Source organism: Bos indicus, chromosome 1, assembly GCF_029378745.1.
Source record: "Bos indicus isolate NIAB-ARS_2022 breed Sahiwal x Tharparkar chromosome 1, NIAB-ARS_B.indTharparkar_mat_pri_1.0, whole genome shotgun sequence".
NCBI classification, from domain to species: Eukaryota; Metazoa; Chordata; class Mammalia; order Artiodactyla; family Bovidae; genus Bos; species Bos indicus.
Genome location: NC_091760.1, coordinates 107,738,846 through 107,883,024, shown reverse-complemented (window position 1 = coordinate 107,883,024; position 144,179 = coordinate 107,738,846). Strand labels below are relative to the sequence as shown.

At 43.2% G+C, this 144,179-nt stretch overlaps 2 protein-coding genes, 1 long non-coding RNA gene and 1 pseudogene across 3 annotated transcripts; 2 read left to right on the top strand and 2 right to left on the bottom strand.

The window, feature by feature from the left end:
- Positions 1–52,977: 52,977 nt before the first annotated feature.
- LOC139184027 (uncharacterized) lies at positions 52,978–67,537 on the bottom strand. Its single transcript, XR_011567447.1, has 3 exons — positions 67,004–67,537; positions 66,184–66,879; positions 52,978–53,131 (listed from the first exon to the last, which is right to left on the bottom strand). It is a non-coding gene; the product is annotated as an uncharacterized lncRNA (long non-coding RNA).
- On the top strand, positions 57,061–57,628 carry LOC109563017 (small ribosomal subunit protein bS18m pseudogene; annotated as a pseudogene).
- On the top strand, positions 66,952–74,204 carry IL12A (interleukin 12A). The gene is made up of 7 exons (XM_019967914.2): positions 66,952–67,085; positions 67,708–67,859; positions 70,986–71,099; positions 71,447–71,488; positions 71,565–71,606; positions 71,707–71,850; positions 73,577–74,204. Exons 1-7 carry the CDS (start codon positions 67,070–67,072, stop codon positions 73,730–73,732), a joined length of 666 nt encoding a protein of 221 aa, XP_019823473.1. The 5' UTR covers positions 66,952–67,069; the 3' UTR covers positions 73,733–74,204.
- Positions 74,205–80,373: 6,169 nt separating this feature from the next.
- LOC109563010 (uncharacterized) lies at positions 80,374–121,518 on the bottom strand. Its single transcript, XM_070786120.1, has 19 exons — positions 121,485–121,518; positions 121,090–121,408; positions 109,327–109,358; positions 107,421–107,465; positions 101,114–101,155; positions 100,739–100,768; positions 100,039–100,062; positions 97,121–97,165; positions 96,020–96,067; positions 95,813–95,859; positions 95,667–95,716; positions 94,924–95,141; positions 94,560–94,810; positions 91,122–91,256; positions 88,232–88,370; positions 86,789–86,842; positions 86,447–86,527; positions 83,681–83,950; positions 80,374–81,868 (listed from the first exon to the last, which is right to left on the bottom strand). The coding sequence occupies exons 1-19, from the start codon at positions 121,516–121,518 to the stop codon at positions 81,849–81,851; spliced, it is 1,884 nt and encodes a 627-aa protein (XP_070642221.1). The 3' UTR covers positions 80,374–81,848.
- Between the last annotated feature and the right edge of the window lie 22,661 nt (positions 121,519–144,179).

Sequence of the window (144,179 nt, the reverse complement as noted above, 5' to 3'; positions counted from 1 at the left end):
CTTTGATATTTTTCCAGCCCTTAGTCAGGCTGGCATGGTTGGTTTCCCAGCATCTCTGGTTGCAAAGAAAAACCCCAAGGCAATGGAGACCAAGAAAACAGTACCTCTGGCCTCCCTCCCAGCTAAGTCCTCTCCCCCCTTTTCTCTCAAATCCTTTGGCCTCCTTTGCCCTTGACCTGACTTTGAAAGGACAAATCATCAGTATTTAGTGAGGGCTGATATTTCAGAGGAAGAATGTCAACAGATGTGTTGAGACAGATCTGCTGATTGGATCCAGGCAGCTTGTGAAATGTGGCATCAAAGACCCCTGCAGAGGGCTGCCAGGCAAAGCACTCCAGCTGGCCCTGGGAAGAGCAGACCTGTGGCATCCAGATAGAGGCCTCAAACCTGCCAGCCTTGATTCGTGCTTGCAAAGACACTCTCTTCCCCCACATCAGTACATTTTCGCAGCTCCTTCCTGCTGCCAGAGAGGAACAGACTTTGGTTTCCTCAGTGCTGATGTTTCCAGGTCCCAGCTGCATCAGCATCAGCACCTCTCATTCTCCTGCAGTTCAGGGAAACTGGTCTGAAAAGACTCCAAACTCCAGCTGCTTTCAGGATCTCACAATTGCTTTCAGGCCATCGTTGTTCCCATACTTACAGAGCCTTTACCATGTGCCAGGCATTGTGCCAATGTCAGAGATCAAGGAGTGAATAAAGCAAATATGACCCCTGCTTTTAAGGAACTCACAGTCCAGAGGGGACACAAGCAATCACAAGGACTAACAAGTACAGGGCTACAGAACGTAGCGTCAACTGGGTGATCAGGGAAGGCTTCCTGAAAGAAGAAATATCTAATCTAAGATCTGAAGAATTAGCAAAGGTTAATTAAGCAGATTTTTTAACATCTGAGCCACCAAGGAAGCTCAAGATGTCCTTTTCATTATAGGGGACTAGAATGCAAAAGTAGGAAATCAAGAAACACCTGGAGTAACAGACAAATTTGGCCTTGGAGTACAGAATGAAGTAGGTCAAAGGCCAACAGAGTTTTGCCAAGAGAACACACTGGTCATGGCAAACACCCTCTTCCAACAACAGAAGAAAAGACTCTACACAGGAACATCACCAGATGGTCAATACCGAAATCAAATTGATTATATTCTTTGCAGCCAAAGGTGGAAAAGCTCTACCAGTTCGGTTCAGTTGCTCAGTCATTTCCAACTCTTTGTGACCCCATGAACCGCAGCACGCCAGGCCTCTCTGTCCATCACCAACTCCCAGAGTCCACCCAAACCCATGTCCATTGTGTCGGTGATGCCATCAACCATCTCATCCTCTGTCGTCCCCTTCTCCTCCTGCCCTCAATCTTTCCCAGCATCAGGATCTTTTCAAATGAGTCAGCTCTTTGCATCAGGTGGCCAAAGTATTGGAGTTTCAGCTTCAACATCAGTCCCTCCAATGAACACCCAGGACTGATCTCCTTTAGAATGGACTGTTTGGATCTCCTTGCAGTCCAAGGGACTCTCAAGAGTCTTCTCCAACACCACAGTTCAAAAACATCAATTCTTCAGCGTTCAGCTTTCTTTATAGTCCAACTCTCACATCCATACATGATCACTGGAAAACCCATAGCCTTGACTAAACGGATCTTTGCTGGCAAAGTAATGTCTCTGCTTTTTAATATGCTATGTAGGTTGGCCATAACTTTCCTTCCAAGGAGCAAGCATCTTTTAATGTCATGGCTACAATCACCATCCCCAGTGATTTTGGAGCCCAAAAAATAAAATCAGCCACTGTTTCCACTGTTTCCCCATTTATTTGCCATGAAGTGATGGGACCGGATGCCATGACCTTCGTTTTCTGAATGTTAAGCTTTAAGCCAACTTTTTCACTCTCTTCTTTCACTTTCATCAAGAGGCTCTTTAGTTCTTCTTTGCTTTCTGCTATAAGGGTGGTGTCATCTGCATATCTGAGGTTATTGATATTTCTCCCAGCAATCTTGATTCCAGCTTGTGCTTCCTCCAGCCCAGCGTTTCTCATGATGTACTCTGCATATAAGTTAAGTAAGCAGGGTGACAATATATAGCCTTGACGTACTCCATTCCCAATTCGGAACCAGTCTCTTGTTCCATGTCCAGTTCGAACTGTTGCTTCCTGACCTGCATACAAGTTTCTTAAGAGGCAGTCAGGTGGTCTGGAATTCCCATCTCTTTCAGAATTTTCCAAAAAAAAAAAGAAAAAAAAATAATTTTCCACAGTTTATTGTTATCCACACAGTCAAAGGCTTTGGTATAGTCAATAAAGGAGAAATAGATGTTTTTTTCTGGAACTTTCTTGCTTTTTTGATGATCCAGTGGAGAAGCTCTATACAGCCAGCAGAAACAAGACTGGGAGCTGACTGGCTCAGATCATGAACTCCTTATTGCCAAATTCAGACTTAAATTGAAGAAAGTAGGGAAAACCACTAGACCATTCAGGTATGACCTAAATAAAATCCCTTATGATTATACAGTGGAAGTGAAAAATAGATTCAAGGGATTAGATCTGATAGAGTGCCTGAAGAACTGTGGACAGAGGTTCATGACATTGTACAGGAGGAAGGGATCAAGACCATCCCCAAGAAAAAGAAATGCAAAAAAGCAAAATGGCTGTTGAGGAGGCCTTACAAATAGCTGTGAAAAGAAAAGAAATGAAAAGCAGAAAAGAAAAGATATACCCATTTGAATACGAAGTTCCAAAGAATAGCAAGGAGATAAAGAAAGCCTTCCTCAATAATCAGTGCAAAGAAATAGAGGAGAACAATAGAATGGGAAAGACTATAGATCTCTTCAAGAAAATTTGAGATACCAAGGGAATATTTTATGCATGACGGGCTCATAAAGGACAAAAATGGTATGGACCTAATAGAAGCAAAAGATATTAAGAAAAGGTGGCAAGAATACACAGAACTATACAAGAAAGATCTTCACGACCCAGACAATCATGATGGTATGATTAGTCACCTAGAGCCAGACATCCTGGAATGCAAAGTCAAGTGGGCCTTAGGAAGCATCACTATGAACAAAGCAAAAGGAGGTGATGAAATTCCAGTTGAGCTATTTCAAAGCCTAAAAGATGATGCTGTGAAAGTGCTGCACTCAATATGCCAGCAAATTTGGAAAACTCAGCAGTGGCCACAGGGCTGGAAAAGGTCAGTGTTCATTCCAATCCCAAAGAAAGGCAATGCCAAAGAATGCTCAAACTACTGCACAATTGCACTCATCTCACACGCTAGTAAAGTAATGCTCAAAATTCTCCAAGCCAGGCTTCAACAGTTCATGAACTGTGAACTTCCAAATGTTCAAGCTGGTTTTAGAAAAGGCACAGGAACCAGAGACCAAATTTCCAACATCCATTGGCTCATTGAAAAAGCAAGAGAGTTCCAGAAAAACATCTACTTTTGCTTTATTGGCTACTCCATAGCCTTTGACTGTGTGGATCACAACAAACTGTGGAAAATTCTGAAAGAGATGGGAATACCAGACCACCTGATCTGCCTCCTGAGAAATGTGTATGCAGGTCAAGAAGCTACAGTTAGAACTGGACATGGAACAACAGACTGGTTCCAAATAGGGAAAGGAGTACATCAAGGTTGTATATTGTCACCCTGCTTACTTAACTTATATGCAGAGTACATCATGAGAAATGCTGGGCTGGAGGAAGCACAAACTGGAACCAAGATTGCCGGAAGAAATATCAATAACCTCAGATATGCAGATGACACCACCGTTATGGCAGAGAGTGAAGAAGAGCTAGATCCTCTTGATGAAAGTGAAAGAGGAGAGTGAAAAAGTTGGCTTAAATCTCAACATTCAGAAGACGAAGATCATGGCATCTGGTCCCATCACTTCATGACAAATAGATGGGGAAACAATGGAAACAGTGGCTGACTTTATTTTTCTGGGCTCCAAAATCACTGGGGATGGTGACTGCAGCCATGAAATTAAAAGATGCTTGCTCCTTGGAAGGAAAGTTATGACCAACCTAGACAGCGTATTAAAAAGCAGAAACATTACTTTGCCAACAAAGGTCTGTCTAGTCAAAGCTATGGTTTTTCCAGTAGTCATGTATGGATGTGAGAGTTGGCCTATAAGGAAAGCTGAACGCCAAAGAATAGATGCTTTTAAACTGTGGTGTTGGAGAAGACTCTTGAGAGTCCCTTGGACTGCAAGGAGATCCAACCAGTCAATCCTAAAGGAAATCAGTCCTGAATAGTCATTGGAAGGACTGATGCTGAAGATGAAACTCCAATACTTTAGCCACCTGATACGAAGAACCGACTCACTGGAAAAGTCCCTGATGCTGGGAAAGATTGAAGGCTGGAGGAGAAGGGGACGACAGAGGATGAAATGGTTGGATGGCATCACCAACTCAATGAACATGAGTTTGAGTAAGTTCCAGGAGTTGGTGATGGACAGGGAGGCCTGGTGTGCTGCAGTCCATGGGGTTGCAGAGTCAGACATGACTGAACGATTGAACTGAACTGAACTGAACTAAGCAGAAGCAAGAGGAAGGAGAAATGGGTGAAAATGTATTTGAGGGGCTTCTCTAGTGATTTAATGGTTAAGAATCTGCCTGCTAATGCAGGGGAAACAGGTTCGTTCCCTGCTCCTGGAAGATCTCACATGCCGCAGAGCAACAAAGCCTGTACCCCATACAACTACTGATCCTTTGCTCTAGAGTTCAGGAGCCATAACTACTGAACCCTCGTGCCATAGAGCCTGTGCTCCTCAACAAGAGAAGTCACTACAATGAGAAGCCTTCGCACCACAAAGAAGAGTAGCCCCCACTCACCACAACTCGAAAAAGCCCACACGCAGCAATGAAGACTCACCACAGCCAGAAAATAAATAAATCTCTTTTTTAAAGTATTCGAGGTCGAGAAAAGAATATATGCATAGGCCTTCACGAGAGGAAGCCCTTGGCTTTCGAGAAATCAATGTTGTGAAGAATATGTGTAGAGGATGGTCATGGAATGTGAAGAAAGGCTGGAGAGATTACAGAGAGCTGTAGACCAAGGTCAAAGTTGGATTTATGAAGACAATCGAGGCCTTGATTAGATTTTATGTAAGCAAGAGTATGTCTGGCTAACCCTTCGTCATTCCTCTGGCTATGATTCAAGTGACCTGGCCCTTCAGCTCATATGTCACTTCCTCTGAAAGGCTTTCCTCCCCCAGCTTCCACAGGGAGGAGGGTCAAAGCTCTGGCTTGAGTAAAGGTTGGACATTTTAACTAAGACTGAGAAGTCCTGGGATCTGACTGGGTTGAATTCTAAAGAGGGATTCAGAGATCTCAGTCAAACAGAGCTCTTGGAAAATGAGACTCCTAACTCATGTTCAAAGGGTAGAAGCTCTTCACTGAAGCCAGTTCCATAAAGGTCAGGGACTCCCTCTCGAAAGTGAACACCAGAGGGAACCAGAGCAGGGCCTTTGAGGAAGAGGTTTGAGGCGTTTGTGGGCGTTTCTCATAAAAGGGTAAACAGGAACATTCATTTTCTCTTGGCTTCAAGCAGGTATGAACAGCAAGACCAAAATACTGAGCCTTTTCACCAGAAACAGCATTACTCTCACAACAAACCACCCTGACAGAGTCTCGTTACTCAATATTGAGGGTTTAAAAAACCCACAGGGCTTAGCAGTAATGGGGAGAGAAGTGAGAGAGGCAGAGACCTGTGAGCTCATGGGGTGGGGGTGGGGCCCCCTGTAAGAGCAGGACCTTCACTTATCTGAGAAACCAAAATAAAGAAGAGGTGCCAACATGGAGTGGGTTGGTTGGAAGAAAGACAGTTACCTCGGAAAGAGGAAAATGAAAAACCCCACAAATGTGAGTGGAGTCAGGGTGAGTGGAATTTCCTCTTGCTATGCAAGAAGGAGGGTTTCATGAGGCAGGTCTCCAAGACAGAAAGAGATAATTCTTTTTTTTTTTTTTCAATTTTGTTTCTGACTGCACCGTGTCTTCACTGCTGCGCACGGGTTTTCTCTAGTTGCGGCGAGTGGGGGACCACTCTTCGTTGCAGTGCAGGAGGCTCTCATCCTTGTGGCCTGTCCTGCTGTGGAGCACAGGCTCCAGGCACTAAGGCTTTAAGAGCTCCAGCACTTGGGCTCAGTAGTTGCAGCTTGCAGGCTCGAGAACTCAAACTCAACAGCTGTGGCGCAATGACCCAGCCACTCCGCAGCACATGGAATCTTCCCAGACCAGGGACCGAACCCTAGCCTCCTGCACTGGCAGTAGATAAATTGGGACTCCTATCTACTGCAGCACCAAGGAAATCTTTTAGGGGATGAGGTGGGGCTGTGCTGAGTCTTTGCTGTGGCTCATGGACTTTCTAGTTGCCCCATAGCATGTGGGAATCTTAGTTCTTGACCAGGGATGGAACCCATGTCTCCTGCATTGCAAGGTGAATTCTCAATCACTGAACCCACAGGGTCGTCCCATAAAGTAATGATACAGGAGCATAGTGTTCTGGGTCTGCCTGGGCTCCATCCTCAGAAGACCCTCAGAAAGAAATGAGGTCTTAGTGTTCAAAAGTTCCCATCAGTCTTTTCCCTTGAAAGGCCATTGTGAAAAGACTGATGAAAATTTGACATGTAAATATAACCATGTGTTGATTGAACATCCTTTTTCAAGCAAGAAACTAGCAGTTATTTTTAGAGACGTATGTGAAATAAATATTGCCCCCTGGAAGCACATTTTCTCACCTCTAACACCACATCTCAAGTGGGGTTTGGAGTCCACCCAGGCCCTGGACTTTGACAGGAGAGTGCCTCTTGATGCAGATGGACTTGCATGGACCAGTTCTGGGGAAGTCCGGATTCTAAATAAGTTTGGAAACCAAGAGACTCTTTGGTGATCAATGAAAATGATAAATGGGCTGGAAAAGTGATCATTGTGTGGGAAGGCTACAGAAATTGAGGTCGTTTTTTTGTCTGAATAAATAGACTGAAGAAGAAAAGCCTGGGGAAGCTGGTGGGGCTTTGCGGAGCAGGGCACTTGATAACAGTCATCAGATATACTAAAAGTTATGTGGAAGATGTGAGTAAGGTCTTTTCAGATCCACAGGGGAAAAATGAGAAAATACACGTAACTAGCCACTCAGTCCTGTAACCCTTCCCCAACTGTTATCCTCTGCTCCCAAAGCTATGCAGAGAATCTGGGAGAGTGTGTTTCAAGGCCACACATACTTTTCACTGATCCTATGACTTTATCTTTTTAGCTATTATTTTTCAAAGGAGCTCCCAAACAACTATTGATCCCTGTTGAACAGAATATGAGATCATTAGTAAAGCACAAGATTTCATATGAGCAGCCACATTCTCTCAGCTATCACTTCTGTCCTTAAAAGTCCCCTCCTTCCCCTTGGCCAAGGTCATAGGTGCCTTATAAAAATGATGATAAACAGGCCTCAACAATTTCAAGAACTGTTGGCTTTTCTCACATTTGGATTCAAGCCCTCCCACTTGAGTCTGGTTTCCTAAGATATCATTCTGTTGCCTCAAACCTGGAGTCTCCACAGGGCCTCTGGATGGATGACTCAGTTGTCCTGAAATTTTGGTTTTGTTTTTTGTTTCAGCCCAAGTTCATTTACCATCTCATCTTCGGTTTCATAGTTGACAGTCTATGGGCAAATCCCACCCAATGTTATTTGTCAGCTTCACAGTTCATCTCCCTGAAGAAGTTTGTATTCTCAAGAGGGAGGAAGCCTCCAAATCCTGTTGGCTGGAGGCTCACATAAGCTCAGGAAGACGCAGCCAACATCTCATAAATGGCATTTTTAGCAACAAGCCCTGTTAGTGGATTACACTAACATCAGGATTACATAGTCAAATGTAAGCAGGGGGACTGCTGGGGCTAAGTTGATCACCCTGTCTCAGTACCTAGAAAGTACTTGTTGTTGGTATTTAGTTGCTCAGTCATGTTCTACTCTTAGGGACCACACGGGCTATGGCCTGCCAGGCTCCTCTGTCCATGGGACTCTTCAGGCATGAATTGTCATTTCTTTCTCCAGGGGAATCTTCCCAACCCAGTCTTCTGCACTGGAAGGCGAATTCTTTTACCACTGGCCACCAGGGGAGCCCAGAAAGTACCTGACGCACAAGAAATATACAATAAGTATTGTTGATTGAATATGTGAATTAAATACTATCTACAGGTCTTCTCAAAACTGTTAAAGTGCTGATGTGCATTACAAATCTCCAAGAGGGTGACAATTGGCTCAGAACTGCCACAAGGGATCCCTCTCTTACTTGTCACTAAACACCAATCAACATCTCGGGGGACACTATTACACAGAGGAGCTCGGTCTGGGAAATGATAACCTATTTTCTTTTTCCCCTCCAATGTGATTTATCTACTGTTTTTACCAGTCATATCTTTGAAGCCAAAGCTACTTAAAAAATAAATGACTATTTTTCATAATGCATGTTTTCCTCCAAACCACAAAAAAGAGTTTCCTAGCTATGGAATCAGTTTTTTATGAAGTCTCCCAAAGGAGCACCACAGGAAAGTATGATGGCCCTTGAGAGGACCCATATGCATTAAAGATCTTGAGTGATTGGCTGAATGCCAAGAAATAGTCTCTTTGGTGATTTGCTCTTGCTAGTTTCTGGCCGAAATTACCTGATTCAACTAAAATTGAGTACCTAAAGTTTTAACGTTAGTATGATTTTCATGCAATAGCTTTAAATCGAAGGTTATTTTTCCTACAAGTTGGAGTGCCAGATAGCATTCAACATAGCTGTGCCTCAATTTTTCCTGCTTCATGAGACATTTCTTTCCTCCTGCCTTGTGCAGATGCTAAGACAATGCCCGAGTCACTCATAAACTCAACAACAACAAAAATCTAATTAAAAAATAGGCAGCAGATATGAATAGATATTTTTTCTTCCCAGAAGACATACAGATGGCCAACAGGCACATTAAAAGATGTTCAATGTCACTAATTATCAGGGAAACACCAACCAATACCACAGTAAGATATCACTTCACACCTGTTAGGATGGCTATTACTGAAAAAGCAAGAAATAACATATGTTATAGAGGGTGTGGAGAAAAGAGAACCCTCATCTGTGGTTGGCAGGACTGAAAATTGGTGCAGCCACTATAGAAAACAGTATGGCGATTTCTCAAAAAATTAAAAATAGAACTATCATATGGCCTAGCTACTCCACTTCTGGGTATTTATCCAAAGAACACAAAAACATTCATTTGAAAAAGATATATACATCCCTATGTTCATTGCAGCATTATTTTCAATAGCCGAGCTATGGAAACAACCTGTGTCCATCAGTGGATGAAGGAATAAAGAAGATGTGGTACATACACAGTAGAATACTACTTAGCAGAAACTAGGTATGAAATCCTGCCTTTAACAACAACATGGATGGACCCTGAAGTTACTAAGTGAAATAAGTCAGACAGAAAAAGACAAATACCATATGATGTCAATCATATGTGAAACCTAAAATAAAACAAATGAACAAACAAGACAAAAACAAACTCAGAGATCAGATTAATGGTTACTGGAAGGGAAGGGGATTGGGAGTGGGTGAAATGGCTGAAGGAGGTCAGCTGTTTGGTGATGGATAGTAAAAAGACTTGTGGTCTATTGTGTTGATCACTTTTTAGTGTATACAGATGTCAAAGCATAATTCTGTCTGCCTGAAAATTTATATATATATATATATATATATATATAAATGCCTAGCCAATAAATGTAAAGAAGCTACAACTTTTCATGCATCTATGCTTTATATGTATTTGCAGTTAATTATAACAACAGTTTATCTACCATGAAATTACTGATCAGGAGCAGACGGAAAATATGAAGTTGGAAAGGTGTTAGAGTAGCCAAAAGAAACATCTATTTCATGGCTTTGCCCTGAAGTTTACATACCTTCCTCACCGTAGTGATTCTCATATTTTCACTCAGAGCCAATTTTGTTTTTGTAATCACTTGGAAAACTTCTAAATTTTTAAAAATTAAAAAAATTAAACATTTTAATACCATTTTTACAGGTTACTTTCCATTTACAATTATTATAAAATATTGGCAATATTCCACATATTGTATAATCCATTCTTGAGACTACCCAACAGTTGGTACCTCCCGCTCCTCCACCCCTTATTGCCCTTCCCCACTGGTAACCACTAGTTTGTTCTCTCTATCTGTGAGTCTGCTTCATTTTTTTGTTGTTGTTGTTATATTCACTACTTTGCTGTATTGTTTAGATTCCACATATAAGTGATACCATACAGCATTTGTCTTTGACTTATTCCACTCCAAGTTCATCCATGTTGCTACAAATAGTAAAATGGCATTCTTTCTTATGAGAACCAACTTATTTTTATCTCACACATAATTTTAACAAGTTTAAGAACTTGTTTAAAAATTTAGGAACAAATATAAAATTCTAAAATTTTTTTTTAATGACTGATATTCTTTAGCATAATGGACAAATGGCCTTACCACAGTGATCTGTTTAACCCCTCATCCCTTTTTTTCTGATAGCCGTGGGTTCTATCTCTTTATACCTGTAAGTCTGGCTTATATCTCATATCTGGAAGCAAACCTTCTTGGAAGGCACAGGCAGGGTAAGGAGCTCTGGACCAGTCCCTATGTGGTTCAGCCTCACACTGCTCTGATGGGTGTACCCCCGTGTCCATCACTGAGTTTTGCCGTGATCTGGAGATATAGCCCTGCCTTATACCAATCCGGTTCCTGATAAAGTCAGTTTGGGGTCAGTCTACTTTAGGACACTAATTTGAAGGCTGATACTGTTTTCCTTTAAGAATGGTGACTCCATTTTTCAAAAACAAAAATTAGGACATAAAATCTGATAATAAATCATTATATGATTTGTGTCTCACATTTAGTGTCACACAACACATCTCTATTGAGGCAAAATTCAAAGAAATTTAGCGTTTTATATTAATATAAAATCAGCTATACAATTACTAAACATTAGCAATTGGGATTTTTCCTTTGAAATCTGGATTACCTGACCATGTTTGTTTCAGATACCTGTAGGTAGACATTTGCTTCTTGAATTAACTTTCTTTTTGCACTGGGGATATTTCTGCATATAAAAACAGGCTCAAGCATTTAGTTTCAGTGGCACTAGGGAAAAATGAAGCCTGTTTTCTTTATGAAAAAAAAAAGGAGCCCTATTTCTATGTGTATTGGCATATGCATCTCCCTGTGGCTTCCTGGCCACGTCACACAGGCTTGTTCAATGCAGAGGCCTTTTATAGTGTGGAGATCTGGGCTGCATCTGTAAAAAGCACAGAACAAGGGCTTCTGTCAGTTTCAGATGAGATGATATGAATACTAGTGCTCTGATGGGGGCTATATGATTACATTATTACATAATACAAGGCATATTATTAGCGGGGGGGAGAAGGTTCCAACTAAGCACACGGTAAACATGGTCATGAGATCAGGGGAAAGACTCTTAGAAAGCCCCTGAAGGCCTTGCCTACCTAGCTGGTCCTTAGAGCTGCAGAGAGGTCCCCACCCTGACCTGGCAGCATGAGAGAGAGACTCTACCTGTCCTTTTCTGCTTTTTGTGCTCCTGGAACTCTGCTCCCTCCTGATCACACTCTGAGGAGAGAAAGGAAAGTAAAATAGAAGGCAATAGAAAACAACAATGTGCGCGCATTCTTATGAGCCTGGCCGTTAATGCCAGTCCTTTCCTAGGAAAACTAGCAGTGCTCCATCCCTGTGCATCTGGCTGACCTCTCGACTCTGAAACAATCCACCTTGGGAAGGATGGGGCAGAATAATGTGATTCTATATTGCTCCATATATTGCTCCTAAAAATGTATTTGTACATAAGGTTAAGGTTAAGTCACTTCAGTCGTGTTCGACTCTGTGCGACCCCATAGACGGCAGCCCATCAGGCTCCCCCATCCCTGGGATTCTCCAGGCAAGAACACTGGAGTGGGTTGCATTTCCTTCTCCAATTTGTACATAAGATATATACATATTATATATACATGCGTCGTGTGCATGCTCAGTTGTCAGTCATGTCTGACTCTCTGCAACCCCATGGACTGCAGCCCTCCAGGCTCCTCTGTCCATGGAGTTTTCCAGGCAAGAATACTGGAGTGGGTTGCCATTTCCTATTCCAGAGAATCTTTCTGACCTAGGAATCAAACGAGTCTCCTGCATTGGCAGGCGGATTCTTTACCACGGCACCACCTGGGAAGCCTCATTACATATACATACATATTTATACATATCCATACATATACAAAACATAGCCATACATATACATATAAAATATATACATAATATGTGTATAAAATATAGATACAAACCTATAAAACCTGGAGTTTGTATTGGTATCCAGCCAATCATTTCACTAGAATTATGGACACCTGTCCTTTCATAGCTCCTTTGATGTCTTTCTATTGATGGGCCAACCAAAATATCTAACTTACTAGTTCTCTACCAGGATGGTGTACGTGGGAACCATTTGCAACAACCTCTGCAGCAGTACACATCTTAGGTCAGGACTGGCTTTCTTAGTGTTTCCTTGTATATGAAACTTACTACAAATGATGCACTCTCTCTCTCTGGATTGTATGTATATTACCCTATGCCAGTGCATTGTGCTATGCCTGGGTACATGTTCTTTAATCACGCCTTCATTCATTGAACAAGTATGCATTGATCTCCTTCAAAGAGTCAGATCTGCCTAAAATGCTTTTTATTGTCCTCTTAGCAAAAACCCTTTGCTTTCTCCTCTCCTCCAAAGGCAGCCCACACACCACTTCCTTGTTGTTCAGTTGCTAAGTTGTATCTGGCTCTTTGTGACCCCTTGGACTGACTTTCCTGTCCTTAACTGTCTCCCAGAGTTTACTTAAGTTCATGTCCATTGAGTCTGTGATGGGGCTGTCTTATTTGTGATCACAGTGTATTTCACCTACTCACTGCATGCCTCCCTCACCAGGTTATGAGTAGACCTTCAAGGAAGGTCAGTCTTGGTCATTTATTTACTGCTGATTTGAAAACCGGCACATAGTAGACGGTCAATAAATGTTTGTTCATTTAAATTCTATATGACAGATCCTGGGTCAGACCTGGGGACAGAAGTGCCTCAATATGCTCACAGCCATCCCCTCCCAGTTAACCTTACATAAGCCTGGGAAGTATCCATGCCCTGTCTTCTTTTTCTTGTTCTCACTAGTCCTGCATTAAATATGAAGCAAAAATTAGCAAGTCCTTCATTGCCCAAAGGAAAGGGCACCTCTAGCTCAGGCCCTTAACTCTTCACTGCCCCTCTAGACCCGAGTTGAATTTTTTGTAATTGTCATTATCCACTTAAGCTCAATTTCAATCAAAATCATTAAAAACAATTTTCTTTGACCCACCAAGTGACTAAATTTTAAGTTTGATTTGAAGGTGTCATCAGATAGCTCATTTGTTTCCATCTCACAGTGCAAGAACTTCATTCCATCTAGCATAAACAGAAGGGCTGGGCCTGACTAGCATTTAACTCCTCAACTGATTTATGTAACAGATCCTTTATTTGAAGTGATGGATAAAATAAATAAATTTATTTTTAAAAAAATTTTAAAAAATGAAGTAATGGAACACCCAAGGAGGCATCATTGTTGGTCTGTGTTTAGACCATAGATTGATGTTAATCTAGCCCTGGTCCTTCCATTACTTGTTAGCAATCTGGTGAAAGGCTGAACATGAAACAGCTGGATAAAAGCACCTTGGGTAGCAAGTACAATCTGGCTCCTGTCTAACTGTTCAATCTTTTTTCTTACATGTGCACACCCCTGTGCTCCATTCTACCCCCACTGGGACACTCAGTTTCTCCCCAAAGCACTCTCTTCCACTGTATGGGCTTCCCCCCATCCTATTCACTCATCTGGAGTTTATCCCTAGGAGGACTCAGCTTCAGTCCAGCCTCCTCCATGGCGCCTGTCTGGAAAACGTCCAGAGTGCATTACACATTGTAACAAAAAGTAATAGGCATGGAGCATCATTCTTCAGTGGCCCATGAGTTCTTGTCAGTTTTGAAAGTTAATCTACAAATGTATTTTAACTCTCAATTAGTTAGCAAGCTCTTGCTGGTCTGTGTGTTTTGGTACGGGATAGTGTGAACAGAAGGTGCAAAATAAATGTTTTATAGTAAATGCTCTCCAGGTTTCAGTTGTCCATGGAATCCCCCTCAGTCCCCATTCTCCCCTTTCCCAAATCACAGATCATGGTTGTCACTCTTTAATCCAAACTCAGTCACATTTAGGAGTCTTGTCTGTGTCTCTCCCTTAAGGGGGAGTCTTCTGCATAGAGGACATCCCCACAAAAATAGTTATGGGAAGTCTGGGGACTTCCCAGGTGGCACTAATGGTAAAGAACCCACCTGCCAATGCAAGAGATGTTTAAGAGACCCATGTTCAATCCCTAGGTTGGGAAGAGCCCCTGGAGAAGGGCAGTGCAACCCACTCCTGTATTCTTGCCTAGAAAATCCCATGGACAGAGGAGCCTGGCGGGCTATGGTCAATAAAGGGTCGCAAAGAGTCGGACTGACTGAGCAACTGCATATTCATGCATAGGGACAGCCTCACTTATGCATCCTCCTGAAAAGCAGTGGAGAGTTTCACTTCCTCGTTGTAGTCAAGTGCTCTCCTATTTTCCAACAAGTGAGGCAGGTTGTCTGGGGTGGGGGGGGAATCAAGCAGGATCTAAACAAAGAAATCTCAATATGCCTAGTATATATCTCAGCAAAACCCTCTCCTAGAGCTATGGGCAGGGACTGCTGACCTGAGCAAGGTGGATAATGCGATGAGTTTGGAGTCGGCGTGCTGGAGAGCAGCACTACCGAACCTCAGCTGCCACTGTGCATCTGCCCTAAGCCAGGAATTCTGTGAAGATCATGACAGCCTGCTACCCTTTAATTCTCACAACACTTTTATGAAAGCAGGACTTATTGACCCCATTTATTTTTAAAGATTTTTTTTTGATGCGGACCATTTTTTAAGTCTTTATTGAATTTGTTATAATATTGCCTCTGTTTTATGTTTTGGTTTTTTGGCTGAAGGTATATGTAACCTTAGCTCCCTAACCTGAACCCCCTGCCCTGGAAGGTAAAGTCGTAACCCCTTGACCATCAGGGAGCTCCCCTATTACCTCCATTTAATGGATGAACCAACTGGGGCACCCTCTGTTTAGTGACATGCCTGACTTCTGGCAGGAACCCCAGCCACTGAACCACGCTGAATAGGGTTTTTCTAACAACTACTCGGATTCAAGAAATAAAAGTATTAAATGTGAGCTGAGTATTCTTTATGAGCATGAACTAATTCTGATGTTGACGTCTCTAAAATGACTCCAATTAACAATTTGAAGTCATTTCCAAGTGTTTGGATTTATTGGGTTCAGAAAGCTCTGAGGATTATAGAATAAAGTTGTTCTATGGTGCAGCAAGACCTGCTGTAGCCAATCTTGAAAGCTTCATGAGTCACAGGAAGAAAAATAAACTCACTCAGTTGTGCAGAGCAAAATGTTGTTCTGGCGAGCCTTCCTGTCCCAGCCAGGGCTCCCACCTTGACCTCTAAGTGCCTTTCTTGCAGACATGATGGGCAGAGCCCAAGATACGCCTTTACCAACTGAGCTATCAGGGAAGCCCTCAGGGTTCTAGAGGTGGGCATTAAAAACTCATTAGTTATCTGTTAAATTATTTTAGTGGGTAGTTACCAGCAGGAGAGGGAGATGGGGAGAGAAGGAGGGAAAGAGAGAAAGAAGAAAGGGAGGAAGGAAGGGAAAGGAGAAGAGGAAGGGAAGAGAAGGGAAAAAGAAAAAGAGAGAAAATAGAGTGCATTTCACATAGTTTAAGTATTGTTTTGTGAACCAATTTTCAGGTAGAAATCATTTTTTAAATATATAGGGTTACTGGAACATGATGTAGAAATCCTACTCTAAAAACACTTGAGAAACACTGGCTTTGATCTTCGAAATAAAAAGTTTCTTCAAAATGTAGACTATTGAGTTTCCACAATGAGTGGACTAAACAGAAACCCTTCCAAAGTTTTCCTTACTGCCTACCTAGCTGGGCTCACTGGAGACATTTGAGAGCCTTCCAGGTTTGTTCAATGTGTCCTCAAGATCCCCTCCCTCTCCGTGGTTCTCAGGAGCTGAGAAAACACACGAGCGACTATTTCCTGAACACTTTATCCTACCCACTGAAAAAGCTTTCCAACGGTCTTAAGTTTCTGATCATGTTTCCAGTTGGGTGCTGAGTTTGGGAAGCAGACTCCAGTGAGCCCAGGCTGAATGAGTGACCCCACTCTGCTCCCACCTCATCTCTTCATTTGTCTCTCACCAAAGTGGGATGCCTCTGTCATATTTACTGTCATTGCCTCCCCACAACTCAGTGCCCTGTATGCAATAGGCACTCGGTAAGTGTTTGCTGAATAAAAAATAAATAAATAAATAAAAGAGAATGGATCTGCTATCAGTAAAGATCAGCTAGGTGAAGTACATGTAGCTTTGTTAAGGCCTTTCATTAACCAAGAGGTTAATGAAATTTGCTTTCATAGTAGATGACTGGATGAGAACCCAATTAAAATTCATCTTCCTCTGATTAACGGGGTTAAGTGAAGGTCTCCAGGTCACAGTAAAAGATCTAGGAGATACCTGTTCACTTCTCATATATGGTGGCCCCAGTGAGTGTTGCCAAGAGGTCAGTTATTTGCCTGTGAAAGCAAATAAATAACACCTGAGAGAGGAAGAAGGGTTCCGTGTTTGGGCTACAAAAAGAAAAACAGAGAAGGAATGGGTAGAGGCAGACTCAGCCACTCCAGGATTTCCCTGATGGCCCAGGAGCTCACCTAGAGGCCTGAGAAGATGGTGGAGGGCCAGACCGGAAACCAGTGAAGACGGGCGAGGAAAGAAATTTCCGGGTGCCACGTACACACTGCCTTTCAGCAGTCCCCCAGTTTTGCCCAAGGGAGTTTAGTGTCATACAGCACCCTTCCTGTACTAATTCAGGAGCTATGGGGGACTTACTGTCTCCCACCTCAGTCCACACAGGCTTCCCACGTGGCTCAGATGGTGAAGAATCCACCTGCCAGTGCAGAAGACTCAAGAAATGTGGGTTCAATCCCGAATTGGGAAGATCCCCTGGAGTAGGAAATGGCAACCCACTCCAGTATACTTGCCGGGAGAATCCCATGGACAGAGGAGCCTGGCAGGCTACAGGGTTCACAAAGTGTCGGATACAACCAAGCAACTGAGCAACTGAGCACACACACCTCAATCCACACAGGGTGAAATCCCAACATTCATAGCATCCCAGAGACTGCCTCAGGGTGGAGAAGACCATGGCTGAAACAGGTCCTAATCAGACGCCAGCAGGAACAGTGTGGAGCCTACTCCTGCAGCAGAAACACACTGAATAGCAGCCCAGAGAACTAGGGAGTGGCTCAGGGAACAGAACAAAGGAGATATCTGGGTGTTCTGGCCTAGACGGCTGTGTAGCTGCTCAAAGCTAAAGTTAGCTTTCCTTCCTGTCAGCATTTATCAGCTTTCATTTGAACCTTCTCAGCTGATGTGGAAGAAAATGTGGCTCCCCAGCATTGTGGAAAATCCTTCACCATCACTCAGCCTTTTTCCAGAGAATTCAGATATCTGCCAGCCCAGCTCTGGAGAGCTCTTTCATGTCCAGGAAATGTGCTAGTGAGTCAGGTTCTGGAAGCCTAATTTCACTATTAAAGAAGGTTCCTATGCTATGAGGAACTACAGCTCTGAACTGTCTCTCTCAGCCTATTCTAAATTTAGGATACGAGGTTCCATGGTGCAAAGCACACTTCTCTATGAAGCCACAGAAATCCCTTCTGAAATGACAGCCGGGCAATGCTCTTTTGTTTCTATTCCGTCACCAGGTCAATTCACAGACAACGTGTAACCAAAACATGGAGGAAAATCTCAAGCTTTGTACAACTGTTGCAGAGACTTAAACAGAGCAATGCTGTCATTGACTCATGGTTTCCAGTAAGAAGGAAAAAAAAAAAAAAAAAACACAGGCTCCTTATTTCTTGAGAAAAATCTATCCATTGAAAGGTCATCCACTTGTTTTGTTAAAGACCTTGGATGCTCACAGGGCCTTTAAGCTTGTGGGGAGGTAAAGACAGTGAGTCCTCATGTTAAAGGAAAGAGAAACATTACAGAGAGGTCTCGTGTTTTTAAGCTTTTAGTCTTCACATTGCATGTTAGAATGGAAAAGTACCAAAACCATCTATAACAATAATAGCTGCTGTCTATTCTGTTTATTCACCATGTGCCAAGCACATGTGTCTTATTTAACCCTCGAAACAACCTTACGAGCAGAGCTGACATTCAGCCTTCAGTAGGTTTTTAAGCTACTGAAATACTTCTTTACTGCTGCTGCTGCTAAGTCACTTCAGACATGTCTGACTCTGTGCGACTCCATAGACAGCAGCCCACCAGGCTCCCCTGTCCCTGGGATTCTCCAGGCAAGAACACTGGAGTGGGTTGCCATTTCCTTCTCCAATGCATGAAAGTGAAAAGTGAAAACAAAGTCGCTCAGTCATGTCTGACTCTTAGCGACCCCATGGACTGCGGCCTACGAGGTTCCTCCGTGCATGGGATTTTCCAGGCAAGAGTACTGGAGTGGGGTGCCATCGCCTTCTCCGAAATCTTCTTTACTGGTTAGTAAAATATGCACTGCCCAGGGACCACTGAGTGACAGCCCTCCTCCCCATGTTCACAACCTTCTCTCCAGCCTTTCTCTTCTCTGGGGACATCCAGGACTGTCCTCTAGACTAAAGGTTTCATGCTGGTGACTGTTGTGATTGGTAAGTGTCCAGGCTATACTCCTGATTACATATTTTCAGTGTCTCTGCTACCGTATGAGGTTAGATATGGTTATTCTCATTTGCAGATGAAGAACAAGAAGCTTGAGACAGTATGGCAGACTTTCTTTTCCAAAATTAGCTCCAATAATAGTTCCAAGCACACATGCTCTTCCAGAACCTCGTCACTTCCCCATCAGAGTTGGCATCCATCTCCCCTCCCCTAGAACCTGGGGGTGGGGGTGAAGGGCTGTGTGACTGTCTCAATGAGCAGAATGTTACAGAAGAAATGCTGTGTGACTTCTGGGGCTAGATCAGCAAAGCAGGCTTCCCTTGTGGCTCAGCTGGTAAAGAATCTGCCTGTACTGTGAGAAACCTGGGTTTGATCCCTGGATTGGGAAGATTGCCTGGAGAAGAGAAAGGCTACCCACACCAGCATTCTGGCCTGGAGAATTACATGGCATGTGGTCGCAGAGAGTCAGACATGACTGAGCGACTTTCACTTTTTCAGCAAAGTGATCCAGTTTCCACTTGGCTTCCTCAGGACACTTGCTGTCGGAGTATAACCACCATAGAGAAGAAGCCCAAGCCATATGAAGAGGCTGTGTGCAGTTCTTTGGCTGATAGTCTCAGCTGAGGTCCCAGCTGCCAGCCAGCCTCAACAGCTAGAAGTGGGAGTGAAGGAGCTTTCAGATGATGTCAGCCCCCAGCTGCAGAGCTACCCCCTCAGCCTGTTAGTTTCCAGCTAAGGCCCCAGACACCAGAGAGCAGAGACCAACTGTCCTGATATGCCCTATCTAAATTTCTGACCTAAAATGTACCAGTATGCAAAATGGGAGGAATTTGTCACTTGATACTACATAAGGTCCGTCTAGTCAAGGCTATGGTTTTTCCAGTGGTCATGTATGGATGTGAGAGTTGGACTATGAAGAAAGCTGAGCACTAAAGAATTGATGCCTTTGAACTGTGGTGTTGGAGAAGACTCTTGAGAGTCCCTTGGACTGCAAGGAGATCCAACCAGTCCATTCTGAAGATCAGCCCTGGGATTTCTTTGGAAGGAATAATGCTAAAGCTGAAACTCCAGTACTTTGGCCACCTCATGCGAAGACCTGACTCATTGGAAAAGACCCTGATGCTGGGAGGGATTGGGGGCAGGAGGAGAAGGGGATGACAGAGGATGAAATGGCTGGATGGCATCACTGACTCGATGGACGTGAGTCTGAGTGAACTCTGGGAGTTGGTGATGGACAGGGAGGCCTGGCATGCTGTGATTCATGGGGTCGCAAAGAGTCAGACACGACTGAGCGACTGAACTGAACTGAACTACATGATCATGTGCTGTGCTAAATTGCTTCAGTCGTGTCTGACTCTTTGCAACCCTATGGACTATAGCCCACCAGACTCCTCTGTCCATGGGATTCTCCAGGCAAGAATTCTGGAGTGGGTTGCCATTTTGGCCCAAGGTCACACAGCTAGTAAATGGTGAAGCCAGGATTTCAACCCAAATCACTTGACTTGGGAAGCTGGCATTCTTAACCACCAGGTAACACTGTTCCTATGGTCACAGCATCATGAGGCAACATGGTAAGGTCAAGATGCCAGCTGGACAAACTTTCAGTGGATGTGTGGAGTTAAAGGGTAGGCCTGGCTATTTTTATTCTATGACTCTGCTGTATGTGGTTCCCATTTCTAAAACCACCTCCCAATCTAAGATGACATCTCCAGTTCTAGCCATCATATCTGCATTCCAGTCACTAGAAGAGGAAAAGGGGAGGAGCAAGAGCTCCACCTTTCGAGAAAACTTCCTGGGAAGTGCAGACCCTATTTCTGTTTAACGTAACACCACCCAGAACTTCAGTACACAGTGTACAGAGCTGCAAGTGATGTTGGATGACCTTGTGTCCAGCTAAAAACTAGAAGCATGGGACTTCCTTGAGGGTCCAGTGGCTAAGACTCCATGCTTCCAATGCAGGGGACACTGGTCTGATCCCTAGTCAGGGAAATAGATCCTATATGGTGCAACTAAGTGTTCACATGCCATAGCTTAAAGATCCCATGTGCTGTAACAAAGATCAAAGACCCTGTGGGCCACAGCTAAGACCTGGCATGCCAAATAAATAAATACATATTTGAAGTTTAATTATTCAATAAAAACTAGAGGCATGTTTCTGTAAATTCTGGAGAGTAAAGGGAAAACTCTGACACTTTAACAACTGGCGATCTCTGCCATAGTGAAGAAAGGGGCTTGTATAGAAAATGAATCGTTTCCAATTTGGAGCCATCAGTTCAGTTCAGTTCAGTCGCTCACTTGTGTCTGACTCTTTGCGACCCCATGAATCGCAGCACGCCAGGCCTCCCTGTCCATCACCAACTCCCAGAGTTCACTCAGACTCACGTCCATCGAGTCAGCAATGCCATCCAGCCATTTCATCCTCTGTTATCCCCTTCTCCTCCTGCCCCCAATCCCTCCCAGCATCAGAGTCTTTTCCACTGAGTCAACTCTTCGCATGAGGTGGCCAAAGTACTGGAGTTTCAGCTTTAGCATCATTCCTTCCAAAGAAATCCCAGGGCTGATCTCCTTCAGAATGGACTGGTTGGATCTCCTTGCTGTCCAAGGGACTTTCAAGAGTCTTCTCCAACACCACAGTTCAAAAGCATCAATTCTTTAGTGCTCAGCTTTCTTCACAGTCCAACTCTCACATCCATACATGATCACTGGAAAAACCATAGCCTTGACTAGACGACCTTTGTTGGCAAAGTAATGTCTTTTGCATATGCTTTTGCATATGCTATCTAGGTTGGTTGTAACTTTTCTTCCAAGGAGTAAGCGTCTTTTAATTTCATGGCTGCAGTCATCCTCTGCAGTGATTTTGGAGCCCAAAAAAATAAAGTCTGACACTGTTTCCACTGTTTCCCCATCTATTTCCCATGAAGTGAAGGGACCAGATGCCATGATCTTCATTTTCTGAATGTTGAGCTTTAAACCAACTTTTTCACTCTCCACTTTCACTTTCATCAAGAGGCTCTTTAGTTCCTCTTCACTTTCTGCCATAAGGGTGGTGTCATCTGCATATCTGAGGTTATTGATATTTCTCCCAGCAATCTTGATTCCAGCTACTCATCCCTATCTTCCTCTACTTTAGCCAATCTTTTGGTTAAAAAATATATCTCTCATCCATTATTAAATACTTTCTAGAGAATTTAAACTGACTTTACTGTACGAGTGTTAAGTACCTTGAGATAACGGGAATCCCCTGTGACTGGGTTGAAGGGGAGACTTGCCCTAAAAATAATCTGGGCTCAGTCTGCTTGGGTCCATCATGTCCCAGAAGAGTGGAAATGTTACGTGGACCAAGACCCTAAAAAATAGAGTCACATTCAGTCATCTCACAGAGAAAGCCACACATGATTGGCTGGTAGTTTTTTTGGTGGGGGGATGGGGGAGCTGTGTCGAGTCTCAGTTGAGGCATGTAGGCTTAGCTGCCCTGCAGCATGTGGAACCTTACTTCCCCAACCAGGGGTCAAACCTGCCTCCCCTGCTTTGGAAGGCGGATTCTTAACCATTGGACCACTGGGAAAGTCCTGATTGGCTGGTAGTTTTGGCCTGGTTGAAAAATAAAGGTTACAGTGAATTTTGCAGGAGCCCATTTCCAGTTTTCAAGAGGTATTTCCTTCCCTCTTAACCGTCCATCTAGACAATATTTTGGATGATACCTGTTTGAATGGCTACACTGCTTAAACTGATTTCACTGATTACTCCATAAAATCTAAACGTCTACAATCTTTTACAATTCCAACATCGTTCCCAACATGGGAAGCTTTTAGGAGATAAAGGTGGAAATCACAGGGTCCCTTGGAACAAGCACATCATTTGGCATCATTACAAGCCTTTAGTTCAGTTCAGTCGCTCAGCTGTGTCCGACTGTTTGCAACCCCATGAATCGCAGCACGCCAGGCCTCCCTGTCCACCACCAACTCCCAGAGTTTACCCAAACTCATGTCCATCGAGTCGGTGATGCCATCCAGCCATCTCATCCTCTGTCATCCCTTTCTCCTCCTGCCCCTAATCCCTCCCAGCATCAGGGTCTTTTCAAATGAGTCAGCTCTTCGCATCAGGTGGCCAAAGTACTGGAGTTTCAGCTTTAGCATCATTCCTTCCAAAGAAATCCCAGGGCTGATCTCCTTCAGGATGGACTGGTTGGATCTCCTTGCAGTCCAAGGGACTCTCAAGAGTCTTCTCCAACACCACACTTCAAAAGCATCAATTCTTCAGTGCTCAGCTTTCTTCATAGTCCAACTCTCACATCCATACATGACCACTGGAAAAAAAATAGCCTTGACCAGACAGACCTTTGTTGGCAAAGTAATGTCTCTGCTTTTTAATATGCTATCTAGGTTGGACATAACTTTCGTTCCAAGGAGTAAGCGTCTTTTAATTTCATGGCTGCAGTCACCATCTGCAGTGATTTTGGAGCCCCAAAAAATAAAGTCTGACACTGTTTCCACTGTTTCCCCATCTATTTCCCATGAAGTGAAGGGACCAGATGCCATGATCTTCATTTTCTGAATGTTGAGCTTTAAGCCAACTTTTTCACTCTCCTCTTTCACTTTCATCAAGAGGCTCTTTAGTTCCTCTTCACTTTCTGCCATAAGGGTGGTGTCATCTGCATATCTGAGGTTATTGATATTTCTCCCAGCAATCTTGATTCCAGCTTGTGCTTCTTCCAGCCCAGCGTTTCTCATGATGTACTCTGCATAGAAGTTAAATAAGCAAGGTGACAATATACAGCCTTGACGTACTCCTTTTCCTATTTGGAACCAGTCTGTTGTTTAAGGTCTACATTTTTCAGTGCTTAATGACTCAAACAATTCTTTTAAAAATGGACCTGACCTGCAATAACCAATGGAAATGAGTTTAAAGGAAAGAAAATTATACCATCCCCAACACACAAATTTGTTTTTATATCATTTCAATGAAAATTTGCTACCACATTACTAAACAAAACAGAAAATAAAGCATGGCTTAGCAATAGGAAGAAACGGCTGTAAATAAAATGTTCTGTTGGTACAAAAATGCATCTGTTTTCTGAATTGGAGTCTGATCCTAATTAGAGATGTCTTCCACTTGTTTCTACAAGAAATGGGACTGCTGTCTTCATAGAATGTTTCACCCAGGCCTCCGGCGGAATTTGGGAAAGGGTAAGTAACAAAAAGTTCTAACCCCATGAATTTCCTGAAACCTAAAACCCTGATCCTGAAAGAAAACTGCATAAGAACTCTGGGACCATCACTTTATGATGAGAAAGGGGCAGATATTTGGGTTCTGCCCACAAGAGAAGAGGGTAAATTTTGCTTTACCACATGTAAAGCCAGCCCGAATATAAAAACAGAGTAAGTTGGGACTTCCCTGGTGGTCCAGTGGTTGAAAATCCACCTTCCAGTGCAGTGGCTATGGGTTTGACTCCTGGTTGGGGAACTAAGACCCCACATGCCATAGGGCAATTAAGCCCTGGCACGGAAACCTCTGAGCCCACGCTCTAGAGCCCATGCTCTAAACAAGCCCACGTACTGCAACAAAAAGCCTACACACTGAAACAAAGACTAGAGTGGCCCAAATTAAAAATAATAATAATAAAAAATAAAAGCAGCATAAATCTGCATAACATTTTATGATGTACAAATACATTTTCACACACATCATGCTCAGCCTCTACAAGGCTTGCAGTTTGTAAGGAAGGCATATTGTCCACTTAATTCTGATAATGAAAAGGAAGGTTCAGAGTACTTGTGATTTCCTAGGAGTCACCAGCTGGTGAATGGAAAAGCCAGAACTCAAACCAGGGCTTCGATGCCAAATAGATTATTCTTTCCACTATACCACATTTCTCTCTATCTCTCCACTTTTCCAAGAGTTCAGGCTATGTAAATATATATAGCATAAAAAAAATAGAGAAGTTTTAAAATATGTCCACAGATTCTCCAAAACTCCTTCTTAAAAGAAGTAGAGTCTACTAATTCCTCTTTCTTTCAGCCTGAAATGGACTTAGTAACTGATGTTTAATAAAAAAAAGAATATGGTAGAAATGACTGTATAGTAACCAGGTCATAAAAAGCATTGTGGCCTTCTCCCTGTTTGACCTCATCACCCTTGGGGAAGTCAGTGACCATGTTGTAAGGGCACTCAAGCAGCCCTGTGGAGAGAACTAAGGCCCCTGTCCAACAGGCAGCAAAGAAATGAGGCTCCTGGCAACAGCTTTGTGAGTAAGCCACCTTGGAAAAGGATCTAGACCCAGTCAGGTGTTCAGATGACTGCAACTTCAGCTAACATATTGACTACATGTTCACAAGAGACCGTAAGCCAGAACCTACCAGCTAAGTGGCTCCCAAATTTCTGACACATAGAAACTGTGAGATAACAAATATTCATTGTTTCAAGCCACTATATTTGGGGGGTAATTTGCAACATAGAAACAGATAACTAAGATACTAGGGAATACTTTATTCTGTTCCTTGACCCCCAAGTGTGTGTTCCTTCCATGATGGAAACACATTTTTCTATGTTTCTCCACTTTTCCAGGTGTCAAGACTGTGCAACTACACAAACCCAAGAAACTCCTTAGTTAGTTCCTTGGCTCCCAGAAGCCCTACCTTTTGGGCACATTCACCCAGATTCTTGTTATCCTTTAGCTATTGAGTCAGAATGTTATTGTTTAATAATTTAATAATAATCACCCCTTCAGATACTACGTTTGTATTTTAACAGGGAACTTCAACATCTTAACCGAAAGGGCAGTCTCAACTGAAGGTAGAGTGGGAGGGGAATTTCTGGCCATTGAAGATCCCTTGTGTTCCCCGGTCTTTTTCTTTATGTAGATGCCCCACCAGCTGTGCTCACTATGTGACTACCCAGGATGACCAAGGACCCAAACCTTGAATTTGAAAAGGGTCTGAGAAAGGAAGTAATAGAAAGATGAAAAGTAGAAGGTTGACTCTGAAAAGGCTTCACACTGAATCATTCCAACTCTATAACATTCTGGAAAAGGCAAAACTCTGGGGACGATAAAAAGATTGGTGGTTGCCAACAGTTAAGGGCATGGGAGGGATGAACAGGCAGAGCACAGAGGATATTTAGGGCAATACTGTTAGTGATGGACACATATCATTACATAGTCATCTAAACCCATACTGTACAACACTGAGAGTGAACCCTAATGTAAGCTATGGCTTCTGGGGGATCACAGTGTGTTACTCTAGGTTCGCTGATTTTAACAGATGTACCTCTCTGGGGCAGGATGCTCATAGTGGAGGAAAGAAGGGCATGCACAGGGAAAGAGGATAGACCGGGAAGCTCTGTACTTTCTACTCAGTTTTGCACTGAATCTAAGACTGCTCTTTAAAAAAGTCTATGAAGGGACTTCCCTGGTAGTCCCATGGTTGAGAATCTGCCTTCCAATGCAGGGGACATGGGTTCGATCCCTGCCCAGGGGAGTAAGTTTCCATAGGCCTCGGAGGAACTAAGTCCACATTGCACAGCCAGTGAGCCTGCCTAGCGCAACTAGAGTCCGAGCACTGCAACGGCGATCCCATGTGATGCAACTAAGAACTGAGGCAGCCAAATAAATGAATATGTATTTTTTAAGTCTGTGAAGACCTAAAAAATAAAGTCTAAAAGAACAAGTAGGAGGTTAGTCTAGATTTAGATTGTATAGAAGAAAGGCAGACAGTAACGGAGGAGGCCAATTTTAAGGAAGTCCTCCATCCAATATCAGAATACTTGATGCCCATGCAATGGACTTGAGGTTGTCCTCCAAAGTCTCAGCAGCTGGAGAGCACTCCCAATGATAGAAATGGAACGTCCATGGGCTTCCTCTGCCTCCATAGGAAGCCCTGCCCGTGGCTGGGTGTCTGCTTTCCCAAGAGGACCTGGTGTTTCTGCCCCACCATGTGCTTTCCCTCTGGAGCCTGGCAGCCTGTGGAACCACCCATCTGACCCCAGGCAGGGATTCCAGAGGCCAGCTCTTTATGTGCTGGGGTGAGGCAGGGCTGGTTTGTGGTATGGGCCCAGGGCACTCAGACAGAACTCAGAATTGACTGTCAGACATTCAGTGGAAATGAAAGGTCAAGGTAAGGGTCCCACAAGGAGGGCAGACAGCCAGGAGGTGGAACCAGTCAGACAGAGAGTCCCTGATATGGGAAACCCAAAAGCCCAGCCTTGTTGTACAAACATTACTCTCAAATGGGAAAAGGACCGCTAAGGTTCAGCCCTGAAACTGTGCCCATCTTTATCTGTTCCCATCTGTGAATCGGGGAAGCTTATAGTCTTGCCTCACAGGGGTGCTATGAGGATTAGGTAAATTCATACACGAATGATCACCTGCGGCTTCCCAGGTGGCAGTAGTGGTAAAGAATCCTCGTGCCAATGCAGGAGACACAAGAGAAGAGAGTTCAATCCCTGAGTTGGGAAGATTCCCCTGGAGTAAGAAAACGGCAACCCACTCCAGTACTCTTGCCTGGAGAATCCCAAGGACAGAGGGGCCTGGTGGGCTACCGTCCAAGGGGTCTCAAAGAGGTGGACACAACGAAGGGACTGAGCACACATGCACACATGTACATGCACAATCATTTAGAACTATGCCTCGCGCAAACTAAGTGCTTCCTAAGAAGATTAGTTGTTGCGGTTGTCATGACAGAAGCAGCAATAGCTCCTAGCCAGAAAATTGCCACAGGAACCCAGACACCGCTCGGTGACAAGTACGCATCTTGACAGCATGCTGCAAACTCTTTTTGAAATGCCTACTGTGGCACTGACTGTCCTGTGCTTTAGGGGATAATCCATCTCAGCCAAGCCCCCAGGATCCTGCCTCACTCCACGTGGGAAGCCATGGGGTGGGGGTGGCCATACAGGGGCCCACTGTTCTATCATCCTATGCACCACGGGGACCGTCCTGTGGCCGGGCAGCAGCCACTACCAGCCTCAGCCCTCAGCATGGAGTCGGCAAGGAAATATGCTTTTCGCCTTTCAGGGGGAGATTTGACCTGAGAAAATCAAGTTGCCATTATCTCAGGCACAGCCCATCCTGAAGCCCAGATTAATTCCCTCAGTTTAGTGAAGGTGTCGTTCCCAGGGTTATCTTTAGAATTCGCACTCCAAATGCTGTAGCCAAGGAAAAATTTTACTGATGAGTGAGGAGATGAAACAGCTTCAGTCAGTCGTCACAGTCACAGAAGGAGGGGCCTGGGCTTGTCAGTAGGACAGAGGCATCTCTCAAGAATCTTCACTCTCTCCCTACTGAGGCAGTTCTCCTTGTTATCGTCTGTGTTGTGTGTCACCACAGGCAAACGATTCTGAAGTCTTGGGGTCCTCTTCCCTTTGTTTGTGGAGACCCCTTCCCCACTACCCTGTGCCAGCATCTGTGCGCTATTCTTCGGCTCAGCTGGCTTCTAGACTTGAAAGCATCTAACACTGTTAGCCATTCATTCAGAAATGTTTCTAAGGCCCCATTGTATGCCAGGCACTGGACTAGACCCTGGGGGTGAAAAGATGGCTAAGATAAGGTGTCTGCTATCTAGGGTCCCTGTCTACTTGGTGGGATGACAATCGTGAAAAAAGTAGTGTGGTCAATTCTATACTATAGGATTGTTATACTATTACAGGACTCCAAGCAGTGTACATGAAGGACCACCTCCATAACGATCCCTTGATGGACGTCTTTGGGTCCATCCCTGTCAGGGAGAGTTATGTTTTAATAAAAGTACAGTACAGAAAGGCAGAAAGGCTTTTACGATGAAAGGATTAATCTGTAGGAGAGAAGAAACACCTTGCCAGTGAGAAAGAACTGGGGGAAGGAGTTGTCCTTGTGCTTTTTTAATTGTTGGAATGCACCTTCCTCAGACGGCAGTGCCAGGACCTAAGATTATAACTCAGATGCCCACCCTCCTGCCAAATGTCTTTAAAAAAGAATCACTTAAGAGTAGCAGTTTTCCTACAGAGAGAGGAAATGTTGTCTGCTGTGAAGAAAAGTGAGATTTTCACCATTTTATTGTTGTTCAGTTGCTCAGTCGTGTCCAACTCCTTGCAACCCCATGGACGGCGACACGTATCTTTATACTAAGGACTTTATACTATGGTTTATTCCAAGATTCAAACCGCTTTCCAGGGGAAGAAGATGTCTGGAGCCTGTTGTTAATGCCTCATCATTTATCTGGCAAGGGATGCTCATGGGTCCCTGGCCATGGAGGGAGAATGTCATGGTCCAGGGTGCCCAACAGATGCCCAGCAGCATCAGCTAAAATTAGGCTTTATCTCAGCTGCAAAGATCTCCCTCTTTCGGGAAAAGCTATTCTGGGAGATAAAGGAATCTAGTTGTTGCCTTTTTACAACCCATTTCTAGCTAAGAATGACTTCACCCACTGAGTGTTCTCAACCACAAGTAAAAGGGGAAGCACTCTACTATTCAATCCCCACTTTGAACTCTGCCCTGCCTGCTGCCATAGACCATGACCAAAATTAGGGGCACACTGTCCTGGGACTCCACCACTGCTAAGAGTTGACAGTCATTTAAAAATAAACAAAGCTGGAGGAAAAGCCGCTGGAGTTGGGTTCTGCAGGTCAACAGTCTATTCATAGGACAAGCACAGTGTGAAAGGGTCTAAGACAGAAGCTCAGGAGAAAGAAAGGGACAAAGACCCTCATGCCGTCTTCAAAGAGTTAACAACCTACCTGCAACTCCCACCCCCCAACAGAGCAGAGATTATCTAATAGTTAATTATCATCTCTAAGGGATGATGAGTGGAATACTCAGTACTATAAAAGGAGGAGGGAGTTGAGGAGGACAGCAATTCTGTGGGTCAGTAAATTTACGGAAAACACAGGACTTATGTTGGGTCCCTGGAGCCCTCATGAAGGCAAAGGAACACAGTCTCAGAACCAGTCTTTGTAACTTGAATGGTGTTTGCAAGTATCTGAGTCAGAGATTTGAATTATACATGTGAGAGGTGTGTGCTTAGTCATATCCAACTCTTTGTGACTCTATGAACTGTAGCCTACCAGGCTCCTCTGTCCATGGGGTTCTCCAAGCAAGAATACTGGAGTGGGTTACCATGCCCTCCTCCAGGGGATCTTCTCGACCCAGGGATCGAACTGGCATCTCTTGCGTCTCCTGCATTGCAGGTGGATTCTTTACCCACTGAGCCACCTGGGAAGCCCCACACTAACTTATGGAAGCCTGAGCTGGCTCCTGTAGTTGTTTTTATTAAACTATGAATTGATTTTAACTAGGAAAGATTAGTTTTTACAAAACGATTGAACTCAATTCAAATCAAAAGAGACCAACGTATTTTTCCAAAATGATGATGCAAACAAAAGCAAAGGCACTTATTCATTCATTTGCTAGTGCCAGCCACTAGCAGTTCTACAAAGCAGGTTCCTGCCTTTGGAGCTTATCGTTTGGTAGGGGAAAGCCAGACAGTAAAATAGATTGGATAAACAAGGAAATTTCAGGACATAATAAGATGAAAATGAAACCAAGTTATGTGCTCAAATTACTAATTCAGATTGAGTGGTCAGGGAAGGGTTCTCCAGAGAAATGACTTTTAATAAGAAATGGAAATGACAGGAAGGAGCTGGAAAGGCAATGATATGGCATTGGGGTCATTCCAGGCAAAAGGAACAAGGCCAAAGGTAGAAGCAAGCTTAATATGTTCAAAAAACTGAAAAGAAACAGGGGTTGGAAAGTGATGGGCAAGGGGAGGGTAGTATAAAATTAGTTAGGAAAGGCAGGCGGGGCCATATCATAGAGGCATCACAGACCAGGGTGAGCAGCTTAGACTTTTTGCTAAGTGTGACAGGAAGCCATTGGTGGTTTCAGCTCCTGTGTGGAAATGGGCAGGAGTGAGCAGGGAGGCAGGGAGACCACATAAGGGACAGGAAGCCTGGTGAGGATGGCCATGGCTTATACTAGGCATGCTTACCAGCTGACCCAAATCTTGATTTTTCCATTACCATCATCAGAAAGCATCAACAAGCTATACTTAGGTTGAAACACAAAACCAAATTCTCCCAAACAAGATCCAATCAAACCATGTAGGGATGCCCTTTTCCAACAGGCCATGCTATAGTTTAGTTAGTGTGCATGCTAAGTCAATCAGCTGTGGCTGACTCTTTGTGACCCTACAAACCATGGCCCACCAGGTTCCTCTGTCCATGGGATTCTTCAGGCAAGAATACAGGAGTGTGTTGCCATTTCCTCCTCCAGGGGATCTTCACAACCCAGAGATCAAACCTGCATCTCTTGTGTCTCCTGCATTGGCAAGCGAGTTCTTTACCACTAGCGCCCCCTGGGAAGCCCAGAGTTTAGTTAGAGTCTCGGACAAAAGAACAGACAAGACACCCTTGGTGAGGTATCCTTGAATCTTTAAGAGCCTAAGCATTTGGTGAGAAGATGGGTTTGAACTAACTGTATCACCATCTTTCTAAAGTTAGCAATGGACTGTCCCTCAGTTTGATCTTCAAAGGCTTCACAGAGATTAAGGTTGGAGAATAGGAGATGAGGTCTGAATATGAATCTCCTCTAGTACCTTCTGAACTTTCCAGCATATACATTCACCAGTCTCAAACTGGTTCTTCTTGGCTGGGCAAGAGGAAAAGGAATTAAATTCCATCACTCACTGTGACCACAGAGTTTTATATAATGTTCTACAAGGTACAAGGAAACTTTAAAAAGTGTATAATTATCATTTGCCAGATGCCAACTGTGTTTATACAACTTGATTTTCTTGGTTACTGGTCTCCATTTTGTAAATTAGTTCAAACCAATAAATCAAACTCCATTTCGTGCCAGGAGAGAGCTGCAACTTAGGCTAGCAAGCCCTGTGTGGAGATCTTTGTACAAGAATAAGATAGTAAAGGTTGCAATCTTAATACCCATTTTATATGCATGACTTGAGTTGAGCCCTTATGCATAATTCATGCGGTCATTTACAGGCTTTTACACGACTCCCCCTTTAAAAGTTAACTAACAAAGGGCAATATCAGCCATGGCAACAAGGATATTATGTAAATCTATCTCGGTACCAACATAAGAGGGGGTGGGTTGATTAATTAAAAAGACAGAGGAGGACAGGAGGCAAGGTGCACATGCCTCTTGATGTTACTCATCATTTATTAATGTATTTAATTGAAAAGAATTTTGAAGGGTAAATATGTGTTTGTATATTGCCACTGGGTGGGAGAGCACTGCTTAACCCTGTGAGCAACCATTTGAATCAGTGGAAAACACCCGATTTCATTCATTTCATTTCCTCTCCTTTCAAGGAACAGCATCATGAGAAGGTGAACTAAGTCTTGGGTTTGATATCAGCTTTAGCCCATTATACTAACCGAGGTACTTAACTCCTTTGAGGCTCAGTTTCTTGCATATAGAATATACACTAAAATACCCATTTATTTACCTGGTACAGAGTGGGAGGGGACTATCCAAGGGTATGGATAGGAGGAGGCAGGAAATATTGGGGGTCATCTGGAAGGCAAGCAACCAGATGTCAGAAGCAAAGACCAAGGTGATTCTCCTAAAATCACTGGGACGATACAGAGCCAAGTCAACTGTACAGGTTGTTCAACTGCTGTTCATTGAATTGCTGGAGGGAACCAAAGTAGAACCCTCTATCTTACCAAATGGAATTTTGAAATTTTCATTTCCAAAAGCTGATCTGAAAGCAGTGATGGGGGACTTCCCTGGTGGTCCAGTGGTAAGAATCTGCCTTCCAGTGCAGGGGACACAAGTTCAATCCCTGGTCAGGGAACTAAGATTGTGTGTGCTGCAGGGCAGCTAAGCCTGCATACCACAATGAAGACCCAGCACAGCCAAAAATAAATAAATGTTTGAAAAATTAAAGCACTGGTAATGTCTGACCCATGAGTATTTAAAATATTTACACTTTACCTGAAGAACATGTTTCCATCAAGTGCATCTATAAAGTGAGACTGAGGCAAGAAGAAAGTTAGGCTTGCACTCTCTCTCTCGGTTTTCAGTACCAAGACAAGGTCAGGGCTCCTATCCAGAAGAACCTTCCAGACAAAGTGAGTGACTCAATCAAAGTTTTTTCTGGATTTCATAAATCTGGGGTAGCTTACAACTGATGGGTGACTACTTCCAGGCAAACCAAATTCTTATAGACAAGACAGAAGCTACATTTCCTGTGAACTGCTAGCTTTTGACCTTATTTCCAACACGTGGGAACTGAAGACACTTCCTCCCACATCCCAAGAACTTACTCTTCAGTATTTTCTATTTTAAAATTGCATTCTTATCCCACATGACAGAGAATTTGGGGATTGTTCTGATTCAGCTGCAGAGAAGAAAGTTCTGTTTCTGTTCCAAGACAACCTTTGTTGTTTTTTATTATAAAATAATTTATGCTTATTGTATACATTTTAGAAACCAAAGAAACATCTGCACGTACAATTAAAAATTCACTGTCAATAGTTGATGTGTTTTCTTAGGGATTTTCTTTCTGTATATGTGGCATTAGTGGCAATGAATTGGTGTGCCAATTCAGGAGACTCAAGAGACATGGGTTTGATCCTTGGGTCAGGAAGATCCCTTGGAGAAGGGCATGGCAACCCACTCCAGTATTCTTGCCTGGGAAATCCTATGGACAGAGGAGCTTAGTGGGCTACAGTCCACAGGGTCGCAAAGAGTCAGAAATGACTGAGCACACATATATGTTAATATAGCTATAATTACGTTAAAAAGCATGACCTATTTTCCCTTAGGGAAATTCATAATTAGGGTTGTCTTCTCTCTGAATTTCAGCATTTCATACATCACAGGGGCCACAATGATGTGAAATAAAACAAAGTTATAACTATAAACTTCTAGAACTACTTGAAATGATAAAATGAATACAGTCTTTTTAAATGGGTGATGTTCATTATTCCTATCATAGACAGTATCCCAAATTACAATGACTACACAGAGACTTCCAAGCCATTGAGCATCACTGCTAATTTTTGCAAGACATGAGCAGTCTTGGAACCAAAGAGTTCCCTTCCTAACCTTGCAGGAAGAGGAGCCTCCAGGATCACAGAGAATCATGGATTCGCAGAACTTTGCTGTATTACTGGTAAAGGTGGTGCCTGTAGCCCCAGTCTCTAAGTGTGACCAGTTATTAGACTGATATCACTGAGGGTCTTTGCCTTTCCTCTCTGGAAGCTAGAGACTAGTTAATACCATAATTCCTTATACCCCTAAACCATAGTCCATAAGGCAAGCCTCTCTTAGTTTCTGGTATCTCACATATTCTTAATTCTATATTCCTTAGAATATCTTTCACCATCTCCCTCCATTATCATTTTTTTTTTTCCAAGAAAACTTCTGATCATTCCCCCTGGAATCCTCACTCCATGTAAAAAAACCTTGCAACCTCTCCTATTTCTGGTAATGTCACAGGTTATTTGGACCAACTTCCTGCAGGAAACAACTAAAAAGGAGCTGAATTCATCTACATTCCCTCAACACCTCCATTTCCATTTCTGAAGGATGTAGAAACAGCTCACTTCACTTCAGATGTCAGTGTTTATTAACACTGGGACAGGGAGGATAAACATCTGAACTGTCAGAGATTAAATAATTGAGACAGACAGGAAAGCTTTTTATGTTGATGTTCTTACATATCATTTATTGACAATCCAATCCTGTTTAACTCTTTCCCATCCCATTTGGGGGTTTGTCAAGAGCCTGCTGGGATATTTTTTGCAAGCCATTTTGGACCAATTCTTTAGCAAGCAAATGAAATCTCTGTAAAGGGTGGCAGGCCAGTGGTGGTCATACGGGGAGAGTCAGACCCTTTCTCGGTTTGGTGCCAAGCTGGCCCATGTTCCCCTTTGTGCATGGTTCAGACAGCTCCCAGGCACTGGGTCTGAGTGGGGTCTGACCGCTGCCTCCCCCTTACTGAGTTCCTCTTGCTCACTCATTCTGATAACATTACTCAAACTGAGTCAGAAGTTGTGCTATGATTTATATGCCCTTTCCTGTACTGTTTTGTATATCCTCTAAAGTGAATAATTATCTATTTTTATTTGATTATTTTCCAACATGTTTTCTAACAATTTAACCACACATTTTCCACCAGTCTTCTAAATTCTTCTCAAGATGTTTGGAGACATCAGGTTTTTGCTTGGAAATTTCTGACTTGTTCTGACCTCGTTAAACCAAAATTGAGGGGGGGAAAACCTAGCCTACATTTAAGTAAAGATTCTTCAGCCATTATAAAAGTCAAACAAGAAGAAACAAAGGAAGAAAAGAGTAACTGGAAAATCTTAACATACTGATAATTCTGTAAGGAAAATGAGCTTAAGAGTTGTGAATAGCTAAAATTCCAAGCTCAGGAATTCCCCACTCCTGGGACAGCTTTGTGATTTCTCTCTCTCTTTCCCACATGAACTGTGCCCAGACCTTCTCACTCTCTCCATCTAAGACCTAGGTCCCTGTTTCATCCCTCTTTCCTCACTGCCTGTTCCAGACCCTGGTGGTCCGGACATCTTCCTGACTCACCCCTCACCCCCACTAAGTCTCACTGCCGGATCACACACCCTTCCCCCGTCCTAGCCCACACTCCCAATGCCCTACACTCTGCCCAGTCACTTCTGTTGTTCTTAATTATGCACATGTCTTGTGATTATTGGGGATTCCTTGGTGGCTTAGATGGTAAAGAATCTGCTTGCAATGCAGGAGACCAGGGTTCTATCACTGTGTCAGAAAGATCCCCTAGAGAATGGACTGGCAACCCACTCCAATATTCTTGCCTGGAGGACTGTAGGACTGAGAAGCTTGGCGGGCTACAGCCCAGGGGGTCGCAAGGAGTCGGACCGACTGAGCACAGCAGTGCTATTGTGATTATTATTTATGCTGTGCCCTCTCCCCACCCACTCTCATATAAAGAGACCTTAAAGTTATGTTCACTGATGTATCCAAGAATCAATAGGACAGTGCCTGGCACACAGTATGTGTCAAAAAGTGCAACTTTTTGTTGAGTGAATAAATGTGATTTCTCAACCCAGCACCCCAGATACTTTTACCATCCTAGTTTTCTCCCACCTTCATTGTGTCCATTTTCAAACTTGAATCTACCCAACACTCATTTTCTCAGCCTCTGATGCTGAGGCTTCTGCTATTTTCAAGCTGCTGAGAGTCGCTGGAGAAAAATCACAGAGGCCTGCCAAGGGGATCCTCCACAAAATCATATTGCTGAACTCATATGTGACTTTAATCATGACTAACGATCTCTGTGGGCTTCCCAGGTGGCTCAGGGGTAAAGAATCCACCTGCCAAGCAGGAGACATGGGTTCAATCCCTGGGTCAAGAAAATCCTCTGGAGAAGGGAACAGCAAACCACTCCAGTATTCTTGCCTGAAGAATCCCATGGACAGAGGAGCCTGGCTACAGTTCATGGGGGTCATAAAAGAGTTCGATACGATTTAGCAACTAAACAACAACAATCTTTGTATTTATCTCAAGTTGCCTCCCTAGCAAATTCCACACTGTGATGTTCCAAAACATCTTTCCCTTTTGTATCTGTGTAGAGTCAGACTTGTTGCCCAACCCCAGCCAATGTTTAGATTTGAGCAATTGTTTTCATTTTTGTAATAGGTTCTTTCCAGCTCTATTTTGTCCCTACTCTTCTGTCCTCTTTCCCTCACCTACTTCTAACTTAGGCAATCTTGCTGAATTTTAAATCTACTCACAAGCAGACTTAAATGATTTTGTTTTAATAGGGTTTTAAGTTTGTTGTTGATGTGTTCTAGTTTCTTAGGTAATTTTAAAGCACTTTGTACTTTGTAGATTAATTTTGATGGTCATATAATATTCTATGATAATGTATTTACTTTCACTAATGTTGGACATAACATATGTTTTTCCATTTATCATAAAAGCCTAGGCACATAAATCTTTATTTGACATTTCTGCAAATTCTTAACGGTAGATTCCTAGATTTATTGGAGCAAAAGGCCTAAGCATTTTAAGACTCATGATAAATGTAGCCAAATTTCTTTTCAGAAAAATAGTACTGATTTATGTTCCTATTAGTTGCAGTGATCACTTCATTATACCCTCACCAGTACTAATATTTTTGTTTTATCATTTTTTTCAACTGGATACACAAAGAATAGTGTTTCACTTTAATTGCATCTCTTTGATCATTTGTGAATATGATATTTTTCACATATTCATTAGCTATATGTACTTTTCCTTTTGTGGATTGCCTATTGAATATCTCTCCCCATTCATCCATTGAGATATTCATGTTCTTGGTCATTTTGTCTATGTTATTGAGAAATCTATTGCAGTAATTGTGTGTAATGTTTGCTAGAAATAATTTTCTGGCTTGAAAATTGCCTTTTCATTCATTTTTTTCTTCTTAATATGTACACACCATTTTTAAATCTTGTTAGAGCTTTGTATCTTTGCCTTTGGGATCTTTGCATTTGTTTGTAACCATGGAGAGTCTTCTCTGATCCAGACATTTTATATTATTTTCCAGTTTTTGTTTCTAATAGTTTGTCATTTATAAAAGCTAATCTTCATATATTTGCATGTGCTATGATATGAATTTTTCCCCCAATCAGTCAACCATTTGGTCCAGTTTTGGAGTTTTAGATGGACCAACAAATAATATCTTTTCCCCATCATGAATTGGAAACCTATTAAGAGATAAAGACACAACGCACAATGCAGCCAGATGTTGTCTTCTTTCTTTCTGGGTAAAGCTGATTAGAACATGTAATTTTAGATAAACAGCCAGAATAACCTGTTTATACACCTCACCCCTGGACTAAACTGTTGGAGTCACATGAACTCAGGCCCTTCTAAGTCAATTCAGCTGTGTCCGACTCTTTGAGACCCTATGGACTGTAGCCTACCAGCCTCCTCTGTCCATGCGATTCTCCAGGTAAGAATATTGGAATGGGTTGTCATGCCTTTCTCCAGGAGCTCTTCCAGACCCAGGGATAGAACCTGCTTATGTCTTATGTCTCCTGCTTTGGCAGGCAAGTTCTTTACCACTAGCACCACCCGGGAAGCAGGTTGTGCTAGACCCCAGTGAATTCCCATCAGACAGGAGCAAGAACTTCCTCAATAAGAGGCCACAGAGCAAAGGGCAGAACAGCAGTCTGCAGCCCAGCAGATCCAAGAGAGGAGGAGCCTGAGCCACTTAACACTCTATTTCTCTTCCAAACTCATCGTGAAGTATTTCCCTCCTCTCATTCTAGGAAGGAGAAAGTGAGGACTCAGGAGAGAAGTGGGGCATGGGACTCGAGGTGAAGACTCTGTGCACAGAAACACACATTTAGGAAGAGTTTCTCTCCCTTCCTTTCTCCACCCCTCCTGTCCACACCAATAAATATCTAGCGCTCTTCATCAGAGAATCTTCCACTTGAGTCCTTTCTGTGACACCATCTTTATCATCATCATATCATCACGTGAACTCAGGCCCTGCTGTGCTAAGTCGCTTCAGTCACATTGGACTCTTAGAGACCCTATGGACGTAGCCCTCCAGGCTCCTCTGTCCATGGGATTCTCCAGGCAAGAGTACTGGAGTGGGTTGCCATGCCCTCCTCCAGGGCATCTTCCCTACCCAGTGATCGAACCTTGGTCTGTTTCTGGCCTATCTATTCTGTTTCACTAAACTATACTAGTAATGGAAACAAATTGAAAGCGTTATTGTTCTTCTGTTGTCTTTCACTTTCTGGGAAAACTAATCCCTCTCTGCCATCCACCTGTTTTGTTTTGCTTTCTCAAAATATAGTAGTTCCTATTGCCTGTTGTCCTCCAGCTGCATTTTAGAATGATTTTGTCATATTCCAAAAATAACCCTATTGGGATTTTTATTGGAGTTATATTATAACTATAAATTAATTTGGCAGGAAATTGACATTTTTTATAATATTCAGTTCTCCCATCCAAGAACACAGTATGGTTCTATTTATTGAAGCCTTCTTTTATATCTTGTAGTAAAATCTTGTCATTTATTCATATAAATCTTTCATAGTTCTTGTTAAGTTATTCCTAGCTATTTCATCTCTTTTGTTGCTATTGGGAATGCAATATTTTTCTCCATTATGTTTCATCACTAGTTATTGTTAGTAAATAGAAAATCCAGTGATTTTCAGATATTTATCTTAATATATATGTGCATGTGTGCGTGTATGCAGGTGTCCTCAGTCGTTCAGTCATGTCTGACTCTTTGCGACCCCGTGGACTATAGCCTGCCAGGCAACTCTGTCCATGGAATTCTCCAGGCAAGAATACTGGAGTGGGTTGCCATTTCCTACTCCAGGGGCTCTCCACAACCTAGGGATTGAACCTGTGTCTCTTGCATCTCCTGCATTGCCAGGTGGGTTCTTTACCACTAAGCTAGCTGAGAAGCCCCTATATGTGTGTAGCTTTCATATATTAAGTCATTCTTTTCACTCTTTTATTAATGTCAATATTTTCTTCCTTGGGCTTTCTAGACTGGAGCTTTCCATGGTGTGCTTCGTGCCATCCACTGTTGCACTGAGAGTGGGACTCGGTTGCTCTGTAAAACACTGACTGCGGCAGTCAGGGAAGGTCTGATGCGGCCACTTGTAGCTAGTCACCTACAATCAAGAGGTTCCTTGGAGACTCAAGAGAGAGTCCCAAGCAGAACAATTCTGACTATGAGATCACTATTAGCAATGAGCACAACCAGCCACATCCCACACTCCTTGCTTTGTCCCAATCTGTTAAACCAATCCAAGGGGTGCCCTCTAGCCAGGCAAGAGCACATCTCTGCCTTGTAGCCCTGGGATCATGGAGCTGCTGGAGGGGTTTCGGTACCAAGTGCCCACAGGCCCAGATCACAACCCAAAGAGGCTCAGGGCAGGCACTTCACCAGTCATCAGCTTGAAGTCTTGGTCCTGACACACAGGAGATGCAGCCACATTTTTGTGCCAATGGATTCTTTTAATGACATTCAAACTACTTGCAAGGTAACTGCTCAGATAACACCAGTCTTTTCTTCACATTAAAGAGCTTCATCACTTCTTTGAAGCACATAATACGAAAAAGCTACATTGATTTGAAAAATCTATTTGCATCATCACAGCAAATTTCAGTATCACATTTGCCTATGAAAGAATAAAAAGCTGTTAGATTCTCTTGGCAACTATTATACATTTTAAAAATTAAAAACTAAATATTTAAAATTAACAAATTATATGAACAAAGTTTCTCATTCATATTGACTAATAAGAGATGATCATTAAAAAGTCAACACAAATGGATATTGATAACTCTTTCAGGCATATAATCTTTTTAAAAAATATTATTTATTTATGTTGTGCTGGGTCTTCATAACTATATAATATAAAAACACACTAAAATTTTTCACCAAACTATAGAAAATTGCCTCCAGCCTTCCTATGGTTTATTCCAATATATCTTACAGATATTATCATTTTCTTCAAGGACCATACTGTGAAAAAGGACTGAGAATCTCTGTTTTAGTTGTTCAGTCACTCAGTCATGTCCAACTCCTTGCGACCCCATGAACTGCAGCACGCCAGGCCTCCCTGTCCATCACCAACTCCCGGAGTCCACCCAAACCCATGTCTGTTGTGTTGGTGATGCCATCCAACCATCTCAGCCTCTGTCATCCCTTTCTCCTCCTGCCCTAATCTTTCCCAGCATCAAGGTCTTTTCAAATGAGTCAGCTCTTTGCATCAGGTATCCAAAGTATTGGAGTTTCAGCTTCAACATCAGTCCTACCAATGAACACCCAGGACTGATCTCCTTTAAGATGGACTGGTTGGATCTCCTCGCAGTCCAAGGGACTCTCAAGAGTCTTCTCCAACACCACAGTTCAAAAGCATCAATTCTTCAGCGCTCAGCTTTCTTCACAGTCCAACTCTCACATCCATACATGACCACTGGAAAAACCATAGCCTTGACCAGACCGACCTTTGTTGGCAAAGTAATGTCTCTGCTTTTGAATATGCTATCTAGGTTGGTCATAACTTTCCTTCCAAGGAGTAAGCGTCTTTTAATTTCATGGCTGCAATCACCATCTGCAGTGATTTTGGAGCCCCAAAATATAAAGTCTGACACTGTTTCCACTGTTTCCCCATCTACCTGCCATGAGGTGATAGAACCAGATGCCATGATCTTAGTTTTCTGAATGTTGAGCTTTAAGCCAACTTTTTCCACTCTCCTCTTTCACTTTCATCAAGAGACTCTTTAGTTCTTCTTCACTTTCTACCTTAAGGGTGGTGTCATCTGCATATCTGAGGTTATTGGTATTTCTCCCGGCAATCTTGATTCCAGCTTGTGCTTCCACCAGCCCAGAGTTTCTCATGATGTACTCTGCATAGAAGTTAAATAAGCAGGGTGACAGTATACAGCCTTGACATACTCCTTTTCCTATTTGGAACCAGTCTGTTGTTCCATGTACAGTTCACAACAAGAGAAGCCACCAAAATGAGAAGCCTACTCACCGCAAGAGAGTAGCCTCGGCTCTCTGAAACTAGAGAAGGCTTGTGAAGCCATAAATAAATAAATAATTTTTTAAAGTTATAATTCCAAAATCTGTTGGCTTCTGTCACTTACCTTGTCTCCTATGAGTTGACATTTCCCTGTTTCTTTGTATGATGGCAATTTTGGATTGTAGATTTGATATTTTGATTGTTAGGTAATGAGGCTCAGGATCTTGTTTAAATCCTACGGAGCATTTTTATATTTCTGTCTTAGCAGGCAATTGATCTGGTTGGGTTCAGGTCACAGGTTCTGACCAGTCCTCTGTGGGTTGCAGTCGTAATGACAGTTGAATTCTCTGAGTTTGCAGGGCTACTGTATGTGCCATCCAGGGACCAGTGTGAGACCAGCATGGTGGCCTGTCACATAGCTCAGTTCTCAGTTGTCTTCAGCAACCTATTTAGGGCCAGGTCTATACATGTACAGATCAAGGGTGAGGGGGTTCATAAACAACCTGATGGGGTTGATTTTCTCAGCTCTTTTTTCTTTAAGATCATCTTGTTCTTTTCAGTTCCCTGGGGCTTCCCTTTTCCATCTCAGTGTCTAGCTACCCGACTCTGCTGTGCACTTGGTACATGAAGTGTGCGTTCCCAAACCAGCAATATGCACTCAATAGGGCAGGGCCAATTAAGTCCCATGTCCACCCCTAAACCATTGACAGTCTGCAGGGGCAATGCCTTGAGCTGACTGGCTTACACCAATCAGGACACTCTTAAAGGGCTGAGAATGGTTGACATTTGACAAAATCAGGCTCTGTGAAGAGCAGTGACATGGCTGTTGGGGTAGACAGCCAGGAGTGTTTAGCCAACACTTCTTGTCTCCTTTTCTTCCCTGAAGCACTAAATGTCAGCAACCTCCTCCCAATCGCTCAGGTTTAAAACCTCAGAGTTTTCTTCTCCTCTGTGCTTCTCCTCCCCATCTTCACTCCTGCAAACATACAAACAGATGCTCAGCCCCCTCACTAAGGCCTCTCTCCTTCATCCTTACATTTTAAAGCCCAACTTTCATACTTCCCTGGTGGTCCAAGGGGTTAAGAATCCTCCTGCCAATGCAGGGGACGTGGGTTTGATCCCTGGTCTAGGAAGATCCCACATGCCGAGGGGCAACTAAGTCCATGAGCCACAACTACTGAAGCCCACGTGCTCTAGAGCCTGTGCTCTGCAACAAAAGAAGCCACCTTAAGGAGAAGCCCACGCACCACAACAGAGTAGTCCCTGCTCACCACAACTAGAGAAAGCCCGTGAAGCAATGAAAACCCAGTGCAGCCCAAAATAAAAAATAAACTTAAAGAATAAAGCCCTCCTTTCTGGCTTTCTTGCCTCAGATTTCCCCTCTCTGTGGTCAGCATCTAAAAGCAGAGTACAACTGATTATCAAATTCCCCTGGCCTGCAGAAGAAAGTCCTTAGTGCTGTGACCCAGGCCTCCCTGCATCTATTCTAACCTTCCATGTCTCGGGTCACATGACAGCCCTCTGTCCCCAGCACTCCAGCAGCTACCTTTGACTAAAGGTCAGTCCTTAAACATACCCTGCATTTTGTGCCTTTTGTTCCAGCTGTGTCCTCCTAAAAGACCCTACTATCAAATCACAGTATTCAAGGCTCAGCTAGCATGCCATGTTCTCCCTGAAACTGAGCCCACAGCAAGTTAACATTCATCCGCCTTCCCCTTTAGGCCTCATGGACATCTCTACTGTAGCTTTTGATCACGATGCCTTGAGTTGCACTGTTGTCTCCTTCACTAGAGCTACTTAAGATGTGAGACCCTCTCTTGTTCTCCTTTGTAGCCCCCAGAGTGCCTGGTCCAGTATCTCAGACACAGTAGATACTGACAACGTGGTTGTTTCATTCAGTTCAGTTCAGTCGCTCAGTTGTGTCCGACTCTGTGACCCCATGAATCGCAGCACGCCAGGCCTTCCTGTCCATCACCAACTCCCGGAGTTCACTCAGACTCACGTCCATCGAGTCAGTGATGCCATCCAGCCATCTCATCCTCTATCGTCCCCTTCTCCTCCTGCCCTCAATCCCTCCCAGCATCAGAGTCTTTTCCAATGAGTCAACTCTTCACATGAGGTGGCCAAAGTACTGGAGTTTCAGCTTTAGCATCATTCTTTCCAAAGAAATCCCAGGGCTGATCTCCTTTAGAATGAACTGGTTGGATCTCCTTGCAGTCCAAGGGACTCTCAACAGTCTTCTCCAACACCACAGTTCAAAAGCATCAATTCTTCAGCGCTCAGCTTTCTTCACAGTCCAACTCTCACATCCATACATGACTACTGGAAAAACCATAGCCTTGACTAGACAGACCTTTGTTGTTGGCAAAGTAATGTCTCTGCTTTTTAATATGCGCGTTCAATTAAATGGACTTGACTATTTAGCCTCTAGGCTTTCCAGGTGGTGCTAGTGGTAAAGAACCCATCTGCCAGTGCAGGAGATGGGCTTGATCCCTGGGTCAGGAAGCTCCTCTGGAGGAGGACATGGCAACCTACTCCAGTATTCTTGCCTGGAGAATCCCATGGACAGAGGAGCCTGGCAGGCTATAGTCCATAAGGTCACTAAGAGTCGGATATGACTAAAGCGACTTAGCATGCTCACATGTAACATTCTTGGGATCAAAAGAATAATTGAAAGGTGAAATAATTGAAGGTGAAAAATAAGTTTCACATTCTAATAGGCTTATATGGGTGTCTTACTCAAAAGACATTTAAGAGGAGAAATCATTCCCTCCCCAGCAGAGCCTGGGTGCTTACCCCTATGCTACCATAGCCCCCTGTGCCCCTCATTTTTATCATTCATCACTTTTCCATTACTCAATTAGTATCTGTTCCCCCACCTCATGCTTTCATATCATTCTTGGAAAGTAGGGACTCATCTTTCTTATTCTCCACTGTATGTCTGACACCTACTACAGTTTCAGGTTTGAAGAAAGCACCCACAAATATTTATTCTTTGAAAGGAATTCCATAATTAAGAGCTACTAAAAAGAGATAAAAAGAAGTTTAAGTCTGTTATATAGCATTGCAAATTGCAGTGATGAGAAATAAATTTGGACAACCAGAATCAACTGAACAACAGCAAATAAGAAAACACCGTAAAATATAGTCTGCCTTTACCAAAACAACCTTTGACTTTTCCTTCTCTTTCTCCCTTTCTTAACGTCCCCAATTTTCATTTTCCTTTCTTTTCCCTTCTTGTTTATACATGGGAATGGGACTGCCAGTTTTCCCCTTATTTCCATTCTCATCTTCTTACACGTGAATAGAGTTTTTAGTTCATCATAAAGCCACATAAGTAAAGTTGATATTTCTTAGCCACCCTTGTAGCTTGGTATAGCCATGTGGCTAAGTTTTGGCCAGTGGGAGATAAGTAGAATGATGAGAATGATATACGCAAATTTGGGGTTTTACCCTTCACAGAAAGAAGTGTGCTCTCTCCTTCCATCTATCCCCTTCCCACCAGCTGAAATGCAGATGTGCTGACTAAAGCCAGAACAGTCCTGTTGGCCCACAGAGTAGAAGCCGCATGTCATGATGTAGCAAGAAGATTGAAGAAGACTGGTCCCTAATCCCACATAGCCACCAAACCCACCCTGGCTGCTTCAACCCACATTGTTAGGAAACTGATCCAGAGAACTGTCTATTTTATTGACCTTTGTCTCTTAAAGAACACCAATATTTACATCTTTCTAGAGCCTGTTATACAGAGTGAAGTCAGAAAGAGAAGAACAAATACAGTTTATTAATGCATATATATATATGGAATCTAGAAAAAACGGTATTGATAAACCTATTTTCAGGGAAGAATTGGAGACTCAGGTCTAGAAAATGAACTTGTGGACATAGTAGGAAAGGGAGGGAGTGAGTGGGACGAATGGAGAAAGTAGCATCAATATATATATATACATATGCACACTCTGCAGTGCTATGCTCAGTTGTGTCTGACTCTTTCGTCACCCCATGGACTGCAGCCCACAGGCTCCTCTGTCCATGGAATTCTCCAGGCAAGAATGCTGAAGTCGGTTGCCATGCCCTCCTCCAGGGGATCTTCCCAGCCCAGGGGTTGAACCCAGGTCTCCTGTATTGCAGGCAGATTCTTTACCATCTGGGCACCAAGGAAGCCCTAAAATACACTATCATGTGTAATGATACATGGTTAACTGATGAGAAGTTTTTATACAGCACAGGGAGCCCAGTCTGTGATGCCCTAGAGGGGTATGATGGGGAGAAGGGAGGAAGGCTCAAGATAGAGGGGATATATGTATAATTATGGCTGATTCACTTTGTTGTATGGCAGAAACCAACACAATATTGTAAAAATTAAAAAACAAAAAAATTTTTTTAAAGATAATGCATAGTCCTCTTTCCATTTTTCCTAATAGAAAAAGAAAAAAGATACCTTTGAAAAATCTTACATTTGCTCTGTGTCTTGAAAAATTACAGATAGAGGCTACTTTGTGATATTTCTATTAAAATAATGTTGACTTTTCAGTGTCTAAATGAGAAAGGAAATGTCGTAATTGGATGTCTATTGAGAATCATCTTGGTTAAAGAAAGGGGTTAGGCAACTATACCCATTGAGACCTTTGAGACAAAAGGAAAAAAATCTAGCAATAACATTACTGATCAATATTTAATGTTACCTTGAGTAGACAGCAAAAGGGATTCTATTGAAAATGCCTTTTAAATTATGTTTGTCTCTGAGAGTTCTGAATCTTTCATTCACTTCTCAATAAAATGAATGAACAACTTAATTTGTGACCTGGCAAAGCAAGGGGAATTATTGACCAAGAATCCCCCTAAAACACCTAGGGTAAGTACTGAGATGTGTGAATTTCATTAATTTAGCTGCTGAGATCTTTGATTTCTTACTCATATTTTTGCAACTTTTCCAACTTATTGATGATAACTTCACTTTTTTTTTTTTTTTTTTAACCACACTGTGAGGCATGTGGGATCTTAGTTTCCCAAACAGGGATTGAACCCTTGCGGCTATAATGGAAGGTCAGAGTCTTAACCACTGGGCTGCCAGAGAAATCTAATAACTTTATATTTTAAATTAAAAAAAAAAAAACAGTAAACTCAACATTCTTAGATTTAACCTCATGGTTTCTAATATCATGAAAAACTTAGGAAGTACATGGTATAATATTACATAATTGCTCCAGTTCACAGAGGAAATTATATCCTAGAATGATCCATTTGACAGTTCATAAAGGTCTGGGAACATTCAGGATCTCACTTCTAGTATTATGACAGTCCTCTCTTCAGCAGGAAGCTTGCCTGGTTCAGTAGACTTTGTTCATCAAGAAATCTGATGGAGGATTTCCCTGGTGGTCCAGTGGCTAAGAATCCACCTGCCAACACAGGGGACACAGGGTGGATCCCTGATCCAGGAAGATCCCACATGTCTCAGAGCAGCTAAGCCTATGCACCACGACTACTGAATGAGTCCTAGAACACACGCTCTGCAGTGAGAGAAATCAGCACAATGAGAAGCTGACACACGCGATGGAGAGTAGTTCCCACTCGCTGCAACCAGAGAAAACCCTCGCCCAGCAACGAAGATGCAGCGCAGCCATAAATAAATAAATATCTATTAAAACATAGTAATAACAAAAAGCCAAATGCATATTAAAAAAAAGAAATCTGATGAAGGTTTCCTTCTATACAGTCTAGGGTCTGTAGTGCCTGAAGGACCAAGAGAAGAGACTATTTCTTTTCAAAAACCTTTCTGTTAGTCCTTATTGATAATAGAGAGAATCAAGTGTAAGTTACTGATCCCTCTTCCTTACAAACCATTCCCTTGTTGAAGGCACATCTGCATTACCGGTAGATGTGCAGTTTATAAGGAAGCTTATCACTCCAGAGACGGAAGACGAGTAAGGCCCTCCATAGTGGCATCCTGGACTAGAAGTTCCTGTGTGTTCACTGTTCTCTTCAAGAACCTATCACAGAAAAAAAGAAGAAGAACCTAGCCCAGGGTCATGTATACAGCAAGTGCTTAACAAAAATCTGCTGAATGAATAAACAAATAGATTCAATGCATAATGTGAGGAAGCTTAAGACACACTTCCTGCCTTCAAAGAGCTTACCAGTCATACATACCCATTACGTAAACCAGAAGAAACTCATTTCCTAAGAGGCAAAGGATTAATACAGATTTTTAGGTACCATAGTTTTTCTGGAAGGTCATTCTGTAGGGTTTTGATTGAAAAAGACAAAGGTGAGATGGGCCAAAAGAGAAGGAATTCCAGAGAAAAAGAAAGGCGGGCATTAGGACACAGCCCAAGACACCAGGCAGATGAAATGGCAAAATAATGGAGTGGCTGAGGACAAGGTCAGGGAAAGAAGCTGGGGCTGTGTGTGCGGACGGCTCCGGATGACCAGCCGAGAGTGTGGGGTCCATTGTGGGTCATGGGGAGCCACTGTAGTTTGCTCCATTGGAGAAGACAGACAGGAGGGGGCAGGAATAGGGGGCAGCTGCTATCAGGGCCGTGTAACCAGGAAAGAGTGTTTATTAGGGCAGTGGCAGGGCAATGCAGAAAAGGCACTAAAACATCTAGAAGCTCAGCGAACCACTCCTGCAGGAACCGGGATGAACCTGCAGCACTTCCTCAGGCATCGCGAGTCAGTCACCTGGGTGCTACTGTGACACAGGGCAAACTAAAATCGACTCTGAAGTAGAAAAAACTTTATAAAACAGCTCTGTTAACTTTGTTTAAATTTGTTTCAGAAATATACAAAGTCATTTATTTTAAAAAATACACAAAGTATACAGGATAAGTAAAAATTACCCCAAATCCCACTCTCAGCCACCAAGATTACTGTTATTATTTTGGTGAATACTTGCCCTCACATTATTCTATACACAGATACATACAACATATGATAGAATCTTATTAGATGCAATTATTCCATACAAGCTCTTCCAGAGTCAATTTTCCTCACCCTCTAATACGTTGTAAACATTTTTCCATTTTGATAAATATTGATCTACATATAATGATGTCAATCAGTTTGCCTCTATCACAGTGTTCCACTGATGGATATTTGGATTCTTATTCTGTGTGTTGCTCTAAACAATCCTGTGACTAACCTCATTGTGTATATTATTTTTCAACTGTATGATTATCTCCTTAATACAAATCAAAGAAGTTGGATTAGCTAGGTCAAAGGTATATATCATTTTATGTTTTGACACATATTCCCAAACCACCCTCCAGAAAAGTATGTTTTATTCATTTACACAATAACTATTTTTTGAGCACTTACTATGTACCAAACACTGTTTTATGTGCTGGAAATACAAGAGTGAATAAAATGGACAAAGTCTCTGCCCTTATGGAATGTACATTCTAATGTAGGACAATAAACAAACAACTAAACATATATTGTCAAATAGTGGTAAGTGTTACAAAAGCACAATAAAACTGAGTAGCGGGGTGGAGAGCCCCAGGGGTCAGGGGAGGAAATAGAGTGTTTTACATAAGATGGTGGGGAAGGGACTATGAGGAAGAGACATGATATCAGACATGTGCATGCCTGTGGGGACAACAGTACAGAGAGGGAACAGGAAAGCCAAAACATCTGACGTGGGAACACGGCTGGCATGCATCATGGCCAAAAAACCAGTGTCTCTGGAGAGACTGGAATAAGAGGGAGCGTTGTGGGAAATCCAGATGGAGAGGTGGCCAGGTCAGACCGGAGAATTAGGGATGAGCACTTGTAGAGGTGTTCCAACTCGTTATGATCTTGGCTAAAGGAATGAGACTCTAGCCTGAGACTATTAAAAGGAGAAGAAAGATGGAACTGGGTCTGTTTTAGCTGTGTTTTACCACTGCTTCGTCTTCTATTCACTAAACACTGCTTAATAGATGTCTGCATTCCTTCTTCCCCTCTCCCAACTCCACTTTCCCACTTATGACTAGGGTCTGGCAAGAATGGAACACATGTAGGACTATGTATATGGAAAGCGATTTAAGCGTCCATTATGCAGGTCTTATTATGAAGTCTTAGGATATCTCCCAACTTCAATGAGATCTGAAAACTCCTTTTGCTGGCATCTTAACTAAGCTGAGAGATTCCCTGCTCCCATGATCGGAGACCTCTATCATCTTAATAAAAACTCAGGCAGCCACATGGGTTCATCACAGCTGACTTAAATCCATATGAACTTTCCCAAGTCCTCCTAACACAGAATTTTTAACATGGAAGGTGATCTATAAATATATACTGGATAAACAAAAGAATATTCACAAATTTTCTCTGAAGGCACCTTTACTTTGTAGGAAGAAGCTCTATCCTATTATTTTGCTTAGTGTCAGTTTCAGGGGACACATTCTGACCACGTTCTTCAATTCTGATGCACTTTGATTACAGTTCCCTGGGCCCTGCCTTTGAGTGTCTCCTTACAATCTTCTGGGAAGGTTCAGGGGATTTAAATGTGTCCAAAGAGAGCTTGGGACTTCCCTGGTGGTTCAGTGGTTAATAAGACTCCACATTTCCAATGTAGGGGGATTGGGTTTGATCCTTGGTCCAGGAACTAGATCCCACATACCACTACTAAGACCCAGAGCAGCCCAATAAATACTTTAGGGATTCCAGGTGGTTCAATGCTAAAGAATCTTCTTGCCAGTGCAGGAGACAGCAGACAGGAGACATGGGTTTGATGGGGAAGATTCCCTGGAGGAGGAAATGGCAACCCACTCCAGTATTTTTGCCAGGAGAATCCCATGGACAGAGGAGCCTGATGGGCCCAGCCTGTGGGGTCACAAAGAGTTAGACACGGCTGAGTGAGCACAAGGAGAGCACCCACAGACAGTGTTTAGGGCAAGGTTTGAGTAAACACAGGGCTTTACTCTCTCCCAAGGTAATTATCTGCTTGGGATAAGGATTTCTTCTCCAGTGATAGTATAGAAATTGCACAGCAAAAAATAAGACTAAGAGCAAAAGAAATTTTTTTAATTCAAAGAAGAAAGGTGATTTGCTGATAATGGAAATTGCAATGTTGGCTAATTTACTGTTCTTTAAACAAATTAATAATAGTATTTTCTTCTGGTTATGAAAGTACTTTGTACTCATTCTAGAAAAATATTTTAAATATCAAAAAGCATAAAGGAGAAAATAAAAACTACTCATAATTCATTATTCACAGAAGACATTTTGCTGGATTTCCTTCCTTTCTAAACATCACTATGATCATACTATATATGTATAGTTTTACATCTCTCTTTTTCATCTGACAACAAATTCTGAACTTTTTCCCCCAAATACATTTTTTAATATTATTACTAAAAGATACACAATGTTCCAACTATGCCTTTGTCATAATTTATATTATGTGTCTATTACAATTAATAGGGGCTAGAGAACAGTAGTTTTCAATCTATATTATAAACTCTTATAAATAATGTTTCAGTGAATATCCTTATACATAATCATTATTTAAATCTCTAAACAATGTCCTAAACTAGACCCTCAGAAGTATAATTACTTGGTCAAAAAATGAGTCTTTTGACAAGTATTTCAAAACTGCTTTCCAAAAAGTTTATATTAACTTAGACTCTCCCACTACTCTCAACCATCCCGCTCATGCCACAGCATTTTAAGAGAGTAGCAAAGAGATGCTGGGTTCAAATCCCAGCTCTACTATCTTAGGGAAGTTATTTAACCTCACTAAAGCTCAGTGTCCTCATTTGTAAATCAGGGATAGTAATGGTTATCTAGCTCAAAGAGTTGCTGTGAGGGTTAAATTAAATAACATAGAATTGCTTAGTACAGGCCCTAGAACGTATCAGGTAGTCAATATTAGCAGCTCTCATGTAGTTAATGTTACCAGTAACCAGTAACATCACCCTTCCCCAAATTACTGCTAGCCAGAGCAATATTTGGGTGCAAAATCCCCTAAACACAGTCATAAAAAGTACCAAGCTTCCCTGTTGAAATAGCTGAAGTCACTCAATTATTGTATCCATACACAAAGCCTCAGTATTCTAAAAATACTCACCTATTTGGTTTCCACCTGGAAGCAAAAAGGGTCTACTGAAAGGTGTTATCTACCCTCTATACATTATTTTAACAATGGTATGTTTTTCTTTATTATTCCAAGGGAAATATTTATTTAAGGGTCAATGGCTCAAATTTGGATTTTTTTTCCAGCAAGAGAAGGAATCAACATAAACAGCCTTGTAATTCATCATTATAAACAGACTTCATAACCTTCAATCTATTATGTTTTGGTCACAGCCTCTCAGAAGAGATCAATGTCTTTTTTAAAAAAAAGTCCCTGAACAACTTAACAAAGAAAAAGTTTTTCTAATTATTTAATAATCTGAAAGGTCCGCTGGAACTTTGCTTAGAATTCTGTGAGTTTTTTATTTGACTATTCTCAGACTCTTCAGTTGAGATGATCCCAAGGTATTAATAAATGAAATCAATTGTGGAAACTTGTTTATTAGATAGATGTCCTAAAATTGCTGCAGGAAATTAGTTTAGCTCTATTTAATCCAAAATAGATCAATTTCAAGTGCTTTATGGGAATATATTTGATTAATCTTTCTATAGAGCTAAATATTTACTGGGTGTGGAAACATTGGTTCTCAGCTGATGGAGAGAAACTGCTCAATAGTGCTCTGTGTCCATTGTCTAAAAGGCTATTACTATCAGTAGAATAAATATACAGTTTTAAGTTCCTTGGGCTTCCCTCATAGCTCAGTTGGTAAATCAGCTGCTTGCAATGCAGGAGACCTGGGTTTGATTCCTGGGTCAGGAAGATCCGCTGGAGAAGGAAATGGCCACCCACTCCAGCATTCTTGCCTGGAGAATCCCATGGACAGAGGAGCCTGGCAGGCTACAGTCCATGGGATCGCAAGAGATGGACACGACTTAGCGACTAAACCAGTACCACCACCAAGTTCTTTGAAGTTCCTTGACACTGGGTAAATTTACACCATTGGTTAGGAGAGAAACACTGGGGCATTTCATGCTGTGAAAACAACAGAGGAAATGAAATTGTAGGATATCAGAAAAGGTCCTGACTGCTGCTTTCACCTGGAGTTTCTTCTCTGGAAATCTACTCTGGTCTGATACCAAAGGTAGCATCTCGGGACAGAAAACTGATTCAACTCTTCCCTTTCTGAAGTACAAATACGGCCAGTGTTTTCCTGCCCTATTTTCCTTCTCCCTACTCTGAGATCAGTGTTATCAGACCCTGTAAATTTGCCTTGCAGTGGGTCCCAAATAAACAGAAGTATATGATAACAAGCAGTTGGGTTTAGACGTCTTTCTGTCCAACTGGTTTGGCCAAAAAAGATGGGTAATGCTTCTTGTGAGATAGACAAAGAAAAATTCTTGGAATTGTCCAGAATCTGAGTAAGAGAAAGGTACTCCTTCCTCCTTGCTGCAGTGGCTATCACTTAGTTTGACAAGCAAAGCGCAGGGTAGATTTTGCTCTAAACTATCTCTTTGGCCTACACAATCATACGGTGTAACCCTAAAATTCATTTTCTCAAGTGCCATGTGTGTTGCTGAATTCTTAACAGTAACATAAGAAAAGCAACAGGACAAATGATAAAACATAACTTCAGATCTCAGCTCCAACCTGGAAATCAAAAGGTTTTATTGTGATTCTGCATGTGCCCATCTCTGGGCAAGGCATGCAGGGGATACAAATGGAAAAGAAGGATGCAATGAGTTCCTGAAGGATGCTATGGTGTAAAGGTCTCTCTGTATATTTCTCATTACCTGTTACAGAAGAGAAAGAAAGATTATCATATTACCTTCTCAATAATAAGACCTTGTTTAAAGTTCTAAGCTTCTGCTAAGAATATCAGAGCCCACATAGATTCAAATCCCAGTACCGTTCCTTGCTAAATATAATTTTCAGTGACTCACTAAGATGTCCTGTTCCTCAATTTCCTCATCTATAAAAATGGGGATGATAATACCTATGTCATATGCTGTGCTGTGCTAAGTGAAAACTGAAAGTGAAAGTTGCTCAGTCATGTCCAACTTTTTGCCACCCTATACACTGTAGTCTGCCAGGCTCCTCTGTCCATGGAATTCTCCAGGCCAGGATACTGGAGTGGGTAGCCATCCCCTTCTCCAGGGGATCTTCCCAACTCAGGGATCAAACCCAATTCTTTACCCACTAAGCCACCAGGGAATCTCAAGAATACTGAAGTGGTAGCCTATGCCTTCTTCAGGGGATCTTCCTGACCCAGGAATCAAACTGACGCCTCCTGAATTGCAGGTGGATTCTTTACCAGCTAAGGTACCAGGGGAGCCTGTGCTAAGTAGCTTCAGTCATGTCCAATTCTTTGCAACCCCACAGACTGTAGCCTGCCAGGCTCCTCTGTCCATGGAATTCTCCAGGCAAGAATACTGGAGTGAGCTGTCATTTCCTTCTCCAGAGGATCTTCCCAACCCAAGGATCTCTTATATCTTAACCCGCATCTCTTATATCTCCTGCATTGACAGGCAGGTTCTTTAACGTTAGCGCCACCTGGGAAGTCCCAAAGGTCATTCCTATTATTCTGTGTTCATCACAGCTCTTCTAGTGCCAAGGATAGTATATTATTTTTAAAAAGAAGAAGTCCATCCATTGTCATAATCACTCTGAATTTAAGCTTTAACTTTGGAATGCCTAGCAGACCATGTATTTAAAAGGGCTATTTGGTTTCTATTTCTAGCCATGGCAGGCTGGCTTGTAGTTAAAAAAAAAAAAAATCTTCCCATGAAAATAGCTAGAAGAACTAAAAAAAAATTTTTTTTAATGTTAATGTCTGAAAACATTGAAGAGCCACTGAGGTAGCCAGGGCTTCAAGAGGCAAATCAATATCCCTAAAAGAAGGCAAACTCATTAAGACAAACCTGACATTCTACAATCCCTACTGAGTATCTGTTGACTCACATGCATAATGGATAGAGGATAGAGAACCTGAGCAGAAAGTGGCTTTTGAAAAGCAGAAAAGGTGAGCAGGAGTTTTGGCAGACTCATTGGAGAGACAAATATTGAAGCTCAGGGCCACTGAAACAACCAGGACTTGAGACACTAAGATTTTGGAGGGGAAAAAAGTGCAGAGAACTGATTTAAATAGAATTATCTAGTTTTTACCTCTACATATTTGCGAATTAGTAAGCAGAGCAGACCAAGAGTTAGAGAGGCAGAACAAAAGGCTATTAAGAGACTGAGAAACTAAACAGAGCTAATGACAGTACCATGCTGCTGCTGCTGCTGCTAAGTCACTTCAGTCGTGTCCGATTCTGTGCGACCCCATAGATGGCAGCCCACGAGGCTCCCCAATCCCTGGGATTCCCCAGGCAAGAACACTGGAGTGGGTCACCATTTCCTTCTCCAATGAAGGAAAGTGAAAATTGAAAGTGAAGTCGCTCAGTCATGTCCAACTCTCCTCGACCCCATGGACTGCAGCCTACCAGGCTCCTCCATCCATGGGATTTTCCAGGCAAGAGTACTGGAGTGGGGTGCCATTGCCTTCTCCGAATGACAGTACGATAGTGCTGGATAAATAAACATTAGCACTCAGAGCCTAGCAAAGCAGAGTGGGTTTTGTAAACATTTCCTGCTTTCAGTGGAACTGATTGAACTACATTCTAGAAATAAGGGTAACCAACCTAGATAGCATATTCAAAAGCAGAGACATTACTTTGCCAACAAAGGTTCGTCTAGTCAAGGCTATGGTTTTTCGTATGGTCATGTATGGATGTGAGAGTTGGACTGTGAAGAAGGCTGAGTGCCAAAGAATTGATGCTTTTGAACTGTGGTGTTGGAGAAGACTCTTGAGAATCCCTTGGACTGCAAGGAGATCCAACCAGTCCATTCTGAAGGAGATCAGCCCTGGGATTTCTTTGGAAGGAATGAGGCTAAAGCTGAAACTCCAGTGCTTTGGCCACCTCATGCAAAGAGTTGACTCATTGGAAAAGACTCTGATGCTGGGAGGGATTGGGGGCAGGAGGAGAAGGGGACGACAGAGGATGAGATGGCTGGATGGCATCACTGACTCAATGGATGTGAGTCTCGGTAAACTCTGGGAGTTGGTGATGGACAGGGAGGCCTGGCGTGCTGTGATTCATGGGTTCACAAAGAGTCGGACACGACTGAGCGACTGATCTGATCTGATCTCTGAGATGCAGATCAGCCCTGTAAAGGCTTAAAAATCCAGGCTCAAGTCAGCTTATTCCCTTATTAGTTTAAGGTATTCTGCTTTTAATCTGACCATTTGCCAGAGTTAACATCATTGAGAGTCTTTATAACTTTTCATATGCAATGTCTGGCATTCAATCAAAAATTACCAGACATACAAAGGGACGGGGCAAGAGAAAAAATACACAATAGAAACAGATACAGAGATGATCCAGACACTAGAATTATCTGTCACAGAATGCAAAATAACTGTGATCAACATGTTCAAGAAAATAGATGACAAGATGGAGAATTTCATCAGAGATTTGAAATCTATGTATTAAAAATAAAAAGCCAAATATAAATTCCCAAACTGCAAAATATAATAAATGAATTTAATAGCAGTTTAGACAGATGAAATTAAAGTTCAGTAAATGAATTTAACAACAGTTTAGATAGATGAAAAATGCATTAGCAATTCAGAAGATTGGTTAATAGAAAATATCCAGATGGAAGCATCCAAATCAAAAAAAGAAGAAAAAGGTGAAAAATACAGAAAATAGCATAAAGATATGTAAGACATTGTGAAAAGGTTGAACATATGTGTAATTAAAATTCCAGAAGGGTTCTAGAGTGAAACTGAATTGGAGCAATAGGGGCAATATTTGAGAATTTTTCAAAATCAATTTGAAGGGATCAAGTTATAGATTTAAAGGGATCAAGTTATAGATTCAAGAAGTACTACAAACCTTGAGCAAGATAAATCCAAAGGAAAACACATCTAGGAATAGCATAACCAAATTTCCAAGAAAACAAAACAAAAAAAGAAAATCCTCCCTAAAATCAGTCAGACTATCTTCCATATTACCCTCAGGAGAACAATGAGAAACAGAAGTAATGGAAGTCAAAGGACTCTGGGATAACATCTTCTAAATGCTAAAAGAAAATAACGGCCAAGCAAAAGTATATTTCAAATATTAAGGTGAAATAAAAACATTTAAGACAAAAAGTAAGAGGATTTGTTGCCAGCAGACCTGTGCTTTAAAACAAAGAAATCTAATAGGAGCCCTTTAGGCAGAAAGAACAATTATCTCTGGTATAAGATCATAAAAATGTGGAGGAATAAAAAACACTGGAAAATAAACATGAATAATGACTATATAAAACTATAAAAATGACTATTTGGAGACTTTAAAAAAGCTAGTACTAGCTAGCCTGCTTTTCAGGTCTTGTATGTTGAGAAATTTTCACTGTTTTTTAAGAATCAAAAAAGGATTGTCTTAACTAAGACAACAAAAAAAGGAATAATCTGTTTCCTTCCACATGAGGGGCCATACAGCATCAAAACACTAACCTCAGCCCTTCTACTCACTGAAGAATAGGGCTTGTGATGGCCCTCCAGGGATTATTTAAAACCTCATCAATCACTGTTTAGAAACCAGCCCCACAAAAGGAAACTATCAACATGCTAACATACTAAGGGCAAGGCTGCTGGGTTACAGGGCCTCACCCATTGGCCAGCTGTGTGTACATGATCCCAACAAATTGTCCCAACAATCCCAGCAGGTAGGTGTTTTTCTTCCTGTTTTATAGGAGTTCAGAAAAGTTAATGAAATAACCGAAAACTGTACAGTTAGAAAACGATGGAGGGAAGGGGAGGAGCAAGGACCATGGCCTCTGTGGTAGCTCTTGCAGTAGGCTAGGAAGGAGAAAGGTGACGCATTTCATGACAGCTGCTGTCTGCCTCACAAATTCCGGGACTCGTGCAGTGCTGTGAAGAAGTTGTTCACAATATAAACAGATAACAAGCAAGGAGGATCTGCCTGCTCCAATGGAAAATCCTCATAAAGAGCCTCTGAAAAATTATATCTTGTGTGGAAACCGTGTAGATTGTAAGAATATACAGCTTTTATCCCAGTTTATGTCTCCATTTACTGGATGCATTTATGGGAGGCACATAACAGGTCTTTGTGGGAAGAAACAAAGAAATCACAAAAAGAATTAAGAGAGCTCAAATATAGGGAGTTATGCCAGTTACATATAAGGATCCTGCATATCTCAAAGACCCTAAAGTTTGTAACATCGAATATAGGGAGTAAATTATATAAAGTTGTCATCAATAAACTTACTTTGCAATTAAAAAAGAAAACAGAAAGTGATGGATGTTTAGATTTTAAACCAGTTCTGCAAAGCCCATGCTCTTTCCACTGTACCAGGCCAGAGGCTAGAAAGGCTCCAGCCAGTGAAAGAAAGTGAGTCACATAATAGTTAAAAGAGAAGATCGAAAGATGTGTAGCACATGTGCAGAATACTCTTCAAAACAGACTGAAATGATAAAGGGATGGATGGATGAATGAATGGACGGAATACATGCGCATGTGTGCTCCGTCACGTTCGACTCTTTGTGACACCATGGACCTCTGGCCCACCAGGCTCCTCTGTCCATGGAATTTTCCAGGCAAGAATACTGGAGTAGGTTGCCATTTCCTTCTCCAGGGGATCTTCCCAATCTAGAGATGGAACCCGAGTCTCTAGTATCTCCTGCAATGGCAGGTGGATTCTTTATCACTGTGCCACCTGAGAAACACCAGAGATTATACAACAGTGTAAATCAACTATGTTTCAATAAAAAAACTTTTAAGAGCTATCAGAATGGGCCCAGCAGCTCTCTGGGAAGTTCACTTCACCTGCCAGTAGGTGATCTTTTAAAAGACAAATAAAGCAAAACAAAAATAAATAAAGCTGCAATATATTTGAATGTTAAATAATTCAAACAATAAAGAAAACAAACAAAAAATCAGATTTTCTCTGTACTTTAAAGATTCAATCTCCTTCTCTAGTGGAAATGGTCATTGATTTTTTATGCTCTTATGAATGTAGATCTATGTTGATACTATACTGACATCTATGTGTACATACATATGTGTGTGTATAAATATATATGTATATACTTTTTCCTTGCACAAACAGAAGCATACTACACAGTGGACACTGAGCCTTAATTTTTTGGGGGGCATGGCTCACAGCACGTGGGATGTTATTTCCCTGACCAGGGATGGAACCACTGCACCTTGCATTTGAAGTGTGGAGTCTTAACCACTTGTCCTCCAGGGAAGTCCCTGAACCTTGATTTTTCACATAACTATTTTTTTCAAGATTTTTTTCAAATGTGAACCATTCTCAAAGTCTTTGTTGAATTTGTTACAACATTGCTTCTGTTTTATGTCTTTTGGATTTTTTGGTCACGAGGCCTGGGGGATCTTAACTGCCTAACCAGGGGTCAAACCCACACTCCCTGCATTGGAAGGTGAAGTCTTAACCACTGGACTGCTAGGGAATTTCCTCACATGAATTTTCATATAATGAAGGTTGTTCCTATCACACATACAAATCTAACTCAAGCTACACTGAAGAGTCCATTGAAAAGATGAACTGTCTTTTAATGAAATAAGCCCTATTAATGGACATTTAGAGTATTCTAGGTCTTTGATATTAAAAATAATACTTTCAATGGAAATAAGTCCTCATGTATATGTGAAAGTGTTAGTTGCTCAGTTGTGTCCAACTCTTTTCGACCCCATGGACTGTAACCCGCCAGGCTCCTCTGTCCATGGGATTCTCCAGGCAAAAATACTGGAGTGGGTTGACATTTCCTTCTCTAATATGTGCAAATAGTGTATAGGATAAATTCTTGGACATAGAAATGCTGAGAAAAAGTATATATGTATTTTTTTTAATTTTAATAGCTATGGCCAACTAACGCTTCCAATAGATTGCACTAGATTACACTCCCTCCAACATAATATGGCAACCAATTTCAACATACCTATAAATCATCAAACTTTTTAGTTTTGTGAAGTGTGAGGCTAAAAACCATATCTAATCATTTTAATTTGCATTTATCTAATTTTAAGTGCAGCTATTTGTCATATGTTTCTAAGTAATTTATATCTTTCTTCAAAATGTCTATTCATATTCTTTGCCCATTTTTTATTGGATTGTTGACTTTTTTCTTTTTAATATTCATATTCATATACTAAGGAGATGAGCCCTTGATCTGTCACATACTGTTGCAAATGTTTTTTTTTCTAGGTTATTATTTGTCTTTAAATGTTATCTATGGTATCCTTTTGTTGTAGAAATGTTTGTTCTTTATATAATCAAATTTATCATATTTTTCTTTTTAATGTCTAAGCATCAGGTGATCTCATTAGGCATGAGGCTGTGATGGCCAGGAGCCATATCATTTTTGCTTGTTTGTTTGTTAAACTGTCTCAAGATGCAGAAAAATTTGCAACAATATTCATAAAAACCTTTATTCTGGAGCACCAATGAGCAATAATAACATCTTTCCTGGAAATTTTTTCTTGAAGACCACTGTCAGTATTTTTGAGGTTATTTAAGACAGTATGATAACATATAAATGTTGCCTATAGAAACAATACTATGAACGTTTAGGACTCCCCTTTCCCCTCATTGGGAAGTTGCCACTTAACATTTAAACGACTGCCAAGAGGCAGCTGTGGAAGAAACTAGTGACCCTGTGTCTTAATCCAAAAATCTTAACTACTCCTGTCACTGTGTAGTGGTATTTCATAGTGATGACTCTCTTCAACTTTACAAATACTTACCTGGTGATTGATTATATAATATGATCCGCATGACTAAACTAGGCAACCAGGCATTACCATCTCCATTTTGCAGATATGAAAATTAGGAAAGGCAGTGGCCTGTCTTAGTTTATACAGCTACCAAGTAGCAGAAGGCAGCTAGAATTAAGGTCTTCTGATCGTAGATGCAAAGTCAGTCTTTCTGGCTCAGCTCACTACTTTTCTCCCTGCTGCTAAAACACTTCACTGCCAAAACAAAATTGCTCCATAGAACCAGCCTCATTAACATGTCATGCCTGAGGCTTGTCTATTCAGTTCAGTTCAGTTCAGTCGCTCAGTCGTGTCAGACTCTTTGTGACCCATGGACTGCAGAACACCAGGCTTCCCTGTCCATCACCAACTCCCAGAGGTTGCTCAAACTCATATCCATCGAGTCAGTGATGCCAAACCATCTCATCCTCTGTCATCCCCCTTCTCCTCCTGCCTTCAATCTTTCCCAGCATCATCGTCTTTTCCAATGAGTCAGTTCTTCACATCAGGTGGCCAAAGTATTGGAGCTTCAGCTTCAGCATCAGTCCCTCCAATGAATATTTAGGACTGATTTCCTCTAGGATTGACTGGTTGGATCTCCTTGCAGTCCAAGGGACTCTCAAGAGTCTTCTCCAACACCTCAGTTCAAAAGCATCAATTCTTTGGCACATAACAGGAATATAAGACTCTGCTTCTTACCCTGACAGGTCACCTTTCAGGAGCAGAGCTGTACTGAACCCCACTCTGTCAGGTGGGGCGTGAGAACACCAGCTGATTTATGGTCAAATTCAATGATCCCTATAGAATAGAACTGCAGGAAAACTAACAGCAGAGTCCTCACTATGTTATGTTTACAATACCTACTTACAGATTCACATTGACACACAGATCACAAACCTCTTTGGAACCTCACTTCTTCCAAGAATGGAATGCTACTCTAAATCATGGCACCAAAGATACAGTGCTAAGTCTTCAGTTCAGAGTCTATGACTGTGAAATTGTCTTCTAAGGAGAATAACAACAAAGGCAGGTAGTCTGAGCAACTACTGATTTTTTGGTACAGCTGCAGGTATCCCGCACTACTGATAAATTTGGACAGTGTAACTTATTTCAGTTTGGGGGTGGGAGAAGCCATCCTGTGTACTATAGGATGTTGAGTAGCACGTGGCATCATTTCCCCACCCACTAGATGCCAGTAGCAATCCCTGTCCCCATTATAACAACCAAAAACTGTTCCAGACATTGCCAAACGTCCTCTGGGGAACAAGACCACGTCCAGCTGAGAAACAGTGATACAAGACCTTAAAACATTCTGCCAAATATCTGAAAAGACCTCTGATTACCAGTGATGGATCTATTAGATGAGATCTCAGATTGGTCCACTGCTCAAACTCAATGGGAAAAGAATGACTAATAGAAAAACTATCTGAGTATACCAAACTACAATTAAAGTTTGCAAACAACCCACTCCAGTATTCTTGCCTGGAAAATTCCATGGACCGAGAAGCCTGGCAGGCTACAATCTATGGGGTTGCAAAGGTCGACAGAGAGACTAACACACACACACATACTTATATTTATATATATTTTTTATCCCCATTCCTCATCCCATCACTCCTCAGTGGGATCTATCCTAATGTGTTTAACACATTTCATTTGTTTGCAAGTGTCCTTGTATAACATGTACCATTTTGAATATATTCTTCTCATTACAGTAAACACAAGTCTGCAATTGCTTATCCACAATTCTGAAACCTCACAGCTCTGGACCCCAAAAGTTTTTCCTTAAACTCACTTAGTAAAATCTGATGCATGGGACATGAGGTTATTTGTAGCCTTTATCCACTTAATGTAACCCATTCCTACATTTGGCTGCAGAAATATTGTGTTCAATCATGAGATGCTGCCTTTTCTTTTTCTAAAATCCAATTTTTTTGTATTCCTAAACAAACCTGACTGCAAGAGGTTTAACTGTCTGTGTCTAGTATTATACACAGATCTTATTCTGGTTTTATCTTTACGTTTTTACCTAGTATCATGTTTTAAAGATATACTCATATTGATGTGTATACATCTAGTCCACTGCTTCTAAATGTTGCAGAATACTCCAGGAAGTGGATCCCTCACATTCTATTTATTCATTTCCCCACTGGTGGGCAGCTAGATGGTCTCCAACTCCCACCACTACAACCAATGACTTAACATGTATGAACATCTTCATACATGCCCTTTTATGGACCTTGGGATCTATATTTCTTTAGGATGTATACCCAAGCTAGAACACTGGATAATCAGGTATGCAAACACTGGATAATCAGGTATGCATATACTTAATCCAACTGAAGCCAGACGCCAAAATGCCCTCCAGTATAGCTGCATCAGTCTACTTGCATTATATAAAAGAACCTAGGATCCTACATTTTCACCAACACTTGTCAGTGTCCAATGTACTCATTTTTTTTTTGGTGGTCTAAAAGGTCAAAGTGATATATTCTTCTTCTTTACTGTTGTAGTTTTCAGATTATACTATATTTGAGCATCTCATGATGCTGGTTAGCCTTTGAGGTTTCCTTTCTGTATATTGCTGCCTGTTCATAAGTTTTGCCCATCGTCACTGGGGTTTCTTTTTCTTACTGACTTTTAGTCTTCTGTACCTCTGTACCTTCTATACTTTCCTGTTGGTTTTAGACATTGCACAATATTTTCTCCCAGTCTGTCAGCTATCTCTTAACTTTGTCCATAGTTAACAGGAAATCATACTACAGAAATTTTTAATTTTATGTAATCAAATATTTGAGTATTTCACTTACGACTTGGGGCTTTCCTATTTTTTTAAGAAGTCCTTCCCACTCTTGAATGATGAAGATAGTGTCCTACATTTTCTTCTACTACTGTAATAATTTTACTTTTCACATTTAGTCTTTAACCTACTTCTAAGTGGCTCCACTTCTGTATGATAAAATTTTCTACTAAACAATCCATGCTTCCCTGATTGATCTAAGTGCCATCATACCTTTATACTAAATATACATACATACGAGTCTGTCTATAATTTTCTATTTTGTTTGAAAGGTGCATTTGACTGTCTTATTGCCAAATGTTATTTTTATTACTATTGCTCTGAACTATATCTTTATATCTGGTAGGACTATTTGCCTATCTCTATTATTTCTTTACAGGTTTAACTTAGATATTCATGGGCTTTTATTCTTATATATTTTGAAAGTTAGTGAAAGTTAAGTCGCTCAGTCGTGTCCGACTCTTTGCAACCCCATGGACTGTAGCCCACCAGGCTCCTCCGTCCGTGGGATTCTCCAGGCAAGAATACTGGAGTGGGTTGTCATTTCCTTCTCCAGGGGATCTTCCTGACCCAGGGATCGAACCCAGGTCTCCCACATTAGAGGCAGACACTTTAACCTCTGAGCCACCAGGGAAGCCCCAAAGCTAGAGTACTGTGATTAGGCTTATTATTAAGTTCCTCAGAAAAATTATTTGTAATTTGTTTTGGGATTGCATTGAATATGTGAATTAACTAAAAGAGACTTGAGCTATTTATTTATATCTTAAGATCTTCCACCCAAGGTTATGTGTTTCCATTTAAATTAAATCACTCTATGTTCTTGACTGAATTTTCCCCAATGGTGATTTTATGCTTACATTAACTCATGTAATAATCACAACCACCCTACAGTACCTTTATTATCATCATTTTTCAGATAAGGAAACTGAGCTCAGACAGATAAGTAATTTGCACAAGAACACATGTAACTAGCAGAACCTGGATTCAAACAGTTTAAAGTCCATATTCTTAACCACTGTACTGCTTCCCCATCAACAGGCAGTTACTTTATAGTTTGGCTGCTATTGTGAATGGTATCTTCTTTTTATTACTGTCTATTTATTATCTGGTACATTATTTTTATTATATTTTCTAAAAGGTTGTTACAGATGTAGAGAAATTTGGTTGATTTTTGAAAGTTAGTATTTGTATCCAATGAAATTTATAGATAGAGTTCATACAGATTAATTCTCTTATTAGTTTAGTATTTGATCTATTCTTTCTGTTGCTTTTTTATATATCAACTGTAAATAATGAGAGTTTTGTCTTTTACTTTCCAATTTTATTTTATTTTATTTATTATTTTTTTTTCACTTTCCAATTTTAAATCTCTCATTTCTTTTTCTTTCCTTATCTCATTGGCCAAGACATCCAATATAGTGCTAGACACCATGTAATTGCGATCATGGCCAAAGAATGTCTCTTATAGAACATTAATGTTATCTCAGAAGAAGTCTGTCCTTTTATCTTGGCTACAGAATGTGCAGCACATCAGAGAACTGTTTCACTAAAGTACAGGTTAGAAATCATGTCTGGTGGCCAAGAATCCATTCTGAGCATAGGCCTGATGTTCATTTATACTGCAGAAATTCTTTTTCATAGGAGACAGCCCTTCCAAGGGAGAAATGGCTCAGCTAAACTTGACTTCATTTTGACTTTGCTGCTGCTGCTGCTGCTGCTAAGTCGCTTCAGTCGTGTCCGACTCTGTGCGACCCCATAGACAGCAGCCCACCAGGCTCCACCGTCCCTGGGATTCCCCAGGCAAGAACACTGGAGTGGGTGACTTTAAGTACACATAACTCCATCCTAAATCCCTATGGCAACAGTACAGCTCAGTACCCCTTATTTGCTTCACACAACCTGCAGATGCAACTGTTTCTGACAATCCATTGCTCTCTATCCCCAAGGGGTAATTCAAAGACCACAGCATTGGAAGGAGCCTTAGAGATCAACTGTTGGTCTCATTTTACATCTAAAAGTCCCTATGGTGAGTATCTCATAGCAGATGATCTACTAAGGGGACTGATACCAACAGAAGAGAGAGCTGGAATCAGAGAAGGGGTTAACACAGCTTTCTCCTAATTGGTTTCATCACCACATCTTTAGTAAAGGTTGGCCCTGCCTTGCATTCACGATAACATCTCAAGGCTTACTATGACCTCATCCATCCAGACTTCAACAGGGTTCCAGAGGAAGCGCCACTCTTCTCTCCTGTACTCCAGAAGGCTTATCCCTCTACAAGATGAGTGCATCTGCCTAAAGGTGGACACTGGACACTGAAGTCCTGGGGCCATAGTGCAGTCAGATCCATTGGAGGCTCTGAGTGGATGATCAAACACACCCTTCCCTTTCATACATACCCAGGGTGACTAACGCTCATGGTAGAAATGAGTGAACTGAAAAGTCCCACAGGAACCTCAAACCCAACACATCCAAAATGGAACTTCTCAGTGTCTCCTCCAAACTCACTCCCCTCTTACAGTAACCCCTGCACAGGAACCAGAACAACCTCTCTTCAGCCATCCTCAGCACCTTCCTATCCTGCTCACCTGAGGAGTTACCAAGTCTTAGTCCCTCCCCACCCTGAGGATTCCATTGCCCACCCTTGAGGCTCCAATCTGAATAGGGCTTGGTCATGCCCTCCACTCCTGACCCCTGGGACCCATCCCCCGTGTGTATGTATGTGTTAGTCACTCAGTTATGTCTGACTCTTTGTGACCCTATGGACTGTAGCCCACCAGGCTCCTCTGTCCATGGAATTCTCCAGGCAAGAATACTGGAGTGGGTTGCCATGCCCTCCTCCTCCAAGGGATCTTCCCAACCCAGGGATTGAACCCAGGTTTCCTCCACTGCAGGCATATTTTTTACCTTTGAGCCACCAGGGAAGCCCCCATCGTCCACACTACTGCTGATTTTCCCATCATGCAAATGCAACCGCATCTCCTGCCTAAAACCCTAGACTGCGTCCCACTATTCTCAGAAGAATGCACACTTCCCAGCAGGGACCCTACTACCCCCACAGCACAGCACCCTCACCCTTTCCAACCTCACACCCCGTACAGGACTGCTAGATCACCCCCTTCCTTTACCTTCCCCAACCGTGTATCTGAGCCCTGTTCCCTCGACCTAGAACTTGCATCCCATTTTCACCCGCAGCGGTCTAATGTCTACTCACCTGTCAACAATCAAGTCGCAGCTCCCTCCTTCTGGGCGCTTTTGCTGCCTCCTCAATTGCATGCTCCTTGATGACGTTTCTCCGACCTCTCCTCCCAGGACTCTGTACATCCATCCCACTAAACTCTAACGATTCTCTCCTGGACACTGTAAGAAACTGGATTTTCTAAGAGTAGTTATTGCATAGCCAGTCTGGTTTCATCCCTTTTTGTATTTTAGATGGTACCCAGGAATAAAACACATTGAGTCAGATTTGGTGTGGGAGTGAGCCGAAAGTGACCAGTTCACTGCTGGATGCCCCTCGGTGTCACCCTGGCACACCGTGGACTATATGAAAAAAATGAATGATAATTGAATGATTTGCCTACTCTCCTCCAGAACTAGGCGAGAGGTCCGATCTCATCCTAGATTTGGGTGGACAGGGGGTGGCCTTACTCGGTGTTCCGTCGGGAGGGGGCGCTGCGGGGCGGCGGGGCCAGGGCTGGGTAGCTGGGGGCGGGGGGCGTCCGAGGGGGGCGAGCCAGGGGTCGGGCTTGCCCGGGGACCCTGCGCCGCGACGCTGCGCCGAATTTCACTTTCGTTTTGGCCCAGGCCGGAGGCGGCGGGGCCGTCCCGGAACGACTGCGGCCGGGCGCACGGGGAGTTAATCCGAAAGCGCTCCAGTCCCGCGGGCTAGACTCCACGTGTCATCGAGAAGCTGATGTAGAGAGAGACAGAGAGAGAAAGCAAGCAAGAGATCAGAGTCCCGGGAAAGTCCTGCCGCGCCTCGGGCAATTATAAAAATGTGACCCCTGGTTTGGCCTCCCAACCACCACCCTCACCTGCCGCGTGCACCGGTCTGCGTCCAACTGCCGGCTCGGTTCCGCGTCCCCGCCGCTCCGCTCAGCATGTGCCCGCTTCGCAGTGAGTAACCAGCCTAGCGCTCTGGTTGGGGGACCGCAGCCGGGAGGCAGAAACTTGGGATGGGCTACGTGGAGACTGGAAGACCGCAATCTCGTGCAGAGGAGGAAGGACGCAGGGAGACACTGCGGGCTTATCCTGCGCCCTATAAGACATCCTCTCTTTTAACCGTGGAACAGCCCCAGGCGCTAAGTATTATGCCCGCTTTACAGATGAGAAACTGAGGCCCCGCAGGATAATTTCTTGCCCAGGCTCCCTTGGCGACACCATTAAGAGGACAGATCCCAGCCAGTCGGCTTCAAAGCAAGGCTGTGTCTACCCACTGTTTCCAAAACACTGGGTGGCTTCCCCACCTGACCTCACTTTCCCTCCTCCTGAAATGGAGACTTTTTCTGGGTGAACTCTGCCTTGCACCCTGGTCTGAACTCACAAGGTGATAGTGTCTGTGAGTTGGTTTCCAACCCTAGAACAGAGCACTGACCTTCAAGAGCTTAATTCATCATCTCTCAGTTGCTGAAAGAAGATCAGTGGGAGGTTGGTGCCCAGAAGGAGATGGGTGGACATGGCCAGAAGAGATGGAAGGTGGAGGCCAGCCTGCTCATTCTTCCCCTGGATTCCCTTGCAGGCCTCCTCCTCATATCCACCCTGGTTCTCCTCCACCACCTGCCCCACCTCAGTTTGGGCAGGAGCCTCCCCACCACCACAGCAAGCCCAGGAAGGAGCTGCCTCGACTACTCCCAAAACCTGCTGAGGGCTGTCAGCAACACGCTACAGAAGGTGAGCTTTTCATTGTCCTTGTTCCCACTGCAGTCTCTCTAGTTAAGGGACATCTCTGAACTCCTGGTCACCTGAAGGAACTGCAGGGAAATTGTGGAAGTTAATCAGGAGCTGTCAAGAGAGAAAGAGGGAACTTTACAAATGGCCCAACTATTAGCTAAAGAGTCTCAATGAAATTGTGTCTCCAGAGAAGGCAGGAGAGGTCATAAATTACAATGGCATTCGTTTTGGCTGTGCCTACACAGAGGAAAGTGGATATTTACAGTGTTCCCTGTAGCCTGCCAACAGAGATGGAATTGTGTCAAGCCCACACTCTTCCTCTGACAACGTATCAATCCAGGAAACTGTTATTAGGGGCGGCCTCTGTGCTCCGGGGGCTACAAAGATGAATCGGCCCTGCCCCACACAGTCCTCGCCAGCTTCCAGTCTGATGGCTGTTTGTTGTTAGAGTAACACATTTCAGGGGGCTTATGACAGTGCATGTCCAGGCTTCCTTTTCTAGGGGGCGAGTTATCTAATTTTATTTAAAGCTTCAGTCATTTTTTTTAGCTTTCATATTTTAATGCAAAAAGTGTTTCTTCTTCTTCCTTTAAAAACTTTCCAACATCTATTGCTTTGGCTGCAACAGCCTCAACTGATATTTTAAAAGATGTCCTTTGACCTTCCTGCTCTCTAGAAAATCTTTCTTGAATATTTCTAGCTTGTTGCTTTATGAATATCTTAAAGTAAGCTCAGTGCCACAAGTTCTCCTTAACGAACTCTCCCCACCTCCAACCTTTTATAATGAGCTGACTGCTGTTCCTTACAGTTCAATCCATCTTAATTAAAAAGGCAGCTCACCAAGTGAAAACTACAGAGATAAGTCCTTTGATTCCTAAAGAAAAGTATGATATGGGTAAAATTTAGGAGCTCTGATTTAAATAGATACTTCATGTGAAAAATTTGACTCTTCTACTCCCTGAGGCAGCACCAAAGGTCAGAAGATCACAGAACTCAATTTGATTTTTTAGTATGATTCATGTGTCAAATTTGCCAGAACAAATCAGCTGGCTACTTGTAGAGAAAACAGAGGTAGCAAATGCATGTGATTCAGAGGCCGTATCCAGCCCACAGATCTGTAAAGTTTGGTCAGTGTCTTTTATATTTTATTTTAATTTTTGAGTTTGGCGTCATTGAAAAAGTAGACCTTTCATATAAGAATCCAGATTTCTAGCTTCTCCTGAAAATATTTGAAGAACTATAACAGTTGGACCCACATTTCATATATATATATATATATATATATTGCTCTATTTATTCATTTCTTCATTTAAAAAGTACTTGTTGAGTGCCTACTGTATGCCAGGCACTATTTCATAGATTCATCTTTTTTAACAATGCCATAATAATAGATAGTTACTGTTTCATTTTGGAATGCTGCTGCTGCTGCTGCTGAGTCGCTTTAGTTGTGTCTGACTCTGTATGACCCCATAGACGGCAGCCCCCTGGCTGCCCCGTCCCTGGGATTCTCCAGGCAAGAACACTGGAGTGGGTTGCCATTTCCTTCTCCAACGCATAAAAGTGAAAAGTGAAAGTGAAGTAGCTCGGTCGTGTCCGACTCTTAGCGACCCCATGGACTGCAGCCCAAAGGAACGCAATTATCACAGAAATAAAACTATTGTCTTATTTGGAGTTTTTTTTCTTTTTATTGTTGCAGTGTAGTTGCAAATCTAACTTTTTACAACCTGCTCAGGCCTCCAGGAGCAGTGTATTCATTTTGTATTGCTGCTGTAACAAATTACCACAAACTTAATGGCTTTAAGCAACACAAACTTATTATCATATAGCCCTGGAGGTCAGAAATCTGAAACGGGTCTCACTAGTCTAAAATTAAGGTGTCAGCAGAACTGTATCTCTTTCTGGAGACTCTAGAGAAGAATTCATTTTCTTGCCTTTGCCAGCATCTAGAAGCAGCCCCCATTCCTTGGTGGCCCCCTTCCATCCTCAAAGCCAACAAATGAGTCTTTCTCGTGCTTCATCTCTCTGACCTTGACTCTCCACCCTCTCTCTTCCATTTACAAGGACCCAGAGATTACACTAGACCCACCCAGACACTCCAGGATAATCTATTTCAATGTCAGCTGATTAGCAACCTTAATTTCATCTGCAACCTTAATTCCCCTTTGCCACATAACGTGACACAGTCTCAGGTTCTAGGGATTGGGAGGTGGATATCTCTGGCGGGGGCATTTTTCTTCCTACAGCAGACAGGGTCGAAAGCTTTGCTACTTGTTGCCCACACGTGTCCTGTACTCTCAAGCTTTGTTTCATGGCCCATGCTGTTCCCTCTGCCTGACGATCCCCCTCCTCTGAGGATGTCCCATCTCTGGGGAACCTTTTCATCTCTTTCCACGCCCTTCTCAGAGCCTTCTGACCCTTCAACTCAGCCCTTCTCACCTGCTGGCATGTCCCCTGGTCATTTGGGCACTGGCCTGTCTCCACAGCTGAACTGGGAATCCTGGCGGGAATAATACAGTCCCCTTCTTTGTCACATTCCTTAGTACCTAGCATAGCATATATCAGGCTTGTTGAATGGAAAAATGATCTCGATCTTCAATCAACAAATCATTGACTTCTTAAGCTAAATTTCATAAGTATGTTCAGCATGCTTGTAAGATGATGTGTGTGTGTATATACCACACATTAAATCTCCACTTGTTTTCATGGTTGCATGTTTGTTATATCCGTCAAGTGGTGACCTTAACAATCCCCCTCTAGAAGCTATATTTGAAAAAGATATTCATAAAACACAGATGCTTTGCCAAAAGGAAAAAAAACTGTTTTCACCAGAAGCAAGTGTCCCAGCATGGTGTAGAGGCTGATTAGCACAGCCTGTTGAAATGATTTGTAGTATTTACATAACGGAGAAACATATCATCAGGAGAAACATGTCATAAGCAAAAGGAGAGGAGGGAGTGGGAGAGAGTGTCAATGACCTGTTTCTTTGGTCTTATGAAGACCTTGAATTTTCTACAGGTCAGAGATGGCGGTCAAAGGCAGCCAACTCTTGCTTTGGTGCCAGCATTATGGGGAGCCTGGTGCCTTATTAATATCATAAGCTGAGTTTTTTTTTTATATATTTTACAGGCCAGACAAACCCTAGAATTTTACTCCTGCACTTCTGAGGAGATCGATCATGAAGATATCACCAAAGATAAAACCAGCACAGTGGAGGCCTGTTTACCACTGGAATTAGCCACGGTATAGAGGATTTTCCTCCCAAAGCTTATAACATGGTTAAGGACTGTGCATCAGACCTCATCTTCTTCCAAAAATGTGCATGCTTCTGGGCTCTATCCTCATGGGATGTCAACACGCCCCATTGTAGAAGTTCAATTTGAAACAAAAATGTGTAAAAATATGTGTTTTTTTACAACAGTGTGAAATATACATCACACTACTGAACTATACACTTTAAAATAGTTAAGATGATAAATTTTATGTGTTTTTTACCACAGTGAAAAAATTTGATATGTTTGAGGAGTCAAAAAATTTATATTAAAAATTAGTATCTTTTTGATGTGTGATTTTTTTTTTTTTTGCTCTAGAATGAGAGTTGCCTGGCTTCCAGAGAGACCTCTTTTATAACTGTAAGTCAGAAAATTGAAGGTTTCAGCTCATATTATGAATTCATATCATTGATATCTCATTATTTTTTTCTTCTAGAATGGGCATTGTCTGGCTTCTGGAAAGACCTCTTTTATGACAGTAAGACACAAGAATCTTTCTTCAAATGCAGCATTGGGGTAGGGGGGGATGTTTTTAGCCCATCTCAATGGTTCCTTCCCCACTTCGTTGTATCACCCAGACCCTGTGCCTTAGAAGTATCTATGAGGACTTGAAGATGTACCACGTGGAGTTCCAGGCCATGAATGCAAAGCTTCTGATGGATCCTAAGAGGCAAATCTTTCTAGACCAGAACATGCTGGCAGCTATTGCTGAGCTGATGCAGGTAAGGCCTCCCATCCTTCATGCTGAGACAGCCAGCCAGGGTCCCTGATGAAGGGCTCTACTGTCAGCCCTTCCTGGATTCGGGGAGGCCTGAAATGCCCCCTTCAAAGCCAGCTACATAGTAGGGGAGACAGTCTCTAGGGTGCCCTCTAGTGAGAGGGCAACATGAGCCGATCACATGAAGGAAAGCAGCCTCCTGCTTGTTGATCATGCGGTGTGCCCCAGGCTCTGGGCAAAGATGTTCATACGTGTGCTGTCCCCACGGCAACCACATGGGGTCTGTGGAAAGGAGGAATCCCATGCTTAGAGGGTTGTTCGCTTGTCCGAGGTCACACAGCTTGGAAATGGCAGAGGTAGGATTTAAACCTCCAAAAGGGGATTCCACTACACTCATCTTCTCACACATCTCAAAAACCTCTGTGATGTTCATGACAGGGGCCAGCATGCATATCTGCAAATACTGTTAGTAAAGACACACTAGTCTAGTGCCTGGATAGGACCCATCCGGAACCAAAATGTGGATGGAAGAGAGAAATGACCTATCACCTGGGGACGTCCACAGTGTTACTCAGAGACAAGAACTTGCTTTGTAATTTCCTGAATAACCAGAACACAGGATGCTAATATGAAACATAGAAATAACCACTTAAGAAAGAGCAGGGTGCTGCTGTGGTGACCAGGGCATGGGATAAATACAGTGTCAAGAATGATTATCTGAAAAGAAATTTATTTTTATTTCATTCATTTTTTTTGGGGGGTGCTAAATTACTTGTTTGAAAAGCAGTGAACATCATGCAAGTATCAAAGAATGTTACCATCTAGACAGTTGTAGATGATATTTTATTTTCAGGACCAAGAATGGAGTCAGTTCCACCAGAAATCAGACAACTAGGCCCAAACATTCTGTACCTCTGTGCCTCAGTTTCTTCCCCTCTGAAATGGGGTGATGACCCACTCTACATTTCTTTTAGGCTCTTTGTGAGGAAGTACAAGCAAAAATGCTGATCCTTGTGCAAATATATGGGCTTCCCAGGTGGCGCAGCAGTAAAGAACCTGACTGCCAATGCAGGAGACCCAAGTTCTATCCCTGAGTCAGGAAGATCCCCTGGTAGAGGCAATAGCTACCCACTCCAGTATTCTTGCCTGGATAATCCCATGGACAGAGGCGCCTGATGGGCTAGAGTCCATGGGGTCACAAAGAGTCGGACACAACTGAGCAACTGCACGCACATGGTCTTGCGTTGTGTTGTCAAATTAAAGGGCTCAAACTGGGAGACCCAGTGCCAGGTTTATATACTCTCACACGACTATCTGTAGTCAGCAGGTCTGATACTGACAGTTTCCGATCAGTAGCAATCCATCACCTCCCTGTTCTGAAAAGGACATAGCTTCTTAATGTAACGAACAAAAATTAATTGGATATCACAGCAGATGTCTCTTAACAGAATTGTTCCTTTCTAAAATGCAACTCCCACTGATGATTTTCTAAATAGCTTTCAGGGTCTTTTCAGGGCTCACTGAAGATCCATGTGCTTGGATAATGAGCACTTCTTCTCTCAGGTTCTGCCTGCCCATCTGGCTGGGAGTGGATTTGCGTTGGGTTTAGGAGAAGCAATGAGGGAGTGGGTTGCAGGCTCTGAGACGTGTATTGGCTTCACCCGTTTTTACAGATGAACGTTTTAATTTTGGAATACCGTCTATGTCATGCTCAATATTTATTCTCCTAGGCCCTGAATTTCGACAGTGAGACTGTGCCACAGAAACCCTCCCTGAAAGAACTGGATTTTTACAAGACAAAAGTCAAGCTCTGCATCCTTCTTCACGCCTTCAGAATTCGTGCGGTGACCATCGACAGAATGATGAGCTATCTGAGTTCTTCCTAGAATGCTGAGGTCTCTCCTAACCTTAAAATCATTTTTAGAACAATTGGAACCAAAGAGATTGTAATAGGGCATAGGTTAAGAACTGGGGAGGGGGTGGCTGGACCTGTCCCTACTGAAGCTGGTACAGAATTCTCATGCTTGTTTCCATGAGTCATCTCTCCAGACTTGCAGAATGTGACTGTTCTATCCACATGATTCTTTTGATCAAGTCTATTCATATTTACTAGGCATAAGTTATTTTTATAAGTTTTGATGAGCAAATTGATGAGGGAAAATGTCCTCACAGAACATATTTTCTTTTTTTTCCGCTTTAAAAGAAGAGTAAGGAATTATAAGCTATTTTAGTACCAAAGTGTTTGTAGAAACAAACACTCAAACATAATTTATTTTAAAGTATTTATTTATATAATTTTATGTTAATGAAAGGGTGTGAACTAATTTATATTTATTTATGTTATATTTATTAAGATATTTATTGCCCAAGTGGATTTGAGATATATCTTATGTTGTTCTAAAAATAAAATGGATGAATTAAAAAAAAAGTAATTCTGTTTTTCTAATGTGATTGGAATGCTTTGAGTGCTAAAATACACATTGTGGGAAAACGGAAAACTGGTGAAATTCGAAAAACATCACCTTGGAAAGAATGCCACAACATCCTTGCCCATTTACTAGTTCCTTTAATCCCATATTTTATTTTTGTAACATCTCTAAAAAATTTTATTATTTATTTATTGGCTCTGCTGGGTCTTGGTTTCTACGTGAGTTTTCTCTAGTTGCAGCAAGTGACCGGGGGCTATTCTCTAGCTGCAGTGCACAGGCTTCTCTTTGCCATGGCTTCTCCTGTTGTAGATCATAGGCTCAGTAGTTGGGGAGTGTGGGCTTAGTTCCTCTGTGGCATGTAATCTGAATCTTTCCAGACCCAGGGATCGAACCCATGTCCCATGCATTGGCAGGCAGATCCTTAACCACTAGACCACCAGAAGAAGAAAGTGAAAGTGAAGTCGCTCAGTCGTCTCCGACTCTTTGCGACCCCGTGGACTGTAACCTACCAGGCTCCTCCGTCCATGGGATTCTCCAGGCAAGAATACTGGAGTGGGTTGCCATTTCCTTCTCCAGGGGATCTTCCCGACCCAGGGATTGAACCCGGGTCTCCCACCTTGCAGGCAGATGCTTTAACCTCTGAGCCACCAGGGATACACTAGACCACCAGGGAAGTCCTTTAATCTCATATTTTAAAGAGAGCCTCATAAGCCTGATCTATTTTAATTCTGAGGCCATTTGAGTGAAGTTACAGCCTGTGAGTATATACTTTATTATTTTTGTTCAACATCTGACTCGAAAACACATAAAAATGTTTTTCCCTATTAACCACAGCTCAGTAACATACTGTGCATTAGCCAAATACATAATAACATCCTCCAACTGGGAAAAACATCATTAAGAGGCTTTCTAGTTACATTATTCTAATTTTTGTGACCCCTTGGTCTCTCAGGGGAGAACTGTTTCTAAATTACAATAAGAAAAACTCTCCCTTCGCTTTAAATTATATAGAACTCCTGCCCAAACCACATGGATAATAGCCTTGCTCTGGCTTGAGAGATGTGCTTTTTAATTCTTTAAACAATGAGAATTTTAAAAGATTTACCTGATGGAATACCATGTAATTTTCGAACTCTGTTAATCACATTCCTCCTTAATATGAAAAGGCCATCAAGAATGGACTATTCAGAGTCCGCCCCTGTCCCCCCTATCTTTTCTCAGGTGAGTCCTCCCCTCAGAACTCAATTCGTATCCCAGTGAACAGGGAGGGGAGTGTATATGGCCACCCCAGGTCCTCACCTGTGGAGAGACGTACTCGTTTTTCAGAGTCTCCCCCCGCCAAATTGATGTACAATCGGATAGAAATCATCAAGCTAAGATCCCATCACATGCCTCCTCTTCTTTAGGGACTCCTCCTCAAGCTTGGATGGCTAGCAGGTAATTCACAGATAGGAGTTTCTTGCCTCTGAGTACTAGGTTTGGGGTGGCTGGCTTTGATCATGGCAAGAGCTCAGTGGCTTTGATGGACTGGCACCATTGAGTTGCCCGTATCCCATCCCAGCCCCTCCTTGGAATGGCAAGGTTGTCTGGCCGGTTGTCTGCGCCTGGAAATGAGGACAGGCAAGACTGTCAACTGTGCTATAGACTGGGTTTATACAAAGGATCACAGGTATCTCCTTGGTTCCAGAAATTGCCATGACATATCCTTCAAAAACATTACCAGCCCAAGAAACATCTTTACAACAAAGTCCATTCTTCACTTCAAAACTTGACCAGTTTTCTGGTTTTTCTCATTTAAGCCTAGTCTGCCATTTACAACTTGTATGATGTGACCATGTTGTTCTAACCTCTCCTTACCCATTTTCTCTTCTAAAAAGTGAAGATAGGGACTTCTCTGGTGGTCCAATGGTTAGGGCTCTGTGCTTCCACTGCCAGGGCTACCAGTTCAGTCCCTGGTCAGGGAACTATGATCCTGTAAGCTGTGTGGCACATGACCCCTAAAAAGTGAAGATAATACTAGAACCTACCTCAAAGGATCAGATCAAGGGTTACATGGAGCGACTCCTTCAAAGCATTACCAGTGCACCTGGCATGTAATATGTACACAATAAATAGAAGCAATTTTTGATTATGATTATTAGCCCTTAGGTTTGGTGATGGGCCAAATGGGTTTGCTCTTTGCTACTATTTTCATCTGTGAAATTCAGGAAACTGTAGCCCTATTTCACAGCGCTATTGTGAGGACTGAATGACTCAGTACAGTGCTGGCCTCTAGTCTGCACTCAACATCAAGGTTTTAAAATTGTTAGATCATTTGCTTGAAGACCTCAGTGATGCCTTGTCCTGCCAGGGCAGTTGCCCACTAGGGGCATTCAAGCAGAGGAGACTGTCTGGCCAAGACACGATGGCAAACAAGCAGGGTTCTGCCTTCTCAGAGCAGAGGGTGGGGAACAAGGTAACTTAGGAAGACTGAGGGCCCCCCTAAAAATAGGCCTCGGATCTAGCCTATTAGAGAAATTTGATAACAGATCACTTTTTTAAAAGGAAATAAGAACGACTGAGTCTGAGAATTAACATAAAAAAACAGCTGACAGAGGCCCCACTGAAGGCCCAGAGCTTTGGGGAAAAGGGGTCAGTTCTGCGGAGAGATCTGGCCAGAGAGCCACAGGTGGGTGTGTTACAACTCAGAGATGCACAAGGGCCTTAGACACCCTAATGGGGAAAGAAAGCCTGGGAGTCAAAAGGGGAGAACACCAGCTTTGTCTAAAGCCAGAAGGGACAGAGGCCAGAAGTCCCTGTGGCTGTGTCACCTGGGCCACGCAATTGTCCCTGTTTGAGGACTAAACGGTTGGTTCCAGCTAACATAACTGTGGCTTCCTGTTTTAAGGCAAAGTGCATCTACAATACTGCCATGGACTGAACGTCTGCATCACATATGGAACCCCCGATCCCCAGTGTGACGGTATCGGGGTGGGGTCTTTAGGAGGTTAGGTCATAGTGGGATTAGTGCCCTTGGTGGCTCAGACGGTAAAGCGTCTGTCTACAATGCAGGAGACCCGGGTTCAATCCCTGGGTCAGGAAGATCCCCTGGAGAAGGAAACGGCAATCCACTCCAGTACTATTGCCTGGAAAATCCCATGGACAGAGGAGCTTGGTAGGCTACAGTCCATGGGGTCACAAAAGTTGGACACGACTGAGCGACTTCACTTTACTTCAAGAAGAGACTCTGAAGGGACTTCCCTAGTGGTCCAGTGGTTAAGACTCCGCCTTCCAATGCAGAGGGCACAGGTTGGATCCCTAGTCAGGGAATTAAGATCCCATGTGACTTGCAGTGTGGCAAAAGAAAAAAAAAGGGGGGGGGGGGCTTGTGTTAATAAATTTAAAAAAAAAAGAGACTTGGAGAGGTCTCCCCCAACCCCAATGTGAGGACACAGTAATAAGGTGACCTGCTGCAAATCTGGGAAAATTTTCACCAGACACCAAATCCACCAGCAGCCTGATCTCGGACTTCCCAACTTCCAGAACTTTGAGGAACACACTTCTGTTGTTTAAGCCATTCAGTCTGTGGTATTTTGTTGTAGCAGTCTGAGCTGACTGAGAAAACTTTTAAATAAGGAAGAAAGTCCAACCATATTTTTCAAAAATTGAATTGTATCAGCTTTTCGGTTGACATGTACTAGGTCAGAACAACTCACAACTTTTAGTTATTTGTATGTATCTTTTAGTATGATATTAAAATTATGAGTATAAATTATGACATCAATGTAATATCAGAGACAATACACTCAAGTAACTTTTTTCTAGAAGCAACAGGACTAATGCTTACTCAGCGCTTACTACGTACCAAGAGTGTTTCTACAAGTGTTTATACCACAAATGTACAGAATCCTCTCAAAAACCCTGTGAGGAGGCGCCATTGCCTTCCCCTTTTTATGGATGAGGAAATAAAGCAAGGGACCATAGAGGCTTACTCAGTAAGTAGTAAACGCTGGGATCTGAGCCCAGGCAGCCTGGTTCTGGCCTGTGCTGGCAACCTTACCCTTTGCTTCTCATAATCAGGTCACAGGCTTCCCCGGTCACTCAGTGGTAAAGAATCTGTCTGCAATGCAGAAGCCACAGGAGACATGGGTTCGATCCCTGGGTCAGGAAGATCCCCTGGAGAAGGAAATGGCAACCCACTCCAGTATTCTTGCCTGGGAAATCCCATGGACAGAGGAGTCTGGTGGGCTGCAGTCCATAGGGTCGCAAAAGAGCTAGACACAACTTAGCAACTAAACAATAATTCAGGTCACAGTAAGTCATCATAACCATGCAAAAAGCATCAAAGTTACTTATGCTTCTCTCTCCCTCACTACACTGTGAGAGAAGCAAGTACAGGAAAGGTCGTGTCACTCATGTATTTGTGTACTTAGGCCCTGGCACTTAAAAATGGTAGAGAGAAAAAGGCAAATTTTCATGAGTTCCCACGTTTCTCATTTTTAATCTATGAATAAATAAGAAGGTCTTTTAAAAATCAAATCATTTCCAACCACACGAAAAAATTATAAAATGCATATGTTCCCTTGGCTCAAAACAATTATACCTGCTCAGAATGGGAGAACACCCGTAAAAGTCACCAAGGCTCTTCCTAGTTTTGGATTCCTGGCTTAAAACAAAGGTCTATTTCTTGCTTGAGGAACAGACTCACTGTGGATAGGCTGGGGGCTCTGCTCTGCTCTTCTCTTCCAGAACCCGGGCTGATGGAGCATCAGCTGTCACATGCTCTGGGTGGATGATTTAAGTAATTGACATATCTATGGTCTGGGATTCTGTGGTCCATCAGGAGCAATGTGCCACAGAAGTATTACCAGTGAACTGGAAATGGGGTTATTTCCCACTGAAGATGTCATAGATACAAGCTACGAGAGACCCAGTCATCTCAATGGCAGTCATCTCAATGGTTGGTTCACACACTGCTCACCAGGAGCCAGTCAGGGGTCCAGCAGGGCGCCTCAACAACCCTGCATCAGCCCTCAGTAACCCCCCAAACCAGAGCAGTGCCACTTCCGAATGTTTCACCAATGCAGCTTCCAGGTGGACTTCCTTTCACAAAAGGCTCCTCCAGCTAAAGAAAACATGGAACTCATCCAAGCCCCTCCCTGCAGTTTTTATGTCACAAAACCATCTTTTAGATTTCCCAACTTGCTTGAAAACAAAACACTGCTATAAATGCACAGATAAGACCCCCTTCTAAAAATGAAACTCATGTCAAAGGTTAAAGCACACAGCAAGAATGGACTTCTGCAGAATAAAGATGGCAGCCTAACTCCAGGCTGCGTAACTAGGAATTTACAACATGATTGGAGTAAATTGCATGAGTCCTCTGGAGGCTCCAGGCTGGAGGTCTCAGTTAAAAAAAGCAGGAAGAATGTCAGAACTCTGCACTCAGAATTCTACCCCAGGGCCTCTGTTAAGTAGCAGCAGCCACAGAACCATTATCAGAAATGCTCAAACCCCGGTGTGTAGGCTGGAAGATATGTAATCCCAGCAGTCGGGATCTCTGCCTTCAGCAAGCAGCAGGCTGCTTCACCCTGAGGACTTCCAGCAATGGCAATAGGCTGGACCAACTGCTGAAAACAACCATCCTCATGAGAACACACTTCAATTCAGCAAAGATGGTGTCCTCTTTAGAAAATGGAGTGAAAACACTTCCACTTGACAAAGCAGGGGAGAAAGCCTGTCCCCTAAAGCACCCCCCAAAATAACAAAACATGTCCCAAATGTGCAGGAAAATCCTGTTACAGAGACACACAGGTAAGGAGCTCATTATGAAAACACCTGGTTTTAAATATAAACGTACCTTCCCATGCACAGGTGGGAGAACACTCATTCCTGGAGTCATTCCTGGAGGGAGAAGGGTTATGGGATGTGGGGGTGCTTCTGAATCTGTGAAAACTCCTGGGTTAGTTGCCCCTGCTTTACCCTCACTCAACTTTACTCCAAGAACTGGGTCTGGGAGTAAAACCAACTAATGCCCGAACAGCCAAGATAATAACAATCAAGGAAGATCATGCTTTAAAAAGTAATGTGTAAGTAAATAATAACACAAAGAAGACATATTTGCACTGTACAGATGCATATTTATTGTTCTTCCCTTTATCCACTGTAAGAAAAAGGCTGGAAAGTGTTAGGAAACCAGCTTATATACAAAGCACCTCTGAAATTATGATTTTCTTTGGAAAACAACTTAAAAAAATAATAAACACTTAAAAAATTCAAGACCTTTAAGTATTTTACACTTCTGAATGTTAAAACTCCATGTGTTTCCTGAAATATAGAGCAATTAAAAATAAAAACTCATAAAGTGACACTGATTTGAATTCCACTGGATCCCTGATCATTAATAATATCAATACGTTCTTCCCTATAAAATGAATTTGTTCTTCACAGGCAAAGCTATAAAGTATGTTTCTCTGATTAATTCATTAAGATTGAATTTACTCTCCAGCTACTGTCAACAGGAGACTAATGGTAATTTATAGTTTCTTCAAATAAGTTAACAAAACATACCCAAAATGTTAATCACCACACGCATGATTCTGGGAGAGCGACAATATCTATACATATTAAAAAAACAAAGATTTCACCCATTAACAAGAGCCAATATGGCCCATGATTCCCTGGGGCAAGTCCTCTTCGAGAAGAGATGACAATGTTCCTTGGTCCTGACTAAGGCCATTTCTAAGTGGCATTCCCGCACTGCCCGCCCCCCACAACCCTCCCAGAAGTAAACAATCCAGGGTCAAGGTCAAGAAATGCAGTGTTTGGTGATTTCAGAAGGTTGACGAAATCTGCAGGGACTCTGACGATGGACCCAGGTGAACTTCCCCAGTGAGATGAGGCCACCACCTGCGAGTGTTTGCACCAACACGGATGGGGAGAGGATTCTAATCCTTTCTAATGACCCTTGGGCCAGGTAACATGATTGATTTAATGGTTTAACAGACCACCAGCCAGACTGGTTAGTAATAAGACACGGAAATCACACCTCACATAAAAAGACATACTGGACCCGGCAGCACATGGGTATCTGACTGTATGGGAGCTAAAAGAACAGGAACCTCTCTTTATCATTAATGACACGAGGAAAAAAAGCTAAGTGAAATTGGTGCAATTTAAGTACTCCACCACTTAATTGCTAAAAAGAAATGTTCCAAACGCTTGATATGAATTTCATAGTTCACAGACTCCAGTAGGAAAATTACCACATTTCTCGCCTGACTGCTGTTGAGTCATTTTAGGCACCCTTTATAAGTGTATGTGTTTGGGTGGGGAAGCCGGGTGGGATGGTGAGAGTGGAAGGTACAAAAAAAAAATTCTTGATATTGTAGAGGTTTTTTTTCCTTCCTCAAGGTTTCCAAATATTTCACATTCCCTTTGCCCCTGAATAATGTGAGCTGCAAGCGGTCTATGAAAGGAGCTGCTTCCACAGGCTGTGTAGCTCTAGGTCCCGAAGTCTGTGCCTTATTACCACGGAGACAGTCTTTGAAGGCAGAGTTCCTGAGGCTTCCTCTTCCAGCTCATCTTTCAAACCTCACGTTTCCTGTAAGAAGCCTAACAAGGGAGAGAAACGAATTCAGGGATTCATTGTTGTGGGGAAAGAGCACATGCGTTTAAAGAAAGTCACTTGTCCGTTTAAAAAAGGAACTGCTAGAGTGGCTGGGTTTTCCTGAGATGAAGATAAACCAGTGCAATTTTTTAAGGCTGCAGTTATAAGACACTAAAATGCCCTGATAAAGACACAAAATTCAGCCAATCACCCAGATATTTTGACTACAGGAGGGCAGAAAACACTGGAAAATTTCTGGCTTTTTGTTCGTCTGTAACTTATTGAAGATTTTTCTCCTATTCAATGACAAATTGGACTAGTAAGGTTTTATGATCCATTTCACTGCCAAAAAATGTCACAAATCCTTATTCAGCTTTATGTGGCGCCAAGTTAGGCGTCTAGCGAAGTCAAGAGCAGATAAAAACAAAACAACCACTCATTCTACAGGATCTGTGAGATGGTCAGATTTCCAAACCTTCCTTTGATGGACAAGGCTATGATTGTTTCCTTATCACAGCAGAGGCCAGTACTGTTGATAGGCAGAAGTGCCTATATGCAAATAGGGAGATTTCCACATGTGGGCCTCAGTGATTTACATAATTTCAACATATTCAAGAAAAAGAAATTTGATATTGAAACTGGCTCTTCTATTGCCTTGCAGCTCTTGCATCCAAACTGGTGGGGGCGTTCAGAAAGTTCACCCTCCACACCTGACATCATCCTGGGCGGTCACCCCAGACTTTAACTTTTCATATAAGCTTTTGGGGTGGCTGACACACTTTTACATTCTTTAAGGAACAAAAAGTCCGAATAGAATTCCAAATAAAAACCTCTCTCTGACTTGCTTCTGAGAAGTAACACAGCATTTGTTAATCATGGTAACAATACATATTAATAAAAATCCAAGTTGTGAATTGGTTTGACCTCGGGTCTAACAATATGCTAAGTCAAGCCACAAAAAAAAGAAGTGCTTCAAAACAAAGGAAGGAACCCTGTGGTTTTCTGGACTGAGACCAGAAACAACTCCCTTTAGCGCTCTGTTCCCATCTTTGCTGCTGGAGGCTCACTAGTGCCACCAAGTGGAGCACTGCGTCAATACCACAGGAAGTCTGGAAGGCTCAAGGCTTCCAGTTAGGTCTCCAGTTAAGGACATTATCAATGGACACGAGTTTGAGCAGACTCCAGAAGACAGTGAAAGACAGGGAAGCCCGGCATGCAGCTGCTCATGGGGTCTGCAAGAGTCGGACATAACTGAGCAACTGAACGACAACAAAGGACATTATCTACTCCTGCCGGAGTCTCACTGCCTGAACCTAGAGTTTTATATGCATTATCTCTTTTCATTCTCACAAGAGACCTAGGACATTGGGAGTTTCACATCCATTTGACAGATGAGAATATAGAGGCTTTATGCGAGGTAAGGAATTTGCTTAGTCATAGATATATTACACAACACAGGGAATATAGCCAGTATTTTATAACTGTAAATAGAATATAACCTGTAAAAATTGTGAAACACTACATTGTACACCTGTACCTTACTGTATATATAAAGTATACTTCAATTTAAAAAAAAAAAAACAAATCTGCTTGGTCACAAACCTAGCCAGCACTTGAGACGGTATTCAAATGCTTCCTCTGATGCCACACGTGAATCATCTTTACTTAGATTATGACCCACATGCTTACTGCAGAGCATTTGCGCAATCTTCTGAACCTGAGCTTAGACGTGACTAACACCTTCTAGAGTATAAATTTGCTATTTGCAAAGACACAGCTTGACCCCAAGTAAATGACTAAGATAATTTTCTGCTTACCTCTCAGCACATCTTGGACTTCAACTGAATCAACATTTTTTAAGCAGTTACATAAATTCTGAGCTGTGGCATTATTCTGCTCCTTTTCTTGCCACTTCTTCAGCATCTTAAACTTACTGATCGTAACATTGTCTTCCTTCTCCCGGATAGCATCGATTTCGCTAATATTCAGCTTCAGGTTGGCAATAGCAATCTTTAACCACTCCTTCCCCAGCTTCTCAGCAAGGTTAAACAACTGCGTGTCTGTTAGGGTTTTAGTCTTCACCCCATCTAAAAGCACATGAAGAATTCAGCAGTTCCTCTCAACACTTCATTTATAGTCATTGACAATGAAAATGTATTCTCTTTATATAAAAAAGATACCATGATTTGAAACTTTAACTGCTTTTAAAATAAATTTAAGTGCCAAAAAAGTCCCTGCTTTCCAAACTATTAGAAGAACCAAAGGGAATGATTACACATAAGGTTGAACTGGGATATAATGCTCACAAGGATAATTCAGTGATTCAGGGAATGAAATTGTTTTACAAAGCTGCACAAATTAGGCTGGAGGGAAAAAAAAATCAGGCATCAAAAATAATTTACGTGGCTCAAAAAGAAAAATATACATTTCCCCTTGCCCATCTCTGCATCTTCACATACAAAGTGCTACCTTTAGTAGTCACTAAAGAGGGCAGCAAGAGATATTAACTGCAGTCTCCATTCTGCCATCTCCTGGCATTAGGGGGAAGAGCATATTCCACAGAAAAGTCAGGGGCACAGTGTCTGTAATATCAGTATCTGTTGTTCACTAAGAAACCATGTCATCATTCTGGAAGGGATTATGTTTACCAACACAAACCAGTGCCTCAATACAAAATACCAGCCCCAGCTGGGTTTTCTATGCTCACACTTTTCAGATGGTTGTGCTATGATGCAGCAAAGCTCACCAGGTGTAGAGTCTCATTAAGGATCCTCCAGGCCTTACAAACCCTGGAGGTGCCATGAGAAGAGTGTGAGGAAGAATCCTTCCTGCCCCTCCTCCAGAACCATAACACTTTGCTCATCTAGAGCCAATAGTCTAATGAAGGGAACCTAACATTTCTATTGAACCCTAACCCCCTTAACTCAAGAATGGTTTCTAAAGGATGGCCACTGCCCTCTAGTGGTCTTCTAATGCGTGTGGCTTGTGTTCCTCTCTAAAACTACTACAAGAGAAACCACACAGGGAATCCATCCATCAAAGATTCAAGTTCTCAGGATCATCTCCAAACATACTGTGTCAGATTCTATATCTAAATTTTAACAAGATCTCAAAGTGACTCAGAGTTAAGAGATGACTATATTTTAAAAAGCAATATGGTGATATGCTGAGCCTCAAACTATCAGGATAGTGACTCAGTATCTTTAAAAATGTTGTGAAAATACCTAAACAAAAGTAAATCATTATTAATTTATTTGTTACCACATTGTCAACTCTAAAAAGGCTGGAAATCCTTAATTTTCTAGGTAGTATTTGATCATTTTATTCTATGTCTAGCTACTTGTTCTTGGAGCTAATTTTAAATAGCCAAATAACTGCAAAAAAGGAAAAAATTTTCCTATGTGTCCCATTCAGTTATAAGTGAATAATTTTTGAGGATCTAATATACAACATGATGACTACAGTTAATAATAAATACTATGCTGTACTCTTGAGATTTGCTAAGAGAAGGCCTTATGAGTTCTACCACCAAAAAAAAAAAAGGTGGCTGTGTGAGGTGATAGATGTGCTAATTCATTCGATTGGTAAATATTTCACAGTGTATGCTTACATCAAAGCATCCCATTGTGTACTTATATACAGTTTTTATTTGTCAACTATATCTCAATAAAACTGAAAGAATATGTATCCCAATTTGGTTAGGTTTTAAAAATAATTCCAGAGCCTCATTTATTTTGATGTTCATTTAATAGAAATAATAAACAATTCTCTAGTGACAAACAGTAAAATCAGACATACACCATCCTCTTCAACTCCAAGCGGATAACATCTTATTTTAGTCTATAGAGTTTATCTGCTTTTAGATTCACACCTTCTTACAATAATAAAAGGTATTTTGATGAAAGGGTTCATCTACATGAGGCCCCCAAAGCCTTAAGATCTTGTCTTGTGTAATTTGAGTCTGGGTTTTTTAACTTCAATTTGTGAATTCAGTTTGGACTTGAATTTTGAGGTACATACTCCATCTTCTGGCTCCTTGGAGTACTGTTGTTAAGTGCTTAAATCTCTACTGTATTTTCACAGCTACCAAGCCTTGGTCTCTGCCATTTAAATGGAAGAAATTAACTTGACCTTTATCTCTAATAATTGAGCTGGTGGCTTCCTCCCCGAAAAGATAGTGAATAACTGGGAAGCCAGTGAATGCACACACGGACATTCATTATTCACTTCTTCAGTGAATGCTCTTTATCTTCTACATTAGAGGCCGCAGGCTCAGTGCTGTAGGAAGTGCAGAGATGGACAAGCCGCGGCCACTGACCCTACAGGCTGCAAGACCTTCCCTTGACCCCACTTCTACTTTCACCAAGTGCACGGGAGGAGGAGGCAGTCAAGGTGGAAAAGTAGGCTGGGGCAGACCACCTAGGACCTTTATCCAGGCCCGAGAAGCTTGGACCCAGGGGGAGAGCAGGCACACCTGGGATATGGCTCCAGGAAGACTGACCCAAGGAGAACATGTGTCAGATGAACATCCTGGGGGAGACTAGAGGAAGCGACTGAGAGCCACAGAGGACATGTTTACAAACCTGAACTGTCAATCTGCTTCATTCTTTTATCATAGACCATCTCATCAGGTAAGCTGCTACTCATTTTTCGTCGCCTGTTACCTTTAAAAAAAAAAACAACAACAAATTGGCTTTCCCTTATGGTTTTATTATCCACCCATCTTTAAGCTGAACTTTTAAAAAATCATTTTAAAATCATCATTCTGACAGAACAAATTAAAAAAGGATTCAAAGCTCATTCAGATAATTAAGAGTTATGGAACACTTAACAGATCCTGAACATTACTGGATTTGCAAAGCAGAATGAAAATTCTAGTGGATGGAAGGAAGAGACGAGTTTAATGTCCACTTACAAGCACTTACCACTTGTGCTGCTTTTTGAAATGTTCTGGTTCTGATGATGCTGAACCCAGTCACCTGTTAAGGTACAATAAGCAGCAGTTGGAAAAGTGGTATGAAATTGGAATTAAAGCATCGATGTGTGAAAGCACGTGAAGCTCTAGGGTTTTGGTAATCTCTCTCAAATTCAAATGCGGGTTTTAACTTGGTATGTATGCAAATACCCTGAGCTTGAACTCCTTCCAGCATGTCTGGTGGGACCAGTGTCTCCCATATTTCAGTCATCTGCACACTGCTGGCATGGTATCTGCCACACCCAGAGGTCAGGTGAAATGTCATTCCTTCCATATTTCTCTAAATCTAAAACTACTATAAATAGAACATTGACATCATGTGCCATATGGAGAAGGAAGCCTTAAACATTTTTAAAAAATAAATAACATCTTTAAATTTTAAGTGTATTTATATGTACCCCACTCCAGTATTCTTGACTGGAGAAGTCCATGGACAGAGGAGTCTGGTGGTCTACAGTCCATGGGGTCACAAAAAGTCAGACATGGCTAAGCGACTAACACACACACACGCACAAATCGTAAAAGAATCTCATATATGTATTATCATTATATATACTTAGTGGGTTCTTTGCAGAAACTTCATTATGATTTGACACCACCTGCCCCATGAGTTCAGCCCTGCTCTAACAGATGCCTACATGTTGGGCAGGCCTTCCACAGGTCGCTTGAGTGAAAACATCTTATGAGTGATGGGCAATTTCTGTTCATCGTTAGGATAGGCCTCCCCAAAATAATAGAAACCAGAACCATCTTATGAGGCAGAATATTATTAAGTAAGTTTTAAAAAGAGTCTTAAAAGGTGGTCTTTAAAACTGCAAAGAGACTTAGTCTGGAAGAACATCTGTTATTCAGGTTGCTACATATTAAATATCTTTATTACTGAGGCATTTGCTATGATTAAAAAGTAACATCTTTCAGGTTCACTTATTTGAGCAAATTAAATAATACAATCCCCAATACAGAATCCCAAAACTAGGACTCCTCTGGGTAAGTAACTGTAGTTTGGATAAAAGGGCCTGTTTCAAACTGGCTAATTTAAGGGTATAATATTGAGAACAGGAATCACACCTATACAAAAGCTTCCGGCTTAACCTAGGACAGAATCCCAAATGGATTAGATTGGGTTTTATTTCTGGAGTAGAAAGCCTCAATAGCAAATATGGGCTCTGTGCACCTGCTGAGTGTGGGGATTTGACGGTGCGGGCCTGAGAACCAGAGCCGGCACGTCTGTCCCAAGAACTGGGGCCTCTGCTTCTCTTAATCAAATTTTTTGATGTTATGATGATGGGACAGATGAGTACTCTATTTGCTTTCCACCCGAGCCACTCCCCCCAACCCTCCCCAACCCCCCACCTGCCAAACAGAGTTTTAATTCAAGATACAAGATACTCACACTCTCTCAGTTTTGCTTTCCATACAATTTCCTCAGAATCCATTTCAACCAAGAGTAATTTAAACTCCACTGGTTGCTCCAGATACACTTCAATATAACTTTTCAATTTTAAAAGTGAACCATCCACAAATTCAATTTCCTTAAAAAAAAAAAAAAGTGGTTTTCTTAAATTTACAAGTTGCATTAATTAACAACATAAAACATCAGATAAGGAATAAAGGCAATGAGAAGGGTTAGTGCTTCAGTGGACACCCACTGAAATTCTGACCTTGTAAATCCACTCCTTAACCACACCTCCTCTCACTCTCCCGCTTTCAGCCCCTCCTTACTCTTAGTGAGAACTGTTTTCCACCTCATTGAAGCTTCTAGTCCCATGGCCCTTGCTTTCCAAAGTGTAACTTTTCGGCCCTTTCCTGACTTCCAACATTTCATGTTCCCCAAATGGAACCTGTGCTCAACCATCAGCCACCCTCTCCCAGGTGCTTTAAGCTCCTCAGCACCTTTCTCTTAGATCATTCTCTGATCTGTCCAACTGATTTCACATTTACAGAACTACGTGCAGTGTTGTGTCCACATTCCCTCACTGAACACCACCTTCCCCCAACAAATCCTTTTATCACTATTTTATGCATAAAGGATCCCAGAGAAGTGAACGAATTTGCCCAAGTCCACATCTAAGTGGTGGAACTGGAATTGGAATTCATGCCTGTGACTCCAAAGTCTGAGCTCTTAACCACTATTCAGACTGTCTCCTGGCTTCCCGTGCCTCTGCTTCTCTCCAGACTGGCTAGCAAGAAATACATCTTTAAAAAAACATCAGTGAACTGCACTGGCGGTCACCATCACAAACTAATGCTCTTAGTCTGTTCCTCTTCCTTTCTGTTCCAAGTCACTAGTATTATCCTCCTAACCTTCCAAGGGTCAGTCACCAAGGTCTACAAAGCTGAGACAGCAGCTCCCCTAATCCCACTCTCCTAAATCCCTCCAGGTTCATTTCCCCAGAACTCTCCTGGGGCTCAGCCCAGCTGCAGGGTCCCGTGCCCTCCTTAGGCACCTGGGGCCACCTCTCCCAGGACAGCCTGGGAAAGCTCGTCTCTCCCAAGCTCGTCTCTCTGGAATCCAAGCCCAGAGCCAACAGCACCCACGAGAAAGCCTTCCTGGAAACCCACCGCACTTGGTCCTCGTCTCTAAAGGAACACCACGTTATAGTAACATTATTTCTCTACATGAATGGAGCATATCCCGCACCACACTGGCATCTTTGAGGGAAAAGACTGTGCCTTACTTATTTTTTAATTTTTAGCTCTTATCAGGCTGGCTGGTAATAGGCACATTGATGTCAGTTAAGCAAATCATTAATGGTATAAAACTAATAAGACACCTTATATTTACACGGAGTTTTACAACTCTCAGGAGTGCCCCAAACCATTACTTTATATGATCCTTACAGCAATCTTGGGAGATTATCCCCATTTTATAGGCCAGAAATTTGGTTAAGAGGGAGCCCACAGTTAGTGACAGTCTATGCACTAACTACATGACTAACTACGACTAGAATGCAGACCGTTTAAAGCCCTCTAGCTATCAACATCTTTTGTAAGAAACAACTCCTGGGATCCCCTCGGTCTCTTTCTGGGAACAGCCACCCATTCAATATGTATTCTTCCCTCTCCTAGTGGTTCTTAACCTTGGCAGCACATTATAGTCACCGTGGGAGCTTTAACAAGTCCAATGCCTGGGCCATTCCCAGACCAATTAAGTCAGCATCTCTGGAGGTGGGACCCAGGCCACCGAATTTTTTTTTTAAGCTCCCCAGGGAAATTCACACTCAAAAGCACACCCTTCTCATTTAGTCCCACCGCCCAGACAAGGCTGCAGTTTGAGTCTCATGAGTCTCTTGATGTGCCACCTGCTGGGGCCTGATCCGTGTGGAAGGGATGAAAATCAACCTCTCAGATCCCAGTGGGGAGATGGTAGCTTCAGGAGCCAAGGTAGTCAAAGCCGTGGGCAAGCTCTGCTCACATGTGTGGCTGGGCAGAGCACCCGCCTGCTTTGCACACTGGTTTCCTCAGCCGTGTTACTGTATGGCTAAATGGTTCAAAGCTTGTGCAGAAATGCTTTGAAACTGAAAAGGAAGGCTGTCCTGATCAACCTGATTGCTTCTACAGGGCACAAGGCCCTGATAATACCAACATAATAAAACAACGCAATATGGACCATTGCCATTAGCTCTCTTGCCTCCCACTTTTAATTTAATGGAAAAAAAACATGTTTTCAACTTTTCATAAACTGCAAAACAGACAAAGGAGGTAGACAAAAGGAATTTCCATGCAGATGTCCAGACTAGATAAGCTATGGCATACACCCAGGGCACATAATGAAAATAAACTTTAAAAATAACTAAGTCATTTCCGACAAGCCAAAATTGCTTACAAGTGTCGTGGTGTGCACAGTGAATGCTTCAAATCTAACAATTTATTCCCATAACTACTTTTCAAACGCCTTCCAGTGGGAAAAGCCCAATATCCTTTATTAGCAACTCTTTTCCATTAACCTTTAATGCTTTGCATGACTTAAACTTAAGTTTTGTATTCCTTTGAAGCTAAAATTATTTTAATAACTTAATTTAAAATGCAAGAAAACTGAAAACCTTTTCAAAGGGAAAGAGAAATGAAGAGTCTACTTTTTTGATGACTGCAGATGAACCCTGAAATTCAACAGCATCTTTGGAATAAACTGCAAGTTTAACAAAACAACTGCTTTCTTAGACACTGGGAAATAAAAAAGGAGAACAAAATGCATTATTTTTAAATATCTTCAAAATGCTGTATCTAAGAAATCTACACGCTCCCCACACTGCTATGCCAAGTTGATTTTTTACAGTGTCTACCTCTGGGGTGATCTCAGCTTCTGGCTCACTGATCAGCCTGTACTTCTTCCCATTCTGCAGCAACTTCTGGCAAACCGGAGGCTTGTCGATTTTCATGAATTTCTTAGAGGAGTGCTTTACAGACTTGGAAATATCCTAAAGGTGGAAATAGGTCTGGGTTTTGAAATCCATCACCAACAACTGTGAGAGTCGAAGTCAAGAACCGGGCAGTGCGTGTGCCAGCTGTATTATTTTCACGTCCTCCTACAGACATGACAGCCAGGGAGGATGTCCCACAGTGATCACAAGGGGTAAAGGCCCAGAAGTTGAGACATCTTTGTTCTACGCATCGGTCACGTAGCCCAACTTCTTCCCACAAAAACGCTACAGCCAGAAGTGTCACTTACACCCTGTGTGGCACCACCAATTTGCTTCTGAAGGGTCTGAGAACATTACATGAGCACTTGCACTACACATGGGCACTAATTCCACACCCATCATGTGAACAGAGAGCACCTCTTTTACTAGAAGTGGTTCCAGCTGACTCAAAGTTTGTCTCTGCCCCACACTTGATATGTCCCCATCCTTGCTGTCATTAACTCTCTTTCTGATGTGGCCCTAGAGGGGACCCCGATTTTACATGTCTTGTTCCAATGCTCCCCAAGAGGTGAATGTAATCTCTGGCCCAAGCTCCCTTGGTAAAGTAGCTGTATGGCTGAATATGAAATTTAGGTTTCTTGAAACAGAGTTCAAGGAAATCTTTTCCTACACAGGAAAAAAAAAAATCAACTGGAGAAGGCATAAAAATAAAACACTAGCCAGGAAGGATATCCTGCCTTCCCCATGCCACGCTCTCCATTGTCCTGATGGCAGCCTTCTCCACATCTGCTGATGTAATCAGCTCCTGACCCCAGCTTCCCAGGAAGTCTGGATAATGCTCTTTCAGTTAACTGAATTTACTTTTAAAATATAAGGTTCATTAAATAATAGTGCTTTTTCCAAATCTATACTAATTCTACTTTACATGTATGTGTGTTCAGTCGCTCAGTCATATCCAACTCTTTGTGATCCCATGGGCTATAGTCCACCAGGCTCCTCTGTCCATGGGATTTTCTAAGCAAGAATACTGGAGTGGGTTGCCATTTCCTCCTCCAAGAATTATACTTTAGGTGCAGTTATTTTTATACCACTTTGAAGGCTACTTTCCCAACTGAAAGTATTATCTTTAGTGAGATTACAGGAAGCATATTTTACTTTCTTAGGAGGAAACAAAAAAATCTATTACTTAAAGTTTTTACACTTTAATACATATTGCTAGTTATAATCCATATAACATTTTTAAAGCATGCAAATAATACAACCTAAAACCACTGGGAGTGGGTAGCTTGATATAAATTCTGTAACTCAAATTATAATTCACAAAATAGTATACTTTACAATAGCTGTGTCGATCACAATAAACTGGAAAATTCTGAAGGAGATGGGAGTACCAGACCACCTGACCTGTCTCTTGGGAAACCTGTACGCAGGTCAGGAAGCAACAGTTAAAACTGGACATGGAACAGACTGGTTCCAAATAGGAAAAGGAGTACGTCAAGGCTGTATATTGTCACCCTGCTTATTTAACTTATATGCAGAGTACATCATGAGAAATGCTGGGTTGGAGGAAGCACAAGCTGGAATCAAGATTGCCGCGAGAAATATCAATAACCTCAGATATGCAGATGACACCACCCTTAGGGCAGAAAGTGAAGAAGAACTAAAGAGCCTCTTTATGAAAGTGAAAGAGGAGAGTGAAAAAGTTGGCTTAAAGCTCAACATTCAGAAAACGAAGATCATGGCATCACTTCATCGCAAACAGATGGGGAAACAGTGGAAACAGTGTCAGACTTTATTTTTCTGGGCTCCAAAATCACTGCAGATGGTGACTGCAGCCATGAAATTAAAAGACGCTTCCTTGGAAGGAAACTTAGGACCAACCTAGACAGCATATTCAAAAGCAGAGACATTACTCTGTCAACAAAGGTCCATCTAGTCGAGGCTATGGTTTTTCCAGTAGTCATGCATGGATGTTGAGAGTTGGACTATAAAGAAGGCTGAGCGCTGAAGAATTGATGCTTTTGAATTGTGGTGTTGGAGAAGACTCTTGAGAGTCCCTTGGACTGCAAGGAGATCCAACCAGTCCATTCTGAAGGAGATCAGTCCTGGGTGTTCATTGGAAGGACTGATGTTGAAGCTGAAACTCCAATGCTTTGGCCACCTGATGTGAAGAGCTGACTCATTTGAAAAGACCCTGATGCTGGGAAAGATTGCGGGCAGGAGAAGAACGGGACGACAGAGGATGAGATGATTGGATGGCATCACCGACTCAATGGACATGGGTTTGGGTAAACTCTGGCAGTTGGTGATGGATAGGGAGGCCTGGCATGCTGCGGTTCATGGGGTTGCAGAGTTAGACACGACTGAGCGACTGAACTGAACTGAATGCTTAATTTTTTTCCACATCTGTTAAACCCTGATTTTGAATCTGAAAGGATAATTTTGAGTCACTGCTTTATCTTTTGTCAGTGTTCCACCCACCTCTAAGTCATTATAACTGTATTGACAGTGAGTCAGGGTATAAAAGGAGATTCAATCCTCTGTTTTCAATGATATAGTTCAGAACCTAGGCTAAACAACATAGATTTATTCTGCATTCTGGCAAACAGGTTCCATTACAAATATCCAAACCCTTCCCCTCAGGTCATTCTACCTTAAACATATTGGGTGCTTCATGAATATTTGCTGCTACAAAACCCAGAATGTTGAACCCATGAACCAAACGTCAACTTTTATCCAAAAAATTACTCTGGAATGAGGTGTGTCTTACTGGCAGAGCTTTAAGCCAAGGAGGAATCTCCAGTCTCCCTACATTTGACCCAAAGACCTGAAATGGCCCCCCAGTGTATCCAGAGCAGGTGCCTCGCCAACTGTAATGTCCCAGTCACCTGGGAATACTAAACAGGGTAGGCGCTGAGTCTGCAGGTCGGGGTGGTGCTGAGATTTGGCATTTTAAGGAGCACCCTTGCTGATGGCAACCAGCCGCTCCTGGTTCCCTGGTCCCCAAGTCACATGTTCAGCAGCAAGGCTGTAGAGAACAGATGGCCTTGGTTGTTCTCCAGGCAACCGTCTCCAAGGCCAGGCCTGCTGGGTCATGCCACACCCACCTCTAGAGAGCTATTTTCCTATCTGCTCTCCTCCCAATGGTGTTCAGGTGTATAATACCCATGCTCCATGGCTCTGAGGACCTGGCACTGATCTTATAACTTCTGTGAGTGAGCATGACATCAGACCCACCATAGGGAGACAATTAAATCAACAGAGACACCCGGATCTTAGATCAACAGACATCACCCAGACCTTGTATAAAGTCTGAACACACAGTATGCAACATTTAGTATTCACTTTCATTGGCCTTACCTTGATGAAGGATTCATTATTGGTTGCTACATACACTCGAAAAGACAAGGACGGGTTATGGTCGATGGCTTTGTACAGAATCACTGCCCCGTGGTGGAATACCGTCTCTTCGCTTTGAACAACGGGTCCCACAGGAGAAAGAGAGCTCACACGCCATTTGACGTGGGTTGCAGAATGGTCCACAGTATATTCTAATGAGGCCCCAGTACTTTTAACATGGAAGACTTTGAACGTCATGTTGGCATCTCGGTCTGTCAACACATGAAGCTGAATTAGTGTTCTGGGCATTGCATGTGTTGCACATATACTCTCACACGTCCACACATGCACACGCCAATTAAACTTTTAGCAAACAAATACTCACGACCCAAGCAGAGGGAATGTGGAAACTGAATGGAGGTAAGACAGAGCGGGTCACATTTAACATCAAACAAGGGTCCACCGACGGCCCAGGGCTTCACAATGAGGTCTGAATATTTGCTCCAGGACAAGACGCAATACTTGATATCAACTTTCCCGTTAACCTCAAATATCAGACCAGTCTCCGTGCACTGGTAAGTTCCCTCTCCATCCACCTTCAGCCTGTATTGGATAGATAAGAACACCTGTCAAGTCCTGATGTTTGTTTAGGAGAGGATTTCTTAAAAAAATTTTTTTTAATTCATTTTTTTGTTGTTGTTTAATTTCACTCAAAAGCACTGAGGGAACTCCACGACATTTTGAAGCAGCATCACAATCAAAGGAAACAATCTAACGCTTTCCCTGGTGGCTCAGTAGTAAAGAAGCCTCCTGCCAATGCAAGAGACACGGGTTTGATTTCTGATCCGGGAAGATCCCACCTACCTCGGAGCAACTAAGCCCGTGTGCCACAGAAGAGTAGCCCCCACTCCTCGCAACTAGAGAAAAGCCCACAGCAACAAAGACTCGGCACAGCCAAAACAAATAAATAAAATTATATATATATATATAAAGAAAACAATCCAAGAAAGTACATAAAATGTGCGAAGTTAAGTTATGCTGTTTTGTGTTTCCCCAACTTGGGGTTATTTTTACATAGACAGATAAATTACGAATGGTATCATGTCTCCTGTATTCCCAATGACTCACAAAAACTGTCCTCGGGAAAGAAGCCTGGGGGTCACCAGTTCATTGTGTTTCTGGAGAAAAAGCACAGATATAACACATATGTAAATGTCATTTTCTTCAATAAAGCAAATTAAAGAATCATCCTTTATAATTAAAAACATACTTACATTTTCAGCATTACAGTGTTCACAGTGAGATTGGATTTTATTAGATTCTAAATGATAGAGAAAAAAATTTTACTTACAGGAATGTGACTGGCATTTTTGGACAAAATTTTTTTGACAAATATATATGATATGACCATATCACAAAATTCAAAGATATAGGACCCCTCAAGCAATAATGAGACTATTTTGGAGAATGTAAATTCATACCTGAATTATAATGCTGTGTGGGCAATTCTTTATCCTCCCATTCTTCAACTGTAACAGATATTGTCACACATGTATTGGCATAAGTCAGTCACAGGGTAAATCAGTTAAGCCCCACCCCCCACACCCAGCTTCACAACCAATAGGAACTTTGTGCTAAATCACTTCAGTCGTGTCCAACTCTTTGTGACCCTACAGACTGAGGCCTGCCAGGTTCGCTGTCCGTGGGATTCTCCAGGCAAGAATACTGGAGTGGGTTGTCATTTCCTGCTCCAGAAGATTGTCCCGACCCAGAGATTGAACCTGTGTCTCCTGCACTGCAGGCAGACTCTTTATCTTTAAGCCACCGGGCAAGCCCAACAGGAACCTTAAACGTATATGAAACATCTCTTTGAGTGGATTCGGTGATACAAGACACTTTCCGTTTTTGAGTCTCGCTGTAGGTATAAGGCAGCAGTTTCCAAACTTTTTGGCACGAGGGACTGGTTTCACAGAAGACAGTTTTTCCATGGACTGGGGGATGGTAGGACGGGGGGCGGTAGAGGGGGTGCAGTGGGGGGGGTGTTTTGGGATTATTCAAGTGCATTACATTTATTGTGTACTTCATTTCTATTTTTATGACATTGTGATATATAATGAAATACTTATACAACACATCACATGGCAGAATCGGATCATTAGGCATTAAAGTCTCACAAGGAGTGGGCAACCTAGTTCCATGGGCAGTTCACAGTAGGGTCTGTATTCCCATGAGAATCTTGTCCCACCGCTGCTCTGACAGGAGGTGGCACTCAGGCGGTAACGCAAGCAACGGGAAGTGGCTGTAAATACAGATGAGGCTTTGCTCGCTAGCTCACCGCTCACCTCCTGCTGTGTGGCCCGGCTCCTAATGGTACCAGACAGTGGCCCAGGGGTTGGGGACCCCTGGTATAAAGCAGGAAAATAAGCTTGAATGTGAAAGTTTCCATGCACCCTACTTTGGCACATTAAGTCTTTAGCTGATCTTTTGACACTGAAACAATAGCTCTCTCATCTCACACAGGCACAGGGTGAACAGGATACATCAGAGAAGATAAGAGGGCAAGGGCACTGCCTCACTCTTACCCTGAGCAGACGCTTCCTCGGTGGAAGACTCTCCTAGTTTCCCATCTGTGAAGACAAAGAGAGCTCAGGGCGCAGGTGGCCATGGACAAACTCTTCACCAGTCACTCCTCGGCTAGACCAGTGTCTCAGGCTGGACAGCCGCAGGCCCCAATGAAGAGTCCCTCAGAGTGGTCAGAAGTCGGGAACTAAGCTGGAGTTGATATCCCCAAGACAAAGCCTGACTGGCATCAGCCCTTCAGCTTAGTATAGTTAGAGATGAGCAGAGCAGTAAGAGAGGAACTGATGTCTGATTTTAGGCATGTTTAAGCTGTAACTGTCTTGTAAGAGTGTCTGATTTAGCATGTAGACTCTTTCCATTGGCTCCCCACTACTCGTCTCTGGTCAGCCTCCCTGCATTTACTGCCCTCAAGTCACTCTGAACCACTCTCCACACCAAAGCATGCTCCTGCCTCAGGCCCTTTGCACTCACCGTCTCCCAGGCTGAATATTCACACTGCTCACCCAGTCACATCCCTGTCGTCTCTGCTCAAATATCACCTTATCAGAGAGGCTTTCATGACGTACCACCCCTCTCCCTGACACATCTCTTCCCCCTTTCATTTTCATCAGGGCACTGCTCACCACCTCGCACATGATAAGCTCAGTGTTTCTGCTTCCTGTCTCTCTCCCCACTAGAATGTAAGTTTCACAAGGACTGTAATCCCAGGGCCTGGTAAGTGTTCATTTTCTGAATGACTAGAATCACAGAATACAAAAATACATTATGAAAGGGAACAGTGGTGAATCTTCCTATTATCTACACCAGATACTGGTTTATAAGTTTAGGCTTAGTTACGTATGAAATCTTTGTCTATTACTTTCCTCATCTGTTAAATGAGAGTTAACGTAATACCACTCCCCAGAAAGACAGAAAATTAAATTATAGGTAGGGATTGCGCCTGGCACTCAGCAAGCAGTCAGTGAGTGCTATTATTTTGCTATGGTGATGTGTGAAACTCAAAAACATTAATAATTCTGAAGCAGACAATAACCCTTCACTTGGGAGATGATCTAATGTGTTGAATACTTGGTTTTATATTTGAAAGATCTGAACAACCTTTGGGAGGATGAGTCCCATTAGTGAGACAGGCATCTTGAGCACACGTGGAAGGTCCAGGCCACCACCAATGCCCAGAAGCAGTGGACCCCCTCTCTGCCCACCCAGGACCCTGGCTCCAGTCCTTGCTACACAAGCTGCCTGCTCTCAGGACATCACATGGAGACCAGGGGTTGAAAGACAGAACCAGATTTTAAAAACAGCATTAAAATGAAATAGAAAATAGAAACTAAACGTATTCAGAATTCTGGACTCAGAATACCATAGATCTGAAGGTTCTGAAACACCGATCCAAGTCCTGCACCAGAAAATCTTTCAACCTTATTCCACAGCCGCTATCCTAAAAAGCATAATAAAATTCTAAATATTCTATTCAAAAGCAGAGACATTACTTTGCCAACAAAGGTTCGTCTAGTCAAGGTTATGGTTTTTCCTGTGGTCATGTATGGATGTGAGAGTTGGACTGTGAAGAAGCCTGAGCGCCGAAGAATTGATGCTTTTGAACTGTGGTATTGGAGAAGACTCTTGAGAGTCCCTTGGACTGCAAGGAGATCCAACCAGTCCATTCTGAAGGAGATCAGCCCTGGGTGTTCTTCGGAAGGAATGCTGCTAAAGCTTAAACTCCAGTACTTTGGCCACCTCATGTGAAGAGTTGACTCACCGGAAAAGACTCTGATGCTGGGAGGGATTGGGAGCAGGAGGAGAAGGGGACGACAGAGGATGAGATGGCTGGATGGCATCACTGACTCGATGGACGTGAGTCTCAGTGAACTCCGGGAGTTGGTGATGGACAGGGAGCCCTGGCGTGCTGCGATTCATGGGGTCACAAAGAGTCGGACATGACTAAGCGACTGATCTGATCTGATCTGATCATCTACACTGCATTTCATCCACATACCATGTTTTTGTGTCTTGCTATTTGCCTGGGGAGCTGAGAAAACGAAAGTTGTTAGAGAAGCCTAACTGCCCAGCACAGTCTTCCAGCAGGTCTTCCCAGCCAAAGCAGAGAAACTGATGCACTTCTCTCCAATACATAATTCTCGGCTTCTCTTTAATCCATGTGATTCAGGTGACTTCAGGGCTCACAATAGAAGGTATATCCAATCAGAAGGATGATGGGTGGGCCTGCACGGCCAGTTGGCCCACCCACAGAGAAGCAAGCAACCCAGGGTAGCCTATTTGGTCCTCCCATCTGACCTCAGAATGGAGGTGAATGGGGGGTATCTTTTTGACCTCTTCCCCAAGGTGGAGGATAAAAGGTCTTTTAACAAAGAGAATAACCTTGGGGAAAGGCAGGGCCCTGTGGACAGCCCTGGACATCCAGGTGTCTCATATGGCCAAGGGCCAGGTCCAGCGGCTCCTGACCTACATGTGCCCTGTCTGACAGCACTGACTCCAGCCTCCCATCCAAATCTGAGCCTAGCTTGAGCCTCATGGACTCCTAATGCCTTCCACCTGGTTGCCACCCTGATGAGGCCCTGGGCCAAACCTGGCTGCCAGGACCCTGGGGGCCCTGCCTCTGGATCCAGTGTCTCCATGGCCATTTACTCAGTTATTAACCAGGGACAACAAAGAAGTGATCCCAAGACACAGCCTCTGACTTCATTTCTATTCTAGTCCAATCTATGGAGGCTGGACTTCTGATTGCATTTAATTGGATGAAATAATCCTTATTATGTATAAGGAGGATTGGAAGTAGGAAGGCTGGTATACATTATTCCTTATGGGTATCAGATGGTGACATCTACTCCACAAGTGTGATACAGAAATAACTACAGGTTCTTATCTATACACAACATGACTGCAAGGAGCTTACAGTTACCTTCATGGATTCCCCACTGGGAAACTGCAGAGAGAATTAGATTAAATACAAGATTTCTGAGTGAAAAGACTTCAGTTATTTTAAAATATTATAAAGACACCCCCTGACTGCCTTGTTATAGTATTTGTGTTCATAAGCAGATAATAGTCTAAGAACTGGGAGGGAAAAAAATCCTAAAGCATAATAAAATCAGTTAAAATAAAAGCTTAGTCATGCAACTTAAGTTCTTCACAAAACTTTGGCCCAAAAGCAAATTTTATATTTAGAATCTATGTCTTTACAGTGGTTTCATGACTCAAGTTGTTCATAAACAGCCAGAACAGCAAGCCAGAAACTTTAAACCACATATGGTACCACATTTTCAGCAGTGAACACTCTAGTCTGTGATTAACTGTGAGCAGTGCCCACCACGGGAGGAAGCAGAGGCTGTGGCTGTAGATTTTGGTCAGTCCCTCAATCTCTTCTCCTTTGGGAACCGCAGAGCAAAGCCGCACACGAAGACCAGGAACACACCCCTTGTATTCCAAGTGTACTGAGCTCAAATTTTCAAAATGCTTATTCATTTCCCAGTGTTGAACCCAATCTGACACAGAAAAAGATCATAAACAAGCCACTTGCAACTTAAAAATCTCAAAGCCTATCCTTCTTTCTTCCTTTCAGTAACAAAAAAGAAAGTCAGAAGAAGGAAGGATATACTCACTTGTTTTTTCTGGTTTTGCCTCTTCATTATCTACGGAAAAAAAAAAAAAAAGGTTGAAATCATGTCATATGAAATTCATATGACAACTAAGAAAAAAACACACAGGCTAATGGAAGAATAGGTGAAGTGTTTGCCTCACTAATAGCAACCATTTCCTGTCTGTCTTCCTCAGCTCATCCTGTTTTGCCACTTTACTTGCCAACTAGAAATTATTTACCATATAAGTACTCTTCGGTACGTCACCAAAAGGACACTTGTAATTACTATGTCCTCGAGCAATATCAGTGACATGGGCTTTACAGTAAAATAAAAATAAAGGTGTCCATGTTTAACTAGAATTCTGTTATTAAAGAAAAACATACACAGATAACTCACCAGATTCAGCTTCAGAACCGCTCTCAAAGCTGCTGTCCTCACCTTAAAAAAAAAAAAAAAAGGATACACAGAAGCACACAATGAATAAAAAAGTAGGAACTATTTTTTTAAATTGTACATATAATAAAACAGACCCAAACTCAACTAATTTCCTCCTTTTACTCCATTCTCACTGAGTCCCAAACTAGTCTGGTTTACGAAAAAGAAGGCTTATCCTTCTTTGGAGCTGGATGAAATATACTTTAATTACTTAAATATGAGCCCAAATCATACTTTGGCTGCAATAACCACTTTATTTGGTGTCATCCAAGTCTCATCCAGCCTGACCTGCCTCTACTGCTCCCGTCTTGCCTCTGCACTGTGCATCTAGAAGGTTCCATGCACAAGTTCAATGATACAACAGTGCAGAATTCTGTAATGCAAAATGCCATTTCCCTGAAGCACAGGACAAAGAGTCTACTTCTGGAGTGACCCCAAGAATGTTCCCTCCCTTTCCTCACCCCCAACTCAGCCCGTCTGTCCACTGCAATCAGGCTTCTGTTCCCACAGTTAGCTTGGAATTCTTTCCCCGATGTCCCCAAAGGCCCACTAACCCCAGACCCATGGGACAGATCCATAGTTCCCAGCGGTAAAGGCATCTAGCAGCCCTTCCTGTCCACACAGCTCTCCCATCTATCCTGGTTCTCCACCTACCTCTGTGTGTCTTCATCTGCCCTACTGTGTGTCCGACTGTTTGCCACCCCATGGACTGTAGCCCGCCAGGCTCCTCTGTCCATGGGGATTCTCCAGGCAAGAATGCTGGAGTGGGTTGCCATGCCCTCCTCGACGGGATCTTCCCACCCAGTGATCAAACCCCAGTCTCCTGCACTGCAGGCGGATTCCTTACCATCAGAGCCACCAGGGAAGCCCACCCAACTACTAATACCCAGGCTCCACTTCCCACACACACCCAGCCTTCTTTCTACCTTGAGAGCCCCACAAGGACCTATCATCTACTCCCAAAGCGGATTCCAACCCCCACCTCCAAGGGTGCCCTGACCTGTTCCTGACAGAGCAGACAAGCACCAAGGCACCTCTCTCTCCCTCATCCACCCCCTTCAACTGCTCCTCCTGCTTCACCCTGCTTGGGATCCCCTGAGTAAGTATGTGGGAAGCTATTAATATGATTCTCAGATCTTCCCTCGATATACACACGCTAACAACCAAAACCAAGGACAGGCAATAGCTATACGGAGGAAAGAAAAGATTTGAGAATAAAGATGAGAACAATAATATAGCCCCTAAGAGCAGCTTTTCTGGGGTGTTCACTATGTGCCAGGCACTATACAGTATATATACTTACTCATTCACGTGTATTCATTAATTACATTTATGTACTCATTTTGCATATCTGTATTTACATATATTTATGTAAGAGCTTTATATACGTTAACACATTAGCCCTCACAACTGCCCAATGAGGTAGGCTGAGGTCAGTTAATTTCCTTATGTAAGACCACCACCACCACCAACCCCACTACCCCTACTCTCCACCCAGGGAGTCTGAAGCTAAGATATCAACTTGGGTAATCTAGCTTGAACTTGCATTCTTAACCATGGTGTTTCACGTGCAAACATGCTTCTTATTGCTTCAGCAGTTTAACACCCAGGACCTGGTGATGGACAGGATGAGTGGGAAGAAGGGGAGGAGGAGGCAGGTTCCTCATGAGATGATTCCTGAGTGGAAGGCGAGGCACTGAAACAGGGCTGGGAAATCAAAAGTGATAAGACACGGCCTTGGACCTCCAGGGCTTGAAGCACAGAGCAGTGGTTCTCAACCTTGGCTGCACACTGATGCCACCTAGAGAGCTTTCCACACACACACAGCCATGCCTGGGATTCTGGCTTCCTTGCTGCTGCTGCTGCTGCTAAATCACTTCAGTCGTGTCCAACTCTGTGCGACCCCAGAGATGGCAGCCCACCAGGTTCCCCCGTCCCTGGGATTCTCCAGGCAAGAACATTGGAGTGCGTTGCCATTTCCTTCTCCAATGCATAAAAGTGAAAAGTGAAAGTGAAGTCACTCAGTCGTGTCTGACCCTTAGCGACCCTATGGACTGCAGCCTACCAGGCTCCTCCGTCCATGGGATTTTCCAGGCAAGAGTACTGGAGTGGGGTGCCATCGGCTTCCTTAGGGGGTACTAATTAACTAATCGGGGCTAGCATTTTTGGTAAAGGGCCCCAGATAACTGGAATGTACAGCCAGGGCTGAGAACCATGGACTAAAACCAACCCACCATAATCACTTCCTTGTTCCCCAAGCTGTACCCCAGCGTGATTATGACTCCTTCCTCCAAGTCTCAGACACACCATCCCATTGCCTGGATAGCCCTTCCCCAGACCCCACCTCCAGACCCCAAGGTATCCATGAGAAGCTAGCCCAGTCACTTCTGCTGACCAACTCACTCTGCTCCACCAAGTCAGATGAGCCGTGCCTCTCTCCGATCCATCCGTATATCCCTCTGTCAAGCAGTGGCCGCTTGCTGAGCTGTTGGTGCCTGAGCCTTGGAGGACTGAGGCCATGTCTCACCACCTGATCCCCCTAGCACCCATCCCTAGAGATGCTCCATGAGATGCTTTGCCCAGCTTTAAAGAACCGAGCAGCCCCCACCATGTCTTTATCTGCCAATTCCCTTGCAATCTAGGACTTCTGCATGTATGTGTGTGCGCGCATGCATGCTAAGTCGTGTACAACTCTCTGAGACCCCATGGACTGTAGCCCACAGGCTCCTCAGTCCATGGAATTCTCCAGGCAAGAACACTGGAGTGGGTTGTTGTACCCTCCTCTAGGTGATCTTCCTGACCCGGGGATCGAACCTGCGTCTCTTATATCTCCTGCATTGACAGGCAGGTTCTTTACCACTAGCGCCACCTAGGAAGCCCCTAGAACCTCTGCAGGGATTAATTCTGCCTGGACCAGCCCCAGGTGAGGCCCACCTTCTGCTCCAGGTCCCTGGGAAGTGGAGTCTGGGGCCATCCCTTCAATTCACCTTCCCTCTGATTTGGGGCCTAAGACTCCTTATTCTATTTCTGCTTCTCTGCCCTGCAAGCCCCCTCAAGCCCCCAGGACCATTTTTCTGTCTCATGGCACATATCTGAGAACTAAATAAGATGTCTGTGGAGAGTGACCAGCCCGGGGCCTCATACACAGTAGTCACGATTTTTAAGCGGTAGCGGTTTTTACTACCAGGTCACACTCCTAAACTCTAGTGACAGGCCAGCCCAAGCCTGCTACCACCAGCACTAAACCCTCCCCACGTTTGTGTAGGTTAGAGCTCTGGCAGCTGGATCCCTGTTTTGGGAAGCTAGCATGCAAACAGCCCCCAACTCTGAGTTTCTTTTCTCTCATTTTCTCATCCTGATGGGTTCCACCTTGACTACACCCAGCTGTCCTGAATGCCAGCCTAGATCCAGACAAAACCTACACCCCTGTGACCCATTTCATTCCACTAAAAATAGGCTAAACTTTTAAAAATAAACCTTAAAAAAAATTGAAAGGAAGGACAGAAAGGTGGGAAAGGGAACAGAGGCAATGTGGCAGCAGGCAAACTGAAATCCCAAGTCCCATGCCCTCCCAGGGCTAGCAGCCCGGTCCTCAGCAGTGAAAGTGTGGAGTCCTAACCACCGGACCGCCAGGGGATTCCCACCTACACTTCCTGACCAGCCTCCCTTCGTCCAGCTGAGAAGGCTTCACCCCACTCTGACCTGAAGTGTCTCTCCCCTCACTCGAGAATCTGAATTATCTACTACACTCCGCATTCAAACGTTTGTAACTCTCAATTTCAGACACTGCTGCCAGCAGCAGGCTTTCTCCTCCTTCCTTAGACAGCGGTCCTTGCACAGTCTCCTTCCAGTCTTCATTTTGGTTGCATATTACGAAACCATCATTCTCCTACTTTTTTATTTGAAAGGGTATTTAGCACAACTTTAGGGACCAATCTTCTTTAGTCACTAGGAACACGGAAACCTCATAAAGATAACTGATGTAATCATCAAACCAGTACAAAATTACCTTGATGAAAAAGGGGGAAATACACTTAATCTTCCAGATATAAAGATAAAAACTCCCATCTGGCAACAAGATTGCCAGGTGGCCCTGTTTTCAGAAATGACAAGGGCAAGGAAACAAATTAGAGGGACAACTTTTGCTACTTGTCCGTCCTAAATATATTCTGTTGCACATAAACCTAATCACAGGAGTAAATCAAGCATGCAAAGACCACAGTCCCAGAAAATGGTTCGGGACGAACGGCCCTGTGACTTCTGTGATTTCTCAATCACAGAAATAATTGAGCTTAAGTTTTTTCAAGAAAACATGGATTTTTTTCTGGATGACAAGCTTTGGATTTTTTTCTTCTGATATAACTTTTTTTATTTTTCTATAACAACCTTGAGTGAGTGAGTGAGTGAAGTCGCTCAGTCGTGTCCAACTCTTTGCGACCCCATGGACTGTAGCCTACCATGCTCCTCTGTCCATGGGATTTTCCAGACAAGAGTACTGGAGTGGATTGCCATTTCCTTCTCCAGAGGATCTTCCCAGTCCAGGGATCGAACCTGGGTCTCCCGCATTGAAGTCTGCACACTACACAATTCAAAGTGTACAACTCAATGGCTTTTCATATATTTACATTTCCCTGGTGGCTCCAATGGTAAAGAATCCGCCTGTAGTGAGGGAGAACTGGGTTCGATCCCTAGGTTGGGAAGATCCCCTGGAGCAGGGCATGGCAACCCACTCTAGTACTCTTGCCTGGAGAATCCCCATGGACAGAGGAGCCTGGCGGGCTACAGTTCATGGGTTCGAAAAGAGTTGGACACGACTGAGCAACTAAGCAACAACAACTGTACATCCATCACAACGCTAAGAGTTGGACACAACTGAGCGACTTTCCCTTTTCACTTTCATGCATTGGAGAAGGAAATGACAACCCACTCCAGTGTTCTTGCCTGGAGAATCCCAGGGACAGGGGAGCCTGGTGGGCTGCTGTCTATGGGGTCGCACAGAGTCAGACACGACTGAAGCGACTTAGCAGCAGCAGCAGCAGGTTACTCTTGCCTGGAAACTCCCATGGACAGAGAAGCCTGGTAGGCTGCAGTCCATGGGGTCTGGAAAGTCGACACAACTGAGCGACTTCACTTTCACTTTTCACTTTCCTGCACTGGAGAAGCAAATGGCAACCCACTCCAGTGTTCTTGCCTGGAGAATCCCAGGGATGGGGGTGCCGTCTGTGGGGTCACACAGAGTCGGACACGACTGAAGCGACTTAGCAGCAGCAGCAGCAGCAGCAGCAGGTTAGTCCTAACTTTCCTTCCAAGGAGTAAGCATCTTTAATTTCATGGCTGCAATCACCATCTGCAGTGATTTTGGAGCCCAAAAAAATAAAGTCTGACACTGTTTCCACTGTTTCCCCATCTATTTCCCATGAAGTGATGGGACCAGATGCCATGATCTTAGTTTTCTGAATGCTGAGCTTGTGTATGAGGGTTCAAATTTCTCCACATCCTTGACAATTCTTGCTATTATCTTTTTCATTGTAGCCGCCCTAGTGGCTGTGAAATGGCATCTTTCTGTGGGTTTGAATTGTATTTCGCTGAAATAATATTGAGCATCTTTCATGTGCTTATTGGGCATTTGTACATCCACTGTGGAGAAAAGATTTTTTAATCCAAAGGTCCTATGCAATCTAGCCCCCACCTGTCTCTATAAACGCACTTTGGCCCTGCCACCCTTCCCCTCGCTCTCTGATTCCAGTCATCTGACCTTCTTCAGTCTCCACAAACAAGCACTGTGCACTTTCCCACATGGGGACATTTACACCTGCAAGTCTTTTGAACTCAGATAACTTTTGTCCCCACCTTTGCCCTGTTACCGCAATGCATCCTTCAGAGTTCAAGTCAACCATCACCTTCTCAGGGAAACCTCCCAGGACTACCCCAGCCAAGTATCCACCACCTGGTTTGGCTCACAGAGGACCCTGTATTAGGTTAGTGAAACCAATCTAGAAAATGGTCCAGTTGCCTCATCAGATAAATTCTCAGTTTCATTAAGTACAGCTTCATCACCGAATTTTAAGTTACTGATTTCTCTAGGCTAAGTAACCATGAAAGTTTAAAACTTAATCAGCTCTTTTAAGTAGAAAGATGAAAGTTCCTATCTTTCATGCAGATTGCTTGAAGTGAAACAGAAAAATTAATTGTTATTTATCTTGCGATGAATTGGTTATTTTATAAAAATTTCATTTGGGCATTTACCAATGTTAATCATATCTCTTACCTGATTTAGAGTCCCCTGAAGTATCTAGGTTGGGGCTGGGGTAATCTAAATTTTGAGAAAGAAATCAAGTTTAGTAGTATAAATACAAGGATAAAGTAGAAGTTTGTGTTCATTTTTGTAAAATATTGCTAAACCAAAAATAACAGAAGTATCCTCTTCTATAAATCACGTCTTTAAACCCAAAGCAGCACTGCAAGTCAAATTAACATCCAGTTACCAATGGTAAGCAAGGCCATATTCTCAAAGGAAAAAAGATTTAGACCAAGCAACCTTAAGCCTTTTCCAAGAGAAGGCAAACAGAAAGCCAATAAACTTTATAATGGCCTTTGGTTGGGTCCCTGGCAACCTCTTAGTTCTGTGCCAAAGGAGTGGCACTCTTTGATCAACTTAGCTGCTCCCCAAAAACATCCCTGGTGATTAAGTAACTTGACACCAGAAAGGGAAAAAAAGCACCTGGTTTTAGATTTTGTAATTGAAGAGCAGACAATAGTGTTACTATAGAAAAGACTCAGAGTCCTTTCCCACTGAACAGTCAATTGATGCAAACAACCATCACCGATTTAGTGAAATGACACAGATAGGTTAGAGGTGAGGATCCAGGTAAGTTGGGACCAGACTAGGGAGGACCTCAAACGCAATTGAGAAGAGCTGGCCTTGGGGGGTGTTTCTCCTACAGGGAGAATTACATGAGTGCTTCCAGCTGAAATGGGCCATGGTGTTCCCAAAGATGCTGGTGGACTTTGGGGGCGGTGGGCGGGGGGTACTGTTGTTCAGGATGCATTAGACTCCAGAGAGTCTAAAACTCTGCTGCAGAGATTCAGCTATGAAGTGATAAGACCCGAGGCCAGTGTAGGTGCATGGGAATGGAGATATTATAGTAAAGGACAAGAAGGGGTAAGTGTTGCAGAAGTTACCAACAATATCAACTAGAGCAAGAGTACTTCTGTGTAGGGAAGGACTGCCACTTAGTTACCATGCCCCTCATCCGTATTTATGCCATGCTCAATTAGATGGCTCATGCAACAGGACCTAGCACTCTTTCATTTCATTTGTCTGGAACATTCACCCACGCCAGGCTGGTGAACAGAAGGGGCTCGATTACTGGTTGACTGCTTCCCCTCGGCGCAGGCAGAGACTACTGTCCCTTCACTGACTTACTGTCCACCACGTGATGGGCACTCTGCAGAAATTAGGAGAAAACCCATGTCCTAGCCAACAGCAAGTGTGAGGACAAGGAAGGACCACGCAGTAGACAAATGAAATTAGGACCATATCAAAGTAAGGAAGGCGCCAGCACTTTGCTGGTCAGAGAGAGAAACTGAGAGAAGGGACTCAAGCCTCAGCAACCCCTAAACCTAGACCATGACCTTCTTTTAACAGCAGAGGTTTTACTTGATCCAGTTTCAGGGACAGAATTAGGTGTTACTATTTTCATTAAGTATCTATAATTGATGATAACACTCAAGTATTAAAGAAAATATCTACTCATGCATAGAACAATTATAGAATTCCATTGACAATGCTTCTCTATTCTTACTCTACTAAATTTAAAATAAGGTTAAAAAGAACATTAGAGCCAGAGTTTAAAAGGAAAGAGATGTAAGAGTATTTGTTCTCTATTCTTAAGTTATAAAAACCACAAAGGTATGAATTCTTTACACTTCATTGTTTTAAATATCTGTTGACAAATAATCTTAAAGAAAATTCTAAAAAACTGTCATTATCTTATCATCCTAACCTACTGATTATTTTAACACATTTCTGTAAGTTGGTGACTGCATGAATGTAATGAGGCAATTGCAGCCCATAAATAAAATGAATAAAGAAATCATTTTCTAAAAATGAAAATTTCCACACAGTGCAGCTTAAGTTTTTCAGTTACTCAACGTTGACTTAGAGTTCATACCTTTTTCTTCTAAAGAGCCATGGTGATCATCACTAGAACAAGAAAAGAAAAACAGTTTTATAAACGGATACTAATTTTATACAAATAATTATGAAAGTCTTCAAAATGATCATACTATGTTTCTCCAGAAATGTTGGCAGGTGGAATGACTCTCTCCCTCCTCAAGGCTCTTCTTGCCCCCTCACTCCCCACTCCAGCCGGACTCAAAACCACAGGGATAGAGGTGACTTTGGAGTGTGCAGGTGAAGCCCTGCCAGTCTGCTCACACCCCGGGTACCAGCAGCACCGCGCACAGGGTCACTGTGCTGAATCCCCACACCCCACATCTCCAGCCCATCCATCCACCTCGCCCCGCCACACTGGCCTCCAATCCCTCCTCCTGGTTCCTACAGAGGGCTGCTCGCCCACTCACTCCAAGGTCTCCTCACCTGCTTCTCCAGCCTCCTCCCTCCCATAGAGCACTTCCGGGAAATGAAGGGCCTGGACAGCTCCCGCATTCAATTAACTGGTCCTTCCACTGCCTGACCTGGTGTTTGCATCCCCACCCCGGCTCTGCCCTGCTCAGTCCCACGGAAGGTCTCAAGGGAGAACTCCCCATCTCCGTTTCCCACTCCCCATCCTCTCCCAGACTCAAAGCCACCAGCCTTTTGCTTTTTCCCACGTATGGAAACCACTCGAGCTAGAGGCACCGAGGACCCCTGCCCGACAAAGCCAAGGGGCCCTCTCCATCCTTAGGGACCACCTCCCTTTCAATGAAGCACGTGACAGGCTCCATGGTGGCTTCCAGCGCCCCTCACCTGGTCTCTTCCCTCCTCTCTGCTCGGTGGCCTCTCCCACCTCCAGGTGCTTCATCTCCCAGCTCCATCAGCTCCTGGCAATTTGCTTTGTCCCAGGACCACCTCAGTGCACCCTCCACACACTGCCTCAGGCCTGCCTTCAGGCCAAAGCTTCAGATCCTTGATCACTGACCCCTTCCCAGGCCTCCTCCCTGACTTCAAGGTACTTAAGGCCCGAAGGTCACTTCAGCACTTTATATACAGTCAGCACAAGCTAGTCCTTGCCTCTCCTCTTCAAGAAAACCTGCTCCTCCCAACCTGTCTTTGCATAGAATCACCAGGTCACCTAACTGGAACCTCCGAGTCATCACTAACTCTTGCTCCCCCTTTCTTGGCAAGCAGCACAATCAGACTCCTCCTATGCTTCCTCCAACCCATCTCTCAAACTTCTCCCCTCCTCGCTGCACACCGCTTCTGCCTGCCTGCAAGCTCTCTCTCTCACTGGTTCTCGCGCTCTCTAACAATTACTGTCTCACTCTCTTGGTCTGCCTTCTGCAGGACCATATCATGTCTTTGCCCTTCTGTGGCTTCTCACTACTTCCTGGCCTGAGCTTCCTGGCACCGCACGCATGGACCCCCACCCTGCTCCCTTGTCACCCACCCTTCCTGCTCCCCCAGAGAGAATGTTCTTCAGTGTCCCAAGCACACCCTGCATAATACACACACACACATACACACCACCCTCTGCACCCTCCCCCGAAAAGAGTCACTGCCAGGAGCCTTGCAGGTGTGCAGCTCAGCTATGTGTGCCCCACTGACACGTAGAGTTTGTGCATATAACAGCCCTGCCCTCCACCATGATGCCCAAACTGCTCATCACAAGGTGTGGACTTGAAGACATTAGAACTCTCAGAGAGCTTTCTAAAAACCATTTTTCTGGGCCCATCAAATCAGAATCTTTGATGAATAAATGAAAAACCAGGAAGAAAACAACAATGGTGTTATTTGCACTTATGGGTGTTTAAAATCTTTCTGGATTTTCTCATTGAATCATCCCAATAAGCCTATGAAGGCCATTTGACAAATGCAGAGACTGGGGCTCAGAGAGGTTCATTAACTTCCTTGAGGTCACACAGCTAACAAACAGAAAAGGAGCACTTGACCCTAGGCCATTAGGACTTCAAAGCCCCTGGGACCATGTCTCCCTTCACGCCCCACCACTTCACCGGCTGAACCCAATCCTGGCAGTGACAGTAAACTAAGGAAGAACAGAGCCAAAGCAGCAGATGAACTGCTAGTCCCTTCCTTTCTCTTCTTCAGTCAAGTCAGTCAGGAGCCTCCAGATTTTGAAAACCTCCTTGACTCAAGGTTTTTTCTGATAAACATTCCCAAGTATTTGGTATTTCCCAAGCTTCATGTCCGATGAAAACTATGCATTTTCATTTTCAGACCCAAGTCCTCTTATTTTTTAATCTTAACCTCCGGCTCAGAAGGCCAGAGAGTGGTGGTAAGCCTGAAATTAGGAAATGTTTCAAGACATTAAGAAAGACTAAAACATGGTTCCCAACAAAATGCATACAAGAGCAGACCAGCCATGGCATTGTTTTTCTCCAGACTCATACTCTTATAATGCAGGCATTGTACCTTTTAATTTAAAAGTAATTATGAGAACATGTAATGGGACCAGATGCCATGATCTTAGTTTTGTGAATGTTGAGTTTGAAGCCAGCTTTTTCACTCTCCTCTTTCACTTTCATCAAGAGGCTCTTTAGTTCTTTGCTTTCTGCCACAAGGGTGGTGTAATCTGTCCATCTGAGGTTATTGCTATTTCTCCCAGCAATCTTAATTCCAGCTTGTGCTTCATCCAGCCTGGCATTTTGCATGATGTACTCTGCATATAAGATAAATAAGCAGGGTGACAACATACAGCCTTGACATATTTTCCTTTCCCAATTTGGAACGAGTCTGTTGTTCCACGTCCAGTTCTAATTGTTGCTTCTTGGCCTGCATACAGATTTCTGAGGAGGCAGGTAAGGTGGTCTGGTATTCCCATCTCTTGAAGAATTTATTCTGTCAGTAAAGCAGAAGTAGATGTTTTTCTGGAACTCTCTTGCTTTCTTGATGATCCAACGGATGTTGGCAATTTGATCTCTGGTTCCTCTGTGTTTTCTAAATCCAGCTTGAACATCTGGAAGTTCAGAGTTCACGTAATGTTGAAGCCTGCCACTTCATGGCAAATAGATGGGGAAACAATGGAAACAGTGAGAGACTTATTTTCTTGGGCTCCAAAATCACTGCAGATGGTGACTGCAGCCATGAAATTAAAAGACACTTGATCCTTGGAAGAAAATCTATGACCAACCTAGACAGCATATTAAAAAGCAGAGACATTACTTTGCCAACAAAGGTTCATCTAGTCAAAGCTATGCTTTTTCCGGTAGTCATGTATGGATGTGAGAATTGAACTGTAAAGAAAGCTTAGCGTCGAAGAATGATGTTTTTGAACTGTGGTGTTGGAGAAGACTCTTGAGAGTCCCTTGGACTGCAAGGAGATCAAACTAGTCAATCCTAAAGGAAATCAATCCTGAATATTCACTGGAAGGACTGATGCTGATTCCAATACTTTGGCCACCTGCTGTGAAGAACTGACTCATTGGAAAAGACCCTGATGCTGGGAAAGATTGATGTCAGGAGCAGAAGGGGACGAAAGAGGATGAGATAGTTAGATGGCATCATCGACTCAATAGACATGATTTTGAGCAAGCTCCAGGAGTTGGTGATGGACAGGAAAGCCTGGCGTGCTGCAGTCTTTGGGGTTGCAAAGAGTTGGACATGACTGAGCGACTGAACTGGACTGATGAGAACATGTATTAAGAGTCAGACATCCTTACTGTACAAAATATGTCTGCTTAAAACAGTGACAAACTTCTCTTGACTGTCCCTTTCATAGTCCCCTTTCTACAGCTGTTTATCTTTATTTCCAGATGTATATGCATGTGCATAGATATCAGAACTTCTGCTAAAAACCAGAAAACCTTTATGGAAAACCTTTATTTTCACCACAAAATGAGGCTGCAGGGTAGAGGGTCAGCTCTCTGTATCAAAACACCCAACAGTTATGGGGGAAGGGGCTTAGCCCGAGGTGAAGGAGCCGCCCACTGGGCAACACCAAAGTCACAGCCCAGTGAAGGAAGTAACCCAGGGGACCCACAGAGCCCTTGCACTGGCTCTGGAATCTGCTTTAGAGGTAGCAGAATCTGCTACCCTAAAATATGTCTCTTTGGCATATTAATTATTTTAAGCTGGTTATTCTCTAAGAAACAGCAGGCAAAGGAAAAACATTCAAAACCCAGCAGGAGTTAGCCTTTTGGAAGAAACATTAACATTTGTATGGGAAATCTCCATGTGTAAGAAGTCCAAATCTGTATCTTATCAGTGAAAGGGCAGGGACAGAAATCTCAGGACAACCTCACCAGGGTTTACTGTGCTCTTCCTGGGGACCTCCCAGAACTGAGTCTCCCCATCCTCAACATCCTTGTCTGCCTGCTGAGGCCGGTATTCAAGGTGAGGGCTTTGGCCATTTTGGAGAGTTACTCAAGTTTTCCTTGGTATCTCCCATATATGGCTGTTGTCGCCAAGTCATGTGTGACTCTTTTGCAACCTCATGGACTGTATGTAGCCCACCAGACTCCTCTGTCCATGGGATTCTCCAGATAAGAACTCTGGAGATATTCCATTTCCTCCTCCAGGGGATCTTCCCAACCCAGGGATCGAACTGGGCTCTCTTAGGTCTCCTGGACTGGCAGGTGAATTCTTTACCACTAGCACCACCTGGGAAGCCCCTCTTCCATGTACACCAGTTATTATAACTTTTGTTTGTTTTTCTCCTGTTAATCTGACACATGTCAATTTAATCCTTAGACTAGAAGAACCCAGAAGGGTGGAGGAAGATTTTCTTCCTCTCTGACACGCCACATGGATGCTAGTGCCCCACATCTTCTTCCTGTCTGCTTTTCCATGTGGTTTGTTAAAAGGAAAACTAAACATGGAGAGGGAGGACCCATTCCAGATGTTCCCAGTGTAATTTAGGGGCTGAAGATCAGTAGGGAATGGAAGTGGACATTTACTTAAGTATCACTTTTAAAATTCCTTACATTTTCATCCCGACTCAATCGTGATGACTGGGTGTAATGTCAATGCTGCCTTATGCCTACCAGCTCCCAGGCCCTGTCTAGTACAGGTCTCTTTCCCTTAGTGGGGGGAGAAAAACGCTGCATCTTGGCACTGTAAAATCCAACCAGAGGGAGCCTTTCTCCCACCTGACTGCAGCCTGGACAGGTGGATAGTAGGCGTCAGAAGGGTTTCAGTCAAATCTGGCTCCATGAGTAATAATTCTCCAGTTAAAGATTTTAACAATCCTTAAAGTGAAAATAAAACCATAATTGTTGTTCAGTTGCCAAGTTGTGTCCATCTCTTCAAGATCCCATGGACTGCAGCACACCATATAATATATATATTAATATGTATCAATATAATTACTAATATAACATTTTATTATATTTAAACCATAATATAATAGCTAATACTTTTTTTTAATGTTTATTGTGTGCCTGAACCTGAGCCAAGGACCTGGCAGGCATCAATGGGCTCCTTGCAACAAACTTTTTAGTGCCTGATGCTGAACTAGTATCATCCCCATTTCACAGATGAGGAAATAAGGCTGGGTAACTTATCCACAAACCCAGTCCATCTGACTGCAGAGCCCAAGCTTTTATCAGTACATTTCACAACAAAAAGCCTAAAATTCTGCCAAGCAGGTAAAGACAAAACACTTAATACTTTCTAGTCTCTGTTCCTCAGGTGTCACTGTCTGTGAAGGTAATTCTCAACTAGAGTCACCTTGCAGTAAATAATAAAAAGTTATTAGGCATAATTAAACCCATAATGGGTCGATTCAGGTAAAGAATCGATCTGCAATGCAGGAGCCACAAGAGATACAGGTTCAGTCCCTGGGTCAGGAAGATCCCCTGGAGGAGGGCACGGCAACCCGCTCCAATTCTCTTGCCTGGAGAAGCCCATGGACAGAGGAGTCTGGCGGGCTACATAGCATAGGGTCACAAAGAGTCAGACACGACTAAAGTGACTGAGCATGCATGCGCACAAACCTATGATGAGGCCCAAATCCTCCTCTAACTCTTCATCAGAATGAAACCAACTAGTGTTTTACTTATTTCAGCTCCTATCAACCTTCAGGAAATAGGTCAAAAAAAGTTAAATGGGTTAAGAAAGTGGAAAAGAGTTTATGTTAGTCACAAACTAAAGTTAATCTGCATAATCATAAAATAGTTATACTTTCCAGAGAATAAACTCGATGAAAATACTATTCTCTATAATACAGATCTCTTTTCATCAACTGAAATCCGCTGTGATGAGCGGAGGGGATATAAAAATGACACAGGAACCTGGTCCCAAGGGGCACACTAACGGAAGAGAAGACAGATCAGGAAATAAAATGTATGTGATGTGGGAAGAGCACAATAAAAGCAATATAAGCTATCATTTTAGCCCAGAGCAGGCTATGGTGAACTGGGAAGAATGCAGCTCTCATGCCAAGAACACAGGCATGAAACTTAAGACCACTTAAACCTCAATGGAAAGGTCAGCTTTTGCATTTTCAGAGAAAGCTACCACCCCTCAGGATCCTCTCACTGTTAGACTCAGAAAAAACTGAAACGGAAAGGAACCTATAAAGATCTTCCAGTCTGATGCATTATTTCACAGAGGGAAAGATGCATTCTAGGAGAGGTGAAACTAATAAACACCCAAGATCACACAGCAAGTTAGAAGCAGAGACAATCTTACAACCTGTCTCAGATCTCCTAGTTTAGCCATCTATTCATCCATTTAACAAAACAGATGGACTATGTGCCAGGCATGAATGAATAGAGCAACTGGCGCTGTGGCTTCAAGAACCCATCAGCCTGATGGGGAAGACTGTCTACTTGCATCTGAGAAAGGAAGTGCTGTCTAAGATTGAAAAATTGGGGTGGGGGTGGGTGGCAGGGGGGGCAGCTTCCTGAGGAAGTGACATTTAAACTCAGCCACAAAAGACAAGCAGGAATAGGCAAGAGAAGAATTGGGGCTGGGGGAGTAGAGGTCACACAGCTTCTGTCTGAGGCAGGAAGGAACTGATCAAGATCCAGGAACAGGAGGAAAGCAAGTGTGATCAGAGGGAGAAAGGGAGGAGATGAGGAAAGACAGGGAGGTGGAGAAGTTCCAACTCTGTAACCAAGCCTATGGCAACCCCAGGATGCTGAATAAAGATCATCTGGTCCACCGAGTGGTCTCTAAATCTTCCCTCTTGGGAAGATCTGAAGTTTGAACACAAAGGAGGAAGTCAACAATGCAGGGTTACAGAATCTGCTGTCGTCAACATCTCTCATGGGGAATGTCTGACGCTGTGCAACCCTGATAGCCCACAGGCTCAGTTCAGTTCACTTCAGTTGCTCAGTCGTGTCTGACTCTTTGCAACCCTATGAATCGCAGCACGCCAGAAACTGCTTATGTTGAGCCCAAAAGATCCAAGCATTTCCCCAAAGAAAATCTCAGTCTCCAGGCCACAAAAGCCAGACCTCCCTGCCCAAGAAGTTGTAGTACTAGATGACAAACACCCCACAGGAGGCTAGGTAACTTTAAAGCATACTCCAAGGAAACTGTCTTCACAGACTTGAGGTCTGGAAGCCAACTACACAGCCCCTTGCATAGGGACAGAAGGATTTCCTGTACTCCAAGCCCTCTGGGACCAGGCTGGGGCCGGGGAGGAGAGGTGGGGGAGGGGGGGTCAAGGACTCCATAGGGGAAAGTGGCAGACAGGTGGGGGAAGGTGGAGGAGAGATGTGGGAGTCATGAGCCACCAGCTGTCAGTTCTCCCAAGGGACACTTCCCAAGCTGGGCAGGCTTCCCATCATCACCCAGCTTCCTTTATTCTAAGCATCCCATAACCACCACCTATAATCAGTTCACCTGGGATGTAAGCCATCCCATCACTTTTTTCTTCTATGTTCAGGTCCCGGAATGAGAGCACAGCCTTAAATGCTTTGGAAAACATTTAGTGCCAGCAAAGGTGAAAACCCACAGGCCTGGCTCTCCAGGCTGGCTCCTTCATCTATTCCCTCCCTTCCTTTTCTTCAGTTATACCAGAAGGAAAAAAAAAAATAGTGGTCAAACAGGTAGGTTTTTGGATATCAAAAGGCTAAAGGATTCACGCATCATTAGTTGTAACAGGCAAAACCTGGAAACAACTGCCATGTTCATCAAGAGAAAAATGGATGAACAAAATGTGATTCCGTCCTAAAATGGAGTCCTGTAAGCCACGAGAATCCAAAACTGCTTACACGCAACTGAGAGGATGAATCTCACAAACAATATGGCACAAAAGAAGTCAAACACAAAAGGGCATATGCTGTATGAGTCTATTTTTATAAAGTTTACAAACTAGCAAAACTATCTCTGGTCCCTTTGGGATGAAGGGATAGGAAAGTACAAGGAAAAGGAAGGGGGCTTTTAGGATGCCAGGTTCTATTTCTTGACCTGGGTGGTAGTTACACAGATGTGTTCACTCGGTGATAATTTATCAGCTGTACACTTAAAATGCTGGGTTTTCTGTACGACTGTACATACACACACCTCATGGAAGGGTTTTCAGCATCTTGGGAAAGGAAAAATATATAGGCCTTTAGCTTTGCGGGCCACATTTATGAATGGAGAATGAGCCTGGGTGGTAGGGGGCAAAGTGAAGAGATGACTGCATTTGGGATATGGCCCAAATAGCAGCTGTGGGGTGATAGGAATTAGGGTGAACAGTTTCAAGGTCTACTTCCTTCTTTCTCCTATAACTAACTGTCAATGAAATCTCTGCATACTGTACTCCAAAGGGAAGTGGGACCAGGAGGAAAAGCTGGAACTGAGCTGGCTTAAGGGAGAAGGGAGGCAACTGGAACACTTCTATCAGTGAGGGGTCAAGGAGGGGAGGAGGAAGAAGAGGGAAAAGAATGAAATCACAAGTGCCCAGGGCAGGCAAGAAGGAGAGCTGGCCTGACTGGGAATGGATGGGGTGGGGTGATTCCCTTACTCAGCCCAGATGAAGGGATCCCTTCTCTACTCACCTCCCTGAGCCCTGCTCTGATGCACACCTAAATTAATGGCTTTATTGTGCTGCTCAAGAAATGCAAGAGACACAGGTTCAACCTCTGGATAGTGAAGGTCCCCTGGAGCAGGAAATGGCAACCCACTCCAGTATTCTTGCCTGGAAAATCCCACAGACAGAGGAGCCTGGCAGGCTACAGTCCACGGCGTTGCAAAGAGTCAGACACAACTGAGCACGCATGCACGTTGTACTTTGTAAGTCGTTTATAACTCTTGGGAACTAAAGAACAAGAGGGGTGTGTGTGTGTGTACAGCAAAGGATTCCACATCCTCAGCATCTAACACATCGTTTGGTGTATGGTTTGCACTATTAAAAAAAAAAAGGTTCACTGGATAAATGACAGATACAATGTGGTAATTAGATATAAAGTTGCTGTTGCTGAGTCACTAAATCATATCCGACTCTTTTTCAACCTCATGGACTGTAGCCCACCAGGTTCCTCTGTCCATGGGATTTTCCAAGCAAGAATACTGGAGTGGGTTGCCATTTCCTTCTCCATGGGATTCTTCTGGACCGGGGATTGAACCCACACCTCCTGCATTGGCAGGCAGATTCTTTACCACTGAGCCATCTGGGAAGTCCCTAGATATAGAGACCTCCTTAGTATTTAAAAATCAGTAGTAACAGTTTAAATGGCAAAAAATGTGGGAATGACTAAGTATCAGAGTGGCATACCGGGCAGCTACTAAAAATTACAAGTAACAGTAGCAAACACCTGTAGGGTGCTTTACAGTTTACTGAGAATTACACCTCCCCCTTGTTTGACACACAATTGTACAGACTTTGTGCCACACTGAAATGTGCAAACGACTCATTAGTAAGTCTTCCTGAAGAGACCAGAAAGATCAGCAATTGCAGGCTAGCAAGTTTTTATGAAAAGAGGTAGGGAGGACCCATATTTCAGAGTAATGGGGTCACAAAGAGTCAAACACGACTGAGCGACTGAACTGAACTAGGAAGGAGTAGGTAGAAGTTGAGTTAGCTCTGCTTTGTTTGTGTAAATAACCGTGCATGCTAATTCCACACACTATACTTCAATTCACTTCCCTTTTCTTTTGGAACAAAACTTTACTTTTGCTGTATTTGATTGATTCAACATCCACTTTAACCACCATTTGCAAGTCTTCCTGCTAACTGACCACCTCTAAGGAAGTGTTTTTGATGACCCAAGTGGACCCAGTTCTTGTCCTAGTGGGGTTTTATTAATGCTAATGTCAAGACATTGAACAGCAGAACCCCACAATAAACTTTTCTACACTGTCTTCCTGATTGCAACAGTGTTTTAAAGAACAGAGACAAAAAGAAAAAAAAAAAAAATCATAAAACAAAACATAAAACATAAAACAAAACAAAAAAATCCTTCCCTCCTTCCTAAAAGATTATAAGCCTAATGTTCAAAGAATAATTCACGAAACACTGAAGTAGTGAGACACTTTAAAGCTCCGTATTCTCTAGTTGATCGTGCATAAACTGTGATGTGGCAGGGACTGTCTCATAAGCAAGTTCTCTGCAGAGTCTGAATCTTTGCCCAGCGTTTCTGCACTGTTTTGGGCGGGCTTCCGGCATGTGCTTACAGCAATGAGAGAATTACCTAAAGGATACATTTCACAAACAAGCCGTCACGTGTCTTGTGCTGAAACTGCATCCGATGCCAAAAGTCTGCTTCTGCAGATGAGAGCTCTGGAGAACTCGACCACTACAGCCCAAACCAGCTCTGAATACACATTCCCACGTGAAAAGAGGCTGCCTTTAAAGGTCTGTGGGACGCTGATGACAAACAGAGGCATTGGCTACCTTTACAGTAATAGGAGATATCCTAAAAGCAATGTTGATCTCGTGCCTTCTGTGCTAAAGACACTATTAGGGCCCCCTGGGAGCGCAGAAGGGATGACGGGCGCAAGGGGATGATGGGGGTGTTTCACGCATGGGCAAAAGGGGATTACGGAAATAATCCCGCTCTCAGCTCAAACCATTTGAAAGTCAAGGGGCCAAAGCGCCGGTGGTGTTCAGAAAAACTTTCCAAGTCCTCCCCGACACGGGTGCAGTGGACGGAGGGGATCCGGAGAGCTGAAGCTTGAGAGATGGGAGCAGACGAGGACAGCAGAAGCCGGCCCGGGCGGCGGGGAGTCAGCGCGGAGGCGGGAAGGGCGCGAGTCCACTCGCGCTGGGAGCAAAGGGGATGCCACAGGGCGATCAGCCCCCTCCACACCGGCCCGCCGCCCGCAGCCGCTGCCGCCGGGTGAATGTGGACAAATCGGGCCCACCTGCCGCCGCCTTTGCGCCGCCGCTGCCGAAGGGCCGGGTTGCTGGCGCCGGCAAGCCGAGACGGCAGGGGGCAGTAGCGCCGGCCATAGCTCCTCCTCCGGGCCGGGCGCCCGGGGCCTCGCAGCCGCGCGCCACCGCTTCCCGCGCGAGCACCTGCGCGCGACCCCGGCGCAGCCCGCCCGACCCAGGTGCAGCCGCCCGGGGCCTGCCGGCGGGTTCGGAATCGGAGTCCGGGCTGGAGAGCGAGTCGCTACCCCCATGCTCCGTGCCCGCGCCAGGCAGGCGCCGCCACCGAAGGGTGCTTTGTTTGTGCAGCTCGAGCGGGGATGCCGGGGCGGGAGTGGAGCCCCCGCCCCGTCCGGAAAACGGGAAAAGCAGAGCCCACGATAGAGGGTGCTGAAGACCGCAAAGCCCCTTCTCCACGCGGCGATGTCCGGGCCAGCCGCACCCCACCCCCGCTCTGCCCGTCCTCCTTCCCAAACCCCGGCCCCCACCCAGCCCCGCGGCTGCGCTCACCTGCTCTCCGCGACCCCCGAGTCTTGGCTCATCGTCGTTAGGCGTCTGGGAGGGGGCGCCAGGCGCGCCCGGGGCAAGGCGCTCGAGTAGCGCCCGGGCGCCTGCAGGAGGGGTTCGCGTGCAGTGCGCTGCCCTCCGCACCCGGAGGCGGCGGACGCTGCTGGGGGAGGGACGAGGGCGAGCGAGAGCCACCGGGGGAGGGGACTGGGCGGGAGGGGGCGCCGGGCACGCTGCTGCAGCCGCAGCCGGAGGCCGCCCGGGCTCCCGAACGGAAACGCACGCTCGCCGGCTGCCCCGCGCGTGCACGCCGGCGGGCACACTCTCACACGTGCGCACACCGGCTGCTCGGTGGCTGCTTACCTCCCTGCGGGAGCTAGGTTTGGTGACGCTAATACCGGGGCTTCTGTGAAAGAGCAGGGCCAGCGCCATTCTGCAGGGAGCTCAAATCACCCTGATTGGGCGTTTTTCACGAGACAACCCGCCTCCCTCGAGGAATTCCCAGATTCTCTTCCTAGGGTCTGAAAGCCCCTCGAAATTTATTTTCAGATTTTATATTTAAATCCAAGTGTCTAGAATGAGGGACCGCAGCTTTCATATGGTTAAACAGCCTTATGACCCCGGCCCCTCCACCCTAAACTATAAGGGTGGATGGGCTAAACCAATGATTTCCCAAGTTTGCTGCACATTTGATCACCCAGGGAGTTTTTAAAATCTCGATGCTCCGAGTGGTATCCCAGATGAATTCGATTAGTGCAGTGGGATCCAGAAAGATCCAGGTGATTCCAATATTCAGAAAAGTATAGGAAACACTGCTTAGACTGCCAGTGGTCCTCGTGGTACCCTGTCTTCTTTTACCCCGTTTCTCAGCGTGGTCCTTTGCTAGTTTATTTTCCACGTGGTGGTGGGTGTCACACAGCATCAAGCCCAGGTCTGACAGTAAGTGCAGAGTACACCTCTACTGCAGGAAGGAAGCTATGGCAGAGTCCAGCCCTCTACCTTGCAGCCCCCTCTTTTCTCTTTCTGAAATTCTCCACAGGCTGAAATGCCCTTGACCTCATGGAAATGGCTTCATGTCATGCCTGAAGCCAGAGAAGGCAAAGGCAGCCCACTCTAGTACTCTTACTGGAAAATCCCATAGATGGAGGAGCCTGGTAGGCTGCAGTCCATGGGGTCGCTACAAGTTGGGAACAACTGAGCGACTTCACTTTCACTTTCCTGCATTGGAGAAGGAAATGGCAACCCCACTCCAGTGTTCTTGCCTGGAGAATCCCAGGGACGGGGGAGCCTGGTGGGCTGCCGTCTATGGGGTCGCACAGAGTCGGACACGACTGAAGTGACTTAGCAGCAGCAGCAGCATGCCTGAAGCTGGGGAAGAACAGGAGTCATTGCGCTTGAAGGGACATCTGTCTTTTAATTTCCTCCAAATGTCTCCACCTCAGAACACCCCTATGTGTCTCACTGTGACTCAGAGGTCCAGTGCTGACAGTGTGGGAGAGCACAATAAAAGTCATGGCTCAGTGACTGGAACACCAGTTGAGTCCAGCACTATGACTAGATGGTTTATACCTGGGAAAGAGATGGCCTTGGTACTATCACTGGGCCTTGGTGTTCTTCTGTTTAACATAAACATGAACAAGAACATCAGCATCAGACAAGGCCCCTCTGTGACCACGATGTACGAAGACAAGAGCAAGACTCCTTAATCATGTCTAAACACAGACAAAATATGAACATCGTCCAAGCCACAGTGGACACACAGCCATTCTGGCCAGTTAGAGCCTCTTTGCCAATTATAGCCTCAGTCTCCCTCTGGTCTTCCCTTCTAAGAATAAGATTTACAAAGATATACATTTGTAGAATGAACTCTGGTTTCCTGAGCACCCCTGCAATCAGCTAACAAAAAAACAAATCCTTTAATAATATTTTCTAATACCTTCTCACTGACACACCTCCAGGGTTTCCCATGGTATGCATTTCCCTCAGTGCAATGAGTAATAAATTCAACTCTTAAAATGATAGGAAATATTCCTAGTGTTCTTTGGCAAGAGAGCATTAGAAAATATCTCAGTCATCATAATAACAGCACAAAGTAACTATTACACCCTCTTCACATATAAACTAACTGGGGTTCATACAGATTATATAACAAACTCACACAGGGCTGCCTGGCTGTCAGTGGAGAGGCAGGCTTCATGTTCACATGGGTTTGAGGGGAGCCAGGCTGGTATGCTACATTCTCCCAGTAACTCTGACTTCCAGATGAGCCTGAGTTCCAGCCCCAGCTCAGCCCTTTTCTAGCTATGGGCATTTGAGCAAGTCATTTAACTCTCTTGAGTTCACCTTCCTTGCAAAAGAAGAAAAAAAAAAAAAAAAAAAGTAGACCTAGGAACAGGTATTTTTTATTTAGATATACACCATCTTATTAGTTTCAGATGTACAATATAATGATTTGGTAGGTGTATATATGTGAAATGCTCACCATAATAAGTCTAGTTCATATCCATCACCACACCTAGTTACAAAAATTTTGTTCTTATGCCAAGAATTTTTAAGATATAATCTCTAAGCAACTTTCAAATATATAATACAGTATTATTAACTATAAGGATGTGTATACTACTGGTATATTTTTCATAAACTCCCCAGGTGGCCCGACATAGCACCTGTTGGCAGACCCTGGTTTCGGAAGTTACCTTGCATCTGCCAGATCTGAAGTCCCCTTTTCCGAATGTTACTATGTCACTTGACTCTTTTCACCTTCCAGAAGTTTTTTTGGCTTCCAGGAGGCCCATACAATATGATAAGCAAATGAACTAAAGCCTGAAAAAACCACGTGAGTGAACTTGTATTGGATCCTTCATCCTCACCTGAGTCTTTGGACCATTGCAGCCCTGGTAGACAGCTTGCCTACAATCTCATGACAGACCTTGAGCCACAACCACCCAGCTAAGCCCTTTACAGATTCCTGACCCACACAAACTCTGAAATAATAAATATTTGTTGTTTTAAGCTGTTATATTTGGGGGTAATTTGTTATGCAGCAAAAAAATAATACAAAGGAAATACGATCCCATAGTTAGTGCAGTAGAATCACACTGTTTGCAGTTTAAGGTACATTTAACCGTATTCATTCTGCAAAAGCAGGAGAGAAAACAATTTACAGTGTCAACAATTCTACCTGTTACTCCAGTGAAATGAGAAGATGAGTTGAGAAAGGTCGGTCTGGTTTTATCCGTCAGTCTCTGATTCACTCCTGGGTATCTCTCACAGAGATGAAAGTCTTAATACTGGCTATGTTGCCTGTATTTTTAAATATCCATGTTTTGCACAAAGTGAAAAGAATGATTCACTGACTTAGATTCTATATATAACATAATCAAAATGACACTTGAAACCCCTTAACTCACCAGGACCTGAGCCCAGAACATCCCCAAATCAAGAATAGCACTGACTTTAGACCAGTGTAAGAGGGGACCCAAACCCAGGATCCTGGCTTCAGAGGACCATTCCACAGCTCTCATTCAATCACACTTCCCATGGGCTAAGGAGTCCATGAGGCCCAAGGGATGTGCCCTTCCATAGCTTTTGTCCTGTCTCCACTTCTAACCCAAGCTCAGGGGAAGAGAGATCCCACATTCCTCTCCAAATGCCCTAAGCTCACTTCCAGGGCCCCCAATAGGCCTTTCCCCAGTCCAACCTTCACCAGCTCCAATTCTCCAAGGCTGGGACATAGCAGGGCCAGAGGAGACCAGATGTAGCTGTTTAAAGGGATGTGGATGGAGATTGTCTGTGCAAGCCTAGTGGTCCACACATGCACAGAGCCCCTCGCCACACAGGCCAGCAGCAGAAAAACAAGAACAAGACCCACGGACCATGAGCTGGCTCTCCAAATGCTGCCTCTTGCTGATGTCCGACTCTGACAGCTCTCACTTGACCTGTCCCTCATGTCAGTTATTAATTTGGCAGGAATATTTGTCAAAGCAGGAAGACACAATATATTTCATGTAACAAACAGCGTGTTTGCTTGACTTATAACTTACATGTTTAGACATATTACACATGGATGTCCATTTGTACTCTAGCCCTGGGTCCCACAAATGACTGGGATGACCTGGCCCAGAACTAACTTCTTCATCTTTACTTTGTTTCACTTTTTTCGTTTTGGCCTCTTTTTGCCTGAGAGAGTGGAATCCAAGGCATTATTTGAGTGGGGAGGAGGGCAATGAGATAATTCTCCTCCCGCTTTTATTTAAGTATATTGGTGTGGGACTTCCCTGGTGGTCCAGTGGTTAAGACTCTGTGCTTCCACTGCAAGGGGCACAGGTTCGATCCCTGATGGGGGAACTAATATCCTGCATGCTGCTCATGACACACCCAAATAAATAAAAGTAAAAGCATGATGCTTTCAAAATTTTAAGAATAAATAAATATATTGGTGTATGATTTTGCCTAACACATTTGGTTAAATCCACAAAAATGGTGTGTCTTCTCTCTCTGAGGCCCAAATGGGGGTTGTTCTTTGGGATCTCTCTAGGTAAGGTCCATGCTTGGATTTTTGTGTGTAGTTGCTATTGTTTAATCCTTTGCTAGGATAATTACTCAGCTCAGATGGAAATGTCTCTTCCAGACCATTTTCCTTACATCTTCATATATATTATAAAAAAAATTGTGTGTGTTTGCCTCAAAATTGTATGATATATGCACTATTTTTCAATTTGTTTTTATGCTACAATATATCTCAAAGATCTATCCATCTTAGCTACAAATTTTGCTATTCATTTATTTATTATTAGCACTATTATTTATTTTTTAGCTCTTTTCCATTAAAGATAGTTCAATTATCTCATTTTGATTCCTAATGTACTATATGAAATTTGTACGTGAGTCATGCATGTTTTCAGATTTAAAATGTGAGTTTATTTACGTTAAATTGTTTAGAAGGGGTGTTAGTGGAGAGAGATCTGAAGAGAGAAGATTTCCTGAAGACATCTTGGAGAATTCCTTAAATACTACAATACCAGAGTGAGAATTGCTTATGTAAGCTGTGAATAAGGGAAGGCTAGCCATTTTCTGACTTAATTATGGCAAAACCGACTCAGTTTTCTCTCCATGCCTGTTTTCTCTGTGTTGTAGATTTTTGTCTTTCTGTTTCTGCCTTGGAAAGGCATGTGCAGCCAAGAAACCAACAGTAAGATGTTCTTTGGATGCTGGCATGAACCAGGGGAAATCTTGGCGTGTTCACACAACTCTTGGTTTTCTTCCTAAAGTCCATTTGATATACTCTCTTGTGTTCTGAGCTACCTTGGAGTTTGCCTTGTTTGTTTTCTAGAACCAGAGCATTCATTTTTTGTTTATCCACGGCCTCCCAGGGCTTGTTATCCAACTGACAGAACGCTGCCACCCTCCAGGCTCCACAGGAAAGCAGGTATTGCCCACTGCTCTGCTGTCGATCAGAGCTCACCACGGGCGCTCGTTCATTACAGCAAAAACACGCCACCACTGGTAACAGAGAACTCTGCCCAGAACTGACAGGATCCTAGCACCGAAGCTAAATCATTTATCTAAAAGAGTCTTTATCTAGTTGTAGTGGACCGAATGTCTGTTTCCCTACCCCCTACAAATGCAAATGTTGAAACTCTAAACCCGCTGATGTGATGGCATTAAGTGGTGGGGCCTTTAGGAGAGAATTAGATTTAGATGAGGTCATGATAGTGAGGCCTCCAAAATGAGACTCATGTCCTTATAAGAAGAGAGACACCAAAGCTGTGTTTCTCCATCATGTGAAAAAATAGTAAGAAGTCAGCCATCTGTCCCTCACCAAATTCCAAATCAGCTGGTCTCTACAATTGTGAGAGAGTAATGTCTGTGTAAGCCACCCAGGCTATGGTGTTTTGTTATGGCAGCTTGAGATGACTTAGACACTAGTCTTTAGGCCTCTACTGTCCATACCTGTTACCATAATCTGGGGAGGGCCACTCTGCTTCTTGGCTTCCCAGGTGGTGCTAGTGGTAAAGAACCCGCCTGCCAAAGCTGGAGACACAAGAGATGTGGGTTCAATCCCTGGGTCAGGAAGATCTCCTGGAAAAGGGCCTGGCAATCCACTCCAGTATTCTTGCCTGGAGAATCCCATGGACAGAGGAGCTTGATGGGCTACAGTCCATGGGGTCACAAAGAGTCAGACACAACTAAAGTGACCCAGCATACATGCACTCTGCTTCTGCCTTTATCTAGCTGAACTCTCTTTGTCTCGGTTATTTAAAGAGACAGCGCATGAGGGAAAGATTCTGGCAAAGTGAATTTAGTCAGAAGTTATTGTTTCTGCCTCCTACACCGCTTACAGCCCCACTCTAATCATGCACCCGAAGATGTAAATACCTCACAGAATGGTTTCCAAATCTAGTTTTAGGATCAGATCAGATCAGTCACTCATTCGTGTCCGACTCTTTGCAACCCCATTAATCGCAGCACACCAGGCCTCCCTGTCCATCATCAACTCCCGGAGTTCACTCACCCACGTCCATCGAGTCAGTGATGCCATCCAGCCATCTCATCCTCTGTCGTCCCCTTCTCCTCCTGCCCCCAATCCCTCCCAGCATCAGAGTCTTTTCCAATGAGTCAGCTCTTCGCATGAGGTGGCCAAAGTACTGGGGTTTCAGCTTTAGCATCATTCCTTCCAAAGAAATCCCAGGGCTGATCTCCTTCAGAATGGACTGGTTGGATCTCCTTGCAGTCCAAGGGACTCTCAAGAGTCTTCTCCAACACCACACTTCAAAAGCATCAATTCTTCGGCGCTCAGCCTTCTTCACAGTCCAACTCTCACATCCATACATGACCACTGGAAAAACCATAGCCTTGACTAGACGAACCTTTGTTGGCAAAGTAATGTCTCTGCTCCTCAATATGCTATCTAGGTTGGTCATAACTTTCCTTCCAAGGAGTAAGCCTCTTTTAATTTCATGGCTGCAGTCACCATCTGCAGTGATTTTGGAGCCCAGAAAAATAAAGTCTGACACTGTTTCCACTCTTTCCCCATCTATTTCTCATGAAGTGATGGGACCGGATGCCGTGATCTTCGTTTTCTGAATGTTGAGCTTTAAGCCAACTTTTTCACTCTCCTCTTTCACTTTCATCAAGAGGCTTTTGAGTTCCTCTTCACTTTCTGCCATAAGGGTGGTATCATCTGCATATCTGAGGTTATTGATATTTCTCCCGGCAATCTTGATTCCAGCTTGTGCTTCTTCCAGTCCAGCGTTTCTCATGATGTACTCTGCATAGAAGTTAAATAAACAGGGTGACAATATACAGGCTTGACGAACTCCTTTTCCTATTTGGAACCAGTCTGTTGTTCCAGGTCCAGTTCTAACTGTTGCTTCCTGACCTGCATACAGATTTCTCAAGAGGCAGGTCAGGTGGTCTGGTATTCCTATCTCTTTCAGAATTTTCCACAGTTTATTGTGATCCACACAGTCAAAGGCTTTGGCATCATCAAGAAAGCAGAAATAGATGTTTTTCTGGAACTCTCTTGCTTTTTCCATGATCCAGCGGATGTTGGTAATTTGATCTCTGGTTCCTCTGCCTTTTCTAAAACCAGCTTGAACATCAGGAAGTTGGTTCATGTATTGCTGAAGCCTAGCTTGGAGAATTTTGAGCATTACTTTACTAGCGTGTGAGATGAGTGCAATTGTGCGGTAGTTTGAGCATTCTTTGGCATTGCCTTTCATACATCGCTTCAATTAACTCTAAAGGCTATTACAGAACAATAAAATATCACTCAACACAATTTTGACTCACCTTAATTTTTAAAATTAAGCATCATCCAGCCTTTTCCCTAGAAAACAATAGAATAAATAGAATAATTGTCATCCCAGAAAAATCGATAATTTTCCTTTTTGTGTGTTTCAGTATTGGTTTGTATATAAACCACAACCCCCCGCCCATTATTGATGACAGAATCTACAAGTATTAGTCAAGATATTTGTTAAGCTGAAAAGAAATAGAAAAAGCATGCTGCACAAAGTGGGGTCCTCAGCAGCTGCAGCAGCTGCAGCATTACCTGGGAGCTTGTTAGAAATGCAGAATCTCACTTCCACCCAGAGCTCTTAAGTCCCATTCTACATTTTAATATAATCTAGTGATTTGTACAGAGAAGGCAATGGCACCCCACTCCAGTACTCTTGCCTGGAAAATCCCATGCACGGAGGAACCTCGTAGGCCGCAGTCCACGGGGTCGCTAAGAGTCAAACACGACTGAGTGACTTCACTTTCACTTTTCACTTTCATGCATTGGAGAAAGAAATGGCAACCCACTCCAGTGTTCTTGCCTGGAGAATCCCAGGGACCGGGGAGCCTGGTGGGCTGCCGTCTATGGAGTCACACAGAGTCGGACACGACTGAAGCGACTTAGCAGCAGCAGCAGCAGTGATTTGTAGGGCTTCCCAGATGGCACAGTGGTAAAGAATCCTCCTGCCAATGCAGGAGACTCAAGAGATATGGTTTGATGCCTGGGTTGGAAAGATCCCCTGGAGGAGGAAACAGCAACTCACTCCAGTATTCTTGCCTGGAAAATTCCATGGACAGAAGAGCTTGGTGAGCTACAGTCCACGGGCCCACAAAGAGTCAGACACAACTGAGCACACACACACGTATGATGATTTGTGTGCATCTTACACTTTGAGGTGTACTGGTTTTAAAGATACTAGGTATGGGATTTCCTTGGTGGTCCAGTGGTTAAGAATCTACCTTGCAACACAGGGAACATGGGTTTGATTCGTGGTCAGCAAACTAAGATCCCAGTGCTATGGGGGAGCTAGATGAAAGATCCCATGTGCCACAAATAAGACCTGGTGCAGCTAAATAAATTCTTTAATTATTAAATAAATTATTATTTAATATTGAATTTTATTATTTTAATAATTAATATGTAATGTTTAAATAAATAAAGATACTGGGCAGTTCACAGACTCTCCTTCAGAAGAGTCAAATTTGGAATGTTAACATCAGGAGTGAAACCCAAGTCAGTCCTCAGAGGGGTCAGTGAGAACAGCCACCCTGGGGCCCGGGTCAGTCTGCCACCCAGTTTAAGTGAGGCCAGGTAAAGCAGTAGCATTTTCAGTTTAATTAGTGAGCATTTAAATGATGAGAGGAGGGGTATGGCTCTGAGAAGGAGGGCGTCTTCAAAACATAGGCAAGAGGGTTCAGCTGCTGGGTGGCCAAAAAATGACAGACTGCCCCTCCCTGTGTGTTTTTTTTTTTTTAAGAAGAATGGTGGAGTCCAACTCCACCATCACCTGCCCAGACACCTTTTGCAAGTGCAGGGACATTTCACAGCCTGGATTTCCTCATCTTTAACGTGATAGTTTCTATTGACACAGAACTTTATAGTTGGCAAGGCATATATTTTCATTTGAGCTAACAGAGCAACTCCATGTAATAGGTGAACACAGTAGTGTTACCTCCATTTCACAAACTGGGAAAGACAGACACACAGAGTGACCTGCCTGGGAGTGCTGAGACCACAGAGCTTCAAGCCCTGGTACTGTGACCCTGGAGCCACAGCCACATGAGTTTACATGTGTGAAAGTAAGTTGAAAACTGTAACACTTTCTCTCAATAAAAGGTGTTCCAGGGTTCAGGATGGGGAACACGTGTATACCTGTGGCGGATTCATTTTGATATTTGGCAAAACTAATACAATTATGTAAAGTTTAAAAATAAAATAAAATTAGAAAAAAAAAAAATAAAAGGTGTTCCTTATTACTCTAGTAATGTTCTGCAAACACACAGCTATCTGAACTGACTCACCCACCAAGACAGTGGTCCCAGGATCAGCAACCCCCTTTCTCTCCTTGTGTTGTGGTAAAACTATTACCAAGAAAAGCTAATAATTAATATCAGTGATGATTTGCATATGAATGAGCAATAAAGGAAACCCCAGCAACCCAGATGGAAAAAACTAATCACCCCTGCGTTGTTCCATTGTTCAGAGTCTTCTGCAGGAAGTAACTGAGAAAGCCTTACATGTTTTCTTAGAACTATTTTGAAGAAATAAAATCATGACCATTTCAATTATTTGTTATTTATCCTCATTTTTTCCACATTCTTCACCAAGTTCCTATAACCAATCCAAGGAGGTTCCAAGGCAGCTAAAGGACCAGGAAAATGATAAGACCAGAATTCAGGCATTCTGTCCTCAAAATCAATGTTTATTTTGGGTTTTGCAAATAATGAATCTCTTCTATTTTTTTCTCTAGAAAGAGACAATAATTTCCTTTCATCTATCTCTTAACGGTAGGTCACAACCTACGTTTCTTTTATCATCTGTTGTGAATTCCACTAATTCTCCTCCTTTCTTTGTCACTGATGTTACATTTAAGTGAAAGGCTTTTCAACAGAGTTCTAAATTGGATGAGGTCTCAAGGTCAAATGTCTTTGCATAGCCTACTCAAAGAAATAGATTTTCAGTTACAACAGTAGAGAAAGGAATATTATTTTTTATTTATTTTTATAATCCCTGCTCTGCAAATAGATGATGAAAAATACATATTAATACCATTCTATCTAAACTGAAATATATTTATTCACATTTATTTCCTTGCCTTTTTTGTGGGGAAAGGGGTTCTTTTCTATTTTGAAGATGTGTGTATTGATAATAACCGCCATTTGTGATTGTGCCTATTGTTCAGTAAAGATTATGGCAAGTATTTAAATATATTATCTGGAAACTCCCTAGCAATTCAGAGGTTAGGACTCCTCACTTTCACTGCCAAGGGCGTGGGTTCAGTCCCTGATGGGGGAACGAAGATTCCACAAGCCACTCAGTGCAGCCAAAAATTAATAAATGAAATATATTATCTTAAATCCCCTTTGGTACTATCAACAATATTATCAACACTCTGCAGTTGATTATACAGTTGAATATTTACAATAATGTTGGTGGTGGTGGTGGTCAGTCCTTAAGTTGTGTCTGACTTTTTGCAACCTCATGGACTGCAGCACGCCAGGCTTCTCTGGCCTTCACCATCTCCTGGAGTTTGCCCAAATTCATGTCCATTGAGTCAGTGATGCTATCTTACCATCTCGCCCTCTGCGACTCCCTTCTCCTTTTGCCTTCAATCTTTGCAGCATCATGGTCTTTTCCAATGAATTGGCTCAATTTTCACTGCTTTTTATACTACAACTGGCAATAGTGCTGAGCTCTTTTGCATGCGTTGTCTTGTTTAGTCCCCACATCAGCCTTATGAGGTATTAGCAGGCAGAGAGATGCCTCCAATCTCCCTCCTCAGGATGAGCAACCCAAGACAGAACCTAGCACGGGTGACCCACTATCTCAACTGGCCTGAAACTCACCCCGTTTTAGCACAGAAAGTGCCATGCACTGAGGAAACTCCTCAGGCAAAAAGGGACAGCTGCTCCTCCTCCAGCAGAGGGCACCTTGCGAGCCCTACCACACTGCTGTCTCCGGGTGAGAGCGGGCGCGACAGCCATTATAATTGCCCACCCACTTCCTGTTCCCCTCTACTTCCTAGCAGGAGGGAGGACACTTCTCTGCTCCTGTGAGGTTAGGTGATGCCCGTGTGACTTGCTCAGTCCAATAAAACATGAATGGAAAAGATGCTTGTGACTTCTGGGTAGAAGCATGTAAGCACCAGTATGGGGAGGATGGGGGAGGGATAAATTAGGAATTTGGGACTAACAGATACACAGTACTGTATATAAAATAGGTAAATGACAAGGACCTACCATAAAGCACAGGGAACTATACTCAATACTTTGTAATAACCTACAAGGGAAAATAATCTGAAAATGAATAGATAGATGTATATGTATAACAATCGCTTTGCTATACACTTGAAACCAACATGACGTTGTACATTAACTATATTTCAACCAGATAATAATAAAATATAAATTTAAAAATAAAATAAAAAGAATCAGTATGTAATTCTCCATATTTCCTTCCTCTTGCCCTGGCACTGGCAACATCTAGACAGTGCGGGCTCTGTCAACCTGAGCCCCTGAGTAAGGACCACACAAAGCCAAGCCCTTTGTGCCTATGTGCTCAGTGACTTAGTCTTGTCCGATTCTTTTGCGACCCCATGGACTGTAGCCCAGCCAGGCTCCCCTGCCCATGGGATTAGGAGTGGGTTGCCATTTCCTTCTCCAGGGAATCTTCCTGACCCAGGGATCAAATGTGTGTTTCTTGCGTCTCCTGCATTGGCAGGCAGATTCTTTACCACTGAGCCATCTGGGAATCCCTGTATATCTTTTTATGCACCATAAACTTTGTATATTCTTTTGCTCTGCTAAAAAAAATAATAAAAGCTTAAGTAAAAAGACGCCACCATATTGCAAAAAGCAGTTATCCCCGGAGCTGAGGAAAACTGCCAGGGGACATGCTTCCAAAATTCCCTAATCCAGGGATTCCCACCTTGGCTGTGCCTTAGAATCACCCAGGGATTAAAACATATGCTGCCCAGGCCATGCCCCAACTGTATTAATTTCCTGTGACAGCAACAAATCAGCAGAAACACAGAGGCTTCACACAATAGAAACTGATTCTTTCACAATTCTGGAGTCTGGAAGTTTGAAATCAAGGTGTCAGCAGGGTTGCCATTGAAGGTATCAGCAGCCTTTGAAGGCTCAAGTGGATTTTCCTTGTCTCCTTAAACTTCCAGTGGCTCCAGATGTTCCTGGGCTGTGGCTGCATAACTGCCTCCATCTTCACATGGTTCTTTCCTCTTCTTCAGGTCTCTCTTCTCTGAATGTCTCTTATAAGGATACTTGTTGGAATTATGCCCTACTGGGATAATCCAAGATGATCTCATTGCAGCATCCTCAACTTCATTACATCTGTGAAGACCCTTTTTCCAAAGAAGGCTACATTCACAGGTTCTAGGAAGTGAATATACCTTTTGGGGAGTAACTGTTCAGCCCATTAATAATTTTTTTAAATATTTATTTATTTATTTGTGGCTGTGCTGGGTCTTCATTGCTGTGCAACCCACTAATAATTGCTATAGACTAGATGTTTCTGTCCTCCTAAAATTCATTTGCTAAAACCTAATCCCCGGTGTGCAGTTATTTGGAGGTGGGGCCTTCGGGAGGTGATTGGGCCTTGAGGGTGGAGCCCTCATGAATGGTATTCAGTTCAGTTCACTTCAGTCGCTCAGTCGTGTCCGACTCTTTGCGACCCCATGAATCGCAGCACGCCAGGCCTCCCTGTCCATCACCAACTCCCAGAGTTCACTCAGACTCACATCCATCGAGTCAGTGATGCCATCCAGCCATCTCATCCTCTGTCGTCCCCTCCTCCTCCTGCCCCCAATCCCTCCCAGCATCAGAGTCTTTTCCAATGAGTCAACTCTTCGCGTGAGGTGGCCAAAGTACTGGAGTTTCAGCTTTAGCATCATTCCTTCCAAAGAAATCCCAGAGCTGATCTCCTTCAGAATGGACTGGCTGGTTCTTCTTGCAGTCCAAGGGACTCTCAAGAGTCTTCTCCAACACCACACTTCAAAAGCATCAATTCTTCGGCTCTCAGCCTTCTTCACAGTCCAACTCTCACATCCATACATGACCACTGGAAAAACCATAGCCTTGACTAGACGGACCTTTGTTGGCAAAGTAATGTCTCTGCTCCTCAATATGCTATCGAGGTTGGTCATCACTTTCCTTCCAAGGAGTAAGCGTCTTTTAATTTCATGGCTGCAGTCACCATCTGCAGTGATTTTGGAGCCCAAAAAATGAAAGTCTGACACTGTTTCCACTGTTTCTCCATCTATTTCCCATGAAGTGATGGGACCGGATGCCATGATCGTTTTCTGAATGTTGAGCTTTAAGCCAACTTTTTCACTCTCCTCTTTCACTTTCATCAAGAGGCTTTTGAGTTCCTCTTCACTTTCTGCCATAAGGGTGGTATCATCTGCATATCTGAGGTTATTGGTATTTCTCCCGGCAATCTTGATTCCAGCTTGTGTTTCTTCCAGTCCAGCGTTTCTCATGATGTACTCTGCATAGAAGTTAAATAAGCATGGTGACAATATACAGCCTTGACGTACTCCTTTCCCTATTTGGAACCAGTCTGTTGTTCCATGTCCAGTTCTAACTGTTGCTTCCTGACCTGTATATAGGTTTCTCAAGAGGCAGGTCAGGTGGTCTGGTATTCCCATCTCTTTCAGAATTTTCCACAGTTTATTGTGATCCACACAGTCAAAGGCTTTGGCATAGTCAATAAAGCAGAAATAGATGTTTTTCTGGAACTTTCTTGCTTTTTCCATGATCCAGCGGATGTTGGCAATTTGATCTCTGGTTCCTCTGCCTTTTCTAAAACCAGCTTGAACATCAGGAAGTTCATGGTTCACGTATTGCTGAAGCCTGGCTTGGAGAATTTTGAGCATTACTTTACTAGCGTGTGAGATGAGTGCAATTGTGCGGTAGTTTGAACATTCTTTGGCATTGCCTTTCTTGGGGATTGGAATGAAAACTGACCTTTTCCAGTCCTGTGGCCACTGCTGAGTTTTCCAAATTTGCTGGCATATTCAGTGCAACACTTTCACAGCATCATCTTTCAGGATTTGAAATAGCTCAACTGGAATTTCATCACCTCCACTAGCTTAGCTCGTAGTGATGCTTTCTAAGGCCCACTTGACTTCACATTCCAGGATGTCTGGCTCTAGATCAGTGATCACATCATCGTGATTATATGATTATTATATCATGATTATCGTGAAGATCTTTTTTGTACAGTTCTTCTGTGTATTCTTGCCACCTCTTCTTAGTATCTTCTGCTTCTGTTAGGTCCATACCATTTCTGTCCTTTATCGAGCTCATCTTTGCATAAAATGTTCTCTTGGCATCTCTAAGTTTCTTGAAGAGATCTCTAGTCTTTCCCATTCTGTTGTTTTCCTCTATTTCTTTGCATTGATTGCTGAGGAAGGCTTTCTTATCTCTTCTTGCTATTCTTTGGAACACTGCATTCAGCTGCTTATATCTTTCCTTTTCTCCTTTGCTTTTCACTTCTCTTCTTTTCACAGCTATTTGTAAGGCCTCCCCAGACAGCCATTTTGCTTTTTTGCATTTCTTTTCCATTGGGATGGTCTTGATCCCTGTCTCCTATACAATGTCACGAACCTCATTCCATAGTTCATCAGGCATTCTATCTATCAGATCTAGGAATGGTATTACTGCCTTATAAAAGAAGCTTCAAAGAGCTTCTTCACCCTTTTCACCAGGTAAGGACTCAGCAAGACAGGCTATTTATAAACTAAAAAGTGGGTTCTCCAGTATGGAATTTCCTTTAAAAACTAGGAATAGAACTACCATATGATACCCTGAGAAAACCATAATTGAAAGAGATGCATGTACCCCAGTGTTCGTTGGAACACTTTTTTACAATAGCTAGGACGTGCAAGCAATCTAGATGTCCATCGACAGATGAACGGATACAGAAATTGTGGTACCTATATACGATGGAATACTACTCAGCTATAAAAAAAATGCATTTGAGTCCCCCCTAATGAGGTGGATAAACCTAGAGCCTGTTGCACCGAGTGAAGTAGGTCAGAAGAAGAAAAACAAATACTGTATATTACCGCATGTGTATGCAATCTAGAAAGATGGCTCTGATGAACCTATTTGCAGGGCAGCGATGGAGATGCAGACTTGTGGACACAGTGGGAGGGAGAGGGTGGGATGAACTGAGACAGCAGCATGGAAATATATACATTGCCATATATAAAATAGATAGCCAGCGGGAATTTGCCGTGTGACATAGGGAGCTCAACCCAGTGCTCTGGAAAACCTAGAGGGGTGGGATGAGGTGGGAGATGGGAGGGGAGTTCAAATGGGAGGGGACATGTGTATACCTATGGCCAATTCATATTGATGTATGGCAGAAACCAGTACAATCTTGTAAAGCAATTATCTCCCAATAACAAATTTTAAGATATATACATAATTTTTTTAAAAACCAAGTGGGTTCTCACCAGATGCCAAGTTGCTGGCACCTGGATCTTGGACTTCCCAGCCTTCAGAACATTTCTGTTCTTTGTAAGTCACCCAGTCTATGGTATTTTGTTAAAGCAGCCCAAGAAGACTAAGACAGAAATCAACCAATTAAATCAGGCTCTTTTTAAAATTTTTATTTATTCATTTTGACAGCTCTGGGTCTCAGCTGTGGCTTGTGGGATCTTCACTGTGGCACTTGAAATCTTAGTTTCTGCATGCATGCAGGATCTAGTTCCCCAACCAGGGATTGAATCTGGGCCCTTTGGTACTGGGAGTGTGGAGTCTTATCCACTGAGCCACCAGGGAAATCTCTAAATCAGTCTCCTTAGAAAATGAATCTAGGCATTAGAATTTTTTTAATTTATTTCTTTTTAATTGAAGGATAATTACTTTATAATATTCTGTTGGTTTTTGCCACACAGCAACATGAATAAGCCACAGGTTTTCATATGTCCCCTCCCTCTTGAACCTCCCTCCTGACTCCCACTGCATCCCATCCCTCTCCGTTGTCACAGAGTACCAGTTTGAGCTGTATCTGTGTCATGCAGCAAATTCCCACTGACTATTTTACATATGGTAATGTGTATGTATCTAAGCTACTCTCTCAATTAGTCCCACCCTTTGCTTCCCCAACTGTGTCCACAAGTCTAGTTTTTAAGGTTTAGAATCTGCTAATAAAAGGAAGTGTTTCTAATGGTTACAGGTAAGGCCATGAAGTCAAAGAGGCCTGGTTTCAAACACTGGCTCTGTCATTCTCTTGCCGTGTAACCTTGGACAAGCTACATAACCTCTCTGCACTTTAGTTCCCTCATCTCTCAAAATAGAGATGAAATACCAGGCACACTCCTGTCAGTTACAGAGATAAGGTTACAAATGGAAGTCAGAAATGGCAGATCCAGTTCCCAGAGAGTTGGCTAACTGGATACCCAGGGGAAAGGAGCAAAACAATGAGAAACAAATTAAATATATATCCCTTGGTTATTTTTACCTGTAATTACTAAAATGAAAGTAAAAGGAGGAGATGCTGGCACTGTGCCATACTTGGATTTGCCCCAGTGGGTCAGAGCTGTGGTTGCTGCCCTCGGGACTACTACCAAAGGGACAAATGATGCTGGCACATCAGATAATACCTCTACAGTCCCTAAAGGTGGTCCAGGTGGTGAAGGGACGCGGCTGTGCAAAACCAAGGAACTATGAAACCAAAGAGTATAGTCTGAAGAAGCAATTTCATTTTGTAGATCAATATCATCAGCTTCCTGAACTTTCACTAAAATGGGTAACGTGCGTACGTACTCAGTTCAGTAGCGTTTGACTTCTTGCGACCCTACAGATCGTAGCCCGCCAGGCTCCTCTGTCCATGGAATTCTCCAGGCAAGAATATGGAAGTGGGTTGCCATGCCCTCCTCTAGGGAATATTCCATGACCCAGGAATCTCTTACGTCTCCTGCACTGGCAGATGGTTCTTTGTCACTAGGGCCACCTGGGAAGCCCCTCCCACCTCAATGCTTAATTTAGGAGCGGTCTTCTTGGCTTTGAATGCTGCAGAGAATAAGGGCACGTTTGATTCATGCAGGACCCATAGCTTACTATTCAACAATCAGAGGTGGCAATATATAATTCAAACAAACAGTAGGTTGTTTCTGAAGGGACAGCTAAACTGAGGGGCTGGATGAAAGCCACTGTATGGCTTATATTCACTGAGAATGTTAACTGATGACTCCTCTCCTTAAATGCTGAGTGGAACTCCCCAGATGAGGCAGCTCATATGCTGAATTGGCTTTATGATGACTGGGGTGTGCATCCACATAATATACTCCTTACTTAGCTTATAACAAATGCTGTGACTAAGGGAGCCCCTTTTGCACAGACACCCCATATAAACTTACTTCTGCAAAATCAAGCAGCAGTCCAATAAATCATATCAGAATTTTTATCTTAGCTTACCCTTAGTCTTAGCAACCCACTCCAGTACTATTGCCTGGAAAATCCCATGGACAGAGGAGCCTGGTAGGCTACAGTCCATGGGGTTGCAAAGAGTCAGACACGACTAAGCGACTTTACTTTTACTTACTACCCTTAGTCTAAGAAAATGGAATCATTCACAAAAGCATAATGGAGGAAAGAGGGATAGTCAAGGAGTTAGTCCCACCAGGGTGGAAATCTTCATTAAGTTACTAAGAAATGGGAAGAATATGGAGGACACTGATGGGGTCAAAACATGAGGCACTGCTGGAGGTTGAGTGGACTGATGGCACTCTGGCTGGTACCCCAACATGAAAGGGCCTTAAACAAACCCATTTTATTTACTCTAGTTTTAAAATTCTAAAGAAATTTTTAAAGCTGGAAGGCAAAGACAGCATTGAAAAACCCAACTTTGTATCCCTGGGGGCTAGGGCCAGCAAATTAATCTGGGTGAAGAGTAACAAAAAGGGTCAGGGTCCCTTGGTCTGGTCCCTAGCTGGGGACCCAAGGCCATGTTCATATGTATGAGCAAAGTGACCAGAAGGTGGACACAAAATATTCTGGGTGAGCTCAAAATCTAAAGAAGGCCATGGTTAGCTTGGGCACATATGGAGATACAGCAGTGATGGGATTAAGGTGAAAGTTGGGATCAAAATTGGAATGTTTGAACAGACTTAATGTGAAGTGGTTGTGTTTCCTCCACTTGAATGCATTACTGAGATGGATATTATGTCTGACGGGGGAACCCTTTCTGTATCTTATACTGTAAAACTGAAGGCATATAAGTTTGCCTTTTGGCTCTCATTATTTGAACATATGAAATGAGAACCCATAGATTTGCTTGCCCACACAGAGGTTGTTAACTTGACACAGTACCGGATGCCTAGTGGACACAAAACTTTTTCCGCTTTAATTAATGACATATTGGAAGTTGGAGTGCTGGTGCCAACAAATTCTCTGTGCACTAGCCCCGTGTGGTTCATGAAAAGGCTGGATGGCTCATAGCGATTTCCAGTAGATTATCAAGGCTTGAATAAAGTAGTGTCATCTGCAGCTTTTTTCTTAACCACAGTCTAAAAAAGGAGCCAACTACTGTTTGCCTTCATGTGAAAAGGATCACAATTCACATTTGCTGTAAAGCCCCAGGGTTATTTGGATTTACCAGCTGACTGCCATAATTTGGATTGATAATATGCTGATATGTGTGTGTGGCATGTTTTTAATTACCTTTTATATATGTACATAGGGCTTCTCAGGTGGCTCAGTGGTAAAGAATCTCCCTGCTAATGCAAGAGAGGCAGGAGGCACAGGTTTGATCCCTGGGCAGGGAAGATCCCCTGGAGAAGGAAACGGCAACCCACTCCAGTATTCTTGCCTGGGACATCCCATGGATGGAGGAGCCTGGCAGAATACAGTCCATGGGGTCACAAAGAGTCGGACACGACTGAGCACGATTCAGCACAATTAAACAGGACACGTCAATGTCCAGGAGGAGAATCTCTTTTCCAGATTCCACTGTGATAGAAACCAGCAAGTGGGTATCTCGGTGTACTCTCTTAATGTGTTCAACTGGCTCTATGAAATGAGTGGCTCTGGGGGAGCTGCAGCAGTGCTGAGATGGGCTGACTGTCTATACAATCCTCCTTCACTTGAGAGACACAAAGGGCCAACCAGAACTATCCTGTCTGCCAACAAGACAGGGACTGCAGACGGCTGTGAGGTATATTACCGGAGAGAAGACCCTCAAGTATAACTGGTAAGTAGAATATATGGGGCCACTGCCCAGTAGCCCCACGAGGCTGTACATAGGTCATGACAGAAATAGACACTTCAAACTGGACTGCGCATACCCAGTGGTAGATGTGAATGCTCGAAACACCATGGAAGGAATGAAGCAGAAGATACGATACCAATTCGGACCAGGAAATGAGTTAACGTTTCTTCAGACCAAGGAACACACTTTACAGCTCATAGTGTGCAGCAGTGTGCAAAGAGCTATCACATTTAATGGATGTATCATATTGCTTACCATCCTCAGAGTAGTGGTTTGGTAGAGAATTGGCAGGGACAATTGAAACATTTACTGCAAAAATTGTGGGAGATAAAGGCATGCAGAGCTGGTTTTATGTATTTTCCTGAGTGTGTGCTCACACTCAATAGATTTCCTCTGTTTTTTTTGGAGGGCGATGGTTAAGGGAAGGGGCATATGGAGGATGCTAGTATAACTATACAATTATTCCCCACATCACCCCAACTTTCTTTATTCCTAACTGACTCAGTATTCTGGGACCATGGTTGCAACCATGGGTCATTGAAGCAGGATAAAAGAGGGATGTTCCTTAAGCATGAAATTGTAACTATACCTTCTAAAACTTTATGCCAGAATTCCTAACAGCCTCATGAGCTACATCGTGCCTTCACTCTACCTAGAAAAATTTAAGGTGACAATGAGTGCAGCCATGTTGCGATGTGACCATACCCTATATGAACAGTGGGGACTAAGGGGGAGGCACTGGATAGGCTGGTACTACGGCCAGAAATCTGGACCTGCACAGTGACTGAACCTAATATCCCTTCAAAAGCTGGAAAACTTTGTGTTAAAATCAAGGACAAATGGAGAGGAGAAATAATAACTGGGAGGAGAGGAATGAATAAATGGATTATGTAACAAGGGAAATCCAATATTCCATTGTTGCCTCTAGAGAGGCTCAGAGCAACAGAAGGATGTTGTTTCTTAGCATGACTGTATCAGATGCCTGAAAGAGTAAAGCCGTATGCTCAGCTTTTGGAATCTGCAAACCTGAGTGGTATTGTTCTGGGAGACATTTTAGTCATACAATATAATGATGAACCAAACTAATTATCCATGACTGAGTGGAACTCTAGTATGTTCCAGCATCTTTTGGCTCTTTTTTTTTTTCCAGGTCACATCTACTACAGAGGATATCAAAATAGAAATTTTCAGGAAACATCTTCCACTGGGCTATCGGGCCATATATTGTGTAGCTTCTGGTGTGCTGTGTAACAATAAGCCTTGATGACCAAATGCTTATATTAATAAAAGTCTACAGTTCTAACAGTCAAATATAGACTGCCATGCCCACCCCACAGTGTACCATGCACAAATATATATTCCCCTTGTTTTTGTGGGTGCGTGCCTGCTCAGTCACTTCAGTCATGTCTAACTCTTTGCTACCCTATGGACTATAGCCCACTCAGGCTCTTCTGTCCATGGGATTCTCCAGGCAATAATAAAATATTGGAGTGGGTTGCCATGTCCTCCTCCAGGGAATCTTCCCAACCAGGGATCGAACCTGCATCTGCCTATGTCTCCTGCATTGTAAGCAGATTCTTTAAACAATGAGCCACCGGGAAGCCCTTTTTTATGGGTGGGAAGCTGTAGAACAGAATAGAGAAAGACAATGATTTCTTTCTTTCTTTTTAAAAATATTTATTATTTATTTATTTGGCTGTGCCTGGTCTTAGTTGTGGCATGTGGGATCTAGTTCCCTAATCCGGGCTCCCTGCATTAGGAGCTTGGAATCTTAGCCACTGGACCACCAGGGAAGTCCCGACACCAAGTTTCTGATGGGAATAAAGCAGAGGGCTTCAGACAATTGATCTGAGTTCCCCTGGGGAACACCCCACTCCCCAGATGAATAAGGCTATGAGATGCCTAATGGCATAATCAAGACTAAACTGTTCTGAGGTATGACAACCACTCATCCAACCCTAGTATGGGGACTCAATATTTTTGAGTACAAAACACGTATCGTATCTGCAGTTAGGCCATCAGTACACAGTGACGGCAACATGCATGGTGGATTCAACACTGACCCGCAAAATGAAACAGGGCCTTAGGGGAGACAGGTACCAGTCTAGGCAGCACGGAATAAACCAATTTGCTTTCTCTCTCTTTACTTTTTCTTTTTTTTTAACCATTAAAAATTTTTTTAACATTGTATAGGAGTATAGTTGATTTGGTGCTCACATAGTAAAGAATCTGTCTGCATTGCAGGAGACCCAGGTTCAATCCTTGGGTCAGGAAGATCCCCTGGAGAAAGGAAAGGCTACCCACTCCAGTATTCTCACCTGGAAAATCACACAGACAGAGGAGCTTGGTGGGTTACAGTCCATGGGGTCGCAAAGAGTCAGACACAACTAAGTGACTAACACTTTCACTTTTACTTTTCATAGTTGATTTACAATATTGCGTTAGTTTCAGGTGTACAGAAACATATCCGTACTACCTATATATATAAATAGATAGTCAAAAGGACCTACTGTATAGCACAGCAAACTGTACTCAATATTCCATAATAACCTATATGGGAAAAGAATCTGGAAAAGAATAGATATATGTATATGTATCACTGAATCACTTTGCTGTAAGCCAATTTGCTTTTAATGAGGAGCAGGATTCAGAGTAAAACAATAGAGTTTTATCATTAGCATGAAAGCTAGCCTATTTAGGCCCATTATGGGGACAAAGTCCATCCATGTCACTGAAAATTAGAATACACTTTTATTGAATGCCAAAGGCAATTTCAAAATAAAATCCAGGATTTCCCTGGTGGGCCAGTGTCTAAGACTCCACACTCCCAATGCAGGGGGCCTGGGCTCGATCTCTGATCAGGGAACTAGATCCCAGGTGCTGCAACTAAGACCCAGCTCAGCAAAATAAATAAATATTAAATAAATAAATAAAAATCTTTATTAGAAAAAAATAACAAAATAAAATCCCACTCTTTATTGGGCAAATAACCAAAAAAAATATGCCCCTTAAATTTATAAAACGAAGCTCTATACAGTCAGCAAAAACAAGACTGGAAGCTGATTATAGGTCAGATCATGAACTACTTATTGCAAAATTCAGACTTGAAGAAAGTACAGAAAACCACTAGACCATTCAGGTATGACATAAATCAAATCCCTTATACGGTGGAAGTGACAAACAGATTCAAGGGATTAGATCTGATAGACAGAGTGCCTGAAGAACTATGGATGGAGGTTTGTGACATTGTACAGGAAGCAGTGATCAAGACCATCCCCATGGAAAAGAAATGCACAAAGGTAAAATGGTTGTCTGAAGAGGCCTTACAAATAGCTATGAAAAGAAGAGAGGC

Bases quoted from the DNA above. Each gene is read 5' to 3' on its own strand.
- IL12A (XM_019967914.2), top strand. The intron at 71,100-71,446 runs GTATAGAGGATT...TTTTTGCTCTAG, and splicing joins TACCACTGGAATTAGCCACG to AATGAGAGTTGCCTGGCTTC. The intron at 71,607-71,706 runs GTAAGACACAAG...TGTATCACCCAG, and splicing joins GAAAGACCTCTTTTATGACA to ACCCTGTGCCTTAGAAGTAT.
- LOC109563010 (XM_070786120.1), bottom strand. From the start codon at position 121,518: ATGGCGCTGGCCCTGCTCTTTCACAGAAGCCCCG. The intron at 96,068-97,120 runs GTAAGAGTGAGG...TATCTGTTACAG, and splicing joins CGAGGAAGCGTCTGCTCAGG to TTGAAGAATGGGAGGATAAA. The intron at 95,142-95,666 runs GTGAGTCATTGG...TATCCAATACAG, and splicing joins CTTTCCCGAGGACAGTTTTT to GCTGAAGGTGGATGGAGAGG.